At 39.8% G+C, this 129,369-nt stretch overlaps 6 protein-coding genes across 6 annotated transcripts; 2 read left to right on the forward strand and 4 right to left on the reverse strand.

Annotated features, from left to right (window-relative positions):
- Positions 1-724: 724 nt before the first annotated feature.
- Positions 725-41,541, forward strand: afap1l2 (actin filament associated protein 1-like 2). The gene is made up of 19 exons (XM_062442504.1): positions 725-980; positions 17,518-17,646; positions 21,611-21,676; positions 24,361-24,452; positions 32,076-32,187; positions 33,700-33,911; positions 35,075-35,254; positions 35,367-35,453; positions 35,581-35,665; positions 35,753-35,857; positions 36,292-36,503; positions 38,044-38,189; positions 38,287-38,389; positions 38,818-39,069; positions 39,265-39,541; positions 40,020-40,193; positions 40,281-40,468; positions 40,649-40,843; positions 40,977-41,541. The coding sequence occupies exons 1-19, from the start codon at positions 965-967 to the stop codon at positions 41,001-41,003; spliced, it is 2,658 nt and encodes an 885-aa protein (XP_062298488.1). The 5' UTR covers positions 725-964; the 3' UTR covers positions 41,004-41,541.
- Positions 24,270-26,910, reverse strand: LOC134003342 (kelch repeat and BTB domain-containing protein 13). The gene has a single exon (XM_062442505.1). It carries the CDS (start codon positions 26,716-26,718, stop codon positions 25,201-25,203), a length of 1,518 nt encoding a protein of 505 aa, XP_062298489.1. The 5' UTR covers positions 26,719-26,910; the 3' UTR covers positions 24,270-25,200.
- A 936-nt stretch (positions 41,542-42,477) lies between the features above and the next one.
- vwa2 (von Willebrand factor A domain containing 2) lies at positions 42,478-54,597 on the reverse strand. The gene is made up of 14 exons (XM_062442238.1): positions 54,521-54,597; positions 54,222-54,289; positions 50,681-50,755; positions 49,528-49,661; positions 49,326-49,435; positions 46,839-47,036; positions 46,563-46,696; positions 45,945-46,074; positions 44,787-44,842; positions 44,568-44,675; positions 43,906-44,487; positions 43,188-43,739; positions 42,816-42,938; positions 42,478-42,608 (listed from the first exon to the last, which is right to left on the reverse strand). The coding sequence occupies exons 1-14, from the start codon at positions 54,595-54,597 to the stop codon at positions 42,478-42,480; spliced, it is 2,478 nt and encodes an 825-aa protein (XP_062298222.1).
- A 4,845-nt stretch (positions 54,598-59,442) lies between these two features.
- Positions 59,443-78,255, reverse strand: tdrd1 (tudor domain containing 1). Its single transcript, XM_062442927.1, has 25 exons — positions 78,111-78,255; positions 77,896-77,933; positions 77,744-77,804; positions 75,901-76,015; positions 75,737-75,778; positions 75,556-75,646; positions 75,293-75,472; positions 75,040-75,183; positions 74,632-74,797; positions 74,400-74,483; positions 73,792-73,968; positions 73,435-73,542; positions 73,054-73,224; positions 72,363-72,629; positions 71,868-71,999; positions 71,383-71,490; positions 70,995-71,162; positions 70,186-70,533; positions 69,982-70,098; positions 69,771-69,899; positions 68,051-68,218; positions 60,458-60,874; positions 59,877-59,942; positions 59,713-59,756; positions 59,443-59,514 (listed from the first exon to the last, which is right to left on the reverse strand). Exons 1-25 carry the CDS (start codon positions 78,253-78,255, stop codon positions 59,443-59,445), a joined length of 3,558 nt encoding a protein of 1,185 aa, XP_062298911.1.
- Positions 78,256-79,515: 1,260 nt separating this feature from the next.
- ccdc186 (coiled-coil domain-containing protein 186) lies at positions 79,516-108,941 on the forward strand. The gene is made up of 16 exons (XM_062442943.1): positions 79,516-79,604; positions 81,226-82,249; positions 82,828-82,954; positions 84,555-84,683; positions 86,432-86,644; positions 88,324-88,443; positions 89,352-89,456; positions 90,078-90,176; positions 92,173-92,259; positions 92,352-92,494; positions 94,463-94,718; positions 95,157-95,346; positions 96,829-96,909; positions 97,176-97,404; positions 102,943-103,162; positions 105,987-108,941. Exons 2-16 carry the CDS (start codon positions 81,246-81,248, stop codon positions 106,068-106,070), a joined length of 3,087 nt encoding a protein of 1,028 aa, XP_062298927.1. The 5' UTR covers positions 79,516-79,604; positions 81,226-81,245; the 3' UTR covers positions 106,071-108,941.
- A 14,953-nt stretch (positions 108,942-123,894) lies between these two features.
- Positions 123,895-125,088, reverse strand: adrb1 (adrenoceptor beta 1). The gene has a single exon (XM_062442730.1). It carries the CDS (start codon positions 125,086-125,088, stop codon positions 123,895-123,897), a length of 1,194 nt encoding a protein of 397 aa, XP_062298714.1.
- Positions 125,089-129,369: the final 4,281 nt, after the last annotated feature.

Raw genomic sequence — 129,369 nt, forward strand, 5'->3', positions numbered from 1 at the left:
GTCAACCACAAAATCGCCACTATTGTCTGAGCTGCAGCTTGCATGAAATGATATCTTGCCTGTGCGCGTGCCTGTGCCATAAACAATACAAAATCATCAACACAGTGGCTGCTTTACGCAAAACTGTCGGACGCGCGTCATGCGTTTTAATCATCTTCTGGGATATGTTACTGTATGTTACTCCGCTTGACATTCCTCTCATACCTCCGCCCGGCCATAGATATCCCACGGGAGTGTGCGGCTGTTTAGGTAGAGAACTTCCATGAAAAACCATAGCTGTAAAAGCACAATACAGTAGGACTACACCATCGGACTTTCTAAGAAAGCTATACTCTGCATTTACATGCGCAATGGGCTGATATCGATGCCCTTGGCTTTATGTCAGAGTTAAAACACAATGCAGACATAATTGATTGTGTTTCTGATTGTTTTTTTGGGTGAACTGTGCTTAGACAGACTTTTTACTCATACCACTGAACTCACATTTCTGACAATATACATCTTTAAAAGATTGTACGGTTCCCTGATGTTTTGCGTTTTTTTGGCACAATTTGGGTTTAGTTTAGGAGGCGCCAAAAGTAAACTATAATGATGTCTCTCAGTGTCACAACTAAAGTAATAGTCTTCCACAACTTATTATAAGAGTGTTTTTACTGTATGTTACCTGGAGGTCCTCGCTTTAGAGAAACAATTAACCCAGCGGTTTCTTGTCACTGCGGTCTAGATGCTGCAAACTGGGAGGAGGTGCGGTGTAGAGCAGTTTAGTAAGAAGAGGAGAGCGCTGTTGTTCCGTCACTACTCGGTCTGTGTAGTCCAGTCAGTGCAGGCTATTTGTCGAAAACGGGAGCGCCGGGTTGCATTCCGCAGAAGTTGTTGACCCCATCACCCCAGTCAGTAAACTTTGGGATTGTTTGATTTTATGAGAGGACAAAAGCGGGGGATAAGAAGGTGAAACTGCGCGCGAATGGAGAAGCACAAAGGTAAGAGGAGGAATTTAAACTTGGTGTCACTTACAGGGACTGGGCAGCTGACTTCTAACCCTCGAGTCTCTCCATGACATTGTTGACAATGTAGTCCTTACGGGCTTTACTCGAACTCTCTCTGAAACTGTAACTCCTGTACAGTACATTTAAGAAATACAAGACAATCGACTCTTTATTTATTTATTTATTTTACATGCGGACACATGAATCCACCCATGACATTCCTTTAATTTTGGATATGAGATCCATTTGCATGTTGTCAGCAGCATGGGTGTGATGTTTTGGCTTTTTTCAGTTTGACAACACAGTAACAATTATTTCCAGACATCTAAAAAATGTATTCTTGTTGTGGTTTGTCTGTGCTGCAAGAGCTTATTGTTTTTTTTTTTATGAGACTGGCTTTGAACACTGGTCACCCGCCACTAATAATCATTTTTAAAATTATCCTTGGTGGTGGGTATACCTACTTAAAATGGACAGGCTGTCTTCTCAAACTAGTGAGCTACCTTTGGGTGACTATGCTGCATCCAGTTGAAACCACTTAGAGTTGAATGCACCCTGTTTCACCATTGAGGATATTAAGATGTGTTGCTTATCTCTATACCACCTCCCCTCCAGGCTCTATGTAAAATAGTTTACACTGTGTCCACTGATGAATTCCAATAGCTGCAACATTGTTCTCACAGCATACCTCGCATTCCTATGGTTATTTGTCCATGAGGGATGAGCAAGGCCATTTCAAAACTTCCTGACTGACATAAACAGAGAGCCAAAATGCTAAAATCTTTATCAGTCGACCATGAGCTGCACCTCACGTTGCTGTCTGAACATCAAAGGCAAAGGCAACATCAGAGGTAACTTAGAAGGGAGGTTAGTTATCTATTATCTGGACCTGACAGGGGAAACAAGACTGCTCTACACACTATGTAGCTCCCCTCACCTTCATTGGTCTGGCAGAGGCTACACAAGTGACTTGCCGGATAAAAACCAATGGCAACTAGTCTAACTGGAATGAAATCACCACAATTGTAAGACACCAGTTATACTGCAATGTTTCTGTCCTCCAGCTGACTGGACAGTCCAGTCTTTTTACTCCCACACTCATTCTTGCTATCTAAATAGACTGTATTGCAATCTGCCAAATACACCCAGAGGTGTTCTGTGTATAATAAACCGGTGAGCGGGATATCATTAGCTGTCGAGGCCTTGGATTGGTCTGTATTCATTTCATTCATTTGCTCCGTCATTTATCCATCGCATGTACAGCTATTTTTAAACAAAAAATAAACATTTTCTGGCTCCTTCTCCTCAAAGATTTTATTGGCTTTAAATCATTTTAATGTATTTAATGTTGCACTTTGGTGTGTTGGTTGGACAATATAACTATTTAAAGATGTGGTGTTTTGGTTCTGGTAAATCTTGATGGGCTTTTTAAACTATTTTTATGACATTTATAGACTCAACAATTAATAAATTCACTGATAAAGTAAGCGTAATCAATAATGTCCCTAAGCACATGCATTATATCTGTATACATTTATTAGATTTTGACACAATTTAATGTGTTTCAGCATTTATGGGGTTGCACTGATTGTCCACCAGGGTAGCCACATTGTTCACTTGATTTCTCTCTATTAAAAAAATAGGTGGGCGGGGACTGCTTCTAGAGCATGTTTCAGTATTTTAATAACCTAAAGTGGTTTGCAGAGGTGAGCATTGCAGCATTGATTATTTTACTATCAACTAATCAGGCTTTGAACCATAAGGAAATGGTTGCACTTTCCAAATTATAGTGACTGCCTTAAGAGGGGATATTAAGCTATACGGCAAAGATGTTTTCTTGCTAGGTGGGGAAAACATGAATAATGAGGATGTAAGTTATTAAAAAAAGGGAGAGCTGAGGGCAGGTAGAGTGAAACCTACAGATGGGAGTTACATAGTGAAAGGAATAAACTGGTGTGAATGGCAGAAATGAGAGCAGGAGTTTACTCTTTTGGCAGCTGTATGCAGCAGCACCAGAGGACACTGAATTAGATACTAACAGCCACAGGCCTTTAGTGTAGGGGGTACAGTAAGGGGGAACCTGAGAAAAATTTCAGAGAGGCCAATGACAAGGCAAGGCATTGTTTAGAATTCTGGATATGCTCTGTGTTTCTTAAACCTGGCTCATGCAGGTTTAATTCCTGAAGCAGCTCATGTGACTGATTCTCACACCTTTTGCCAGAAACAGGGATTAAATTAGGGAAACCACCTGAAGCAGTGTTTTGTTTGAAAGACCTTTTGGGCCATGATTGGATATGTTTGAGAATCATTACAATAGAAGACGTATTTTGGCAGCTCAGGCAAGAGCTGATTAAAGCACTTTTTGTGCAATTATTGGCCCACTGGTCACTTTACCCATCAGCTAATCACTACTCTACATGCTAATGTTTCAGCAAAGGAACAGTTGAATAATCACATTGTCAAAAATCTTGACAGTTTTCTCACATGACTCTGTTTACTCCAACTGTCCTAAAAACTCTTGATTAGTCTGAAAGTATTACATAGATGAATGCTTTCAGAATGATATCCTACAAGAGAAACCTATATAATACACATATGGTATTAATTAAAAGTGTAATTTCCTTAAATATCCCCATAACCCATGGAAGCATTCTTGTTTTTTTGGGGGTTTTTTTGCAAGAACTTCTCCAGTAGGCTATTTATTATCTTCCTTTTCTTGTCAATCAGTGCCCCCCGCTTGTTTTGTTTTCCATGTTATTATGGATCCCACCAGTTTCTGGGTAACACACTGTTCTGGCTTCACATCATATACATCTGGGTTTTACTCAGAAATATGTCAGGATCTTTGATGATGGATCCTTTTCCTTTCCTCTAGCGTCAGCCGTATTCAACAATAAACTTGATTCTGTGATCAGTGCCAAAATAAAATAGAAGACAAATGGAGGCAGACTGACAGACATGGTGATGGACATTTTTGTATCAGTGGATAACTGAGTTGACACCTATGCAACTAACAAAACTAAATACACTTTTATGTTTTGGTACCCAGTTGGGAATGGGTGCAAAATCAGTTTTATGGCATCCAGTTTTATGGCTTGTTATGAAGTTTGGTACAGACAGTCATGTCCCTCTGAGGATTAATTGCAATAATTTAGGTTACCTGAGCTTTTCATCTTGTACCACCATCAGGTCAAACTTCTAATCTGACTATAGGCTATAGGTGAATGTGCTAAACATTAGAGAATGAAAAAAGAATAAATAAATGACTGTTTAACTAAAAATAAATGCTAAATAAATAAATAAAAATAATGAAAAAAATGTGTAAAATAAATAAAACTTAAATAAATAAATGTTGACATAGTTAAATAAATTAGTTTGAAAATAAAAAATAAATAATTTACACATTTATTTATCCATTATTTTTTTGGCAAAATTGAAATGTATTCATTTATTTTTAATCAAAACTGATGTTCAGCTCAAAGCAGCGCAAATCCTGAATACAGCTCCATCAAGTCATTACTGTTGCTTTTAAGAAACATAGTCGTGTTTTTATTATACATTTTTTGTGCACAATAAATAGTTTGTATTATTTGATGCACTGAAAAACCTAAGAAACTTGTTTTTTTAATGTTATTTTCACTCTCACTAACCTTTGTATTAACTGGCATTATAACTGGTGTTTTACAGCAATGACCATGTCAGTCAAAATGAATTCAGTGCAGTCAGAATAAATAATTACGTTGATTTGAGAATAATGTGAATGTGTTGTGACAGTGAGTCAGTCAGTGGGTTTATTGGGTTTGACCTCCCATGAGCTCAGCAAAGGCAGGAAGATGTAGGCCATCAGGGCTGGCATTAGTTCTGCTGGTTCACTTGTATGTGTGTCATGGGTTGTACTTGCCAACGGGGAGCAAGTGTGAGTGTGGGTAATTCAGGAAGTTATACTGGGCTATAAAAATGATGAAAAGAAAGACGCTCTTCCTGCTCTGTGGCAGTAGGGTGCTGCGTGTGAGATCGGCCCTTTTCACCCTCTGGGTCTTGCTCTTGTTCATTTTCAACACATCAAACGTGGCTTTGTTTATTGGATACAGAAGCTCTGGATCAGACCTGTATTGTGATTTTTTTTTAAATTTTCTCACCAGGTACTCTTTTGAAGGAATACATGAGAACAGGAGCTTACACACTTGTAATCATGCACATGTGCACACTCATTGGTTCTTAATCTCCCTGCAGCCCTCCTGGCCACTTATCTGTGGGATAATAACTAAGCAGAGAAGCTTTTATGTGGGTGACTCTGAGGCACCAATGCTAGTTAGTTTTTATTTGTCAGCAGCTGCTTCTGGTCTGTCGCATTCTTTCTCATCAAGCTAAGACTGTGGAAGCTTGTAAAGCTTCACTTTTACTTGAAACATGAATCAGTTTATCACTGCATATTTTATCCTAATTGAACAATGACTGATGGTAAATGCCCACACAAAATGATACGCATACACCGTTCACACCTCAGAGCACCTAGGATGCAGCATTTTACTGGTAGTGAGGTCCTGCAGAGCAAGGAAATGTTTTGGGGGAAGTAAAGAGAGAGTGATGAAGGCAGTGTGCTGCATTAAGAGGAGGTGGCACCATGCAGAGTCTTATGCCTCACGGCCCAGGGCTGACAGATTTTTCATCTCTTCATCTCTGTGTGTGAAAAACCAGGAGGCGGAAGAGAATTGCAGTGTTTTGAACTAGTCATAATGTTACTATAATTTCCTCATGACAAAGATAGTCAACTTATTTATAGCCTAGTGTTGAAACCATCACATTGAGTTTACTGAATGAAGTACTACTCAGATAATCCTAATAATTTATGTCTGATGTAAAATATATATTTAAACCTGCATTCATTTAGGTTTTTTGCCACTTGGGGCAACAAGCTTTAAGCACAACACTGACATGTTATCACCTTATTAAGCTGAACAAAGATGTTAGCAAACAGCTGCTTGTACACTTGTAGGCATCCAAAACATATTGAACAACATTAGCATTCATTTAGAGTCATGTTTTTTTGGCCACCTGGGGAATGTGAGTGCAGTGTTCACTCCCCCTCCTGCTGTGTTTTTGGTCTTCCACAACTCTTAGGGGGAAAATCTTGCGCCGCAAAATTGTTACTGCTACTATAATCACCAGCTAGCCACTAACTGTTTTTGTCTGCTGTGTGGTTCTGAGCCTGCCTGTTTTTGAGAGGGATGAAACCATAGGCTGTATATAAAGATGGCTGTAGCAAGGTGTGATGTCACCCATTGGTTTGCATTGAAGCCAGTTTGAAGGCCAGAGTTGCTGCATATTGTCAGTGCCATCTTTTCTGTTTGCAGCCAGGACCTTCCAGTAAGAGTGTGGGGTGTTGCCTTTCATGCTCTGGAAACACACCACGCTACCTCGGACTGAAGCAAACAAGAGCTTACTGGTACCCCTTTTCCACCAAAGCAGTTCTAGTGCTAGTGCTGGGCTGGTGCTGGTGTTGGTTCACAGTCGGTTCAACAGCGAACCAGCTGAAAGAACGTCACCTTTACGTCAGTTACGTCGCTGCCTTCCCATTGAGACTTGCACTAGCTACTTTAGCTAAATTGTGCTAACAGGTCTATTTAGCTTCAAATCTCTCAAACAGAGCTATAATTTCCAAAATGAACTGCACATTTATTAGAGGGCGTGAATTTAGCGATTGAGACTATATATTATAATAATATCTTTTACTTATTTATAAAAAGAAGTTGAATGAATTGGAGCCAGGGACTTTTTGTAACCAGCATCTAGCAGCCATTAGTGGCATTCCACTTTAAGGTACTTCCACATGGGTTTAGCCTCAAGTTGAGAGAGTTGCAGCTCTATCTGTAGATGTGTCACCATGAGCGACACTTTACATTTAATCCCTTGTTAATATGAAAAAAATGATAAGAGCTGCTTTAAGAGGTAATATTAGAAACTTTCATTTTTCATTTGTATCACCAGTTCACACCGTTTAAGAAAAGTCATTGGCTTTTGACATTCATCTGTCTTAAAACAGCCTTTTTTCATTATTAACATTCCAATACATTAAAACTGTCATACAAATTGAGCCAACAACAGGCCTCAATAACTCCTCTTCAGTATCTGAAAGCATGTTCCAATGAAATACCACTTTAACATCATCCATCGAGCTTTGACAGTATCTCTGTATCATATCATATTAGTAAACAGCTGATTTAGTTTTCTGTGGAAAAGGAGTTCAGCATTAAACTCTAACCTTCTTTTCAACAACTCAACATTCTACTCTATATTACTCACTTCCCACTTCTCTGGCTTTTTTTTGCATACACACCTTTCACACACACACACACACACACACACACACACACACACACACACACACACACACACACACACACACACACACACACACACACGCACACACACACATGCACAAACATACACACATACACGTCACGTCCTAGTTCACTTTTGGGGACATTACATAGTCTTATAAGCATTTCCCTACATTTACCATACTTTTTGGGACATATCTCAGGCTTAAGACCAGTTAATTGGTGGTGGCTTGTGTCCCCAGTTGGGGAAAAGCTGAATTTTGGGTCAGTGGTTATGGTTGGTAGTGCCCCCCCACCCACCACCCCCCAAATGCACACACACACACGTTTCCCTGTGTCACTTTTGGGGAAATTGCAGACTTGCAATAATTTCTTGGAGACCATAACCAAAACCATAACCACTTGCCTAAATCTAAATCTAACCTTTACCCTAACCTTAACCACTGACCGAAAACCAGATTTTTAAAAATGGGGGCATGACTTTTGTACCCAGTTGCACAAGCAGTTCCCAATCAAGTGCTCTTAAGTCTGGTGTGTGTCAGTGAAAGTAGGCTAAGCCATACCCCCCACACACACACACAGACACACACACACACACACACACACAACACACCCACACACACTTCATGTCATCATGCCTCTGAGCCAAAGTGTTGAATCTGCAGCTCAAGCCTCTATCTGCAGAAACTACAGTAACATGCACTGCATCCTAATCAAGATGAAGTTTCTGAAGTAGACCCAGACCCCCTCCTATAATAAAGGAGATTTACTTGGATTTTGGCCCATTAGCATGTTTCGGCTGTAAAACTGCCTGATTTCTCCACGGGCCAAGCTGTAAGTCTGAATATAACAGAGACAGCAGAGATCTAAAGAAAGACTAGAAAAAAAGAGAAGAGTTAGTTAGGAAAGATAAAGTGTGAGAAGAATAAAGCCGAGATTCAATAGTTGGGGCATAGGGAAGATGAAAGAAAGAGGAGAGAAACTTGATAAAGAATGTGAAACTACACTTTATAAATGACTACTTCTTTAAAGCTTTTTGTGCAGTTTTTATACTGTGCATAAATTAACACCATAATCTGTTGCTCAGCAGTTTAGGATGCATCAGTCCATCGAGCAACACTGTATGCATTTATGCCCACAGACTCTTTGTAGTCTTTCTTACCGTTACTTTTCCCTTTTATCTTTTTCCTCATATGACACTGGGGCTTTTGTTCCCTTTCATGTTGTCTCCCTTGTTCTAATCACATTGATCACTCTGTTTAATAATTAATTGTCATCGGAGCATGCCTCAAGCATATTTTATAAGCGGGGTTACTTTTTATGTGCCCATACAAATACAGAAAAAGATAAAAATTTACAATAGGTACAAGTATAGTAGCAATTCTCTATCATGTGCAATCTTGACAAGATGGCAGGTTTCCATTTCAATCATACATATATCAGCTGATTCCAATAATTAGTTCCTCTTTTCTAGTTGAAGGCATGTTAAATAGTGCAACAAGCTGCTGTAGTGTAGTATTTAACTAGTGGATTCTTTACTCTAACGCCTAACCACTGGACAGCCTCAAACTCCTCCCACAACTATTTTCCCCACAGTTTCACTACACTAGTATACACTAGTATAAAATGCTACGGCAGTGGTATATTTTTAATTAGTTTTTCTTCTGAATTGTCTATGAATGAACGGGTGCTTGGATTTAAAGTTTTGCCAGTTTCTATTCTATCTGCTAGTTATCATTCACCTGGTGTTTCAGGTGTGAATCACCTCTTGACTCAGTTGTGCAGTGTTGCTGCATGCCTTAAGGGCCGGGAGTGTAAAAAACTCAGAGGGATTTCCTACAAACACCACATCCCGGTGGTTTTCAAACCCAACGACCATGAATTTTGGTGTAAGTAAAATAATTCTTAAGGGAGTGAGTGAGACCATGCTGACAGCGTTAGCTACATACAGTCCAAGTGCAGTAACATTAATAGCTTGTCTTTTTTTCATTGACTGGTCTACATAATAACCATTTTAGTGTTACTTAAGATATCCCAGTGTCCTCTTGGTTTTTCTTTCATTAAGTGCAAAATCTCAGCCTTTTGTCTGACTTTACATCCTGTTTTCTCCAGATACATGTGTGATAATGATATTTGATATTAGCTCTCATTACAAGTACATCATGAAATGTTTTGTCATACTAGGTGAAGCTTTATATTTGCACTTAACATACAAAATCCATCAACTTCCTTTGCCTTTATGTTAAAACTCAGAGGAATGTTGACCTAATGCCAGAGAAAGGAAACTCTGCATTTTTCTGTTATGTTTAAGGTCCCATCCTGCTTCTAAATAGTTTTTTTTGTTGCATTTTTTTTACTTCTCTCTTGTGTCATTTTGTCTGCTTCTTTCTAAAGTTCCTTCAGTGCTGCTATCAGACACAGGCGGCCCCTTTTCTGAGGTCATCAAGTTGACGCTTTTTTTTATTCAGGTTTCTACGGCAATAACACCAAAACACAGCTTGGATTAATTCAGCCATGTCCATGCAGTCCCTGCCCCACAGCTGAACTGAGCATGCTGCAGGGATACAGACCAGTGCCTGCCAATAACGACAAAATGCTAATCAAATTGGTGTTTAATTTAGGCCCATGCTATTCCTCTGCCATTCTAACCAAAGCAAGGCCAGGCTGGAAGTTGAAGCTGACACAAAGGTCAATGTGTTCCATGTATTTACCCCCAGAAGTTTGATGTGTGACAGCCAAATGATGAGAAAAATCACAAAAAAAAGTATGTCAGTTTGTTCCTGTCTTACTGAAGTAGAAGCACCTTGACTCTGTGTCAGTGTGAAAAAGGTTAGGGTCATTCAAACATTTTCCTGTCCTGTTTAGCCACTAGTTCCAATTCTGCTTCTTGTCATCACTTCCCTTTTAGGTGAAGCTTTAGCTTTTTCATTGGCAGCCACGTGAGTGTACTTAGTGCTTTGTATCATTTGATGTAACAAATGTAATACTCCTACCAATCATCAGTTTCCTTAAAATGGAATTATGTAAGTTCATTTTCTTATTTATTGTAATTGATCTTTTGTATATATCTTTCAAAAAATAATTTCATTGATGAGTGTGCTCATATAAGTAGTCAGACAAGTACAGTTTACAAACTCAAGGACTGAACTTTGTCAAGTATGTTTGAGGAGTTAAGTAATCAGTGTCTGGGGAATCAACTAAAGAGCCAAACAGCTGAAATCACGTTCAAATGAACTCTTAATTAATGCATATCATCAGTAAATGACTATAGCATTGTTCTAAACAAGTTTTATGGGTTTACAGAATGCTACAAGCATGAGAAGTCAACAAAGGAAAGGCTGATTTATTGTCTCTTCATTACTTAAAAAAAAGTGAACAGTGATTTGTTGGTTGTCGGTGCAAAATCAATATTTTTGAGTTATTGTAAATTAAACATTTTTCACAGTGTTCTGATAAATAATAAGTTACTGAAATTAATCAGAGTAATCATGATTGCTTAACTGTTATATACCATAAATCAGTTATTTACTACACTGGCCATATTAATGTGTGTGTGTGTGTGTGTGTGTGTGTGTGTGTGTGTGTGTGTGTGTGTGTGTGTGTGTGTGTGTGTGTGTGTGTGTGTGTGTGTGTGTGTGTGTGTGTGTGTGTGTGTGTGTGTGTGTGTGTGTGTGTGTACAGGAATAGAGCTGGTTAGGAATGAGCTATTGTTGGTGTTTCACAGAGCACAGTGTGTTGCTGAACATCTCATTGGTGAACTGCTTGGAGTGAGTCTGAGTCATACAATTAGTCAAGAGAAACTGTCTGGCCTAAAGAGAGACAACTGCACTGCATCCATATTGGTGCCACTGTGTCCACTGTGATCTGTATCTGGAATACAAATCCACTAAAGAGATGCACCTCTGTGGAATGAAGTCACTGAATGACTGAATGGGTGAGTGGATGGGTTGATGGTATTGGGTGCATGGATGAATAGATAGACAAGCAGACAGACAAACACACAGAACCTGTTATATAAAGGTTCAGCAAGTGTAATGTGGACTTTTTAGCCAGATGTGAAGACAGCAATGTGAGCACATCTGTAGCTATTTTCAACATCTGCACCACATCCCAAAATATGACTGTGATTCAGAGTGTAAAGGAAGTGTCCCAAACAGACCTCAACCAACAGCTCCAAGCTGAACAAGCAAAATGGAGCTTACACTTCAGCGGACTTTCTTGCATCATCATATTGAAGCAGTATTATAATTTCACATTACATCTTGTTTTTGTTTTCTTTAACTCTCTACCCATTTAAAAGAAATCGTTGATCAAAGTCATGAACATGCTTGAAAAGAGCACAAATATTACATCACTGGAAATGCATTTTTCCTAGAGCATGAATAGATATTGTGGGATCTGAGGAGTTGCTTTGAAAGGACAGATGAAGGGAGATGATGTATGAAGATGAGAGAAGACATAATAAGACTTGGTCAAAACCTATTATATGGCTGGACCATGTATGAACGACTGGCTTTGACTGAAGCCAATTTAATATAGGGCCTTTCTCAATACTAAATACACTAAGTTCAAACTTGGCAAGTTCAACTCAGGAGCACAAACTTCCAAGGAAGGGAGGACACGGTACAGTCATATTCTGCAACTGGAACAGCAGTGAACTTGTTGACAGCATGAGCTCAGCTTTTACACAACTTCCTGACAGTGCAGTGACAACATAATCTCAACTCAAAGCAACACCTTTTTTTACAAAATAACCTAATTGACTGGGAGATACAATAAATTATCATATTCAATCTGTAATGCAGCTATAATAAAAATCAAAACTGTTATGTAGCTTAATAAAATAAAATGAAATGTATTGTAGACTGATAAGTTAATTTTAATATACTTGTATTTATGTAAATGTGGTGATATATATACATAGAGCCAAAGAGGCTCTATATGTTGTTCTGTCCAGTAAGAACATGAAGCTTCACTTTACTTTCAGACAAACTAAGTTGTTAGATTTAATGTGTGAGACCAATTTATCTTCCAAAAGCAACTATTTCATTTATCAAAATGACATGAGACATTAGAGTATGTGTTAAATTACCAAACAGATACACAGATCAGTTCGTTGAATCTTGTTTTCCCCCAGATGATGACAGATGTTGTTGCCGATCATCTCAGGGGTTGGGCTGCCAGTAGTTGAGATGACTAGCTGGCCTTACCCAGGAATCAAAATGGTTGCTTCCTCATCTGACTAATATTAAAAATCAAAAATGATTCAAGTGACATTAACAGTCCTACGATGAAAATGACAACAGTTTTTAGCCTGACTCAAAATCTCTGAAATCACTGCAGGTTGGTGCGGAATACACTCTTGGATATTTGGCTGTCCTAAGCAGGAGCTGCCAGCAAGTTACACTGCCAACAGTGTAACTTCATCACTCAGTCATGACTCAGCCAGCCAGCCAATCAGTCAGCCAGTCAGTCAGCCGGTCAGTCAGTCAGCCAGTAAATCAGTCAGTCAGTCAGTCAGTCAGTCAGTCAGTCAGCCAGCCAGCCAGTCAGTCAGCTAGTCAGTCAGTCAGTCAGCCAGTCAGTCAGCCAGTCAGTCAGTCAGTCGGCCAGTCAGTCAGCTAGTCAGTCAGCCAGTCAGCCATTCAGCCATCCAGCCATTCAGCCAGTCAGTCAGTCAGTCAGTCAGTCAGTCAGTCAGTCAGTCAGTCAGTCAGTTTACAGGGCTGGTCCTGCTGTTGCGGTCCAGCCAAAAAGAGGCCAGTTAAAAGAGAGAAAGAAGAACAAACCAGTCACACAGAAAAGGCAAAGACATGCTAAAAGAAGATTTGAGTTTGTTTCTGCCATTCAGATGATGTCAGTGATCACTTGATGGTTTGGTGAACACGCGAGTGATGTACAATACTCACTACTGTCTCAAGTCACCAGTTCAAACCCAATTGACCCCTTATAAGAGATTCAAGAGAAATTCCAGGCACAGTCCTCTTTTGCTTAAAATGTCAAATAATAGAAAGCTGTCATTTCCTATCTGCAGAGCTTTTGACAAGGCACATTTAAGGTGTTTTGGAAACTTCTGTTGTCCCGATGGTCTTTTTAACTTTTTTTTATGTCCTTGGGTTTTGGTTTTGTTTATGTGCTTCTTATTTTAGGCACTTCTTTTGGCAGAGACTTGGTGGGAATGCTAATTAGATTCATGTCTCCTAAAATTCTTCCAGCATCTCTTCAAGACTGATCCCACAAAGCAGGAGTGTAGTGTGTATCAGCAAATCTGTTTAACCTGGAAGCAGTTTGATTGAAATGAGAGGCCATGCCTGCCTTGTTAATTAATAAAGTGAAATTCTTGCGCTCGTCTCTGCTCAAATGTGGCCTCTCAGTGTTGACTCAGGGCCTCAAGCTACTCTGAACAGGAAAAGCTGCCAGGATCCTGACAAGACCCTCTTGTTCTGCAGAAGATTTGTTCTAATTTAACAAGGAGTTTGGCAGTCAAGTCCAATTCCTCCTCTCCTTTGAATGAAAACATGACATGGCTTTTTTGATTGCAGTCCTATTTTTGTCTTTATAATGTGGCTTGCAGATCCTTTAGTTTTATTTCATTGTAAATCCCCATAGCAGTCAATGTTGGATATCACATACATGTTCTACTGTTTAAGACGCATGAATTTTTTCTATATAGTTAACATTGACATTTTTTTCGGTAAAATCCCTTCTTAATATATTCCTCATCACAGGACAGTCAGAGGCTTAGCGGCTGTGTTCGATTGCTGTTTAAGATTACAAACTTAAACAGCTACAACTGTCGTTTGTAGTTCTGGTGCACAGATGGATGCACAAGTTGACATGCACGCAAAGGCATGGGTACACTGTTGGTTATTTTTGGAGTTGCTAATAAAAAGAAGGCCACATTCAGTTAAGATTTCAGCTAAATTGAAATAATGAGCCTTTGCGACCACAGCCAGGGTCACAAGGTAAACAAATGGAGACAAGCACAGATAGAAGTTTACAGTAGGTAACTGCAGTAAATATTTGTTATATGCAATCTCGGCTCTAATGGTTTGGCCTTTAATCGTTGTAATATGGTGAATCGCTTCAGCAACTGTGGAAGTATGTGACATTTCATCACTGAGAACTGGGAAATGTAACAAAAGACTGGTTTTAAACAAGTCCCCATAAGGGTCAGTCTTCCTTAACAGCTTCATTCTTCTGCCTTAACCTAATTAGGCATAGCAAATACACCTTATTGGTTTGACAATTTATCAGAGCACTTTATCGAAAGCCATAGACGGCGATATCTCTAGTATGGGAGAAGTCAAACAAAATAGGGTGTTTATTATTGTTAATGAAGCAAACCAGGAAGTACAACCTTAGGCATGAGGAAGACAAAATTCCCCTTGTACGTTGAGTAGGTGTTTGGAAACTTTGACTGACTTCTACTTTCACTGATTAAAAAAAAAACTGTTTCATGCTGGAAAATGTAAACTTTATTTCATTCTTATCTGCCCTTTTTACTGTGTTTTATTGCATCAGATTAGTAGGAAACACTGTAGTAGTCTGGCTCTCTGATGGTCTCTCAGATTCCTTTTCTACAGAAGTGAATTGTTTATACTGTGGAGGCTGCGGTCACTCACTGGATGTGCTGTGGGCATCTGGCCAAGCCTTAGCCCACAGAGACAGCCTGCTACAGACCTCCCTGTCCTGTCAGCTGACTCCGTTTCCCAGGGTCCCCCAATCCAAAAGGCCATCTGAGTCAATCTCTGCAAACACACAAGGAGGCGAAGCTGGAAAAATGTTTAGATTCATGCTGAGCAGCCAAACATCAGCAGCTAAACATCAGCAGCTAAACAACTATTAGAAATGTAATGAAAGTAAATGTGTGTGGTTTTAATCATTAACGTTTCAGCACATGCAGTAGAAGAGTCAGTAAGTTTTTGAGAGGCTTTGTCATTGTTTAAGCTGCTTTTGCTTTACATCCCCTGTGTGTGTCAGTGTGTGTGTGTATCTATATGTATCCAAACCAGCGCTGTTTTCCATCCATGACCACGGGGCCTCTCAGCAGTAGTTGACTCAGCTTGAGTGGGAGTCATTAAAACAAACCAGCTTGCAATAGCTTTGGGAAAGCCTCTCGTCATTTCTGATAGGCAAAGCTTACACGGATCTGACACCTGATGTTGCAGAAATCTTTCTCTTTTGATGGATCCTTTGATTTGTGTGGGAGTGTAGAAAGGAGAGGAGAGGGTATGAATGTACTCCCACCCTAGGGCTCATTCAGTGATCAGTATGAGCCGGAAGGAGCCACTTGAACAGACTAGCTGAGCTCAAACAGAGATGTGCAGTTTACTATCCTTACATTCCTTAGTTTTCATTTTAATCTGGAGTTGAGTTCACTTCTTCAGATTTTCACGAAAATAACATTGTTCCTTTCTAAAAAGTATGGTTTTTACTTTTATCTCAATTTCATTTTCAATTACAGCATTTTGGTTTCTGTGGCTACAAAAACTGATTTATCCCGTGTTTCAGGTTTAAATAGGAGGTCATTAGTATGGATCTGCACATGTTAAGTCAGTAAATGTACGTAATGTATAGAGCTACTGTATGTTTAATAGGATTACCACAGACTGTTATCTGCCATTCTTGATTCACTACGACCAAAGGATTTACACTGCACATTGTGGATTTCTGGCACATTTTCCCAAGGAGCATTGAGAGGGGAAGTCTTAAGCAACACTTTCTAAACAAGATAATGGCAACCGTAGATTCCAGGAAGCTACTGACCAAAGCCAAGAAATTGTCTGGCACATAACATCCTGTAAAACTGGATTTTTTTGTTTTTGGTTATTGATAAGTGGATTTTCCAAAATGCCAAATTATTCCTTTCAGTAAATATTTTTATTCTTTAGATCTGACTTGTTTTAAGTTTAATTCACTGTCATAACCTTGCTATTTAAAGAGTGCCTCAAGACCAGACTGAAGAGCAGTGTTTTGCTGCCCTGTCTGGCTGAAAGTCAGCATCACCTGATTGGGTGTGATCGATACTGTGCCCTGCTGAACCTCTAACGATACCCACCAGTGATGTCACAGGGTCCTTGTAGTACACCTGTACATCATGTACAACATATGCAGCAAGGTCTTATGTTAAACCAATTGAGACCAGAAAGAAAACGATTTTTACTTGTTTAAAGGAACATGAGAATTATCTTATTCGTTGTACTCTTACTATTCATATAAAGCTGATGGAGGGAAATTTGATTTGCTAATTGAGTTAACTTATTTACATTATCATAACTACATTTGACTTTGTTTGCACTTTTTATTTTTAGCATTAGTCAAGTGGAAACTTGCTATGGTAAAGCATCAAAAACATCTAAAAATGGTGATGGCATTGGGCTTTCGACTCTGGTTTTTTTTAATACATTCCAGTGTCTAAGAACAGTATGACACCCCCCACCGGTATCTGCCCCACCTTTTCCTTTAATAAAGTCTTTCTTCTTTATCCCCCCTCTGCCTCACACACTGAGGCCCACTGTAGCAAGGGGCCTATTCACGAGGCCAAAAGACAGTGAAGGGAAACACAAAGAGCTCCCCACACTGTGGAGAGGGCTGTGAGCTCAGCGCTGACCCCTGAAGGATGTGTGTGGGCTGCACCCAGACACTGTGGCCCCGCCGACTCCTGCCCAGGCTCCACCCACCTCTGGACTAGACCTTTCACTAAACCCGTACAACTCCTAAAACAACCTCAAACGAGGACTGTCAATAGTAACTACTTGAAGAGAGATGAGTGAATGACATAAATTCTCAATGGTTACAGACTGTTGCCAATAAAAAAAACCTCTGAAGAGTCTCTCCCATGTAAAATGATGGCATGCAGCATATGGCTTGAAGCCCAACAGCAAAACAGTGAGAAGGAGCAGCTGAAATCAGTGTTAAGAGACAAGTACTTGTGTTGAACTCCCTGCTCTCAGCTATAAATTAAAGTATAATATTCTGAATGTGTCTGCCTGGAAACTTCACAAGCTTTATCACTCATGGCTTTTCTTTTTCTTGTGGATGGTTATCGTGACAGATCTGAGCTAAAGCCATTGTTTTAAAACTCCCCTACATATTTTCACGCCAAGAAATGTGTAATAACATTTAGCATGAAAGAATTTTTGTTTTTGCTATACCTCTGAGACCCTCTTCTCTGTGTGTGCTTCCAGTGCTGGATCAGCTCCTGACGGAGCTCCATCGCTTCCTGGTCATCCTGGACAAGGAGACCCTGAGTGGGAATGCCACCGTCCAAAAGGGCCTGCTCTCTGATCTCCTCCAGTCCTACAGAACTTCAAACGGTATGAAAGAGTTTTTCAGTTTTTCAGTCTAGAAATCATTCACTGTGGTTACATAGTCTGCTGCGACAAAGTAGAATATGTTACATATTTGAAACACCTTTTTAGCTTTGTAGCTTGAAAAACCTCAATTTTTTATTTTACTTAAAATCGTCCAAATGTTGATTACTTTACTCTTTATCATGAAGTTTTGGTATTAGTCATTGATTAATCCACTGTAAGACAATTTTTCACTCAATAACTACTATTTAATCGTGTCATCACTTCATTTCATTCATTCTGTGCATGTTCATCTTGTCAAATAGCGATGACAACCCTCTTTTCTGTAATGTTGGTTTGTAAGTTACCAAGTTAGTTTTTGCATTTAATGGCAACATAACAGGGATTTTTTATCAATCTGGTCAGGTATACAGGAAAAGAGTAGCCTGCCCCGCCTCACCATAGGGTGGCACAGTGGCACTTTACAGCAAGTGGCTCGTGGGTTTGAACCCACCATCCAGCTGGGGCCCTTCTGTATGGAGTTTGTACATTCTCCCCGTGCCTGTGTGGGATCTCTGTGGCTACTTCAGCTTCCTCCCACAGACACAAACATGCAGTTTAGGTTGAATTGTGATTTCCTGTAGATGTGATTGCTTGAAAGTGTGAATGTTTGTCTGTCTCTCTACTCTAAACTACTTGCAAGGTCAGCTGAGAATGGCTCCAGCTCCCCTGCAACCGTCGAGAAAATAAGGGGTATAGAAAATTGATGACTAGATACTTGAAAGGTTAACTAGTTATCCCATTAGCCTATATGCATTTAAAATATGACCATTTGTCACCTGTAAGACAAATAGGTATGCTTTCTGCTAAGATTGAGGCCATCTCCAATGAGATTTGGTCACAGGCATTTCTTCAATGTAATTCTTCCTTTCTGACATATCCTAATGTTCTGGTTGTGATAAGTTTAACCACAAATGTTTAAATGTGGGTTTTAACTGGCAGTTAATCTGCCTTTATGCAAAGCACCTTATGTAACATGTTGTCATGCCCTGTGGTTCCCACAATTCAATGAGTTTACACTGTCGGCAGTTTGACTAATGAGAAGCTATCAAGCAACCCAATGTGGAATTATTTTGCTATTTTAAACTCTCAGTAACCACCATGTAATAATGATACTCTCGCAGGCCTCTATTATCAAATACATTTGGGGTCTTTTATCCCATTTTGGTTGCTGAAAACCACATTGTGGTGACTGAATCAAACATTTTTGCCTACATTTCTAATACCACAGCATTAGGAAATGTAATATAAGATTTTCTTGCAAAATTATCAGATGGCCATTTTTTATTGGGTGGATGTTTGCGGTTATTAGTTTTACACTTGTAAGCAATCTAAAAGCAAACAAACTGCCTCTTGCTACATCATTAAACGATGCATGACCTGTTAAAGTATTCTGTCAAACAGCTTAAAGACAAGTTTATTTTTCCTGCTCACTGGCTCTGACACTTAACATGAAAATGGTGAACTGCTGGTGGGCTGATGTGATTTATGGTGGTTGGAAGTTGCATTACATACCAGCCTCAGCTCCTAGGTGTGTGGTTAATTGAAAATAATGACTGAAACTCTGCTGGTCCTTCAGAAACCTGAGCTATATGTAATGTAGTTAAAAGTTGAAGAGTTATGAAAACATTAGACTGTGTCCAGAACTCATACCGGCCCAAAATCTTTGATTCATGCTAATCCTTGTAATACCAATTTCTGTTAATTTCTGTTAATTTCTGTTCTGTCATTTTTGGATTGAAAAGGCCCATGAGTTTTTTCAACTCCCTCTGTGTCTTTCTCTGTCTCTCACACACTGACACACACACAACTATACACCAACACACACAAGCAGTCATGCTTTTCCATGTTCAGGTCCTGGACTCGTCTCTCCATACTTCCTCTCCTGGCTCCAAGCTGTATCATTTTTCCGAAGCTGCATTTATCCTCTGGGGACACTCACTTCCTTTGAGCACCAGTTTATAAATAGCATTTCAAGTCCGTTCCCCCGAAAATCTGTTTTCACTGTACAGGCAAAACATCGTTTCCTTCTGCTGCTGTTTGGTTTCACTTCGCAAAATCTATTTCAAAGGAGAAACCTTCTCCAGAGTATCACCCAAGGTTAGAGTTTTGTTTGATTTCCTCTAAGGGTATAATCTTAGTCAGCTAAAATATTCAATTCAATGAAACAACACTCCTTAAAACTTTGCTACAGCTCTGCAACAAGGTTACAGTAACCAGCTGGAGTCTTCTGTGCCAAAACCGCAGCATTTATTCAATGACAAAAGACATTCATTTAAACTGTTTATGTGGCAAAGTTATGGCAATGTGTTCGCCAGCTTGTAATTACTCCACTATGTTAGGAGCAACATTAAACCAAACACATGCCTTTTCTCACTAAGCTGTCTTCCATACCGACGTATGACATGAGGTTTCATCATCTCCTCGTGATGCCTAAATGTCCTGATTGCTCACATCGGCCCATAAATATTTATATTTGAGTGCACAGAGTGGTCAAGTTGAACCTCTCATAGCTGTCCTGATCATTTGTCTAATAAGATTCAGATCCTCTCCCCATGTGAAACATTTAATTTCTCAATTACTGTGCCGTTATTGTTGTCATAGGAAAACATAGCTATGACAATAATGACATTATTAACTTAATTTCCCGACCCAATTTCTTTGGATTGAGAAATAGACGTAGTGTCTGACTTTATAAAAGTTTCAAAAGTGGATAAAACTGTAGCTTTTGTTTTTTGTAACAAAACTGTACAATGTCCACACCTAATTCTTCATGCTGAGATGAAGTATAAGTACTATTTACTCATAATCCCCAGTCATATTGTAAATTTGTCTGAAGTGCAGACCGGTCTAAGAAGATGCACAAAGTTCAGGAGCTGCGTTGTATATTTAGTTGTACGATCTTGCAAAACTTCAAAGATAGCAGTGACACAGTGCTCTATCTGTGCAGGCAAGGAGTTTTCTGACTAATGTCCGATGAATGCCTGCTGCAGTAGGAGTGGGTGTCAATAATGGGCTCATCTGTTTGCACAATGGGCCACTTGTTTGGGTGAAGTCCCCCTTTAATCCTAGACTTCTCACAAACATGATTAAAGTTTGTTTGCTACTTTCCAATCTGTGCTACAAGTGAAAGGAAAGTATGCCTTAGGAAACTCCTCATACGATTGTACACAGATAAATCACATTGTGAATTTGCAACAGAGCGAGACAACTTCAAGAAATGAGATAAGAAAAAAGAGATGAGTAACAATTTTGAGAACTGCTCCAGTTACGGTAAACCAGAGATTAAGTTAACATCAAAATGAACTTTTATAACATATAGGTAAAGTGTATCTCCAGTCTTCTACATCATTAAAATGAAATTTAATTTCACAACTAAGCAGAAAAAACAACAACAACTTTGTCACTGAATGTACAGTAAAGTCAATGTGGACACATTTTCACAATGAAATTCAGAGGCTTCCAGGTTCTCGCCTCACCAAAGGTTTTATTTAAACAGCACTTCTCTTCTCTTCTTTACAGGCAGCAATCACATGTTTATTTTCAGTTTGATTAAAGCTAATATGATTACTGTGTCGGAGAGCCATGCATGGAGCTCTGTGCAGTGGAATAACTGCATGGACTGAAGAAGTGCAACATTTTGAACAACTTTGGACAGTTTCATCCTTTATCAAGTTGCCCCCATCCTATTTTTATTCATCCCAAGTGCATCATGTACAACAGTATTTGTAAGGATAATGTAACTCTGTAAAAGCTTTTGCAACACATGACCTGACTTATGTGTCTAGTGTTTTGGGGCTATTTGAACAGCTACTTCTAGTTCTTATACTTCTACGTCTAGTTTATTCTTTACTAAAGAACCTTCATGAAGTCTTTGCTGAACTGTTCTTCTGTCAGCCGTTAACAACCTTTTGCTGTTTCTATGCAGGTGCTGATGAGGAGTACATCTACATGAACAAAGTCATTGTTACTGGAAAAGACAAAGCCAACAAAGGTGTGTGTTTCAAAAGGTTCCTCTCCAAAGTTTGATACTGATACTTGGTGTGCATTTTTTTCCTGAAAGGTTCCTGAAACTTAATCTATAACTAAAAGGATTTTTATCTTGCTGTTGGGACAAGGGATAATGGCAAAGCACAACATTTTTAGCATGCATGACATGAATGGCAAAATCAGTATCAAACCCCGGCTGTTACCATCTATGTCATGCAGTTGTTAATATATATCAGTCTGAAATATATCAACGACTGTTTGACAGATTTCTATTAACCTTATGCACAAATTCATTTTCCTCAGGATGAAACCATTCTTCAACTTTTGCTATTTTTGTTTTTGGCCATGAAATATGTGAAATATGTAAAGTGCATCCATAGTGAATCCTCATGACTTTAGTGATCCCTTATCTTTTCATCTAAAATCCCCAAAACGTCTAAATGTGTCCAGTACCCTGATTTATGACTAAATATTTGCAAGACCAATGACATTGCATCAGTCTCAGCTATACTTTACAGTGTTTGGTGCTAATTAGTAAATGTTAGCATCCTAAGATGTTAAGCTAAGACGGTAAACACAGTATTATATCTGCAACATATCAACATTTCAGCATTGTCATAAACCTTTTAGTTAGTATCATACGAAATTGATTTTCATCTTTAATTATCTCCCTTATCTCTCCATTTCACACTAGCCTGGCTTGGGTTTTGAAATGCATTATATCTGTAAGGGATGTTTCTTGTAAAATGATATCTGACAGGAACAAACCTTTTAAAAAGAAGTCTCCCACTTTCTAAGGTACTTTAAGGTTATCGAAGTCGGTCAAACGCCAGTGCATACATAAGTTATTGCTCCTCATACTCAATGGGATGAGTCAAGTCAATAGAAGACAGACGCAACAATCTCCAAGCTCCCCACTTCTCAACCACCATTTCCTTTCTGCTTCTTAGCAGAACCTCACCACCTTAAACTGACCTATTTTGTTTGGACCCTGATGAAGAATGTGGTTTGAGCGAGCACTAGACTTATCACACATATTTTCAGCAGCGACGCTAGCAAAGCCACAAGTTTGCTTTCACAGAGACTATAGAACTGTGGCGGCCAAGATGTGAAATATGAAGTGTCTCAATAATTGATAGTGTGACAAACCTGCACTTTCTCTTTCAGTTTAAGTGCAAGAGAAAGGCATTATGTTAATATACCAGCCAGCAGAAAAAGACAGTTATCTTACTTATAGTTATCTCAATGCAATTAGTTGCACAATCAGTGGGAATGCTGACAGGTACTTCAACTAGAAATGTTGCTTAATGGTCTGAACAAGAAGTCAGCAAACTATCATCCACAAGTCCAAACCTTTTTTGTCTGTTGCTGTTTTATGCTTAATATGATGTAAATGAGCTTTTTTTAGACAGAGAAATAGACACTGAGAAAATGTTAAAGAGAAAATGTTAGAATCTAAGTCAAAGTCACTGTGTCAAAGCTTTGTCCTTGTACTTCTATGTAAATTTACATATAAATATTCAAGTAGAAACAAGAAAGTAGGTGAAAGGTTTGAGGATAGAGGAAGTGGTAAACAATGGGATACCAAGTTGCCACTTATCTTGGCAGAGATATACAGTACATTTTCCCACCCTGGGAGTCAAAAGATTACAACATATTTGTGAGGAATTGCGGGATAACAGAATGGAAAGACAGAATTGACCCTTTTTGTCTTTCTTTCTTTTTTCTTTTTAGCTTTAATACCGTTTATTTTATAAAGGCTATTTCTAATATTTACTTTTTTGTTGTTGTGAATATGTGATAATTTGATCCCTTTGAGAATCATAGAACATTCAAATGAATCAATCTGAGAAGGAATAATCTGGTCACAACTCTCAACAAATGCAACGAGTGATGACAGGTCATAAGTATATAGCTTCATTTTAAAGAAGTTCCAAAATACACTTAGTTGGTTTCTTGCCAAGACTTAGATGAGACGATAGATACCACTCTGTAAGCTGTACACGAAAAGTGAAACTATAGTCAGTAGCCAATTAGCTTAGCTTAGCATAAAGACTGGAAATGAGATATTAGCACCTCTGAAAGCTCAGCAATAAACACATTAGATATCTGTATGCTCAGAAACCAGGCCAGCTGTCCCCCCCTGTTTCTAGTGTTTATGCTAAGCTAAGCTAACAGTCAGATATGAGATGATCAATCAATCTTAAAAGCAAAGCATATATTTCCTTAAAGAATTCCTGTAAAGGGGTCACAAGTCAGAAAGGTTGTGAAGTACTATGTGCATAAGCGTCAGCCATTGTTAATTAAAGGCTAAATTTACAAAAAAAAAAACACACTTCTTTCATCTCATAGGCAAAGTCTTTCCCAATTTTCTTGATCCCAAATGTGGTGCTGTGTGTTTTGTATAATAGGATTGTTGCTACTCTAAAAATACTTCCCTTTGATTTGACTTATATAGTCACTGTGATTTAACAATGAAGGGTCTTGTGCTCACAGTGAGTGGTAGGGATCCCATCATCTTGAAATAGTGTTGAATGGAAATGAATTGAATTCTGACCTGCATGCATAGAAAACCAGTTCTTTCATTTATCCATATTTTCCATATGTTTATTTTATAACAGTCAATATAAATGTAAGAGCTCATTTCTGGTGTGCACTGACATCCTACTGTATACTTTTATGGCCTAGATGACAGAACAGATGCCCTGGTCAATGGAAAAGCAGCAAAATATGTCCCTGTCCCACAGAAGAGCCTACCTGAACTGCCGCCCCCCAGAACAGTAAGTGATTACAAATTAATTCTCTCAGTATGGATTAACGTAACGTAATGTCAAAAGAAAAATTCCAACATTAAATGTAACTGACAGTATTTTGGTCTTTTGTTACAGTAAGTATAATACCATCACTATGCACATCAAGTATGCAAAATAGAGTACTAGGATTAATATCACATGTTGTCAGTCCATTCTCACTCCATTGGTTTTTAATATACCGAAAAAATGCAGTCTGTGGCCAAACAAGCTAAACACATTTCCCACAATCCTTAAAGTCACAAGCTAGAGGCTATGTGAAATGTATTCTCCCACAGAAACAGGTATTTAATCATTCATCAACAAACCTGGTAAAGTGAGGGTTTCAACAGTGTATGAGAGAGTAGCTGTGGTGTTTTATGTTGACTGGGAGGTTAGTGGCTCCTGAATTGGCCCAGTGTGACTTCAGGAAAAACTGAAGGGATGAGAGGTTTAAAACATCACGTCAGTGCCTTTGAACTTTATACACATTCACACAAGCACAGTGGCCTCCCCTAATATAAACTACAGTAGCAGCTGTTGCTAATCAGGACAAATACTTGGTGTCAGCACGTGTGCATGTGTACGAGTGTGAGTGCATGTGAAAGTGAATGTTTTAAAATGAAGAACTTTTTTTGTTAGTGTTGCAATCTCCAGAATCCCTTAGCGTCAGTGTTATTTTTTCATTCTCAGACTTTAAAAACCCTAAAAAACATTATATTGTTTTTCAGTTGTCATTTCACAGTTGTGATGTAGTTGCCACAAATCCCTCAGATGTGTCTGGCGAAGGAATTTCTTCTTCCTTTCCTTCTGCACCCAACCGTGGTATAACCGGTCCTGTCTTGGGAAGCCTGAGTAAACACGTCCACAGTGAGCCACTCTTTGGAAATCCCTTCATCTGCCTGTAGGGCTTCCATCCATCTCCAGTGATGGTGTATTCAAGAGTTAGCATATGTTTCACTGTGAACACAGAATCCCCCCTTACCATTGCAGTGAACAGTGCCCCCTTGCTGTTTATGTAGTTTCCAGGCATGGCTGTCCACTGGCCTGTGGTAATATTGTAGGAGTCCATTAGACAACGCAGGAAGTCGTCACTAGGCCCGTTGCGCATCACATATAAATTGTCCCTGTGTGCTACCATACAGTGGCCATAACTTTGAGGTTTTATCATGGTGGTTGCCAGTTTCCACTCATCTTTCACTGGTATATATTCATAGATATCTGTGGTATCCGGTGGCCTCCAGAAGCAAACAAATATCCGACGTCTTGCAACAGCGCAAGCCGCAGATGCAACCGGTCTTGGTGCATGTTGTATAAATGTCCACTTTCCTTTATCAGTGTCGTAACTCTCTGCTGTGGAAATTGTTTGTTTTTGGAGCTCGCCACCAATGGCATAGAGTTTGCCCTCGTGTCCCAGCAAGGTGAAATCATATCTCGGTTGCTGGGGTCCCGGAAGAGCAGTCCAAATCCCTGACTCCGGGTTGTAGCAGAAGCTGCTGTCCACTGTGTCCTTACCATAACCGTAAACTCCCCCTACAATGTACAACCGATTGTCAAGCACAGCCACACCGGCCATGGAGGTGCTACAGAGAGTTGGGAGGTTTGTCAGATGCTTCCATTCTGCCTGTTTTTCATCAAGGTAGCAAACAACCCTGAAGGAGTCGTGTAGCAGTTCCATTGAAGGAGAATGAGTACCTATTGCAATATAAGTAGCAGGCGACAGTGATTGAGAATATCGTAGCAGGGTTTCAGGGATTGTACTCTCTGCTGCTTCCTTCAGATCATCGAAAGCATCGCAAAGGAAAAGAGCAGCGCTGTGAAAGAGTGTTTGCAACCCAAAGATGGAGGCTGCATGGTAAAGCAAGAGGCAGTTGTTTGAGTCAATAATATTACAAAGATACTGCTCCAAACATGCAACCTGCAGGAAAGCAGCACATTCAACAGCATCTACAAGCTCATCCGGATCACTAATAGTGGGAAGCTCCCCTTTGCAGACAGAGAGAGCAATAAGGAAACCCCTTGCAGGCACTCCTCCCTTCAGGCAAAGCTCGTCCTGCTGACTTTCTCTCATTCCAGAGTGAAAGAGGGCACAGAAGTAGCTGCTGTGCCTTGCTAGCAGGGCCCGCTCAACAGTGAACCAGCTCTCCTCCACCCTCACTCTCACCCAGCCCGCCTGGTGCTCTGTTTCCTGCAGATCAAGGGTCGTATTCTCGGCATGAATATCCTGGGTAGGTCCCAGGCCTTCAGGCACTTCCATGATCTCTTAAACCTTTCCCCTTCCTAAAACAGGCTCTCAAGTGGCATTGCAGGGACAAGTGTGTGACTCGATTGTAGATTAGCCATTTTTTCCCCAGAAGTGGACGGTAAATAAAGGTTTGCGAGAGTTCCATTGCGTCCTGTCTGCATGGTCTGAAAATAGAGTTGTACTATAGATAGCAGCTGTGCAACTTGTGAGCGTCAGGCAGGGAAAGGGAAACAGTTGACATCCACAGCAAGCGGCGCTGTGGCTGCTGGCAACTGGTGATTATCATAACCAAAATATGATTGGCTAGCTTAGGTCTTGCTGAATTATTCATGATCACATTGTCTATCAGCGTTAACCCCAATTTAATAATTTCCCTTTCATGCACTTTTTGTGTTTTGCTTATTTATAGTTTGATATTTTAATTTGGTTACTTGCAAACATTTATGCATACAAAGCGAGGGAAAAACTAAACCTGGCACCAAAACTATGGTGTGTATTGTGGAGGTCAAATTGTTCCCATTTAAGCAAAAAAAAAAAAAAATCACTTGACAGATTTTGCACATATTGTATTTATTTTTCCATTTTAATTCATGGTACTTCTTTTTAGTTTTAGTTTTCATTTAGATTAAATTAAATGTTTCTAACCGAAAGTCTACTATTTTACAAGAAGTGAAGAGATAGGAAAGGTCCGGGGGTTCTCCTGAATCCAGTCTTCCAAATCTGAGCTGCACTGATTATTTTTATCTCTACCTTCTCCTCTTCTCTGAGCTCCCAGCAGGCTTTAAGATACACTCTCTGTGTGTGTGTGTGTGTGTGTGTGTGTGTGTGTGTGTGTGTGTGTGTGTGTGTGTGTGTGTGTGTGTGTGTGTGTGTGTGTGTGTGTGTGTGTGTGTGTATGTGTGTGTTTTCGCTGCGCCGGATTCTTGGCATGGGAACCAGGGAATTTCCATGTTCCTCTGACTGTTCATTTTTTGGGCTCTTTTTCCCACTCTTTACGAAGCCCCTCCACCACACTCCTAACCCTCCCTCGGCACCCCCTCTCCTCACTTTGTTATTTATGCTCTGACTCCCAGATCCATTCCTTTTGCTCAGTGTTTCTGTGGTGAGGATGTGCATGTGTGTCTGTGTGTGAAGTGAAAGGAGGGGGCTAAAGTGAAAGCAGGGTGAATGCAAAGTCTTAGTTTCGAAATAACATATGCCTGTATCCAAAGACACAGACATACACCTGGCATGTTTCCCTCCTTTCTTGCTTCATGTCCGTCCAGCCAGTCTATGCAGCCACTCACAATCCTTCTCTTTATATCCTTTGCCCAAATAAGAGGCAGATTTAGTTTTTTGGGAGAAATACAGTGGGAGTGAAAGAGAAAAAGAAAGAAGATAGCGATAAGAGTGGGTGGGCGGTCCATGGGGCTGCTGCTGCTCTGGAATGCCTGAGCTCTTTGTTTTAATTAATAACAGATGCCTTAACGGATGGCTTTTTCTCCATTTTTTTTCACTATATTTTTTTACTATGTGCGTGAGTAATTTTTTAAGAATCACTTTTTTTATTAAGTTCCTGTCACTTCTTATCCTTTTGTAGCAGTCTTTATTTCTTCTGGGGATGTGCAAACTCTAATAGATTAAGTACTGTCTCTGGTCACATCCAAACCGCAAAGAGACATAATATACTGCACTGCAACTTGCACATTAACATTTGTGTTTTTGCTCAGCAACAAAAACACTAGAGAAAAGATTTTCCATAATTTGTAAGTTAGACAGTGACACATATTTTGTTGGCCAACAGCTTTTTTATGTCCATCATTTGGAAATTGACCTGAATGCATCATATTCTTTTAAAAGCCAATTAATGAGACTGTTTTCCCCGAAATTTATTTGCTGCATTTATGGGAACCCATTTATGTCTATTTCTTCTTTTGTCTTGCCAAAAAGGTTATTTTATGCATTTGAACATCCAAAGGTGAGATACTCTTAACATTGTAGCCGAAACACTTATAAATAGAGCCAGTATAATTTGTAGAAAGTATAAACCTTTCTCTGACATGTCATACAGAAGCACATGTACGTGAATAACTAATTTTAACGATAGCTTTTACTGATCAGCCTTGGCACTGGCACACCTCAACTGAATGCAGTCATTATTGGTGTTAATGGTTTCACTGCTTGTTTGTTTGATGAGTCTGCTCTTAGCCAGTAAAACAAGTTTAATAGTTTAAAATGTGATTATATCCCTTTCTTCTATTGCTTCTTGACCTCCGTGATAGCAACTCTGCCCACTCATTTCTTCAGAGGTTCTACGCTTCACTCTAACTGGCATTTAGGGTAATCACACAAACAAGTGTGTCATGATATGAGATGACGCCACTTATAACAACAGCTTACTGCATCTGTTATATATTACTGGTAATGTGTCAGTTCACAAATGGTGTGGAAAGAGTTCACAAGCAGGGGAATCCCTGTTTACTGAGAACCCACATGACAACTGATGGTGTTGTGATTTTTATATAAACAGACAATTATGATTTTTTTCAGCCTTTTGTTGGTCTGTAAATCTATCTAAATCAATAACTCTATAATCACTTTATCATGGTATCTGAGGACCCACCACGGATGGTAACCACCAGCCTCACACATAACAGGATCTTTTTTTCTTTTAATTGTATTCATTCCTCATTTATAGAGAGAAAAACAAGCTCAACATTATCAGCCCCTTTAAGTCAATTTGGGAGTCATCTTGCAGGAAGGGAATGGCTTTTGCTGTATCAGCCTTTTTAAAAATGAAAATAAAAACCCATTGATCTCCACCCTTAATTAAGCAAACTCTGATAATATGAGATGCTTGAAGATGCTCAGCTTTAAGAAAGCTCATACTTCTCCACAGAGCCAACCTCCCTCAGGCAAGGTTTGCATGATATATATGTAGCTCCTCTGTTGGAGGGGTTATATCTCATATTTCTATGATCTTGCAGAGAATGTGACAGTCTTTGGGGGAAATAAATTGAAAATGAAGGAATACAGATGGCATGTGCATGTCAGCAGTGGGAGGGAATGTTAGACAAATTTAAGACGTTGCTTTTTCTCATTCAACTGAAAAGGGTTTATAGAGTTTACTTTGAAAACTTTGCGTTTTTAAAATAAATAAAAAATAGTTCAATTTGACTTCTGCAATATGAATATATGAGCTGTATCCTCAGAGGACTTATGTTATATATTTAGCTCGGGTAAAACATTAGCAGAATATTTTAAATCCTTTTACAGCAATCTCTGATATCCATGAAGTAAGTTATTTAATGTGTCCCTCTTTGCATCAAAATGTAATGACCTCTCTTTTCACTGGCTCAGAATACATTGCATCTTGGTAGATTGCATCTTATGGGGCAGTCATTGACTTTTACAGCTTTTATCTCATCTTGTTTATAACACGTTACAACACGCACACAAACAAAAAATGTATACAGTACAGTATCTCCCACCATCTGCTACCCACAACAGATACCTGGGAACTCTGGACTTGTGTTCACAGGTTGAGTTTTTTCCAATGAAGTAATTCCAAAGGGTGGGAACATGAGAGTATGAGTCAGGAAGTTTCTCGAAGGCTCAACACCTGGCAATGTAAAAGTTAAATTATGTAATAAGTATTGCAAAACAAGAACAGGTTCAGTAGGGTGACACATTGTATTACTAAGAGCATGGTTTACTGTAGGTGGATTTAAATGAAAGACATTTGCAGCAGTTTCACAATTCTGAAGAAATTTGTTTATTCACCAAGCAACTATCACTGTGTTCCCTAGAAATTCTCCCAAATTCTCAGCAAATGCCAGATGTACGTAATGAATGATGCTCACTAACCCAAACCCCTTTTACATTTAAATTAGGACACCAGGCATTACTTTTAAAGTTAGGGTGTGTTCACTGAAAATCTTCAAGATTCTCAACTTACCTTCTTTCACTAATAAATAATAAAATGAATCCCACTGGTGACAGACTTCTCCAAAATATATTTTGAGTCATGTAGCTGACTGGCTGACTTTGGTTGAGCATTAAAGTAATGGAGGTATTCTACATGAATTGAGCCAAACAGCAAGCAGAGAGTTTGGTGCTTTCCAGCACTATGGGAAGGGGCAGACAGACAGTCTTTACCACACAGGAGACTAGGAGAAAGACAGAAGTGAAGCCAAACTGCTGATTGATTTCAGGAAAGCCACTGGGCCCACACACACACAAACACACACGCACATTTAAATACATTATCCCCCTTAGTTTTACATGCTCACACACACACACACACACACACACACACACACACACACACACACACACACACACACACACACACACACACACACACATATACTCTTCCCTGAAGGCAAACATGTAACTCTCCTGTCAGACGAGGAGTGGTTACACAAGGAATTCCCTACTTATTACTGACATGACAGCTGGATTACCCAAATGTTCAGCCTGGGAGAAGAACACGTAAGTAATGTGTGTGTGTGTGTGTGTGTGTGTGTGTGTGTGTGTGTGTGTGTGTGTGTGTGTGTGTGTGTGTGTGTGACACAGAGAGAGAGAGAGAGAGAGAGAGAGAGAGAGAGAGAGAGAGAGAGAGAGAGAGAGAGAATCCCTTTCTGCTGGCATCAGTTAGCCTCTTATATGTCTGTGTATAAACAAGGGTGGTCTCCATGTTTAGTGTGCACATAAGTGTTTGTGTGTGTGTTTGTGTGTGTGTGTGTGTGTGTGTGTGTGTGTGTGTGTATGTGTGTGTGTTTGCGCATGGACATTTTTTTCTTGTACACACACTAGTACTTATTTACTGAATTTAGAAATAGGATCATTCCCTTTTCCTGAATTTGTCTCATGAATACACCTGATGTATTTCGGATGTATTTATATAGTATGTATTTATATATTAATCTCGCAGTCTATACTTGATTCCCAAGTGCCATTTCTGAAGATTGGATATAAACCACTGAAAAAGTTTGAAATTTAAAAATGCAATATATCTTCTTTTTTTTGCCTTGTCAAATCTTTTACTTCCATTCCTCAGGTCTGATTCACTAGTTCTGTCACAAGTTGTCTACTCATTATGTTGTTGTTTTTTCATTTTTAGGAATTTCCATCCTATAATAAAGACTATTATTTGTATGTGCCTCACTAGCCTGTAAAGCAAGGGGAAATGATCAGTGTATACTTATAACTCCCAGATTGGAGGCTGTTATGATGAAAATTATTACGACACATGTCACTGAAATTAAGTTGATGAATAAAATGCTTTGAGATTTAGAATATCCCACTCCTTTCTGTCTCTCTTGGATTTTTTTCTTTTCAACTTCCTCAAATTTTTCTTGTTTTTCTCTGTATGTCTTCTCTGCCAGTGTGTGGTGGGTCGGGAACCTTTTCCCTTACCTGTCTTTCCAGCTCCAGCCTGTATAGACACTTCGGAGAGTTACTATGAGGAGGCTCAGCCCTATGAGGAGACTGTCAATGGTAAAACCCATCGTTCAGTGTCATGTTTGTCTTTCCCTAATATGTGTTTGATCTTATGAAAATGTAGCAATTTTTACCATTTTACCATTAGTCAAAGAAAGGCCCAACAGCTGCATGATTGTTGGATCTTCTTGTCTGCCGATTATTAGGGGAAAAGTTTAACTTATCTTTCTGCAAAAGCATATTCAAAGTAATACTGCAAAAGAGGCATACATACCTATGAACAAGAATTTGTCATATTTGGTTGTCAAAGAGTGTTGGTGAGATTTAAATTGAGGCTGCTTCTTTATGGCAGTTCATTTTTTCATAGCTTACCAGCTTAGCTGCGAGTTGACCCCCACTAAACTTTTTAATTTTTGAAATGTATGATGAATGACATTTGCTATTCATGTATGTTTTAGCTGTATTTGGAGATGGATAGCTGAGTGGTTGGAGATGTGAACTGATCATCTGCTCTGTAGTTTTTATTGTTCTTCAGGGAACATCAACCTCAGAGCTTTTAACCATAATGGAAACAATAATGACATTTACTGTACTGTCAACAAAAACGTCAGAGAATATAGTTTCATGCACTGCAAGACCTACAGCTGTATATCTAAAGATACGCAGTGAGAGACCACAAAGACTTTCTATTACAAGCTTTGCACTGCTGTTATGGTGCAGTAACTGTTTCATGCATTGGGCAGTGGTAAATGAGTCGAGTGACATTTTGTGCAATGTTAAAAGCTAAAATGCTTAAGGTATTTTTTTTTAGAACTGATGCATTTCCCCCCACAATTTCCTTTTCTTCTTCTTCTTCTTCTTCTTCTTCTTCTTCTTCTTCTTCTTCTTCTTCTTCTTCTTCTTCTTCTTCTTCTTCTTCTTCTTCTTCTCCTCCTCCTCCTTCTTCTTCTTCTTCTTCTTCTTCTTCTTCTTCTTCTCCTTCTTCTTCTCCTCTCTGTTTCCTCTGATATTGTGTAGATCTGGACTGTTTTGGCCTCCTCTCAGGGCCCTGGATGCGAGTGCAGAGCTCTGACAGTGTGGTCTATGCCGTTATCACCAGGGGTAGCTACCTCTCTGTCACAGGACCTGTGTGTGTTTGCATGTCTTGGTCTTTGCCACTGTTTGAGGCATAAGCCAGAATGTGCATGGGCCAATCAGCATGCCCTCGAGTCCTCACTGTCAAGCATGACCAGTGTCTTACATGTGAAGGAACAACTTTAAATCAAGACTTGCGACAAAAGCCATAAGTCCGTTGCATCTTATCAGCTTTCTCATTTCATTATTTTCACTTTCATCGTAATCTTCTCCCCTTCAACATTTTCCATCATTGCCTTAACAGCTGATTTACAGTCTGACTGCAGCTTCTACTGAAGAACGTCATCAAGGTCAAGAGATCAGACATTGACATCCCCATCCCTCAGTCCATCATTTTATACCTCTACTAATCATACCTTGCCATTTTTCTTCCCTTATGACTTTGCTTTTGTTCTTTCAGTTACGTTATCAGTGTTTTTGATTTCTGCTTCTTAGATGACGGAGAGGCAGTTAGCAGTTCCTATGAGTCCTATGATGAGGAGGAAGTGACCAGGGGAAAGTCACCATCGGCGCAGCACCAGTGGCCATCAGCAGAAGCGTCCATTGAGCTGATGAAGGATGCTCGGATCTGTGCCTTCCTGTGGAGGAAAAAGTGGCTCGGCCAGTGGGCCAAGCAGCTGTGTGTCATCAAAGACCATCGCCTGCTGGTAAAATCAGAATAAAAACCCCAGTGAGGCTTTGTGTACAACAATTATAGTTACGAGCCTGCAGGGTTCTATGAAGGATAGGGTTTGTTTATATTCTCCTTGTATTTATACTGTTACAGGTCAGTGTAACTCAACATGGAAAAAGATAAGGTCAACGTTGGCAACCCCTAAAAGTACCCATGAAAATATATTCAAAGCTCCATGTTTAGCTGTCACAAGCTGTCCTTATTTTGCCTCCTATTTTTAGATGGAAAAACACCAATCCAATTAATCAACCTGTACATAAACATAGGATAGTTTATCCTGTCTTTCTCCTCGTGGGCTTAGAATGGTGAAAAATCCCCAGCATGCTCTTTCACAGCAAACATTTTGAATGATTAATGATTACATCAAACAAGGTGTAACTACAAGAAAACAGCATCTCATAAACTACACTGGCATGTTTCTGCTGTAAAGACAAAAGGTTCATTGTGGATTAACTTCACAGTTTACGTCACAGTTTAAAACAACGTTTGAAACAGGGTTAAGTCAAATTGATTGCTTCAATATTGTCAACAGCTTTTCAATAACCAATAATAACACATACTACACTACACTATAATAATACCAATAAATAGTGACCCACTGGTTTAATATGTGGTCCATGTTACTGTGGTATCTCTGGTTTGAGTCTAAAGTACTTTTGTGTGATTGACAAATACTTTTTATGTAAGATCATAAAGTTCATGAAAAAGTCATGCAGAATTGTACATCACTGTACAAAACCACATGAGGGTCATGTTAGAATCATTTGACCTGTGATTAACAAGTCCATTGTCTGTCTGTTATATTAAATCATAAAGGGATTATGGGCCCTTTAAAACACTTTCAAACTTGTATATTATAACGTAAAAAAGACTGTCACAGCAGCATAACATAAACATATCATGATAACAAATATTAGAATGGAAACATATTTTTGACCTCAAACTAAACAGACATTTAAATGATAAACGTTTGCTTTTTGGTATCTGTCAGAAATCATTCTAAAGATGCTGTACACTACCACAGATATACCAAAAATCTTTTTATTTGACTCAAAATACATGTAACAGTTAAGCTTTTGCCTATGGTCAGTTTGTATAATCACTAAGTTAAGTCAGTGTTGCCTCTGCTTCTCTCAGTGCTATAAGAGCTCCAAGGAGCAGACGCCCCTGCTGGATGTGAGCCTGCTGGGCTGCAGCGTGGTCTACAAGGAGAAGCAGCTGAAGAGAAAAGAGCACAAGCTGAAGATCGTTCCAGTTGGAGGAGAGGCCATTGTGCTGGGCCTACAGAGCAAGGAGCAGACAGAGCAATGGCTGAAGGTGACGCATTCAGAGATATGCTTTTCTAAGAAATCCTGCCATTGTGATAGGGATTTTAAATTAAAAACGAATGAATATAATGACATTAATGACTTCTCTTTTTGCTCATTAGGTGATCCAGGAGATCAGTCCTAAGCCAGCTGAAAACTATGATCACCAGCACTCTGGTTCTGACTCCCCCAGGCTCATTTGTACAAAGGTATGCTCATTTACCTGTATGGTTCATTCCACATGATCCCACATGCTTGGCAAAGTCTCTACTGGTGCCTTAATTTTTAAAGTAGGTACCTAAATGACTAAAATTTAAATATACTGTTAACTTGCAGGGGGAACTGAATGAGAGACACTCAGTGGCTTCAGAAAGCGGCAGCAGCACTGACAGCCATGCTGAAACTCCTGAATACAAAGATGGTAAGTCTCTCCTTAGCATTTTAGTTTTAACACAGTTTGGTGTTGACATGTGTCAGTTATTCATTGCTTTCATTCTCTACTCCACAGTGAAGAAAAAATCTAGTGGAGGTTTGAAGTTCAGCAACCTCATGAACATTGGCAAGAAAAAACCCTCTTCATTAGAGAACCCAGGGAAATGTGTTGACACCTCAGGTGAGCACAGATCTTTATGTCAGGCCAAACTGTAAAATCCTGAAGCATGTCAGCGGCACTTCCTATCCTGCGTCCTCTCTGTGTAGCTCTTGGTGAATTCATTTGTACAAGCAGGCGATATCTAGTGAAGGTCTACTTTATATGTGCATCCTAGTTATTTTATGCTAGACTAAAGATGTATTTCTCACATAATGCATTCTGAGTTTAAAACATTTAGACACAAATTTAAACTCTTAATACTTACAGTGTTGTTCGATTCTGATTAGACATGCTATATTTGATCATTTTCAGCCACCAAGGTGGCACTTTAACAATGTGTCTGGCATATACCAGTGGTTTTAGCAACCATGGGTGATGTGTTAAGTGAAAATGAAAGCTACCAGGAAAGAGACCTGACACCTCACAAATGTGTTTGCTATATCCTCATCTGTCAGGCTACCTCAACGTGCTGGTAAACAGCCAGTGGCGAACCTGCTGGTGTCTTATCAAGAATGGCCAGCTGTGGTTTTACCAGGACAAGGGCAAGAACAAAGTGAGCCAGCCTGCTGTGACTCTGGGTGGCTGTAATGTTTTGCCCAACCCCAGCCCTGAGCACCTGTACTCCTTCAGGATTGACATGGACGGGACACAGAAGGCCACCCTCGAGGTAGGTAGAGGCAGAAACAGTATATTTTCTGCTAACCCTAAAAAACTATTAACTATTATAACTGAACTCAACTGTTTGACTGTGCCGTGCCTGTGTGAAAGCAGGGTAAAAATAACAAGCAAAATGTTGTTTAGTGATGCAAATATTTTTCTAACCACTGATTAGTAAGTTGCTTGACGGACAATGGTTTAACACCTACCACCAAAGTGAAGTGTGACACCCAAACTAAAATTAGGTTTGACACTTGTATTTGTATACTTCCTTTATTTGTGTTATTTAAAGGTTCCTAAAGAACTTATATAACTCTTGCTCGCACTTACTTGAGTTGGTCTTTCCAGACTTGATTTATGTCACTTTGTATTCTGCACTATACTGTGTTTGGTCTGGGAGAAACAGAATTTTGTTTCAATATGTGTGTACTGCAAAATGACACTTAAGTAATTTTGAAAATAAGCTGTGGTACATGCTGCACATTTCCTGCTCAGTTCACATTTGCCTCAGATGAGACCTTAGTGTGTACTAAGAAGACGGGTCAGAGGAAAAACAACAAGTCAAACACGTCTAGACCAGAGAAATGTCTGGTTTTTAAAACCACATGTCAGCATTTCTGAAAGAGTCTGGTGCTACTTATACGAAATAAACACTAGCATGTCCTCATTTGGAAAGCCCTTTCTGCTGACATCAGTTAGCCTACGTAATATCTATGTGCACACAAGGGTGGTCTGCACGTTAAATGTGCATATGAGTGTGTATGTGATGGGTGGGGTTGTACTGGGATTTCACGGGAATCATGCAACACCCTTTTTTTCATCAGGCTTCCAGTACCACCCTGCTGTAGTGCGTATTTGGTCATAGCCAATGGAATTTAATGTTTACTCCTTATGTTTATGGTTTGTTTCTTTTCTTGTTCTTAATTTTTTTATTTCAATGTCACATTTTATTTACCAAAGTTCAGCAAAGAAACAATTGTCAATCAGAGAATTATGTTTCAAAAAATCACGCATTAAGACTTCACACAGCTCTGGTAGGCGTGCTTTTGTGCATGTCTATAATCAGGGTGTGAACATTTTTCATCGGCTGTGAAACCATCCTATCAAGTGTCTCCAGTGTTACCCACAGTTTGTGCAGTATTGCTGGTTGACAGTATTGCATGTTACACCAAAGACCTAACTGTAACTGACACCACTGAAATCACATTGTTAATGGTCATGAAACAGCACATTTTAACATAAATAGTTTTACTAGACTTGCAGATCCCTAAATCAAATCATTACTTTGTCTCATTGGTATCTAAGTTGAGGTTTTGCATACTGAACTACTGCTGGGAAATGATGCTGTAGTAAACTTTTTGTTGAAACAAAGTGACAGATGGCATGCAACATTACCAAGAGCTAGCTTCAAGCTCATGATGTTGCAAATGCATAGTATACTGCCACATCAACCATGACCTGGATTTAGGCTCATGATTTTGTGGATGGTATGTACTAAATGCACTTTGTTTGACTCTTTCCTTTCCTCCCTTTTTTCCGTCCCCTCCCAGGCGAAGACGTCGGCAGACATGGGCCACTGGCTGGGTCTCTTGCTGTCACAGACAGGGACTAAAACCGACCCAGAGGAGTTGACGTATGATTATGTCAATGCTGAGAGGATCTCCAGTATTGTCAATGCAGCCAAGACTTCCTTATAGTAAGATCCTTACTTCTGCCTTCTTCCAAGGGAAATTGTAATGTATGCTCACAAGGCATTAAGTGAGACATGTATGTGTTTGTGTGTGTCTCTCTAGCTTGATGCAGAGGAGGTATTCAGAGCCAAACACCTACATAGACACCCCGCCATCCATCCCTCTCAACTCTGATGAACTGTATGATGATGTAGCTGATCCAGAGGTATGTTCGGGATTAAAGTGCAATATCAAGTTACTCATGTGTACCTTTTGTCGAAGAAGAAACCAAAAAAAAAAACCCTAGACCCTTGATTGTCTTCAATATGTTTAACCCACTGTGATCCAAGTCCATGTTGGGGAAATGTGGCTTTCTACTTTCCATGGTATAATTAATAAAAAAGAAAAAAACATTTGTACACAAGGAGGGTTTTCATTTTACTGCTACTTATTACAGATTAGGAAAGACATTGGATTTAATAACAATACAAGGGCACTCTTGCTGATTATTGTAATACAACTTTCATCTCAGAGGACAATTGAGGGAAAGCAACTGTTGTCAAGTATTTGGAATGAAAACCTGCAGCCACCTCCTATTGTTTTTGTAATTGAGTTTCACTTTCGGTTCTCTCTTCCTACTCCCGTGTCATACAGGATGCTGAAGAGAGCGGCCTGCCTGACAGTGAGGACAACAACCTTCAACAACATAATGAAACATGTACACAGGCCCCCAAGGACCCAGTGGGTACAGAGCAAGATGCTGACAGGGTTTACCTGGACCTTGTCCCTGTGCGCTCCTTCCTCCATACATCTGGTGGAGGTAAAGTTACTCCTGCCAAAGAAACTTCTAGACATTCCCCGATTCCCTCAGAGGAACAGAAGGTTCCCTCATGTCAAATTAAAGAGGTAGGTAAATAGAGATGTGCTCATGTCTATTTCTTATATTTGGTCTTCGTAACATATTCAGTATGCCAAGACAGATGCAACATTCAATCCCGAATCTTTCTGTGAAAAAGGCAGTTCAGCAAGTCAACAACTGCCTTTAATAATATTGCTTACTTGCATTATATTTATACTCTGTGTTTTATGTGTTTACTCCAGGTCACTTCTACTGACCCCCCTGAGACAGAGCCAACACCTGTTTTAAATGGCACCAGTTCAACTTCTGCTACCAGCAAACCAGAGCAAGAGTGCCCCCGGACTCCCACTCCACCACAGCCGCAGCCGCAGCCGCAAACTCAAACTCAAGCACCCAAAACCTCATCCCAAAGCCAAGAGACCCCTAAGAGGAACTTCAGCCCCAAAGGCCCAATGGCTCAGACTGCTACTGGGTTCCCTCACAGTCCTCAACCCCCGCGGCCCAAAGCGTTTACCATCGGTGAGGACAAAATTCATATAGCAGGTTTTCTGGAGACTGTGTCACGAGAGGAATACAAGAAAATATATTAGTGTTTAAGAGTACAATATACTTACTTCTGTTAGGAAAACACACGATTTTTAAGATAGTTTGAAAGTAAATTTTCAAGATGAAGCAAAATATTAGAAAATGGTCTCAAAAGAATTACGTTTTTTTTTTAGTAAATGTAGTTATTGCTGTTTTCCTATGCATTGAGTCAGATGAACTACCTCCACTTCTCTGTAATCTTGCATTACCATGGCTCCCTCTAGTGAAAGGCTGCACCCTCTACAATCAAAGGCAGTTTTAGTGGAATGTACAGTAGATTCATATTTGAATACAAACATTTGCTCTTTCTTAAGTAATCCATCTGTGTTTGTTTCTCTTTGCACTGTCAGTAAATTATTATTTTTGTATGTTTGTGTAAAAATGTTTCAAATATTAAATCTTCAATTCCCAGGGTGTCCAGGCGCAGTTGAGGGGAAACTGGGCAAAAACCGCACAGAGGCCGACATGCGCCGCTACACTGACGAGCGTGACCGTCTGGAGAAAGAGAGAGAGGGGGTGAGGGGCACTCTGGCACACCTGAAAAAGGAGAAGAGGGAGACCAAAGAGGAGCTGAGCGCCTGCCAAGGTAGATCTGTACTTCCTGTCGCCACCATGCCATTATGAAGTTGACAGTGATCTGTGTGACTGACTGATGGCTGTCTGTTTCCCTCAGATCCCAAACTGCAGGCCTCGCTAGAAGCCCGGCTGAAGCAGAGAGAGGAGGCGTGTCGGGAAGCAGAGCACCGCAGGGTAGAAGTAGAGCTCCGGTTGGTAGAGGTGAAGGAGAGTCTGAAGAAGGTGGAGTCAGGGCCTTTCACACTGGGAACCACACTGGACAGCAGCCTCCAGGACACACCCACGGTTAGTATGCTGGCTCAGTCAGCCATGAAGGTGTTCGAACTTAAAGCACAATACATTACTCATTAAGATGAACACAAGATTGAACAGATTTAAATGAAATATTTGACATTCAAATCAGATCTGATGTGCTGGTTGCTTCATTCCATAACTACAGTACCTCTCTGTCATTTTTACCTTCAGCCTAAAGCAGTGAACCTGCCTGCTCCCCAGACTTCATCATTAACACCATCACCATCACCATCATCATCGTCATCCCAACCCTCCAGCAGCAACGTCAGCGCAGACCCAGCCTGTCCTGTCAATTCTGCCTCTGCGCTAAAGAACAGACCTTCCTCCATGATGGCCTCGAAAGTCAACGTCATGCAGAAAGCTAAAGTGAGACTATAGATTTACATAAGATATACAAGGTTTCGGTGAGATAAGTCTAAAAACATGGATCAAGAATTCTGGTGCACTTATATTTCAGGAAGTTGTACTCTCAAACTTACTTCTTTTTTTGTATTTACAGGAGTGGGAAAAGAAATCCACCACCTAAGAAAAATTTGAATGTCCTCTGACTTCCTGTGACCTTTGAGGTCAATCTGTTTCTCTCGGTCTGGTCGGCTGTCCACAACTTCCGTCCTGCTTGAGCGAGGAAGCGCCGGTTCAACAGCCCAGACAATTAAATCAGCAACCTCTCTGCCCCGGATCTTTCATCCTCATCATCTCCTTGCCAAGACTATAAAGAGCCCATCAGAGAGAGAGACACGAGCCGTCTTCTCTAATACCACTGGATAATCTCAGTTTCAATGACTTGTAAAGCTGTTTTTCTCCATTTGCTAAAGGAAGGAAATTGACGCAGTAGCATTTTGACCAGTCTTATTATTCTTGATAAAGATGCACAAATAGGATGTTTCAACGATGCAAACAACCTAAAGTTTGAAACCACTGAAGACAGAAAGACGCCCCTCTACTTAATTGGCCACTTTATACACTCTAGATTGTAGCTTGGTTCATATATGCTGGTAGCCAAGATGTAAATATATTTACACCATTATTCAGCCTTTTGGCTTGTATTGCTAGCTAAAAATGCACTTTTTATTCAAATAAAAATGTACTGACAACTCTGGCTTGACAATTGTCTCCTTTTGCCTTTAACTTTCACCTAACATTGGTTTACCTTTTCTGATCTTTGCAGTTTGAACCCAACCAAACTTGCAAAGGATACTGCATTAAAATGTATAGGGTAATTACAGCGAACACAGTCACTCATTAATGAAAATTAAGTTCAAGGTGTTTTTTAAATGTTTCCTTTTACTGAATATATATAGCCAATTTTCACTAAAGCCTTATTGACATATTGTCCCATTATTAGTATTTATCTCCTCCCAAAATATGATAGAAGTAAAGTATGGGGAAGTAAAAGGCACACAAAAAGTAAACTGTTCACGTAACATAGCACTAATCTAACTATTCTTAAAGAATGAATATATACAGTATATTTATCAAATATTTTGTACATTAGAAAGGACAAAAAAGCATAAATGGTCGCTCAGTCTATTTATATACTCATTATAACAAAGCTAAAAATGTTCATGACCTATCTCACTATATCAAAGTGAAAATGTAGCACTTAGTGAAACACATTTTTTTGGCACATTGTCACTTTAGTCTTGGTAGGAAGGAGAGAAGAAGGTTGTGGTGATTACACACTGACAAAATAACATACAATCGTGACACAGATATACATAATCATATAATATAAAAGTAATATAAAAGTTTACATCTTCGCATAAACAGCAAAACCATTTCGACAGTGATGACTGGCCAATTCAGGAAAAGACACAAATGAACACAGCAGTAGGAAGACATACAGCTTAAAGGCACTTATTGAAGTTTGAGTGCAAGTTTAAATATTGAAAAAGTAACATTGGTTTTCCCTTTATTATGTACCCGCAAACGTCCTTGGCTCTTAAGTATCGACAGGGGATTTGTTTCTGTGTGTAGGTGCATTATGTGCGTGTGGTGCATCAGGCTACGTGTCTCCTGCGGTGCAGTTTGTAGTGATGCAGGAGCCCCTGGTGACTCTTCTTCTGCCTGCTCCCCCTCTTCAGACCAGCGGGTCTTGGAAGATCTCCTCTGGATGAAGGTCTGCTGCTTTCTGCGAACAAACCACAATCATGACTCAGCATATGCAAATAATGTTTGTTGCTGCGAGAATGTTTTCTCTTTTTGGCCACAGTGACTGCAAGTAACAGTGTAGATTTTTAAGTAAGGAGAAAAAAGAATAATAAAAAAAAAAAAGGAAGGCATAGGAAGGAATGAAGAAAAGCACTGAGGAAAGAAAACTGTCATTAGTTCCACTGACTTGTTTCACAGTGTGGTCCTTCAAAACCTTGGCACTGGCAGCGGAAGCTCCCTCCTGATAGGATGCAGATCCCATCATTCATACAAGGGTTGGGCTTGCACAAGTTTACCTGCTTTTTCACCTCTGATAGAAAGAAAGTGACATAAAGCAGCTAATTACCTTGAGGTAAGGCTCACAAATGATGGTTTTGTACATGCCATGTACATAAAAATCTATTTATATGTTATCTAATTCATGAACAGCTGCTTGAAGTCTTTGTTTAGGAATACAAAATAACATAAATCATAAAAAACTGCTTATTTCGATTCATATCCATCATAAGCTTTCCTAGAAAGGCTTTTTAAGATATGAAGTACTTCCCTGCGTTCTTACCTGCACACACCATCTGCACCAACACATCTTCAAAGTACTTGAGATCCTCGTAAGACGGCACTGAGATCATGTTCTCCTCTGAACCAACTATCTGCAGCAGCCTATCTCTCTGTATATCCCCGATACCGATCACAAACACTGACACTCCATTGTCTCTTATCTTTTGAGCTGGGACGGCAGCATCTTCCCCACCTGAGCCGTCAGTCACCACCACCACGGCCTTGTTGACTCCAGGCCGTGCGCCTTTGGCTACCGTGAGGACGTTGGAGTGGATGTGGAGTAAGGCTGTGCCCGTTGAAGCTACTCCACCTATGTAGTTGGCATCGGCCGCCGCCTTGAGGACCGCAGAGCCCGTCTCGTGGGTGTCCAGGTTAAAGACGGTGGTGGCTCTGCGGCCGTAAGTCACCAGTGCTACTTGAGCTACATCACGGTTGATGTCAAACTGGACGGTGATGCTGCGCACAAAGTCACGCAGGGAGGCAAAGTTATCACGTCCAACGCCGCCTGAGGCATCCAGGGCAAACACTAGGTCTGCCGCTTGGCCCAGGCAACCTGAAAAACAAAAGAAGAAAATAACGTATTGGAAAATGGGATATTTTATCAGGTATTAAGTTTACAGTAAGAATTTACTCAAAAACAGGAAAAATACATCAAACCTTGGGCAGAATATATCACATATGCACTGAATGTTAAGTAAAAGAGCTCAGTTTCATACTACCTTGGGTATCTACACTGCAGATCTTGGCCTTGAGTTCAGGGATCTTGGCGCTGAACCTATGAGGTGATGTGTAGGTAAGAGTCCTTTGGGGATTTCCTGTGATGTTATTCAGTTGTCTCTTTAAGTTGTCTGGTCCCACTCCTACGAGGAAGATCTCTCTGTCCCGTGCATATTTAGAAGGCTCAACCACTTCATCCACAGAAGGTGTAGAAGTAAGCAGCACCACCACGCGGGGCAGATCGTCTGAGACATCAGCATAAACCTGTGTGTTCACAAAGCCATGGCGTGTTACATAGCGAAGCGCCTGGCCTGTCCGGGTCTCACCACCGATTGGCTGAAGCGCTTCCACAGCCTTCAGCAGACCCTTCAGGTCCCCTTTGAACTTGCCGACCTGGGCCTCGATCCGAGTCTCTCCTCCAAATACCGCCAGGCCGACTTTGCTGGGTGTGTCAGACCCAATCACTGTCTGCAGAAAGCGTTTTAAGAAGGATTTGAGGCGGAGGAAGCCTTCCAAGGTTAGAGTGGCGGAGCCCTCCAGTAGGAAGAGCAAGTCCACTGCACAGTCCAGTGATAACGCAGGAGCTGAGGAGAGAGAGTGAGTTAGTTTCTAAGCCACTGAGGAGTTTCTTATATCTCAAAGAGTAGACAGACAGTGTACAGACCACAGTGTGGGTCTCCTCCATAGCCAGGCAGACACACACAGTGGTAGCCCTCTGGACCCTCTGATACACATGTTCCACCATTCAGACAGGGCTGAGAGTCACACGGATCTACAGAGAGACAAGAACTGTAGGTAAGTATGTACACAGGCGCAGGCATATACACCATCCCACACTGTCTAAAGAAGAGAAATAGTCAGAGAGAAAGAGCAGCAATGTTACCTGGACAGATGGTCCGATGGCAGACTGTCTGGTGTCTCTTGTAGGCTTTGTTGTATCTGCAACACACATTTGGACCCGACTGAAAATTCACTTGTTTTGACAGTTTGAAAAAGAATCATGAAACATGCTTAAACTTTGAAATATGATAAAGTAACATTTCAGGCAGTTTATATCTTGTATTACAAACTATTAAATTGCCATGTATATGAATTCTTATTTACATGGATATTATAAATGATCATATAAACAATTTTTAAACAGCAGACTCATTACTGCCTTTTTGTGATGTTCCTAATATACTTCATTTCAAAGTCAGCTTTTGTGGAAAAAGTTGCAAGTTCAGTGTGTTAATGATAAATAAGCAACACTCTTCTTGCCTTCAGCTATTTCACTGTGGTGAAGTTGCAACGTAACCTACTGTGAAATTAATGTTGTCAAAGGATGTTTAAATTTGCCCTGAGAGGATCTGACATGTTCACACTAACTTGTTTTCATTAACACTCTCACAATGACACAGCACATTAATATACCGTCCCACTGCAGTCTTGCGGCTCATTGAGCAATGAGAGAAAAATGTTACCTATTCAGTTCCAATGCACAGATATTTTTAAAACCCGGTCCAGTCTCCTTCTTTATCATGAACTTGCTTTTCTTCTCACATTGGCTCCCGAGCTATATTCTGTATTTTAAATCAACTTAGTTAAACTATTTAACGTATTTCTTACAGGTGACCAAATATGTTTTTTATATATGCATTTTGTTATTTATTTCTTGTCACTGTACTGTTTATTTGAATTCTGAATTTAAGCACAACATGCTGTTTTTTTAATGTATTGATATATTGGAAATTTTATAAAGTTAATACTTATATACTGCACAGTTGAGCATTTTTTAAACCAAGAAAACAGTTTGAATTATATTCAAGATGAGATGAATTTATTTGCTTTGCTATTTGCTCTATAAAGTATGTCATGTTTATATATTGTATTATTTAAGCAGAAATCAAAGATCAAGGATTGTGACAGTAGGCGACCTATCAATCAAGAGTTGGGTTTTCTTTTGGGCAAGAATTCAAAATTCATCTTTCACTAAAATGCTGTATTTGGGACATCAGATGACAAAAAAAGTGTTTGTAGCTTTGCATCTATGTGCACTTGCCTGTAGTATGGACAAAGAGACGTGTATGGAGAAAACCCCTTGGAGCCTTTCCAACACATGAAATTCCCCTGCAGCTCTTTCACGGTCTCCAGGGTCTTTCTCTCACAGGGAAACGACTCCACCTGACAGCCTGGGCAACAGGACGGAAGGATTGGTGAAGGATAGGTGTAAGACAGAGAGGGGAAACAGAGGGATGTGAAGGGAGTTTATAGGGTGAGGAGAATGGGAGAGAGTTAGAGGGAATCAATTCCAAAAAATCAATTTCCAAAGAAAAATAGTCAATTCCCACACACACAAACTCATCACTTCTGCACTGATTTATTTAAAAACTGTCAACGTTTCTGACACAAGGACCTTTCCCAAGACATCAAGATCCTTGTGATTGAAACATCAACACTTTTTAAATAAATCAATGCAGATGTGATGGATGTGTGCAGGAATTGACTATTTTTCTTTGGAAATGGATTCTTTGGAATTGATTCCCTGTATCACAGGAGAGACAAAACAAGTGCTGTGAATATTGCCGTCTACTCAGAGTTACACCGAACAAAAAAGAAAGGATTTGAAGTGACAAATAAGCTTGTGTAGCTCTATAAAGGTCATGATATGCAATTCTACCTGCAGGCGTGGCATTGCAGACAGAGAAGGTGGTCAGTGTGGTGTACAGGCCATTGACAGCATCATAGAAATGCTCAGCGAAGAAAACGTGGCTCTCCATCGGGTCACTGGCCACAGCATGAAGCTCCTCCCACCTGGAGACCAGATACAGAAAGAAAACTGTTAATCTGTTAAAACTAGTTTTTTCCCTCCCTACTCTGTCTCACGATAGTCTCCACTGCAACAAGAATGTATTTGTCGCAATGATTATTATTATTTTCCAACCATAAAACATACCTGGGGAAGCGCAGGCCAACGGCAAACAAGACAACACCTGTCTCTTTGAGCTGCGCTGCCGCCTGCACCACATTGCCCTGAGACCTCCCATCTGATAAGAGGATGATGATCCGTGGCACGGTGGAGGAGTTGCGGCCGCCTGGGAAACTCTTCCTCAGCACATACTTCATCGCCAGGCCTGTCTGGGTGCTGCCTCCCCTGCGGGTTCAGAATTTAGAATAGTGGTGAGAACTAAAAGGATTTGTTAGTTATTATTATTAAAACAATACTGAAGATGAAACAGTTGCAAGTAGAAAAATGTGAGAGTTTGTGCAATACAGTCAATAATTTACAGCATATCACTGCCAAAGTAAACCACAACTCAATTTTGGTTGAATTCCTTTTTTTAAGCCCTTGGACTGAAACATATGTGGGATTGTCTGAGTGTTGGCTAAGTTTCATCCCCCCAGGGCTCATGAAACACATTTAAAACCAATAACACTGTTTCAAAAGGGCATAAATGTCAGTTAGAGACATTCACATCGCTCACAATTGATAAAAAACTGGGAACAATAGCTGAGCAGCTAGTGATAGGTTTAGGTGCCATCATATCATCTTTCACATTTTTGGCCCTTTTTTACGGCTGAGAAAACAATGTCTGCTTGGAGCGCTGAGACTACAACACAATGCAGTGAAAAGCACAAAGGCTCTTACGCATGATTTAACGATCTTAGCTCCCTTGTGTCAACATAAACAGCAGAAATTCTGAGCGTGCAAATGTAGATTTAAACCTTCTTTATGCTCACATCTTGGATAAACTGGATCTAAGATGCTGGGGGTTATTTGTTTTAAAAGCAATAGGCTTAAACAATGCTGCATAAAAATTAATCTTACGTAAGACATGATCATTACCATTATCAGATGATTAGCTTTTGCAGTGTTTATTTACACTTTTTTATGCCATTTAAGACTCAGCATTGCTGTAACAATACTGGTTTTGTCTGTGTATCCATGTATTTCTAAAAGCCCACGCACTACAACATCACAAATAAAATAGTTCTCTGGCAAAAATCTGTCATATATAATTTGTTTGGTCAAATAAGGAATTAGAAATCACAAAGTAGAGTACTATAAACAGTATTGTTAAGAATGCAACAGTAGACCAATAATGCACAAATAAACACTACAGTATGTACCTGCATTTAATATCCCTGAGATACTAGTTTGATTTTAGGCATCGTCACAGCTATTAAGTTGAAAACATGAATAAACCATTTCACATCAGATGTAAACCAAAATGTTCCTTTCAAACTGTGACCCCCCCCCCCCCCCACACACACACACACACACACACAAACACACACACACACACACACACACCCCACACACACTTGGCCAAATTGCATTCTTCTTCGGCTTATGCACTCACCCAGTATCCAGTGACCACCTGTGGTTTGGCCTCTAATCTGAAATTAATTTGTTTTCCTTCCCGTGGAGTCTTTACTTAACCTCTGAATGTGTGTGTGCGCTGGTCTTTCTGCCTTTGTGAGGACTCATTTTAGTTCGACACCATCGTAGTGAGGACATTTCTGCACTGTGGGGACATTCTGGCCTGTCCTTACTACTGTAAAAGGTTACTTGAAGGTTGGTCAAGACAAACGTATATATGTGTGTGTGTGTGTGTGTGTGTGTGTGTGTGTGTGTGTGTGTGTGTCACTTTGAGCATGTTTTAACTAAGTCCAGATTCAGATCCTGTCCATATCATCTAACCTGTCAGCCATGTTAATAAACATACATCAGTTTTACTATTTTTCTAATTCAGTCATTCAATCAAGTTATGTTACCACAGAAAAAGACAGATTATTATTAAGATTATTCAGATGTTTATGTAGATTTATTTGTAAAACTATGAATGACCCTTTCATATATATATATAATAAGGATATTGATGTTATTTTTGAGTTCTTCTTTTTTCATTTTTTTGGGTTGAACCCAGATAATGCTCAGCACATATAAAAATTGAATATTTTCCCACTGATTTTGTTCCAATAAAATTCCTTGGAAGACATCTTTGTAACAGATGGTCCTGATAATACTGTATATTGATATTTAAAAATCTTTCTGAAAACTTTTGACCTCACAAGACCTCACAACCATCTGCATCTATGCAAACAAAAAACAAAGCTGCTTCTTTCCATAGTGAATCAATTACATCATCAAAGATGACCTAGAGGATAGAGAGAGATCATTCATGGTTTCATGTCATGCTTACAGAACAGTAACTCTCTTTATTCCTGAGCAACAAATACACTCCAGTTCAAGTCCATGTTATTTTTTAGTATTAAATCATTTAAGAGCCAACTGTTTGCTTTAATATGACTGTATAAGCTGTATTTGTGCTTTTATATGGTTTTAAACATACATGACCATGATTCTTTCATTCATTTTCAGACATATTCATTCATAATCTATTGTTTGTCTGAGGGTGAGATGAGAGGAGAAACACACCTGTAAGAAATCTTCTTCATGTTCTTCTTTAGCTCTTGTTTGGTGGTGTACGAGTCCAGAGCGAACTCCAGCCGAGGAGTGGAGCCAAACTGAATCAAGCCGACTCGCACCTGGAACAAGGGTGGGTTTACATGAATACCGATTGAACATGAGAGACGGACTGAAATAGGGAGAGAGTGAAAGGAACAAACAAAAACCGAACCTTTTCCGGTCCGATGTCTAGTGCTTGACAGAGTTTGATTGCGTAGTGTTTGGACCTCTCGAAACTGCCCTTCCCCATGCTGTAAGAGCCATCCATGAGGAAGAGGATATCCATTGCTGCTGAGCACTGCATCACTTCCCATGAAAACACACACACACACACACACACACATACACATACACACACACACACACACACACACACACACACACACACACACACACACACACACACACACACACACAGAGAATAAAAAAGTTAAACACACTGGATGTCTAGAGAAAAAATGAGGTTCCAAACTCATCCGGTGTGTAAACTAATGCATTCTTGGCAAAGAGCTCTGATTCTCCTGTTGAATATGGGTGTTAGGGGACTATCCTTGTTAAAGATGAAATGGGCTATTGTTGATGAAATAATATCTTGACATAATAAGAGAAAAAACAGCTTAGCATGCCAAAGCTCCATTTTCCCCTCAGCAGCACACTCACAAAACCATTACTGTGCAAAACCTCTTTCTCGCTCTCATATACATGTTTGTACTCGCTAGAGGCATAAATAATCTGCCCTCAGGTTGGGCAGCTGATCACGAAGGCAGACATTAGACACAGGGAGAGTGTGCGATCTGTCTGTCTGTCGGTTATTAATTCTGTCTGCTCATAAGAGTCACTTGAAAAACTTTCCTTTGTGACACAGACACCAGGCTAATAAGACCACCCACCACCACAAACACTAATTCCAACAGTATGTGCTGTCCTCCCTCTTCTCAATTTATTAGTTTTTTCCTATTACTTAACCGTACAGCCCTTTAAAATGTTTGTATAACCCAGTCTATACCGTATCATACTGCAGACAATGTCACTTTAAGTCGTAAAGCTCCTTGCTGTAGTATAATATGGTGTATAATATTAGTTCAGCCAGAGCACTGAAGTCATGATTGTAAGATTTTTTTCTTGTATGTCTTTATTTAAGAGGAACTATTTCTCCCAGAATCCTTATTGCTACTCAGATACTTTAAAAACTACTAAATCTAACGGTACAATAATTGGCAATAAATGCTAACTTTCTTGATATAAGCACCTCTAACTGAACTGTATTTCATTCAGTTTATCATTTCTTGAATGAAAAAAAAACGCGGTTTTCATAATGTACTCACTTTCCCCTGCTGAGTTGATCTTCATGATGTTTTCATGGCTGGTTTGGATCTCCTGCACTGAGGCGCCCTGCTGAACTAGGAGGGAGAAACAACAGGAGTTCATACATATTTACACAGTGTTATGCACATGTATGGCGGCAACTTGTGTTATTTGAAGAAACACTTGGGCCAACCATGATCATGAATGCATGTTAACCCCCCACTATGCAGTGGCATTGTTAGTGATTTACAGTACGGTGCATCTAAGATCAAAAAAGATTTGCACTGCAACAAATTGTTATTTTTTTAGTATCGATTAATCTCTTAATCAATTACATTATTTCTGGGTTCATTTAGCGTACATAAATAGTGGAAAATAGTGCAAAATGCTATAAAAAATTCACAACATCTTCCCATTGCTGTATCAACAGTCTAAGATATTCACTCTGACCTGTAGACCTTTTCCCTTTTCAGTGTAATTTAATCATTGGCAAAGTAAAATGAGATGAGATGCAGCTCCTGAAGCCAACAAAGTTCACTGACTCCCACTTGACCCCTTCTGCGATGGATAATTGCGTATTCAAAGCTACTGTGAGTGGACAAGTGAAGATAATGCACTCTTTCATTTCCATTCACTAAAAGGACGTCGCTCTATTCAGGCACACGTACAGCACAGAGAGGCGGGAGGGTCATGTGATTTCTTGTTCAGAGACTATGTGAACATCCCGTGTTGTCCCTGGTAACCCCGTCGGGTCACAGAAGCATGTATCCAGTGTGTCGACACTCTGAAGAGCACAGTCTTTGTCTTCAATAAGAACACATAGATAAATTGTCAGTTTGTTCCCCTCAACTTTGCTCAAACGCTTTAGGCTGTCCGCCTCGTGTTGATTTAGCACCTGCTAAGTAGCTGAATTAGGCAATATATCTTTTGGTGACGCCTTCAAGTGTCAAAACTGCAAAGAAACACAACGGAAACATCAAAGAAAAGTTCCATGTACAAAAGTTCAATAGCAGCAGGAGCATGTCTACTGTACATCGCAGAATTTAGGACTAGTTTTGTTATTTTAGGATAAATTGTGAAAAACATTAGTTACTAAACAGATACTCTTAATAGTATTTTTGGGGGTTTACAGTGTTAAGGAATATGGGTTTATATGGGTTGTGCAAATATCAACAAAAAACACATTTTTACTGAGATTGAAATGTGAATGATGAATGTGGGTCAAGTAGAAAAGGGGGGTCAGCTGGTTTGGATCACCTCTCTCGTTTCTTGCCTTTAGCTGATGGACAGAGAGATGATCCAGCACCAATCATGACTGGAGTTCCCATTGTTCTTTTTAAAACAACACCAAAATGCTACAGTGTTAACAGTACTAGACAATTTATGTACAACCATTAAAGGAACTGCTGCTAAGAAGAATGAAGGAGAAAACTTCACTTCACAAGTTATCATATGAATGTGAAAGGAGAAATAATAATACAAAAAGCACAGAAAAACTAGCTATAGTCATGTAAAACAGTAAGGAAAAAGAAGCAAACATGGTCCTGTTCTTCTGGCATGGGGGTCAATAATGACATTTTATGGTGAGGTTAATTGATAATTACTGCTGGTAATTAATCCGGATGGTTTCTGGGCCACTAGCTTTACCAGCCCGAGGGGTTCACGCCTCATTTTTATATCTCCACTAAAACATCCAGACAAGCTTCTGATTAGTGATGCTGATAAACTTTACAAGAAAGAGCCAGTGACTTCGTATTCCACTTTGAATACTGATGAGAGTATTTTACCAAAGAAAAAAAGAAAGTTTCATTATGGACTCTTTTATAATCACTCTATAAGAGGAAGGAGCAAATCACATGAAGCCAGGAAATATTGAAGTGCAAAATCAATAGAACACTATTCATTAACGAAAAGTAACACCTGCAACCGAGAGACCTCGGCTCCCACCTCTTCACAGACCCTTTCATCTGCCTCTAATTCCAACGTCATTCCAGGCCCAAGGTCCTCCTGACAGTGAAAGTTTAGGGTCTTGGCAAGCAGTTTTCTCATGGTCAGTGAGGCCCCACTGCTCTGAACAAAAAGTCTGTCTGTTCAGTCAAGCGCTTCTAGCTAAATGACTCTTTAATGTTTGTGAATGAAAACATAGCAGGAATATCCAGACCAAGATAATGAGCAAGAATCCTCAGGCCGAGGGGTTGATGTCTAATTGGCATTAATCCCACCACCACAGCCTGGGAGGAGAAGAAATATTTCCCTGAAATCTGCGATAAAAACTAGGATCTGTGAAATTGAATTTGACAGGCTGGATTACACGGATATCTAGCAGGTCAGGCTCTGTAACATGTTATCTGGGATGTCAGCACAGGAGGAAAGAGGGGGGCGTGTTGAAGAGGTGAAACAGTCTGGTTTGCTCAAGTTCAAAGTCTTAAAAACGGCCAGTAATAAATACTTGGGATAGTGCTAAAGCTGTCATTTTTGAAAACAACTCAAAGATTATATTGCCCCACGACTCCTGCCTCTCCCCTCCGGCAAATACCTGTACTCTCAGGTCCGAGAGAACAACTGATGATAAGCAATAAAAAGCGATGCAAAATTTAACTTGCCTGGAAACAAGCAGCATTTAAAGCACAGAGACAGGAAATCACTTTGAAGAGAAAATAATGGGAATTCTTCAGCGTTGGGGACTTGACAGGTTTCGACAGTAAAATATCTTGTAAAGAATCTGTGAATGACCCACCAAGCATCAGCATTGCATATTATCCACCACACCTCCCAGATGCAAACACATTCTGAACCTTTCCATCATCATTATTGTTTCTGCAGGACATTATGTTGTCTAATCTCCATCATCTATCCCCATCAATATACTGCATTGCTAATTTTAATTTTATAGCACTTATTTCAACTTTAATCAAACACCAACCCTGAAACAGGCCATTTAAAAGTCCTGAAGACAGACCAGTTCTCTCATATACAACAGTGCCAGCACAGGCTTTTTTCCTTGTTATTGGATATGCCTGTGTGAGCTTTCCAGTGGTGGAATTATTTTCCTTATGTTACACCAAATAGCAGAGTCACTCCCCATCTTCTGTTGTGAGCTGGTATGCAGATTGTTTTATCTTTGAAAAGAGCCAGGCTAGCTGTTTCCATTCTTTAGCTTCATATTTAATGCACTGACATGAAAGTTGCATCAAGCTTCTCATCTAACGCTCACCAAAAATTTGCCAACATGCCAAATGTTCTTCTTAACTTCGGGAAATTACCTTAATGTTCAAATATATATGTATAAAAGGTGTCACCACTTAATGGTATTTTATCTAGCAGCTTTTAAAGATGAGTGAAGAGAGTAAAAGGTTGTATACCGTCTCATTTTGTATATTTGCAGTATGCTCCGAGAGATTTTGAGCAACCAAACAGTTATAATGGTGTGGGTTGATTTAAAACAATCCAAAGCTGTACTTAAAACACTCCTTGATCTGAAGCTCCAAATTCCAGAGAGGTACAGAAGACACTCCTCAGCGGAAAGTGAATGCAAAACAGTAATAAAACCATTCAACCGACCTTGAAGAAGCAGCAGCAGCGTTAAAAAGAAGGAGAGGTGGATGATATCAGGGGGCATGTTGGGACACCTGGAATGATAAACATAAGGCACACGCTTAGCAAGCACAGGGAACAAAATGCACTTAAAAAGAGGAGACATGGGAAAGAAAATGATATGAAATACAGGCCTGTAGAGTGAGCATACAGAGGATTTAACACTAAATAAACTGTTTTACCAGCTAAGTCAAGTACCTACTTAAAGAACCCTCAGTGCACCCTCCCAATGTTTTCACAGCTAATGGTAACGGTCGAGCTCTGACCTTTCAAGAAAACGTAATAAAGGTGATTGACAGCCATCATACAGGATCACCAGGATGCTGGTGCCACCTTGTGCCATATCTGCGTTTTAACTACACTGCCAGGGAGAGCTCTGCTACAAGGACTGATTTGACTGTCCATTATTCTCCAGCCTTCTTTTTAAAATATGAAATTTGCAAGAAAGTATAACAAAAATATCTGCTGTGAAACACATGTGCATCTCAATTTTAACAGTCCCATAAGAGGTTCATTTAAAGGAATAGTAACAGAATAAACTACTAAACAGTTAACTCTGTGGTTTACATGTCTAAAACCTTAATATTTTTCCTACAAGTCAGCAAGAGTGAGGTAGTATACAAAAAGGAACCTCTATCAACTATCAACACACTCTGTTTTATGTATTTTGCCTGGGTTAGCAATATCAAGATTTCCTCTGGTTTTAAAGTGTTAAAGGGATGTGTCGGATCATGTGTTTGCAATAAGGGTCGTGTGTGTCCTCGCATGTCTATGACGTCATCATCAGTGTGTGTACATTTGGGAAGTGGGTTACCAGGGAGAAGGCTTACCATTGCAAGGGCATGCGAACAGATTATAAAGATAGACTGCTAACAAAAACCTCCATCTTCAAAATTCTATCAAGCAGTCAGCTGCTTGGAAAAAAAGGAAACAATTGATTATCAAAAAAAGATTCAAATTACTTTTTAGTCAGTTGACTAATTGATTTATCAGTTTCAACTCTACTTAAATACTCCAATGTATTCTCTATCAGGACCCTCCTGCTTTTCAAAGCCACTGTGACTGCTACCTATGAACATTTTGCAACAAAAATCTGCTGGAACGGTGGATTTCTATCGATCATTAAAAGGTGAAGTTGATATGAGTTTATTATATACAGCTCTACAGTCTAATGGAATTCAATAGCCCTGCAATAAAGCCTCCTTCTGTTAAATTTATGATGTCCATTTTGACGCTGCAGTTAGTAATGGTGTTACTAAACATTTTATATTGACTTACATTTGACTGCAGATTGTAGGTGTACCTAATCAACTGTTAACTGAGTGTACAATATAGTTCCATGTGTTTAAAATCCCCACCTGGCTCCCTCTGTTCATTGTTGTGTACACATTAGAAGTTGAGAGGCTGCAGATAAGGTTAGATTAACTGTGGCTGCCGATAAGCTTGGCCATAATATCCTGTCTGTGGCTGAAGTGTGTGTGTGTGTGTGTGTGTGTGTGTGTGTGTGTGTTGGGGTGGGCAAAGAGGACGGACGTGCCAGACACACCCTCCCTATAGGTAAGGCCGTGTGTGTTTCTGAAACAGAGATAGAATTGTGTGCAGGACGGAGCCTCTCTTTAAGAGGAGTCTGTGTGTCTGTGATACAGATCTGAGGAACTGACATGCAGTGACTGTCTGAGAAGCCCCGGAAAGATAAACATCACCAGGGCTATTGATGCTGTATGTGTGCGCTCGCTGATATGTCTGGAGGACAAGAGATTTTCTTACTACCGTGAAGGGCGCAGCTTTGGATGTGTGCACTGCTTGTAGGAGGAAGCAGTCAGTTATATGTCAGTCTACATATAAAACACGCATATACACACAGGTGCACCACATACACCTGTCTCAAAATTGGCAGCCTCTTCACAAGCATTCTTCTGGATCCCTCCACCCCTCATCTTTCTGTCCTCCTCTCTTGCTGCCTCTCAGTGAACACCTTTCTTCTCTGTCTGCACTCCAAGTTTGGGTCCAGCTAAACTGAAAAACCTCTACAGACTGTACAAAAGTAAAGATACGGATCAAGATCCTGTATGTGCCTTTCTTGCTGTCAGGGCTCAAAATGTGTCACTGAAAGTCAAAATCAGATATGAGAGGAGGACTAAGACAATTTCTTTCACATTTCTGGCCTAAATTGAATAGTTAACCTGATATTTGTAGGCTATCAGTTCTCATATAATAGGGATATTCCTAAAATTAAAGTCGTAAGTTATGGATGTGCCGTCTGTTTTGAATTGGTTGGCAGGTTGGAAAGTGCCTCCACTCTGTAGTCTATAATTAGGAATGAGTACTAGTTTCTGGACCAACTTCACACAAAATCCTGAGATCTCCTAACCTGTACTTGATGTGTGAAACATAACAGTTTAAATCATTTTAGGGTGAGTCACCAGAAATAAACCACATTTAAAAACAACAGAGGAACAAATGTGGAAACTCTTTCCCCCCCACAATGTGACATGTGTCTCATTAAAGAGCAACAGCTATTTATAATTCAAAATGTCTTGCATTTAAGCATGAAAATGTGCAAGAGCAAGCTGGCAGCCACACATGTAGCATGCAAAGCCCCACTTCTCAGAATTATTATTATTGTTCTTTTTAATTTCACAAACATGGAAACTGAATCAAATAACCATCTAAATTTAATAAGGGTCATTGATGTGCAACAGCTGCATGATAAAGTATGATTTTGTTATGTTATTTTGCAATTTCCCTCTTGACTAATAACGTAAATCTTATCTTAAAATATTTCACCTTCTTCTTCTTTTCCTAAGTGAATTAATAGCCTACAAGCTGCTCATCTGCAATTTTCAAGTGGCACACACACACAAAAATCAATGAAACCTGTTTTTCTTTGTAGCTGACAGTCTAGTTAGCTGTTCTGTCAACATCTGGTCACTCTGAAATGTGTCATGGGTCAAGGCAGTCTTAAGATGGGGTCAGAGGTTATGACCCTGACATGCAACAGTAGTCGAAGTTTACTCAAGAAACTAAACAAATTGATCCGTGTCAGCCTACTTAAGTACAAAGTAGGCACAAGGAATTCAAGAAATGCAATTTTAAAGTTGTTTTTAAGCTCTTAGGTATTGCTTTAGTTCCCTGGTCGCTTTCTCATATAATTGCATTATAGAGCAACCTGAGGAAACTATTTGATAGACATTTTCCTGCAGTCACAATCACATTATTTCCCTTAATTTAAAATATGAGGAAATCTGTAGTTTTTAAAAGATCTGACATGTTATTACATGGTCGCTTTATATGTGTCCAAAACTGCACTGAAACCCTTTCACTTGTTTTAATAAAAGCTTCTTTGGAGTCACACGTCGGAGAAAATGGATATTAAATACCTTCCACCTGTCTGACTGCAGGCTCCGCACTCCGACACCAGCCGAGCGAAATAAACACACTCCCATCTTTTCCTCAATGAGCGATGTAAAAATGTTTTCACTTACCCCGAGCTCCTCAGTATTCACTATCCTTTAATTGTAAGTGTTTCAGAAAGCAGTCCCCTCTCTGCGGCTACACACTGGTCTGATCTACATGGCTTTCAGTTCCCGTCAGGAGGAGAGCTGCGACCCCACCTCCTCACTAAGCCCACCTGTGATGTACCTGCACAGGCGGGGTCTAATGTACCCTCCTCTTATTCCGCAACAGGCAATTATAAAGACAGGGAGGCGCCGAGACGCATATTAAGCGATTCCAGCTAGTACTCATTATTTTTCTCATCTCCAAACTAATCCACATACTCACCTGCTGATTCATTAAGCAGCCTGCCAGCACCGGTTGGACCTCTTCTTAAATACAAACTAATCCATTATTTAATTGATACCATAGAGGTTAACCCAATGGGAGAAAGAATGTCTACTCAGTTCATAGGCTTCACTCTTTACTGTTATTCTGCCAATCTACAGTATAGACATTTATGGAATCAATCTGATCAGATAGGAATCCCTGAGGCTAAATCTCATCAAATACGGGCTGCAGTCTGATGCGTTTTAATATGAGGATCCTTGACACCAGAAAGTTAGAAAACTACTGCTCTATTGGATTGAGATGTGGTGAATGTGGAGGCCACCTGACTACAGTCAACTCACGTCATGTCCAAGAAACCATTTGAAGATGATTTGTGACATGGTGTGTTATCCTGCTGGAGGTAGATAGTACACTGTGGTCAGCAACAATGCTTGGGTAGGCTGTAGTGCAAGATTTAGGGAGGATCAATTGGCAAAAATAGAATATATGTATGTTTCAATTAGTGTGTAATCACAAGAAAAAAAGGATCATTGTTTTTGTTACCTTATAAAGAACCTGTTTTATCTACTGAGGTCACTGGATGTTTTTGTCTTTTTCAGATCATTCAACCCTAGTGTGTGTGAAAATCTTAGATGATCAGCAGTTTAGGACATACTTAAACCAGCCTGTCTGGCACCAACAACCATGTCATGTTATTCCCCATTCTGATGCTTGGTTTGAACTTCAGTAGATCATCTTGACTCATGTTTATATGACTAAATGCATTGAGTTGCTGCCACATAATTTGATTCGATATTTGCATTAACAAGCAGCTGAACAGGTGGCCAGTGTGTGTATGTAATCAATTAAAATGATGCACAGTCAAATAAATGAAACAGTCAAAGTAAAATAACTTCATTACATACACTTCCCTGGCTTGGAGTCAGAACCTTTATGTTAAAACTGAAACACATGTCAACACAAATCAATCAGGGTGGACTTCCCACCTGAACTGGTGATTAGGACTGAAAAACTACAGCACACTTACAGGAGACAAATACACACTTGAATTGAGTTTGAACACCTCTTGTTGATGATTTGTCTGAGAACTTCAACAGGTAAACCTAATACGTGCCTTCAACTTCTTTATTTTCTGAAAACCTGCAGTGATTTTAAAACCTAAAAAGTGAAATAGTAACAGGAATTTAACCACAGGTTAAAAACATAAGAGCCCTGATCATAATCCAAGATCTGTAATGAGGGCACACAAATCAAATAAAACATTAAATTATAAGCTAGGTGTCAGTTTCTGGAGGCAGCGTTCAGAGTGAACTTGTTTTAAGGAAATATGGTCTTGAAAAAAACAACCAACCTGTTTAACAAATTGGTGAACAAGAGTATAAAGTTATATACTTGGTAAATTTCATTTTGTCTGTCCCACTAACTGCTTGACAAGAGAAATCTGCAGCTGCATCAACTGTTCCAGGTGGTCAATCTGTGAAAGGCAAGAAAAATCATAGATGTTTATCCATTTACACTTTACATTTTTGTGCAAGGTGTTACTTACTGATAAAATATAACTTTTCTGTAACAAGTGTGATAAAACAATGTATGTGCAAGATGTCCATTAACATGATTAAGATCTATCAAAAAGAAATAAAACAAGTTCAAAAGCAGTGAAACCAGCTCTGACCTTCGTCTTCAGGCTCAGACAGCAGCAGCCAGAGTTCTGAGGATCTGCAGTTCAAACAAAGTCAAGTGAATGCTACAGCCCTGAAGTCACAAACCGGTCATAGCACGACAAAGCCTGAGGTGCAATAATATATAAAATATCTTAAGATCTTAATACAAACATACTATTAGTCTTTGTTTTCATTTTGCATGGTGGTTCCATTTGCTCAATAATCTTCTGTATTGGATCTGCTGAAAAACAAAATATCATCTTAGAACGGCTACTTGATTTTAGCTCTGCTGTACCTCATGAGCCAGCGTGACTAATTAACATAGTAATCAAAAACACTCAATTCATAAAGTCAATAATGGAATTAATCATTACTTTGTATCACCTAATACTGTATTCTTTGCATTTTTAAAAAGGTATGCTGTTGCTTTTTTTTAAATTACATCTTACATTATACAATTTTTATGGTCTTATTTCAATAACAATTTCCCTCTTGTGAAACACTTTGTGACCTTGCTCTGTGGTAGGTGCTATATTAAATAAACTTAATTTATGTACAGCTATTCTTTCTAGTAACTCAAACTTGAATAAATAAGCAAAACAACATGATGCATTCCATAAATTGTGTATCATAAAGTACTGGGCTAATATTTAGTTTGTGTTGTACCTTCTTAAAAATAAAGACTACTTTACAGACCTAATAGTCAAAAATAGCATCTGAATTCTGCAATCACAGTGAACTTCTTAATCGACCAACCGTTGACGGACTCTGCTGAAGTTTCCTTCTTCTGCTGTGGCATCCAGGATGTCGGCTCTGAAGTTATATCTGGGCCAGTGGCAGCTGTTGAACTTTCCAGCACCTTTTGGGTCTCAGGTACCGACCTGGGCTGGGGGCAGTCAGGGGCAGCTGTAGTGCTGGTAGAAGATGTGCAGCTCTCAGTTTTGTCAGTCTTCACCGTGTTGGATCGGAAAGGAGTACTCTTAGTCTTGGCCTGTAGTTCATCCAAAATCATGGAGGTGAGGTTTCCCCCACCTTTCTCAGCAGGCAAAGTGAGTGAAAGGATGTTAGCAGAGCCATCGAAGGACTGGACAGTGGCGAGGACACCATTCATCAGCAGGCTTTTAAATATCTGCTGCACCTCCTCTGGCCACTCAGCTGGAAAGCGTTCCTTACCTGAGAGTAAAGGTTCAGAGACAGCCAGAAGGAATTACAAAAGGTAATCAAAGCCGCAAGCTCGCTCACCCATGCCACCGCGGGGCCTGAGGCATGGCGGGGCTGTGGCGTGAAGCAGAAAGTGAGAGAAAACCTGGAAGGAGGCCAAAAATGCAATGTTTCGTTCTTCCAGTAGGGGGCAGTCACAGGTAGTTACACATATGGTCTGGTGTGGTCTGGTGTGTTCAGGGCGGCCACTCATCAGTCATGTGAAGTTTGGAGTGAATTCGACAAAGCATGAGAGGTTGATGGTTCATCCACCAGGGGGCAGTAGAGTGTAACAAAACACAAGCGGTTGCGTTCAGGGTGGGACAGTGATTACACATGTGAAGTTTTGTGGAAATCGCACAATGATGATGTAAAATATGGCACTTCCTGTTTCCACTAGGGGGCGACACGAGTGAGATCGCCTATGAGCGAATGGAGACGTTGAAGTCGGCACCCTTGACCTGTGTACCAATTTTCATGATGATACGAGTTCAATAAAGCCATCAAAAAGCCAAACGTATTTTCATGGCGAGGAATTGATGGTCGCCGCGTCGCCACACGGACGCCATTACTCGTAGCTTCACAGTCTTCATAATGTAGCTTCACCAACTGGTTCTGAATGAAGTTGATGGGGCAAAGTATGGAATTTTAATGAATCTTAGTTAACTTCCTGTTACCACCGGGGGGCGCTATGAGTTACGTGGGAAGTTAATATATCGGGACGTTCAAGGCGGAGCCATCATCATGTCCAGCAAGTTTGAAGCTGATTGGATGAAGTATGTGGGCGTGAGAGCCACTCGTATGTACATGGCGAGCACGCCAAAGTTAGTTGAGCCCTGGCAGACACACCCTTTGACCTACGGATGCGCAGAGCACAACTTAAGCTCAGCTAGGTCTGGAGATGTTGCGTACCTAATTTGAACTTGATCGGGCAAACGCTGTGGGAGTTAATTTTAGGCGGGAAAAATCAAAACCAAAATGGCCGACTTCCTGTTGGGTTGAGGTCATGAGGTCAAGAGGCTTTTTTGCATATGTGGGTATAATACATATGTGTACCGAATTTTGTGAGCATAGGACAAAGTTAGCAAAATTCCCTATGGGCATTTTTGGACTTTGTAGGGGGCGCTATTCTGCCATTCTGCGTCGACCATTCTGCGTCGACCATGTGCGACCACCCAAAAATATCGAATTTCGGATGAGGCCGGACGTCCGTGCAAAAGTATAAGCATTTTCGCATTTGGGAAAGGGGCAAAATTGGGGCACGAAATGTCGGAATAATAATAATAATAATTAAAACTGCAAGCAGTGTCGAAGGGCCCTCGCACCCCCCCGTTTACCCCCCCAACTGTAACGCTGTACGTGCACGTCGGTGCGTGCGGTGGTCGCAGGGCTGTCAAAACTGGCATGTAGATGTCTTTGCTCCTGTGCCTTTAATTGAACATTGTGTGCAGCGGTTAATGTCTCCACTAGATGGCAGTCTAAGACCACAAATGAGTCTGAGTGACTTCTAAGCATAAAGGAATGTGGGTGAAGGGCCAAAAAAGCATCAATATTGAGCATTTTTGCCTGGATGGCCGACTTCCTGTTGGACTTAGGATATGGGTCCAAGAGGCTTTTTTGTGCGTCTGGACATGATACATGTATTTACCGAATTTTGTTTGTCTACGTCAATCTGAGTCGAGGGGCTTGCTTTTTTAAATTTTCTAGGGGGCGCTATTAATCAATTTTTGCGTCGGACATTTCCGCGCTCCTTAAAATATCAAAGTTTTCTCCGAGTCGGACATGATTGCAAGTTTTGGTGAGTTTTGGGGCATGTTTAGGCTGTCAAAAAGGCGTACAACTATAATAATAATAAAAATCATCCAGATTGAACATTTTAGACTGGATGGCCGACTTCCTGTTGGACTTAGGGTATGGGTCCAAGAGGCTTTTTTGTGCGTCTGGACATAATACATAGGCCTTGTAAATTTCATTTCTCTATGTCAATGTGGAAGGCGGGGCTTAAACTTTGAAATCTTCCAGGGGGCGCTGTGGAGTCATCTTCTCACTTAAAAATCCCAAACTTTGTCAGTAGTCAATATGTGTGACTGTTGAGGTATGTGTACAATTTGGTGAGTGTAGGAGTTTGTGAAAATGTACAAAATGGATAAAGGCATTAGGGGGCGCTATTGAGCTGTTGTGCCACGCCCAGAGGCAGTTATGGTCTCAAATTAAAGTGCGCCTGAGTGTGAACCTATGTGGGCAATTTGGTGATTCTGTGAAGATGGGAAAGTCCTCTAAACGCAGAGGGAAAAACGGAAAATTGACGCAGGAAATGCACAATAACTCACTTCCTGTTAGAGCGAAAAATTTGAAAAAAATAATTTGAGGGTTTACCCATGAGTGCTATGAGACCTGTAAATTTCACGAAGATCAGACAAAGTTTGTGGTCACATGACCTGCTGTTAGGGGGCGCTATGGAGACCCCTTGCCACATCCACCCCCAATGATGTTGAAATTGAAACGGCGTCACCAGGTGTGACATTTTACGCAGTGCATGTATAAACATCCGACAATGTATGGAGGAGTTATAAGGAGTTGTTTGTTTATACAAACAAACGACTGCCACGCCCACCTGGTATAACGTAGGAAAAATCTGTCGTCAAGTTTACATCATCAAGGTCTGAGGATGATACAATGCCAATCTGAAGTCTGTGGAGTCAAAACTGCAGGAGGAGTGCGTTAAAGTACGAGGCCTGCAAATGGGGAAAATGGCGACAAAAATGCACCTGTGATCCAAGATGGCCGACTTCCTGTTGGACTTAGGGTATGGGTCCAAGAGGCTTTTTTGTGCGTCTGGTCATGATATATATGAATCCTACATTTCGTTCATGTACGTGCATGTAGAAGGCGGGGCTTCATTTTTTAATGTTCTAGGGGGCGCTGTAGAGTCATTTTGGCACTTAAAAGGTTGCAGTCATACCAAAAAATAATATTCGTGAGTCTTGACGAGTGTGTCCAATTTGGTGAGTTTTAGAGTTTGTCAGTACATGCTAAGTGGGAAAAGGCATTAGGGGGCGCTACTGAGCTGTTGGGGCAAAATGTTGGGCAAATGTGGTATCAGATGAAAGAGCTCATGATTTGAAACCTACGTGGCAGGTTTCATGATTCTGAGAACATCATAAAGTCCTCAAAGCGGTGTTCGAAAAATGAAAATCGGTGCACGCCACGCCGCGTGGGCGACTTCCTGTTTGGTAAAAAAATTCCACAAAATTAATTTCCCAATGATCCGATGAGACCTATGACATATGTAAATTTCATGCAGATCCGAGAAGATTTGTGGTCACATGACCCGACGTGTGGGGGCGCTAGCGAGTCCCCTTACCACGCTTGCGTCCAATCACGTTAAATTAAATAAATTTTCACCAGCTGCGACGTGTGTGCAGAATTTCATGAGTTTTCATGCATGTTCAGGCCACCAAAAATGCGCCTAAAGTGGCGGCATAAGAACGTGAAAAATAATTAAAACTGCAAGCAGTGTCGAAGGGCCCTCGCGCATCCACGCACGTCGGACTGTGGCGCAGTCGGAGGGCGCGCAGGTAGAGGTCTTCTTACGCAGGAACGTCAGTGCTTGTCGCAGTCGCAGGGCATTGACAGCAGCCATGTAAAGGTCTTTGCTCCTGCTGCTTCAATGGAACATTGTGTGAAGGGGGGTTAATGTCTCCACTAGATGGCAGACCAAGACCAGAAATGAAAGGGGATAAGGTATTCATATAATGGTTAAACTTTGAAATCTTCCAGGGGGCGCTGTGGAGTCATTTTCTCACTTAAAAATCCCAAACTTTGTCAGTAGGCAATATGTGTGACTGTTGACGTATGTGTACAATTTGGTGATTCTGTGAAGACGGGAAAGTCCTCTAAAGGCAGAGGGAAAAATGGAAAATTGACGCAGGAAATGCACAATAACTCACTTCCTGTAAGAGCGAAAATTTTGAAAAAAATAATTTGGGGGTTTACCCATAAGTGCTATGAGTCCTGTAAATTTCACGAAGATCAGACAAAGTTTTTGGTCACATGACCTGCTGTTAGGGGGCGCTATGGAGACCCCTTGCCACACCCACCCCCAATGATGTTGAAATTGAAACGGCGTTACCAGGTGTGACATTTTACGCAGTGCATGTATTAACATCCGACAATGTATGGAAGAGTTATAAGGAGTTGTTTGTTTATACAAACAAACAACAGCCACGCCCACCTGGTATAACGTAGGAAAAATCTGTCATCAAGTTTACATAATCAAGGCCTGAGGATGATATAGTTCCAATCTGAAGTCTGTGGAGTCAAAACTGCAGGAGGAGTGCGTTAAAGTACGAGGCCTGGAAAAATGCACCTGTGGCGGAAAAAATGCACCTGTGATCCAAGATGGCCGACTTCCTGTTGGACTTAGGGTATGGGTCCAAGAGGCTTTTTTGTGCGTCTGGTCATGATATATATGAATCCTAAATTTCGTTCATGTACGTGCATGTAGAAGGCGGGGCTTCAACTTTTAATGTTCTAGGGGGCGCTGTAGAGTCATTTTGGCACTTAAAAGGTTGCGGTTATACCAAAAAATAATATTCATGAGTCTTGATGAGTGTGTCCAATTTGGTGAGTTTTAGAGCTTGTCAGTACATGCTAAGTGGGAAAAGGCATTAGGGGGCGCTACTGAGCTGTTGGGGCAAAATATTGGGCAAATGTGGTATCAGATGAAAGAGCTCATGATTTGAAACCTACGTGGCAGGTTTCATGATTCTGTGAACATCATAAAGTCCTCAAAGCGTTGTTCGAAATTGTGAAAATCGGTGCACGCCACGCCGCGTGGTCAACTTCCTGTTTGGTAAAAAAATTCCACAAAATTAATTTCCCAATGATCCGATGAGAGCTGTAACATATTTAAATTTCATGCCGATCCGAGAGGATTTGTGGTCACATGACCCGACGTTAGGGGGCGCTAGCGAGTCCCCTTACCACGCTTGCGTCCAATCACGTTAAATTAAATAAATTTTCACCAGCTGCGACGTGTGTGCAGAATTTCATGAGTTTTCATTTATGTTCAAGCCGCCAAAAATGCGATTCATGACACGGCATAAGAACGTGAATAATAATAATAATAATAATAATAATAATAATAAGAATCCTGGCAAAAGCAATAGGTCCCTCACTGACTTGTCAGTGCTCGGGCCCTAATAATAAGAATCCTGGCAAAAGCAATAGGTCCCTCACTGACTTGTCAGTGCTCGGGCCCTAATAATAATAAGAATCCTGGCAAAAGCAATAGGTCCCTCACTGACTTGTCAGTGCTCGGGCCCTAATAATAACAATAATAATTAAAACTGCAAGCAGTGTCGAAGGGCCCTCGCGCATCCACGCACGTCGGACTGTGGCGCAGTCGGAGGGCGCGCAGGTAGAGGTCTTCTTACGCAGGAACGTCAGTGCTTGTCGCAGTCGCAGGGCATTGACAGCAGCCATGTAAAGGTCTTTGCTCCTGCTGCTTCAATGGAACATTGTGTGAAGGGGGGTTAATGTCTCCACTAGATGGCACACCAAGACCAGAAATGAAAGGGGATAAGGTATTCATATAATGGTTAAACTTTGAAATCTTCCAGGGGGCGCTGTGGAGTCATTTTCTCACTTAAAAATCCCAAACTTTGTCAGTAGGCAATATGTGTGACTGTTGACGTATGTGTACAATTTGGTGATTCTGTGAAGACGGGAAAGTCCTCTAAAGGCAGAGGGAAAAATGGAAAATTGACGCAGGAAATGCACAATAACTCACTTCCTGTAAGAGCGAAAATTTTGAAAAAAATAATTTGGGGGTTTACCCAGGAGTGCTATGAGTCCTGTAAATTACACAAAGATCAGACAAAGTTTGTGGTCACATGACCTGCTGTTAGGGGGCGCTATGGAGACCCCTTGCCACATCCACCCCCAATGATGTTGAAATTGAAACGGCTTGAACAGGTGTGACATTTTACGCACTGCATGTATAAACATCCGACAAAGTATTGAGGAGTTATAAGGAGTTGTTTGTTTATACAAACAAACGACTGCCACGCCCACCTGGTATAACGTAGGGAAAATCTGTTATCAAGTTTACATCATCAAGGTCTGAGGATGATACAGTTCTAATCTGAAGTCACTGCAGTTAAAACTGCAGGAGGAGTGCGTTATAGTACGAGGGCTGGAAATGGGGAAAATAGCGGCAAAAATTCACCTGTGATCCAAGATGGCCGACTTCCTGTTGGACTTAGGGTATGGGTCCAAGAGGCTTTTTTGTGCGTCTGGTCATGATATATATGAATCCTAAATTTCGTTCATGTACGTGCATGTAGAAGGCGGGGCTTCAACTTTTAATGTTCTAGGGGGCGCTGTAGAGTCATTTTGCCACTTAAAAGGTTGCGGTTATACCAAAAAATAATATTCGTGAGTCTTGACAAGTGTGTCCAATTTGGTGAGTTTGAGAGCTTGTCAGTACATACTAGGTGGGAAAAGGCATTAGGGGGCGCTACTGAGCTGTTGGGGCAAAATATTGGGCAAATGTGGTATCAGATGAAAGAGCTCATGATTTGAAACCTACGTGGTAGGTTTCATGATTCTGTGAACATCATAAAGTCCTCAAAGCGGTATTCGAAAAATGAAAATCGCTGCACGCCACGCCGCGTGCACAACTTCCTGTTTGGTAAAAAACTTCCACAAAATTAATATCTACATGATCCGATGACAGCTGTAACATACTTAAATTTCATGCTGATCCGAGAGTATTTTTGGACACATGACCCGACGTTAGGGGGCGCTAGCGAGTCCCCTTACCACGCTTGCGTCCAATCACGTTGAATTAAATAAATTTACACCAGCTGCGACGTGTGTGCTGAATTTCATGAGTTTTCATGCATGTTCAGGCCACGAAAAATGCAATTCATTATGCGTCTCTTGAATAATAATAATAATAATAATAATTCCGGCAATTACAATAGGTCCCTCACTGACTTGTCAGTGCTCGGGCCCTAATAATAAACATTACAATTTCAATAGGGCTTTCGCCAGGAGACTTGCAGTCGCCGCTCGGGCCCTAATTAGGGTCAAAATTTGAATTAATGCCAGAGAGAAACAATAACAGCACTACTGCCTTACCAGTGAGGGTGCACCGGGTGATCTGAAAGGGGAGCTTCAGCAGGTGTGTGGGGATGGGCAAGATTCGGGATCTTGGAACCTTCTCTGTGTTGGCGTAGTCTGCGTAGATGACACTCATCTCATTCTCACTGGCTTCCAGGACCACCGCACGGTACCAGTTATTATCAGCTGAAAAAAATAACGTTTATTTCATATAGCAGCTTTGTGACGATTAACAGGGGAAAATAAAAGAGAAAATAGCATAACAGGAATATTTGTTTACCTTCATGCCAACCTCCAGAAGGTATTTTTTGTGCATTTCACTGCCTTGATCTGCTTGTGTATTCATGTAATATGCTTTAGTAATTCACTAAATATGCAATTTTTTTCATCGAAACAATAAAAAAAAAAAAAAAAAAAAAATCTTATTAGCCAATGTACTGACAATACAGACATTAGCTGTAAGGTAGCTAGCAACACACGCACAAACCTTTGTGTATGGGAGTATATTGTGTTTGACTAAACCCAAACTCTATTGCTTTGTTATTTCCCCCCAAACTCTCTCCAATTCTCATCTTTTTAACATTTATAAACTTTGCGATAAGCTCAAGTTGAAACGTTTTCAATTATATATCATATTTTTATCTTCTTGTGTCATTCAATTATCTTTGTATGCAAGAACGCTGCCTTTGCTTTACTTTTCACCAAATTTGCTTCGTTTTCCGTTTGGACACACAGTAAGGTCGACAACCTGCACAAATTGTACAAAATGTTTCATATTTGGTAAACATTCAGATAGGCTTCTGAAAAAGCCTTGAACCCAACATTTAAGAGAAGACAATGATCATTTTACTCACAGAGCTGCCTCTTAAAACATGATGCACCTTTACCAGCTAAGGACCTAAAGACAGCATTGAAAACTCCATTAAAACAGACCCTGTTGTTAGCTGGGCTGCGGAATGTATGCCAGGCTATAGTCTCCTACTTGTATGCTGTGTTTAAAGCAGAGCCGGTCCTACGCTCGGCTGCTCACATGCTGTGTAATTATTTCTACAAGCAGACACCAAATTACCAGCTCAGGTGTGCAGGGGCAACGACTGCAGGTGGGGTCTCGAGACCAGTCAGAGAGCAAACATATCAGCTGGTTAGGAGAATGAGGGAAAGAGATAGATAGCAACAGATTTGTTTGCATGAGAGGAGAGTATAGCTGACTGATGGGTCAGCTGGTTTGTCCTCATAGGGTGACTTGCCTGTAATCATTTAACAATGTGTGGTAATGATACTGCCTGAGCAGAGATGGGGTTTTCCCAGCTGTAAATATGTTAAACTCTAAATGCAGTATTCTCATAAACCGTGATGTCATGTGAACATCCACCTCACTGGGCTATAAAAACTATCACATCTTAAATAGTAGTCTAGATAAGTCAATATAATGATGTAACATTAATATAAAAATATAACTATTAATTATTTTTTTCAAATTTGTATGTTTACTAAACTTTGTTGCTAGTTACTTCTAGTTTCAAATTAGACAACTCATAACAGATTTTGGAGAAAATTTGACTAACAGAAAGGGCACTGTGAGCGCAAGACTAAAAATTAACTTGGCTACTGCAGCACGTTGTAGTTTTCAGCAGGCACCATGTCTATTTGGCAATGTGACAGAAAGACCACATGTTGAATTTAAATGAGAACTTTTCCAGTGATGGTGTATTTATTGAATACTAAGTGTGTTCCTCACCAGAGAACTGGGCACAACAAGCAGCCCCTGGGGCAAGTTTGCTCTGGACATTGGAGGATAAAGAGGCCTGGTTGTTGCTACAGTAGGCGGCCAGCTCCATCATCACCTCCTGAAGCTTCTGCTGATCCACTGCAAAAATGACAACAGCAGATTTTCATCATTCTTGCATGTTCTTACTAGAGACACAGAAGTAATAAGTGAGTGTTCTTACCCTGGCTGGGACCAATCAGGTAGAATAGGGAAGGACTAGTGACAGCTGCAATGTAAGGTTGAAAGCTCTCTTTGAGAGGCAGCTCTGTAGTTTTCCAGTCCATTGGAAAAGATGGAGCTGAAAAAGAATTGCACACCATTTCAATCAGGCTCCTCAAATGATCAAACAATGCATTTCATTCTGAAGATGCTGCCTCTAACTGACCTGATGGTGCTGCCACAGGCAGGTCATTAGTTGGTATCTCCTTAGAATTGCCTGTCTGGTTGGAGACTTGCACTTGTATTTGGCTGTGATCGTTTTCCTTTACACCCTCTTGCTGTTTGCCTCCAGAGGCCGTGCTTGTATGTGTCTCTTTGGGGATCTCTCCAGGGACTTTGGCTAGTTGCTCAGCAATTAGGGCAGCTGCCACATTCTGTCCTCTGCTCTCCAGCTCTACACCGTAACCTTGTTCAGTGACAGAGCGGACACATGCGGAGAGCTGCTCACCATCCATCCGAGTCTGGAACCAGAGTAGAGCTTCACTGCTCCACTCTGAACCCAGGGGCTCCACACCTGAATACAAACATACACACCTTGTAAAAAAACATTCCGAATACAAATTGCAGGATCACCTCCGTGCCATTTTTTTATGAAAAAGTGCAAAAATTCATCTTTAATTGTTCAAAATGTATGTCTGTTTTTCAGACTCAAGCTCTCAGGCTGAACATGCCAAGAAACTGTATTTTGACGTCACAGATTTGATTTGCCACATGTTTAATATAGGGTCACATTTGGAAAAGATATGAAATAAAAACGACATAAAACTTCTTCCATTTAACATGGAAGAAAACACCTTCACACTTTCTTCTTAATACCGACACACACACACACACACACACACACACACACACACACACACACACACACACACACACACACACACACACACACACACACACACACACACACACACACACACACACACACACACACACACACACACACACACACACACACACACACACACACACAACCTGTGAGCCAGCAGCGAATGGCCTGGAAGGGGAGTGTCAGGAGTTGGGGTTTAATGGATCTGAGGTGGCCCTCGTCCATCTTCATGCTATAACCATAGTCCACAAAGTACACCACCACATTGTGTTCAGACTGCTCCTTTACCATCACACGATACCAGGCTCCATCACCTGGAGAGCAAAAAGCAGATCATGTACAATAAATTCACCCAAAACAAACAAGAAAAAAGATCATTCTGAATGTAATCTGACCAAAATCATCAGGGTATTGTTCCATGGGTTTACTGAAATGTGTTCAACTTTCAGCCAAAGAATAACTTGCCACAGTAACAGTCTGTCTTAAGAACTGACAGTGTTTATGACAACTAGTGGTGCTATTAGGTAGTCTCACCAGGAAACATGGCACAACAGGGCTCTCCCACTTTGGGCACGAAAGGTGAAGCATCTGACTCACAATGCAGCTTCAGTTCAGCCCCCAGCTCTATCAGCCGCTGATGATCTGACAAAGAGACACACACAAACATAAACTCAAGTCTTGTTGGGACATCTGAAATAATTTGAAACTTGGTTGTAACATATCAACTGCAGCGCTTATCATAGTTTAAGATATTAGGAATAACTTTTTGTATTTCAGAAAACATCGGTCCAATTTTGTGGAGACAATGTAAATTTGTGTCCATAAAATATATGCCCGAAGACAAAGTGAATACTTAGTTGATTCGAGGTTACTAGCCTCTAAAATGTAATAGGATGAAAACACACAATCTAAATCAGCATTATTTCTGCATAAAAAACTCTTACTAGCACTCATTACCAGCCAGTTGAGCTTTTTGTAGTCTAAAATTAATAACAGCGGCTCTCTAGAAACATCCACACCTGTAGGGTTGTCAATGCGGCAGAAAAACCCTCCAGGGTTCTCCACGACACTGGCTAGCAGCGCCACTGTCTGGCCTTCACTGGGAAGCTCAGCAAAAGACCACACCAGGCGTTCACTGACTGGAGGAGACACTGAAGAGCAAACATTCATCACATACATATGTCACTTTTTGTGGTATAAAATTCTCAGTAGTAGGTGGTAGCTGAGACAGCTGCTTACAATGAGTGAAAATAACAGGTTTATGATACAACAGCCACAAAGAGAGCCTTAAGTGGCATTTCAATTATCAGTAGCATAATATTACATTTCTTGTAATATCCACACACTTATCCCAAAAAAGAACAATCATTCAATCATTCCTGATAAGATTTCTGATGTTTCAGTCCAAACTTGATATTTTCATTTTCAACTTTTTCCTTGCATGTTGCATCTATAGGGCATTTTGACTGGGACTGAATGTAAATTTTAAGGTATATATTTAAAACAATTCTCACCGTGTGGTTCTGCAGTAGCAGGAGGAGCTGTTGTCTGGTCGGGCTGCTGGTCACCACTGCTGTTAATAGGAGCAGGAACCGCATACCCAGCAGAAATTAGCAGCTCGGTGACATTGCCCTGAGGATCACTGGCCTCATCAATCATAGCCACCAAAGCCTTGCCCTCTTGCGCTCCATGGATCTCAATGCGTAGTATTCTGTTTGATACCCTTCGTTGCAGGGCCAACAAGCATTCCTCTGACCAGCTCTCCCCAACAGGCTGCACCCCTGGAAAAGACCCCAATCGAGTGTGAGACAACTTCTTTAAAAGGAGACTCAAAGATGTGAGTATCAATACATACATTTTTCAGAAGTAATTGTGGTATCTACTCAAATATAACCCTTCAGATTTGCTCAGTGTGACAACCCCTGTTCGAACATTTTTAATGGTCTGAGTTCTAGAACACGTCTTGTAATATCAAATAGAAGAAGTTGCTTAATGCTGACAGACTGAAGGACAGGGCCACATCACGATTACATTACTGGTCCAAAGTAAATAATGAAGGTAAAGGAGGTTTAAGGTAGATTTCTTTTGAACAGTTGAGTGACACCGGCTTGTGTCTCAATATAGAGCCACCAAACATATACAGTAATTTTACCCACTGTGCTAATTTTCTAAACATTAAAATGTGTGTCACAGTGAAAACACCACCTGCTAGACCACAAGGCATAGCTTGCATGGGAAGGGCCAGAAGTGAGGTGCTGATGGGTTGCAATTGGCCTAAATCCACTTCTTCAGAGTTACCGAAATCCAGGTAACCAACACAAACCCGCTCCTCTGAAGAATATGCCAGCACTTTGGCCCTGTACCACTGCTTATCCTCTGGAGGGAAACACATGGAGGTCAGATGATGGATTAACAGTTTGAAATCTTGTGTGTCCTGTATTGGCTTGTTTAGTTACAATATTATATCCAAGCTCATTATTTAAATGGAACAAGAATTCATAATTGAAACTGAATTGAAATAAGCCATATTTTAATTAAACAACGCGCAACAGTGATATATTCATGATGTTTGCATGTGTGTTGTACCTGAGAACTGGGCACAGCAAACAGTGCCAGGTGCTGGTCTGAAGTTCTGGGGTTCTGCCACCTGACAGCAGTGCTCCCTCAGCTTCAATTGCAACTCTTGAATCACTCCTGTCAATGAATGAACTGTGTCATTCTACAAGTTGTAAACAATGCCAGGATAAAATATTTTAAAGGGGAATTTTAGAGGAAACCATGTACACAAACTAAAGCAATGCTTCAGATAAACTGAGAGGAGACTTGAGAAGGATAGTGACTGATTTGCTTTTTGCATTTTCCTCTAATTGTGACTCTTAACATCAGCCAATTTGTTGAGGTCTCAAGGTTTAAGTTGCATGTGCCAGAACAAATGCTACTTACCAGCGTTTTCCACCTTCTGTACAACAATATCATTTGGTGACTGGAAGTGGGTGACCACAACAGTGAAGGAGTCACCCACTGCCTGTGTCAGTGGCTCTGGCGGCTGAGCCCAGGTGTTGGCATCCTTCCCATCGGAGCACCGCCTGAAGTTATCGAAGGATGCGTTCATCATGTCACCTAAGGAGATCAAAAGAATTACTGAAACGGTCTTCTTGTAAGAAATATTAACAGGAAGAATAATTTTCCTAGTTAGAAATAATGATTTTAACACCATGGCACAATTACACATGGAGTGTTGTTTGTCTTGTGTTTGATATGGAGCCAAATATACAGCAGAAACATAAAGCCTGATAAATGCAGACGCCTGACAGTCCATTGACGTGTTGCTAGTAACCACTCTAATTGTATTATAGAGCCCAACTGACATATTGATTAGTCAATATTATCAACTAATATTAACCTAAAGATATATCCATCCGGTGTATATGTTGTCCAATATGTGCAGGTATTTTTTTAAAGTATACAAACCGTTATGCTTACAAATTTTGTTCCTTATTGCTGCAAACTGATCTGAGATCTGGGGGAAAGCACCCATGAAGCTGACTTACTTATTTCCTGCTCAGTTGGTGCAACACTGACGGTTTCTTCTGCTGCATAACCGTGTTCAAGAAGCATCGTACTTAGCTGCTTTCCTAAAAGAAAAAACAGCGACAATGCTACTGCCTTTAAATTCAGACTTTAATTAGTAATTCTTTTAATTGTGCATTCATATCACAAATCATACTTCATCGATCATAAATGAATCATAAGTATCAGCCATCCTAACACTGTATCACCTACCCATAGAAAGCAGGATGTCCACAGCATGGATGCGACCATTCTCTTGTGTTTCCACCACCTTTGCAGTGAAAGTCTTGCCGGCCAACTGTTGCCTCAATGCAATACAGCACTCACCAGACCAGGTGCCAGTCACTGGCACCACTCCAGCAATACGGCACTCCATTGCCTAGAGGGAATAGATAGACAGCTAGTGTCATCATGGCAGCAATAAAAGACCGTAGACTGTCATGGCGAATGTTATGTCATGACCATCTTGTATGTCAAGACAACTACTGTGTGTTATTTAAAGTTATGAGGGTTTCTGTACATTTATAATCATTGAACCATAATATATACTTTAACACTGATTGTCACACTGGACACATGAAAAAAATGCAACTAATTTGTATGGTGGGAACATGCACTCACACATGGACAAAATGGCTGAATATTGGTGGCCAGGGGTCTGATCCTGTCCACAGGGACATTTTCCTCATTGCCAAAGTCAATGTAAAGGACTTTAGCTGTCTTCTGGTCAGCAGCCAAAGTCTGGACCAGGCCTCGGTACCAGTTCTACACATGAAAATAAAATAAAAAAATACAGTGAGTGGAGGAAAGAAAATATGTAACACAGTGTGCATACAAAAACTTGTGCCGCTTCATATCGTTTGAAAAGGCTCACCAAATCAGTGGAGAACTGTACCGCGCAGACCTCCCCACCACTAGGTACATGTGTCGTCACTGAGGGGCAGATGTAGGTTTTCTGGAGCTCTGTGCTGATGCATTGGAGAGCATTAATAAGCTCTGGGCTTTGGGCAATGAGAAAAAACCTACCAGGGCTGTAGAACTCCAAAACGGTTGCCTAAAAAAATAGTTACAACAAACAGATGTTGCAATTTGGTATTTAACACCACAAAAAAAGAAGTCAAACTGGGTGTTTTGTACCTCAAAGTCTGCTCCCTTAATGGATTTAGTTTTCTGCAAGTCCTTCAAATAGACTCTCTGGAGGTTGGATGCATCTCCCTGCTTTAATAAACAAATATCAAATTTAGAGCTTGAGACTTACTTCCATTAGGAGGATCATCAAAGCACTGCAGTTACCTTTGAGTCGACCAGGAGAGCTTTGTCTGCTATCACTGGGGAAGTAGTTGTTTCATTTGCTTTCTCTCTACAATATGAGGAAAAAAGTGAGCAGATTCTATTTACTAGATATAATATACCAATTCCACAATAGGATTTCATTGTTACTACTGTACAGTCCAGTGACAGTTAGTCACTGAACCAGCTTACTTTACAGGTTCTGAATCAAGGGGTTTGCACAAGTGTCTGTGTGCCTTCCAGTCTTCTGTCTGGCACACCACAGAGCAGTAAGGCGTCTTCTTGCAGCGCTTGCATCGAAAATTCCCTGTCAGGTGAACACAGGTGAATTAGAAAGTGATTACTGTACCAATTCTGAACAAGCAGAGGTGTCCCCTGAGCTTTGTTGATACAATTGCTTGACACTGACGAAATAACCACAAGAAATGTGTGGCATACCATGTACCATAATGTTATGTCATAATTAAAATCTATACATATCTATCAATCTATACATTTCTTTTTTCACTGACCCACAATCATCTTCATCCAATAACCAGTTGACATTGATACACATAGTTCCAGAAAACATCTTGCCATTGCTGGTATTGGCTTACATGACCTGAAGACAAAATCCTTGTATGCATATATTATGTATGACACTAACATGTTTTCAATTGTACATCTGCAGATAGCGTTTCCCATTGATTTTATAGACTGTGGCGGCCCGCCAGTCTAATTTTTTGCTTTTAAGACAAATGTATTTTCAAATGAGATATAGGACGATATCGTGATCTTCATTTGTGTGGATTTTATTATTAAACTGAATGAAGTTGTGACAACTTTCCACTGTCTGTGTCTCTACTGCACGGAGGCTCAGCTCTGCCCCTCTGAGATAGAGGATAGGAGGAGCAGCTTACGTTAGCCTCTGCTGCCGTTTGCTGTCACTTCTCATCAGGTTGCTCTCCTCTGCTCTCAGAGTCTGTTCAATGTGGCAACACTACAACTTTATTCCTCCTCACTGTTCTATATAAAGGTCTGGACACTGAAGAGGTGGACAGAGTTGCTCCGTCAGTAAGCGGCTACAGGACGCTGTTATTAGTAGCTGTGGTCGAGCAAGCTAGAGAGTGAGTGAAGTAAGGGAGTGGTGACAGTAAGAAAGCCGGTAAATAAAGATCAATACGTTATTTTCTGATTGTTTCACAGCAGTTATGTTCAACAGCACAAATAAACTTCCCCACACACCTCCACTCAACCCTGCAGCTCCACCTCAAACCTCTGAATCTGAAATACCTGTGTGCTGTTTAATCACAGCAGCAAGATTATACTTTAGTTGGTTCAGTTTTTTTTTTAAAAGCAGAGTCTTAATGAGAGATCTTCTTTATTTCCATCTGTAAAATAAATCACCTCCGATCCTGATCCACTTTGAAGACATCTGGAAGTTGAGTCTTTTATTGATTAGCAGACAGTTAGTTTAGTTATTTGAAGAAACACAATATAACAAAAGGTATTTACTGAAACAGTATTTTATATATTCATAAGTAATTAACTAGATGAAATTAGATAATCACTTCTGCTTTCTTTGTTTCACAGCGGAAATATGGGCACTGGTCTTTTTTGATTGTTTGATTGGAAGTAAAATTTCTTTCTTGTGCTTTGTGGGTGTGTCGTCACCAGTTCAACCATTAGTTAAATTACTAACGCACAAAAAAAATTTCTAGATATAACCTCTTAATGTTGCTCTCAGAGTGCACCAGAATGATGTATTTGACTTTGTGTCAAATACATATGACCCCCATAGAGGGTCTGACTGAGACCTCACCACCATATTCTCTCAAAATTCTGTGGGAAACACTGAGATACCTATGTGTTGAAGTACCCCAATACAATGGCACAAACCTGTGAAACTTGTTGCCAATGATTGTCGAATGAGTATCGACTTTTAAACCAGTAAAATCCACTGGGGTGGAGCCTCTGGCTGGAATAAAAACCATGTATACTGGAACTTTACATACTCCTTTATGCAGTATTATGACTTTAATGTCTGCAGTATTACCTTGCTGACCACAGTAGTTGCAGAAGTACACAGTCAGTGCTGGTGGCATGGATCCTAACATCTGTGAAGACAGAAAAACACTGAGGAAAGGACTTTCATTTAGACAGAACACACTTATTTAGCCAATGATGGAAAAAAAGTCCGACACATACTGCAGATTTATCCCTCATGGGTGGTAAATTAATTGGACCTGCAAAAAATAAAAAATGGGAAATTAAATTGTTGAAATAAATTATGCAACATTTGGTTGCAAACAAAATCATCATTGGGTATCGGCAACCAAAATGTCACTAAGGAGGTACGTGTCCGATAATGGACTCTGCTCTAATGCTCATTTAATTAAACGATAATGGCGGTATTGACTTACCATCTCCTATGGCGCTTGCCGCGGGCCGCACAGGTGTTGCAGCGGACATGGTGAGCGACGCGGTGCATAGAGCCATGGGGCTCGAAGATGGTTTCCTCAAGGGTAGGTTAGGCCGTACCAAGTTTGGGGAAAACGAGCTTTTCATAGCGGCAGCTGTCAACATCTTTCAAGTTATACAAGGTCAGACAGTTTATAAAAAATATGAGGAACATTTATAAGGGCATGCGAAGCGCAAAATTTTTTGGCTACACTGAAAAAAACTGCACTTTATCATCATTTTAATGCTAGCACGTTAGCTAGCTAATAAAAACGGTTATTGTTTGGCAAAAATTACTCCAGCGAACGTAAATAATGTTGTACTAAGAAGCACAACTAAATGTCCACATAAACAAGTATATATCAATGTGTAAGTTATGGTTTTAAAGTTATTTTTTGGAAAGTCAATGTTTTACCTGAGGCACGTGTTGGAAGAAGAGGTTGAAGTATTGCACATGCGCAGTAGCGTCACCTGCAGAGAGGTCAAAAGGTCAGGATGAATTTAACACGCTCTTGCTTCTGCCTCTAAAACAATGGCAACTACATATTGACCTGCGATGCTATATTGTATTTTTTGTTTGATAGTTGTTTTCAATATTGTAATAATGGCTGAACATGTTTTGTCCCCACTTAAGCTTACTGTGAATTTATATAGCGTAGACAGTTATTCTGGAATTTTTTTTAATTCATTCATTTATTTATTTTTACAAAATCACGTTTCCACATTGTTTACATATTTATTTATACATAAGTGACAGGAAATGTCAAAATACATTATAATCCTCTCAACTTGATGTTGTAAAGGCTGTGTATTGCTGTATGCAGACTACGCATGTGCTAAGGGTAGTTAGAGTAAAAAAGCTAGGTTAAAATAGATTAAAAAGGCAGAAGAAAAGTAAAATGAAATTAAAGAGATAAAGTTTAGTAAAAGCTGAACTAAAAACAGGTTAAAAAAAGGAATTAAAAAGACAAAAGAAACTTGAATAAAACTGATAAGATAAAACTTATAGAATGATTATAATAAAATGAACACAATTTTAAAACATCAAAACAAGTAGAACATAAATAGACTAAAAAGACTATAAACTATTCCGAATCAAATGGTTCTGCACTCTTATCTTGATTCTGATAGTGTCACTTTATAATACTTAATAGTATGTTTATTGTTGTACTTACATGTATCATTTATTAAAAACATAGATTTAAAAAAAGTCATTTTATTGGTTCATTAACAGGTGGAGGAGTACCTGCCGTGCGGTTACGTCGCACTGACGTCACGGCGCACTGGGCTGTCATTGGTTGATATCAGCTCATCTCTTCTCCTGCAGTGGCCATATTTGTTGATGTGTCACATCAAAGTGACTTGCTGGGGCGATCAGCTGTGTGGAGAGCAGGCTCAAAGTTCGTCTTTATCCCTCTTACCGGAAAATTGAAGCACACATGGATTCATCGCAATCGGTGGGTGAAGATCATAACTATCCATTTGTGTTAAATGCTAGTGTTAACGACGCTAGCCTGAAGTGTTAGCTGAGCTAGCGCCTCTCAACAACGTTAGCTTGAGCTTCGTAAGCTAAAGTAAGCAGTGCCTCCATGCAATATGTCAGTCTACTGGGTTAATTAATTGTACAAGCTGCTGTTAGTTTGGTATGTTTTACGATAAGTAACGTGTTTTACATGACATCTCAATGTAACGCTAGCTGGATAGCACGCCTGCAGTCTAAACCCATCTGGTCTAACGACATGAAATGAACCGAAGTGTTAGTAAAACGGTAGTAAATACTAATGGTACACCGGCCTGCTGCTTGCTGACTACACAGTGACCATCCCGGTGCATAGATACCTTCAGGGTCTGTTCAACAAGGCTAGTCAGTGACACACTGGCATGACACCATAGCATGTGTTAGCTGTTGTGCATTCACTCCTGAAGTGTGTTTCTGTATGCAGCCATGTCCCATGTTTTGATCTTAATAGGATCTTTAAAAAAAAAAGGTCACAAATAAAGTGAGTGTAGATAAGATGGTCTTGAAAGTAGAACAAATTGTATCATAGGTACTTGTTGCAGAGGAAGTCTTCGTAGTCATTTCATGTCAGCTCTGAAGACATCATACAGAGAGATATATATAAGCTTTTATTGTGCCTGGCTTCAAGTTATTTTCTGTTATCTTTCAGTAATTAATAACACATCAGATGCTGACAGAGCTGTTCTCAGTTCAAGTGGACAATGTCTAACTGTTGAATGTTTTAAGTGGTTCAAGCCAAGACTCTAAACTAGACTATAAATCGAATTGAGGCAGGGCTACTTTATTTATTAAGCTTTTCCGTTTCTGTTAAAGTGAAATAGAAACTTAAATCATCAACCTAAACCATGTAGGTATTGAGAGTGATCATGTGGGCTGCTATTTACAAGCCCTTGTGAGATGTGTTTTGGTTGGCATCTTGCATTATATTGACTTTGATACCTATAAGCCAATAGACATAGGTAACAGTAAAATATGTCAACAGTAAAGTCACATATCATAAAATCCTCTCTCTTTTAGACTGATATGTTTCACAGGTCCTCTCTAGTGTGTTTCACTATGATCCCTGAATGGATTGCCCAAACATTTTGGTGATACCGTAAATACACTGCAGCTATGTAAAAATCTTGAATACCTATCTCTGTTGTATGACGTTCTGCACCACACACCTACAGGTGCAACTACGTCACAAGTGTTGACAGGACCACACCTCGTAGTGTGAGTCAAAGTAAGAGAGTATGTGTCTGTGGCATACCTTTTGAGTTATGAGTTACTTTTGGTAAGATACAAACCTGCAAGTCACAAGAGGAAATATCAAGCTTGTTGCCAGGATTGTCAAGGTTTTTCCTGGTTCAACACAAGACCAATATTGTACCTAATAACCAGGAAGCCATAACATTTAAATATTACAGGCCTATTCTGTTGATGAACATGCAGTAATTCCAGGCTGTTCTGTTTTCAGAAAAACAGTCACACAATTTATGAAAACCCAAACAGTTTATCAGTCATTCCTCCCACTTAGAATTCTTCTCAAGGTGTTTTTTTCTCCGTCTCTCTGACAGATTTGAAGCGGAGAGGGACCATGGAGCAACCTGGTCCTGCCTCAGATGCGCACATGATGGAAGGCTCTCAGGTTGAATCTGTGTCAGAGGGATCGCCCCCGGTGAATCAGCTCCAAAACAGCACGTCTAATGTAGAACAGGAGGAACAAATCTCTGACAGCAGCACAGATGAAGCAGAGAAGTGCAGTCAGGCAAGGGATGAAATGCAATTTGACAGCGGATTAATCGAGAATACGTCAGATGTTCAGATGAACACAAAGACAGAGCTAGACACTCAAACACAAAGTCAAGAACAGGTAGGAGGGAGTGAGCTGGCTGTTGATAACAGTTGTGATAGCAGTACAGTTTCTACTGAAGATGGAAAACCTCCTTTTAGTCTTTCAAACGAAGCTGGTGGTGCTTTGGTAGCCCCGGTCACCACTGTAGCTGATGTGGTAGAAAGCTCTCCCTCTGTTCTTGAAGGAACAATAGAAACCTTATTAACTTTTGATGAAGTGAAGGATTCTCACGCCACCACTCCAAACAGCAATGAGCAGCCATCGGTCTTGGTTACAAATTGTTCCACAGAGCCCTCTCATGCTGATGACAGTGGATTAGTTAAGAGTCCGTCATCCTACTCCGTCCAAAGCGCTTCCAAAAACTCACCCACCGACTCTACAACCACCTCCGGGATTTCTAATGGGCCCTCTACTCCCAGTTCGGACACTGTCAGCTCCTCGCTTGCTTCCAGCCCTCAAACCAGTGCCAACACCTCAGCCCCCTCACATTCCTCGTCAAGCCCATACGACACAGACTGCAGCCGAAAGCTTATTTCCCAGATCCAGCGCTCCCTGTCACAGGAGTCACTGCTGGACGAGCTGGAGTCTGAGCTGCTGGCGTGTCAGCTGCCTGAGGGTGAAAGCGAAGGCGAGAGGAAAGGGAGCCCACCTGTCAATGGACTCCCCGCAGACCAGGAGGGCTGCATGGTGGTCTTCGAGAAGTGTGTCCAATACAAGTATGCACAACAGGAAAAAGCTATTCAGAGGTAAATGACATTTTCATGAAAAGAATTGCTGGACTAATTATGGTGCCAGTTTTTTGATTATAGATCATTAGATATATGTTCTGCTGAGAGTAGTTAATGATGTAGTAGACCACCTTCTGCACATTTGTACAGCACTTAGCTTCCACTCTAATGGGTCAGTTTAGTAAGAGATTAACCTACTTGCTAATAGCTATTGTTTTTTTCTTTCACTTTACTTGTATTTAATCTGTCTTGATTAAGCTGGCTCAGGAGAAAATTAGTTTTTAAGCCCTTTTTACTGTAATGAAACAAGACATTTTTGGATTGCGCAGAGAGCCTGCGTATTTTCCCAGCTAGCTCTATATTTTGGCCTCGATAACAATAGCCCAAATTCTTAAGTACTTTGTATGGACTTGACCTGATTTGGTATTGTGTGTGTGTGTGTGTGTGTGTGTGTGTGTGTGTGTGTGTGTGTGTGTGTGTGTGTGTGTGTGTGTGTGTGTGTGTGTGTGTGTGTGTGTGTGTGTGTGTGTGTGTGTGTGTGTGTGTGTGTGTGTGTGTGTGTGTGTGTGTGTGTGTGTGTGTGTGTGTGTGTGTAGGTTGCTCGAGGAGAACAAAAAACACCAGGAGCTGATACTGGGTATCTGTTCAGAAAAAGACACCATGAGGGAAGAGCTGAAAAAGAGGGCAGAGACAGAAAAGCAGCACATGGCCACCGTTAAAAAGGTTGGTGTCATTCTCTCATGGCCTCTCCATGCTCACGTAGTTAATTATCATACAGAATTGACTGGTTAATAATGCCATCTGTGTTCCTTGATCTGAAACGTGTGTCATCTTATCTGATGAACTATGTTCGTCATTACAGCAGCGTGTCTGCAAGCTATTTTTAATAGATTTTTAAAAACAATGGAAGACTATCAACCTTATATTTCCCATCGAAAAGGAACCGCTCCCATGCAGTGTTTTGTCTGACTTCCCGTCCCCCCTGGACATCGACTTCTGCTAATTGTGATCAAAAGCAGCTGTGTTTTGTAATGTTTTTTCATTTTTGCTGTATAATGTTCGGTTGTTGGTGACTGTCACATATTAATGAAAGGAGAGACACAATATCCTCAAACGTTGATGCAAACGCTGATCACTTATTAGATTATTGCTCTTGGCCATGGCTAAATCAGCTTTTCATACTATTATCTGTGATTGACCTGAATACGTGGATGACTGCTTGTAGTTGTTTGTTTTTTTCTTTTGGTTGAGTACTGGCATTCAAAAATGTCTGTTAATACAATATCTGCAACTGAAATACAGAACAATTGCTTTTACAACAATTATTGCATAAGTACTAGGATGGGTTATCATTCAAAGTTGATATTACCATTTAGAGAAAAAAAAAGATGGAGAGCAAAAAAGGTTGTGAACCAATTATATCTTCATTAAGAGTTATAGTGTGGCCTCTGCTGGCTGTTGTACAATTAGAGGACAATCCAGGGGACAATCCAGGGGACAAAGTGTTTAGCAGCACCGATCACAGTGACACTACAATTCAATTAAATCTGAAGGCTAGCTCTGTATAGCTGGTAATTAAAGAAGTCAAACAAAGCAGGCTGGTGGGAGGAAGAAAAGGACACTGAGTCCTGATTAGCGGCATTCAATGGACCACATGTGCATCAAAGGCTGTATGCTTTTGTGTGAATTATGTCCATTTTTAAGCTCTGTGTGTGTGTGTGTGTGTGTGTAGGTGTGTGTGTCCTATCGTTTTGATTTACAGTGCTTACGTCTAGCTAGCACTGAAAACACAAGTACTGCTCTATTCATTGGGCTGGGTAAAGCATTACTGTTGCCATAGGAGGAACAGAAATTGATTCATGCTGTTGAGGTAGTGGCGTTTGTTTAAGCGTTGTGCAAGCACTGGATGAGTGTAGGAGGGATTTTATGGCATACACCCAATGTATGCTTGTAAGCCTTTTTTCCCAGCCTTTAGATTTGGATTGGTAATTAAATGTTTGTTATTCATATCCATGCTACATTTTACAGAAAATGTATACAGGTATAGTTTCAGTTTTTCAGGCAGAAAGGTAAATGAGGACCTTTTTCTGCTATGTAATTATTTCAAGGTTACTTTGACACAAGCAAGTATTTGATTTCAAACAGAACAATGTCAAACTGCCCTCCTCTTCCTCTCCTATCAATTTATTATGCCATCTACGTTATGTGTCAAGTGTCATCCTGTGTAGCAGGTTAGCCCAGATGTGGTGCAGGCATAGGTGTTGCCCAACAAGTCTCTCACCCTGTTTGTTTTTTTGTTCTATTTTGTATTGTGTATGTGCAGTTGGAGGGCAGGGTGGAGGAGCTGCTGAAAGAGCTGAGGGAGTCTCGGGACAAACTAATTCATCAGGATCAGGCAGCTAAGGCTGCCCTCCAGCAGATGCAGAAGGAGATGACCTACCGCCTTGAACAGGTATAACTGGAACCCAGATACTCTGTGACTCCTTGATAAGCTGGTCACATAATACCTGTGCTACTGTTTGCCCCTATTTTGCATGTCTGACTAGTTTCCAATTTAAAGGTGCTACTGTACGTCTGTTTTGCTGACATAAAGCTAAAGAGATAAAAAATGTAAAAAAATATGTACAAAATACCAATTGAAATCTTTCTTTGCCCTACATGTCTTCACAGTCATCTGTGTAAAAAGATGAAATAACAGCCAGGGTTACTTGATAGAGGCTAAGGTGAAAATGAGAAAGGGGCTTAACCAAATGCACATGTACTCAACTTTTTAGGGATAGTTCAGTGTTTTGACCAACATTGGTATGAGTTGGTAGTGTTCAGAGCTCAGGCTACAGCTCCTGTGGTCAGCAATACACCTATGAGTCAGCAGCTTGACAGAGAGAGAAATGACGAAAACATTTAAAACCACAACACAGCACTCGTCTCTCAAAGCAAACAACATAAATTAATTATATTTGTTACACATATATAGGAAAGTAGATTTCTGTCGGAAATACTGTAAAGACGATGCATTCTTTTGAGCCTGTGATATGTCTGTCTACAGTATGTGTAGAGTGAGTTTAAACCTATACATTAATATCACTGCTAGTGAGTTGCTCAATCCACCTTGCATGAAAAAAATTCTGTACTACTTACCCAACACGCTCATTAAATCACTATGTTACTACCTACAGCAAGAATAATGGATACTCAGAAGTGACTCAGTATTTTTGCCACACACTGTATCTCACATATCATCCCAACGTTTGGACAAAACTAGCAGCAGAGCGGTCAAGGTCTTTGCACACAAAACTCTTGTTATTGCAGATTTAATCACTTGTTAAGCGAATAGTTGAGGCAAGCATATTTTTCATCCAGTAGTTTGCACACCTGGTTGAAAATGTGTAGGGCACTTTTGCTCTTGACAGTTTTGTCACACTTCACAATTTTTAATTTCACTGTTCAGTGAGCAATACGAGATAGATTTTGCACTCCAGTCAGCTCATCCCTTCTATCAGTCCGAGCTCGCATTAAGATGGTGACCCAGTCCTAATCAGCTGGCACCCCAAAAGCGTGGTCATATTATGGAATAGAAGTTTTGTGCGATTTCACTGATAATTTCTTCCCCTTTTTAACTGTTTGCTTTTTAAAAAAAATGTACATTATGACACTTGGTGAATAAAATGTACTTCTCTCGCTCTCCTGAAACACCAGCTTGTTAGAGCAAACAGCGTGCATGGGGAATTGGAACATAATATGGTTATCTGACAAACTGAGAAATGGCACATGAACACACATCATCTTGTTCACATGAGGAATGAACACAAAGGTGTGAGTCCAGTGAGGAAAGCAGTGAGTTTGAGAGCGATGCATCAGTGCAGCAGGGGAACTGACCACTGCACCTTGCAATAAATAATTAAGTGATAATTCACTATATTATTGCAATCGCCACAGAAATAAGGCTACCTTATGTGTAAATGGTTGAAAAGCTGACTCACTGTAAATCAGCAGTTTTGCCTTCTATTCACAATGTAATCCAAGACCATCCATCCGGCTTCCACCGTCCAGTTTGCAGTCGCAGCAGGAAAAGCAAAGCAGTTCATAAATCCTTCTCCCCAGCCATCTCATTATAGAGATTCCTAAAAATACAAGCAGCTCAGTGGCTAAATAGTGGGGGATTGATACAAACCTATCTCATGATATAAACTACCCCACCAGGTGAACAAGAAGTGTGACGAAGCACGCCAAGAGAAGGAGGCCATGGTGATGAAATACGTGCGGGGGGAGAAGGAGGCCCTCGACCTGAGGCGGGATAAAGAGAATTTGGAGAAGAGGCTGAGGGAGGCCACCAAGGAGGTGGACCGCCAGGCCCTCCGAGGAAACCAGCTGGCCCAGGAAAAGGGCCGGCTGCAGCAGCTTTATGATGCCAAGGTAATTATTGTGTTCGAGTGCTGCTGTGTCGTAGCATTGTCATTTTGGAAACTAATAACATTAGGACAAAAAAAACCCTCAGCTGAACTTACATTAGCTGGGTTTGATTAGCATTGACTTCACTGCTTAATAACGGCAGCATTTTAGAGCAATTTAAATCTTGATTTTGTCAGATACATGGCACCCAAACCGCTTTTCTAAAGGTTACAAACGACTTATTAATGGCTGCAGGCTCCTAGTTAGCGTCCTATCAATCAAACTGAAAATATTATGTCTCAGTTAATTCATTCATCTCTTCATCTGCACAGATAACATGTGGCATATCTTAAGGATACATTCTTAGACCTGTTCTGTTCTCTCTGTATATGCTACCATTAGGTCATATCATTTGTCACCATAACAACTCATTTCACTGTTATGCGAACGATACACAGTTTTATTAAACCCTCTGAATTCAACAAGCTGGCCACACTTCAGAGCTGGGTAGATGATGTAAAAGAAACGTTTTACATTTAAACTCTGACAAAACAGCAGCGCTTCTCATCGGCCCTGGGCACCTCCGTAATCAACCATTGCTCAGTCCCCTTATCCGAAATATTAAGGGCACTGCTAAGAACCTGAGGGTGATCTCCAATAAGCTAAGCTTTGAACAAAACAAAAAAAATGTACTATTTGTTTCTACCAACTCAGGAATATTTCCAAGATCAGAGCAATGTTTTCTTTTAGAAAATGATTGCTTTCATTTCCTCACACCTGACCTACTGCAGTGCCTTGTTTAGCTTCCTCAGTGCCTGAGCCGTAGCTCAGCTTCAGACTGTGCAGAACTATGTAGCCAGACTTCTGACAAAGACCAAGTACTTTCCTCATATCACCCCCAGTTTTAGCCACTTTGCACTGGTTATCAATTTTGTTTAGAATTTTGAAATCTTACTCATGGCTTACAAGGCTTTACATCGCCTGGGGCCAGAACACATCAGTGACCTCTTAACTCTTTACTGTCCAAAAAGGATTCTTAGATCTGCTGAGTTAGTCCTACTAGCTGTTCCAGAGTCGAGGTTAAGTTCAAAGGTTGATGGAGCTTTTCCTGTAGTGGCACATCAGCTTTGGAAAAGTCCAGTTAGTATTTATCTCTTTTTAAATCCTGTCTTAAGACACATTTTTATAGACTTGCATTTCTGCCTGAGTCTTATTTGTTTGTATAATACAGCTCTGTTGTGCAACCACCTGATTTTAAGTTACTCTTTCACACTTTTTTTTTTTTCTTTTGGATGATTTATTTGTAAATTCCTTTTATGCAGTCATTTAATTTTGTGTTTCTATTTTGCCGTTCTTGTGTTTTTTCTTTTTCATATTTGTGATGTGCACAGATAAAATCTTGCCAGTCTTTTGTTACTTTGGCTTGAGTCTTATCTAAGCTCTCAAACTGTGTGTTTTCTGTCAGTGTTGTGAAATCAGTGGAGGCAAAACATCATCCGTGACAAATTGTTTCAATAATTTCATAATCCGTGAACAAGAGCAGCAGTATGTTCTGTAATATGCTCTCTCCACAGCTGTGTTATGCATGTGTTATGAATACTTATGTAGATAATTTAGCAAAACACATTTAACAACTGTACAATCAAAATGTATATAGCTTGTTATAAGAGGTTAGTGAATTTACATCCCTGTTGTGTTCTTAGGAGGGGGAGGTCAGTAGGTTTACTCGAGAGGTGGAAAAGTTGAAGGAAGAGATCAACTCGCATCTCATCAAAGTCAAATGGGCCCAGAACAAGCTCAAAAGTGAGGCAGATGCCCACAAGGTAAGAGTGATATTTATTTATTTTTATTTTAGTCACATTTTTTCTTATTAAAGCAGTTGTTGAGATAAAGCAGACTTTTTTTCAACAGTGCCCATATCATTTTTAAACAATATACTTGAATATCAGGTTGTTGTTTTCCTTCATTTAGGCTAGAAACCCTCCTTGTTGCTGTTGTGTGCCCGCTAAGTATCTCCAGTAAACAGAGAACATCCCATTCAGTCATTTTAATTTGCAGCTGCTTCATGAAAAAAAAAAAAAAAAGATTAGATGTGTCTTTTGATTCCGGGGCTAAATGAAATGGGGTGCAAATGCTTCAGTAATGATCCTGCAACGAAACCATCATTAACGTTGTAGCTATTTTTGAAAATGTCTATTACACAGTAATGGTTTTATATTTAACTGCCCCAAAGCAAATACAGGAGAAATGATGAAAGGACACAACTCTGTGTGTGTGTGTGTGTGTGTGTGTGTGTGTGTGTGTGTGTGTGTGTGTGTGTGTGTGTGTGTGTGTGTGAAACCAGGCTTTTCAGTGGCTCTGGTTTGAAGTGATTTTTGCCCCTTTTCCTTCAGACATAATTGGGCGGCTGTGTCTCAGGAGGTAGAGTGGTCGTCCTCCAATTGGAAGATTGGCGGTTCGATTCCCAGCTCCTCCTGTCCACAGTTGCTGCGCCAACGGTGTATGAATGGGAATGAATGGTTGACTTCCTCCTGATGTGCAGGTTGGCACCCTGTGTGGTAGCCCCTGCCATCAGTGTGTGAATGGGTGAATGAGATGTAATGTAAAGCGCTTTGAGTGGTTGTAAAGACTAGAAAGGCGCTATATAAGTACAGTCCATTTACCATTTACCATATAATTGAAAGCTTTTTTTTTTTTTTTTTACAAAACACTCAAGCATGTTTATTTGCAGGAGTCTAAAGACAAGTTGAGGGAGACCACGTCTAAATTGGCCCAGGCCAAAGAGGAGACTGAGCAGATCCGCAAGAACTGTCAGGACATGATCCGAACATACCAGGTCTGTGTGAAATATCTGTCCTAGAACACAGTTGAGTTTGTGTTGATGGCATGGATGTAGATGTGGATGCATGTGTATTTTGGTGACGTAACAACTTTGTTCACTTTGCCTACTCCAAAATGAACCAACCAGTTGTTTAAAAAAAAAAAAAAAAAAAGGATTTATCAAAAGAAAATTTGGTCTGTGACAGGTGAGAAAATGTTTAGCTGTAAAATGAAGCTTCTCAATGAGGAAAAGCTAATCCTAGGAGAACGGTAGTTTTCATTTGTACCTTATGATGGTGGTAAAGAGCTGGCAGAGTTTTCTCTTTTTGGTGGGAAGATTAGTCTGAGCTACTGTATTTTTTTTTTTTTCACCAGCAGTGTGTTACAGTGTAGACGGCGCAAGCAAAAATTAGATATAAAAATGTAAAAGACCAGCAATCTTTCTCTGTAAATGTTGAAATAAGCAGTTGCTTCCTTTTTTCCGTGTCTTATCTTCCATAAATGTATCTTTCTGCATGTATTGTATTTTCTGCATCAGTCCCTCTATTTCTGTTTTTTTTTTCTTTTTCTTTTTTTTCCTGCATTTGCACTGTTTCATCCTCTTGTTTTTTAAATGGTTTACCTTTCTGTTCTCCAGGAATCGGAGGAGCTCAAGTCCAATGAGCTGGATGCTAAACTGAAAGAGACCAAAGGAGAGCTGGAGAAACACAAGCAGGAACAAACAGACCAATTAGAGGTGACACAGCTTTGCACACAGAAACACATGTTAAACACATGAATTCAACCACTCGCTCTCTCATACAGCACACCTTGGCCACCCACTTTTAATAATGGACCAAAATGAAGCTAAACAACAATAAAAATGAGTAGATTATATGCTGGTTTCATGTCTGTAGAAATACTAGTCTGTGAATTTTTTTTTCAATGTGACAGACCATTACATATACAAAATGATCATTTATGCAGGTTTGCCATTAATTCTGCAACGCCTGGCCATTATTCAGTCTTTTATTGATGGTCTTGATGCCAACTGTTGTTGTAAAAATGTTTATTTTCAGCTGTTTTCATCAATTTGAGAGGTATAATTGCCTTAACTAGGAATGAGTAACAAACTGGCACATACGCTCTGCATGCATGCAAGCACAGACATGGACTCAATCCAAACACAATGGCCTGTTTTTCCTCTCTGCCCCATTCTAAGGGGAATGGTACTAAAATAAATGGCCTAGAAAGATAGATTTGCTGATTACAAATCAATATGGAGCTGCATTTCAACAACAACCCAGTGAGCATCACCCATTTTCTTGCCGTCATTCTACAGTCTTGTTCATTTGTCCTGAGTGTTTACAAGTCTTTAAATGTCTTAAAATGTTTAAAATTTGGCCTTAAAAGTTGATAGGTTGTCTTAAATGCAAAGGTTTTGAACTTAATTTGAGTGAACTTAATTGCCATTACAACCAACGTCAGGAATTTGCTCTGGCAAGCTTGTTCAACAAAATATAACAATAATACTAGTATGTTGAAATTAATTGTAATTTGTTGCTGCAGTAAGTAATAATTTCAACTTGAAGGGTTATCCTGTTTATATTTTTCGTCAAATTTAGCATATTCTCAGAATGTAACTTCCCATAAAACAGACAACCTAATGTTTACCTCTCTACTGAAGCTTAAATACTTACCCTTGCAGACATCCGCAGAAAACAGACTTAATCTACAAAAAAGCTTTGAATTGAATTATACTTCCAGGTCATGCTAATCGGCAGTGAAAAATGCAAACCAGTACTTGTTTTCCCTTATTCATGAAAAGTAAATGTTTGTATTCATTCAAATCAGTCCATATAAACCGAGAATAAAAACCAAATATAATATAAACCAAAAATCTAAATATTTAGAGATAAAAAGCTCATAGGTCACTATAGGTCTGTCATATCAGACTTCTGTTATCCAATCAAAAATTTCCATTGGTCATGTACAGTATATTGCTATCCCATATCTGATACACTTGATTTTTTTTTTTTTATCTCATTCTACCTCCATTTTGGCCCTGCTGATGAGTAATTTGGCCCCAGCCTTTGTTCATTTTTGTTACGTGTGTTGTGCTCAAGTGATGATGCGGCTCAGTTATGAATATTGCAAACAAAACCGTTAAGCTTCCATTACTTTTTAGGTTTTAACATTGAAATGAGGCAGGAAGGGATAAATAAATGAATGGAAGAAATCCATTTGATACGATCTCTATTACCGTCATGTTGTCTTGGATACCTAATAGCTTCTTGGAAAAGTTGACTAGCACTGGTACCATTAATGGCTTTGTTAAAAAAGATGAGACAAAACATGATTAAGATTTGCTTTTATGTGTTTAATGAGTTCATGACAGAATGAATTTAATGAATTCAACACTCTGATTGCAGGGAAATGTATCTGCAATTAAATGATGCAACTGAAGATTTTTTTTTTCCTTCTCATTTCTCTGCTAGAGAGAATTACATTAAGCGTGATTGAGGTTCAAGTTGATGTGTAAAACTACTTAAAAGAATTTCGTAATATACTCTGTATTAAATCTTAGTCATCACAGCCGAATTGGCAATGGAAAACCCATTTTAGCATTAGGTATCTGTTTACAATTACCCTTTTACAATTAGGGTTCAGCAGTTTAGATACAGAATTCTATGAGTAGACTCAAAGTAAAGCTGAAGATTAATATCTAATATATAATGTAATGCATCTGGCAGGTTCACCGAGTGAAGGCGAAGGAGCTGGACGACCTGAAGAGGAGTTACAAAGAGGGCATGGATGAGCTCAATACTCTACGCACCAAGGTTTGACATACAGCTGAGTCATTTTTCTGCGTGTGTGTGCTCGTGATATCCACTTCTCATTAGCTGAATGTGTTTGTGTGTCTGTTCTATAGTTAAAATGTCTGGAGGACGAGCGTCCACGCTGGGAGGACGAACTGTCAAAGTACAGGGAGATCATCAACAGACAGAAAGCTGAGATTGGTCACCAGAGAGAAAAGCTTGAAGAGATCACTGCGCTTCAGGATCAGCAACAACGGTATCAGCACACACACACACACACTCACAGTACTTAAAGTAAAAGCGTGAGCCAGACACACATCAGCAGCAAGCGTAACGTTACACACCAACACACGCTGAAAAGCAAAATCAATGTTATGCAGCATCTAAGGGAAATGACTAAAAGACTATAAATTTGCACTGTCGCGTATATTAACACCGGCTTGTTCTTTTCTAATGTAAATCATGGAAACCAAGACACTCTATCATGACCTCATCATTTAGTGCTATTGTCCAAAGATGGAAAAAAGTGTAAAACAAATTTAGTGACACTTAACTTTTGTTCAATATTTACTACATGAATTAGTGACATTTGTAAGTTCCCTTCAAGTGTGCTGCAGTGTGTTGTTAACTGAGCACAGCCTTCACTGGCTGTAAATGTCAACATTCACTGGCAGAAAGTCTCAATAAAACTCACTGTAATATAATAACCAGATGCTTACGTGAGACATTAGTTTGGCATTTTTATTATTATTGACTTTATTATGAATTTCGGCATCATGTGATTTCCACTGCTCTGAAATCATAGTCCTACATTCTGTCTACTGTACTGAATACCCCAGAAGTTGTGACTATTGTGTTACAGTGAATTATTTTGGCCTGCTCCAATCCCAGCCTTTTTTGAGAAATAGTATATGTGTCTATTCAGCTGTAAAACAACAAACTTTTAGGCTACAGATCTGTGTGCATACTGTGTGTCGCTGCCACAGCTCAGTAAAAGCTGGTCATCTGTGCTCTTTCACACATCGTACTTCAACATCTGCTGCTGGCGGTCGCTGCAGTTTGGTCTGTAAATACTGAAACATCACAGCAACTAATGTCCTGAAATACTTCTGAGCAACACACTGAATCACCACCCGCCTGTGAACCCTTCTGGTTTTCTTTGTCTTTCTTTCTCCAACGTAAAGCAGCAACGGGTCATCAGTAGCTTATCTATTTTCATTAACTGACGACACAGCTGGAAAGCACAGAGCATGCTTCACACCGCTGTTTACAGGATGTTATAGTTCAAAAATACATGTGCAAAATATACACATGTATTTTAAAATGATGCAAGAGGTGTGAAAACCTTAAATAAGTCCACCTGTGCATGGCATACATGCCAGTTTCCATCTTGACTTGCCATTCAGGCATAGTTGGTCTGATAGGACTGCACAGTTTGTATATAGTTCATGTCTCTATTATTTTTTTCATGTAGTTTTATCAGAGCATTCAAAGATAGGCCAAGGACAGATATAGCACACAGAACAGAAAGGGACTCAGGTCCCTCTGTGGGCGTGCAGCTCTTTCGGCCATGTGCAGATGATTTAATCGAGAAACTTCTACTTTTCCACTTATTAAAATGCTGCTTTGTGTGTGCCAGGGTGCCATAAGTGGGTGGCGCCAACCCAGATTAATTAATGCAAATCAAACTTTTGTTTGTCATATTTCTGACTGTCACTCTGAGCAGCAGGGAGTTTCTTCCACTGCTCGCAAAATCATTTTTAGCTGTGGCAAGAACAAATCATTTGAAGCCACCATTTTTGGTGCAGAGACAGCTTCACAACCAGTGAGGATTGTGACCTTTATCCTGACACATTATCTCTGATTTTTGATTTAATTGGGAGATTAGAATAAAACGTTTTCTAGTAATTTCAACTCTCCTTTAAATTCAGTGCCTTTGCAAAAATAATTGACTCATTTGAAGAAATAATCCATTAGATATAATTGAAGCAAGACTGAACTCTAACTGTCCTTTACGTCAGTAGTTTGTATTTTATCATACGTTTTCTTTTATCTTAGTGTAATTCACTGATTACTGTAATTTAATTTACTGTCATACTGTTCTCATTTAACATCTCTGATGGTACACATTGCACACACACAATATAAAAATCATAGTGATACTCATTTCATGTAAACTGCTCTCTTTGTTAACACCCTGTCAATATAATTATTTTCCATGCAGTGACAAACAAGAGATCACATCTCTTCGCGAGGAAGTGGAGAGCTTGACCAACCAGATGTCTGACCTCCACCGTGACGTACAAGGCAGCAGGGAGCGTGAGGCTGAGTTGTTGGGCTTCACTGAAAAACTTAGCAGCAAGAACGCCCAGCTCCAGTCGGAGAGCAACGCGCTGCAGTCTCAGCTGGATCAGCTCTCAAGTAGCTTCACAGAGGTCCAAGCAAGGCTGGAGGAGAGCAACGGGCTACTAGATGACAAGGTCAGGAACTTTGAGCATACAGGGTGAAATATATCCTACATATATATATATATAAGTGATACGTGACTGAAAGAAACTTGCTTGTAATGGCTAAATTGACTTTGCAAAAAATTCTGTCTCAATTAAAGCCTTCACAAAAGTCAGATTTTTAGAAATATTGTGATTGTAATGTCTGTTGTCGTTCCCAGTTTAAAGATATCCTATCATCTTTTTTTAATAAAATCTCAAGTAGAAACAAATGTACTATAAAGTGAGTTGTGCTTTTGACACTCTCATTAAAGATGAGTTTTCTGACTTAGAACCCACACTGTCCCTGAATAGTGATATTGTCAATAATCTCTGAGGCTGTGAACTTTCTTTTTGGAACAAGCCACCATCATTCATGGCTGTTATTGCATTATTCCTAACATTTTTCTTTCGTCTCCATTAATCCCGCAGTCACGGCAGCTGAAACGAGAAGAGGTGCTGAGGCAGCAGGAGGTGCAGGGCCTCCAGGAGGAGCGGGCAGCACTGCAGACAGAAGTGACCCAACTGAAAACGCGAGTAGAAGAGCTGAGGGATGAGCTGGTGACTCAGAAAAGGAAACAAGCTGCCAACATCAAGGACCTGACGAAACAACTAACTCAAGGTTAGGAAACAACCTAACAGTGTATTTCTACACAGTGGCTGCATCATGCCGCTAATCTAGTATAATCCAAATGAATGTGACTATGTTATTACAGACAACAAGGAAAGAATATAGTGAAGCTTACATTTTTTTTTCTGCACCATTATGTTTATGCCTCTGCGGCAGTGAGAGGCGTGGGCGGGCATTATGTTTTTGGGTTGTCCTTCTGTCCCATTCTAATGAACGTGACATTTCAGGAACGCCTGGTGGGAATTTATTCCATCTAGCACACACATCCACTTGGACTCAAGGATGAACTGATTTGGTGGTTGAAGGTCAAACTTTATATCTTCTACTAAATTCTTTCAAAAACTTCACTACAAATATTATATAAATCTGGACAGACATGGTAAACCGCAACTTGACTGGTTGGCGCAGGTGTCCAACTGCGAGGCGATTTTTCTAGTTATATCAAATGACTCAGCTGAGGGATTTTACAGGCTATAGTGTCCGGCCATACCTGCAGATAAAGAGACAATACAGGGTGATTAGACTGTACGGATAGGTGCTGTGCTTAGAGAGCTAATGTTCCTCTCATGCTGGGATTATAAAGCCTATTATAAAACCTCCTTCTCCTACTTGGTTCTCCGGGCACACACAGTAACCCTAAGGCATGAACTTCAGCGCTGTTATCTTGCATGCAATCGCTTTTGTGGAATGTAGGACGAACCAGTCATTTTCCTCAGGAGAGCCTGTGATCAGTTTTAGTCAAACTTGTTTCTACTGTTTAGTAAAAAAACACTGTGTTAGGTTTGCTGAACATGCTCTCCTCCTCAAACTAGCCTGCATTCAGGTAGACGATACAGACTCAATCAGTGAGTTCAGTCAGTGAATTTGTAAGAATTCATACACCGTTCACTTGGCTGTTTTTTTTTTGTTTTTTTTTAAACTAGTTGAGGAATGAGGAAGGAAGTTAGATGACTGAGAGAAATTTAATTGTTGGACCATTTTCAAATCTGTTAAAATTGATCATCCAGTAAAAATACCATACTTCCTCATTACAGTCTCATACATGCAAAGATTTGCTTCCTTGACTTTACTTTATATATAAAAAGTATTTGTTGTTTATTTGACAAAGCTCAGTTAATGCAATACAGGTGAATTTTCCCATGGTTACATCATTTTTTCAGTGTTTGCTCAGATTATCTGTGTTTACATCAGCTTGACTCTATATATTCAAGAGTTTCCAGCATTCTCTACAATAAACCTGGAAAAGTAATCCTTTCAACGGTCATGGTTTCTATGTGTATATTAGTGAGTGAGTGAGTTAGTTAACTGTGAGCTTAGTTTTCCACTATTTTCTTTCAGCAGCCCAACAGATTCCTCAATCAGCCATTAATCTCATTAGCAATAATTAGCAATGTCAACAATCAATTTGTCCCAGCAGGTATTTTTTTCTCTTAAAACTTTTCTATTCAGTTCACATATTCTCTTCTTCTACAGCCCGCAAGAGAATGGAGCAGGTTGAGAACGGAGGCTGCGACCGAGAAGTCAGCAGCATGGGGAGTCGATCCAGTTCGTCAGGTACAACTTCTGAAATCATGAATGTTTTTAATACATTGTATAGTAGGGTCATAAAAGGGTTTTATGTATTCATTTTGTTTTAGTGTGTTAGTCTAATGAGGTAATTTTCGGGCTCTATACTTAATGAAATCCCAGTGAAAAGGCAATCTAATTTGTTCCCTTTTATTATAGAAAATAACAGCTCATGGCTAGTTGTTACATGACCAAAGTCCCATCAATAGTTTTTCTAGCTTTATCTCAAACTTTCATCCCCTTTTATTCATCAGGCTCCTTGAATGCACGCCATGGTGGGAGCAGTGGTGTTGAAGAGCGGTCACCAGAGAGCCAGTCTGGTCCTTCAGTGGTGGTGGTGGACAGCTTCCCAGAGGTGGACAAAGCTGTGCTAGTGGAGCGCATCGTCCGTCTGCAGAAGGCGCTGGCTCGCAAGCAGGAAAAAATTGAGTTCATGGAGGATCACATCAAACAGCTGGTGGAGGAGATCCGTAAAAAGACCAAGTGAGTGGCACGGACCAAAGTGCAGGCCGCAGAGAAAGAGAGATGATGGGAACCTTTTGGGGGGGTTTTTCACTGCAGTATAGAGTGCCGCGTTGGATTTCAGTGAGCAGTTTGATCAGCGGTGAAGTGGAGCTAACATTTTGTAACTGCGACTAAAGATTGGTGACACACTACAGTGTTTCAACCAGCAACCAGCAACACCTAAGCTCCAATACTCAATGTATTGGTATACTTAAACATCTGCACATATATGTACACACAACATTTTACCTTTTTAAAGAAAATCTGTTATAACATGTCATGTGATAACAAAAATCACTCAAGTGTAGCTGCGTGATGTGTTATTAAGGGCCAAAAATGATAACGCACAATACATGTTAAATAGAGTGCTTGGCTCTTCATTTCATATCTAATCATTATTAAGGAATTTATTCAGCATTTTCTTTAATTTGAAAAACTACTTAAGCACACCATACCTCACTCCTCTATTTAACATTGCTTCCATTGACCTTGACAGACAGTATATGCTAGCACACACCGTTTATGACCCCTACCTCCCTCCGCGTCTCTCTCATCTTTAAGTTCCTACCTATGCAAACACTGCAGTTCGTGATAAACTTCATCCGAAGCTATTTATAGTAAAGTCGATCTGAGGAATTTATTATTATGGATCCTTGGTGATTTTAAATCCATATTCATGCCATCATCAAAGCTAAATAGACAGTGTGAAGGACATTAGTGCTATCTTTAATCACATCACCACTTCTGCTATAGTTTAGGCTTTGAAGTGAAATGTGGACCTATGCTAAGGTACTGTAAAATGGGTTATGGGGGTTTTCCACAAAGATGGAAGGATTTCTCTTTAATGAGTAAAATGATTGAAATCTTGATTGATCGGTTAAGATTATTCCAAACTGATTGTTGTAGATCTGCAACAGATTCTCTTGATGATATTGACAGTGTGCTGAGATATCCAGCCAACTTCATTCATCCTATTTGGATAATCTCTTCTTTCCCACTTCTCATTTGTTTCCCAGATATACACTCAGATTGAATCATTAGCCTCAACCTACATTCAAGAGTTAAAATTGAGGATGATTCCCACGGTTGCTGTGCTAAATTTAGCTACTGTAAAATCTCATCTAAGCGGGGGGTGTTACACTATACAGAATGCGGATGTGAATTTGTCCTTTTTGCCTTTCTGTCCCTATCCCTCCAGGACAGCCTGGTGAACTCTAAGCTAACAGTAAGCCTGAAGCAAGTGGTGAATACAAAGGCAGAGATGTGGAATCAGTGGCTTAGGGGGTCCCTGACAAAGACAGTTAGTGGTAGAAACTCAATATGCTAATTTGATTTATCTTACCACATCCATACCAAAACAATAACAACCATCTACTCTGTTGTTTTCTCATACTCTATCAGTGTTTTTGCATCTTTTATCTCATTTACTGCTTAACTGTTGTAACCATTTACTTCCGGTGTGTAACCACAATTTTCCAAAGCCTACAGGGGTCCAAAGTGGAGGAGATATTTCAGGTTCGACATATTTTTCCCAAAGAAAATGTTACATTAATCATAGTTGGAGGACTTCTACAGCTTCAATTGGCAAGAAACTATCCCAGTTAAATTATTAATGTAAAAGATGAAATGCTTTATGAAATATATGGTTAGTTCTTTAATAAAAAGTCAAAGGTTCTAACTTGGATACATAGAAACACAAGGTGAGAAGTTAACTACGACTCCAAAGGAGCATTCCCGTAGGAAAACATGCAGTCACAGAGCTTATAATTCTGTTACATGCACAGCTAGCGGCACGTGAAAATGTAAGCTAATAATGCTTCTGGGTTTATTCTGAATTAATTCAGCAACTGTGACACTGTGTTTTGTTCCAAATTGCCACATCAAAGTTTGAATGTGCTGCCATTCAGATTTGTACCTCTGACTGGCCTCTGCAACACTCTTTTACAGTGGTCTGTCATGTAAAACTGATGTAGAAAAAAAAACATTTTCTGGGAAAATGCAACCCCTCTTTCTATGTAGAATAACATTGAGGATATCATTAAAGTAAAAATTTGAAATGGGAATGCAGAGTGGGGGGAAAAGTATTTCTGGAACCAACAGCTCCTCCTGCTTTGCAACTCTAGTGCTGCATTGCTATTGTATGACGGGTCACTGGCTGCACTGTTCATATATCTGATTAGCAGTAAATGAGCCAAAACATGCAGGAACAGCAGCATAATCTTTCAAGGGCAATGATGTCTGTCCTTCAACCCCCCCACACCTGGCCATTATGACCATTAAGTCTAAATGATCCATTCATGTGACTTGAATTAAAATGCTGCTGATACAAACCAGATGAGAATAAAGGAGGAGGCCTTCTGTACAGGAGGTGTAGATGGCTGCTGATCCAGAGTGTACAGTGTTTTGTTTTTTTGACATGTTGCAAAAACACGTCTCCATCATCATACTCAGTATTGCCTTTAAATTAAGACCTACATCTTTCTAATCTGATGCACCAGATGGTTTGTTACACAGAACCATGTGAGAAGTCGTCCATGGTAACTTTTTGGAAAAGACACTTTCAAAAAATACTCGGCAGGTGACCATCTTTCTTTCTCTGCTTCTTCTTTTTCTCTCTTGCTACTTTTGAGGAACAAGGTTTAGTCACCCGAGGAACTGAACTTTGTAATGGGTGCGATGAAACGCGTGCGACAGCTGTTCCGTAGCCAGAATTGCAGCCCTCTCTTCATGCATGCTTGACTTGCTGCCCTCATTCCTCACACTCCCAATGTCAGAGGGGTTTACAAAAAAGAGAACATTACTTATCAATTGAAAAATAAGTTATTGTCTGGCTTATTTTTCAACCTAATGCTCACCTCCCTGCTCCTCCGCCGACCCGTGCATGCAATTCAGCACACCATGTGGCCACATCTTTAATTTCTGTCACTTTTTTGTTTTTACTAAACACTGTCGCGATGGAACTGGAGTCCAAATATGGACCTTTGCAAGTCTAGTCAGAGGTAAGTCCCGTTGTATGTGTGTGCAAGCCCAGGTGTTTGTGTGTGTTAGTGTGGGACGGGTTATTTATGATGTTAGCTTCTTTGTAGTGTTTACATAGCTACTATATCATTTCATTATTTTTTTTTTTGCACCATAGATTTAGTTGGTTTGTTAGTATGAAATGCATACACAACACCGTACAGTTTTTTAGCTTTATGTAGTGCATAAATGTTGGGTTGACTTCTGTGAAAGACTTTTTAACAAAGAAAGAAAACAGTAATAACTGTTTGTAATATATAATATATCAAAGATAGCGATGCACTGATTCTTTATCTCCACACAAAGTGCAAGCAAGAGCCAATACTAAGAAGTGCAATGATGGATCAGAATTCAGGTTAAAAGTTATATCAGATGTGATCCTTCCTTTTTTCAGTGAACACTCTGTCAGCATATTTAATATCTTCATTCCAGGTAAAATGCTGATAAATGCTTTTGCATTTTAAGGAGGTCTGAGACTCAAGTGTCCTAGCCTCCACTGTATACAGTAGTAACTATGTATATCAATGCAAGTCTGGTGTGAAATGTCTTTAACAGAAGTCGCTGGCATGTTTTCAGTCCTCCCAAGACCTCTTTCACAACATACCGTATTCACTTGAAAAAATGCAAATGAAACAGCATGTACTTTTTCAATCTCTTTGTCCAAAACTGAATGACTAACCCAAGTAAACCCTCTGTGCTTAACCTGAGTCACCATTTTAAAATAAGTATAATTGCCTAAATTAGATCCATAAAGTTATTAACTCATTACGGACCGGTAGATTGTGTAACTGCACAGCGCAGTTCTGTCTGGCACACCTTAAAGAATAACTTAACACCAGGCTGAAAAGCAGCGTTTTCCTGTCAGGAACACCCAGCGGTGGCCAGAGGTGTGGTCTGTTTCACTTGTAACAACAGCCGATGGTGACGTCACGCGATACGCTTTTACATCACGCAGCAAGGCGAGACATGAAACCACCGGAGGTCAGCAAAAACAAGATTTTCAGAGGGTGTTAAGTACAGGAAGAGCATAATTGTTGAAGACAAACTATTGTACAAATCTTAACTGCTCTGCATTGTTGAATACAAGATGATGAGTAGTAGTAGTAGTAGTAGTAGTAGTAGTTTCACTTGTCCTTTATCTCTGGCTAGCGAAACACTGGTTTTTACTTGGTGGAAGTCAGAATCTCACTGAGGTAAGGGACGTTCCTCTGATCAGTGCTCATCCTGTGCAATTAACCAGCACCACAAACTCACTTTCAGACACTTCCTGAATTTTAAAATGAATATAACCTTGTGAGTGAGAGTTGCTGTGTCTTTCAAATGTGTTTCAGGGGTTGTGAGCAGCTTAACAATATCGCATACCGACACATTTAAAGAGATATACAGAAGGTGCTTCACTCCTTCCGTGGAACACTACGCAACTTTTTCAACCTGCTCTCTCACATACATACACACACACACACCCACACCCACACTCTTGAGTCTTGATAGTACAAGACTAGCTCAAAACCATGTGTGTGGTTAGAACGTGTATGAAACGCTCAAGGGCTTTTTTTTTTTTTTTTACAGGAAGTGGCAACACTCAGCAGAGGCAGATGACCAATGAAGTTACTTTGATCGACCAATGATATAACTTTATTCATAGGACTGACCCCTGCAGTCCAGCCAAATAAGAACAGTGGCAATTCCAATCGCTACATGCTTCTTTTATCTTTGATACCTAGTAGCCCTAGCATCCTCACTCTTACAGCCGAAACAATACCATAAATGAGTTCCGCACATTAAATTCCTAAATCTTCTCCTTTAATTTGAAAAGTGCTTTGTATTATTCTCTTTTGTTGCATTGTTAGAAAAAAAGGTTACAATGTAGTAGTCAGTAATGAATTTGAATGACAGTGGGAGCTCCCTGGATGTGCTTTCCTTTTAATTGAAACACTTGTCCGTGTTCTCTTGGCTTCGCTGGGAAAATTGGACAACAAAAAAGTTTAGAGCTGTTAAGCTAATGAATTCTCCTCTCTACCTCTTCTCTGACACAAACAGAGCTTAACCACAACACTTTATTATTTAGATGAACATGTATAATGAACATGAAGATTTATCGCACTCTCTCTCTCTTGTACATTCACACTCAGGCACGCAGTTGATTAATTTAATCCTGGCAGCCCATTCTATCGCTGCCGTTTTCATTACCTTTCCTTCTCTGACTCGCACAATAATAATCTTTCTAAATATGGCTGAATGTGTCCCATGCATATGAGTTCAATAAGCCATCCCACTGGAATTTACTATTCAAGTAACGTCTGCTTCTTTTGCCGCTAGAGACAATTTTTATTGCTCTTTTGGAGCGCTCCACGCTCCCACTTATAAATCCAAGTTTCTCAATTTTCTTTGCTCAACAGTCTCCAGCTGAGGACACGCATTCACTCCGTTTCTCCTCCCTTTTTTTTTTTTTTTTTGAAGCGCAGCGATTGACTCATCTCCTCACTTTCATCCCCACAGAATTATCCAGAGCTACGTGCTAAGAGAAGAAACAGGGGCCCTCTCATCAGAGGCGTCAGATATAAACAAGGCCCACTTGAGCCGGCGGGGAGGCATCATGGCTTCGCTTTACACTTCCCACCCGGCGGACAGCGGGCTGACCCTAGACCTGTCGCTGGAGATCAACAGGAAGCTCCAGGCTGTGTTGGAGGACACGCTGCTGAAGAACATTACCCTCAAGGTAAGACTTCTTCCCAGCAGGCATCACATCCTGCTGATATTGAACTGTACACGCAGGGAACTGATTTATATAACATGATATTATTGATGATGCAGTGTTATTCAAGGCCTCTTAATGAGAAGTGAGCGTGTCTTTTCTTAAACTTAGTTGACTTAAGTAGGTCAGTGTCACGCTCTGTCTTTGGAGTCTCACAGCCTGATGTGAAGTGACTTATCAAAGTGTAGGAAGTGCACCATTAAAAAAACCCGATTAGTTAAATGCAAATACATAAAAGTTCATCTTAGGCCAGTCAAATAACAATTTAGTGTATGAAAACGCACATTAATTACAAAAATGATGCACTCCTAATTATTACAGCTCTCAAAGCATTCTGTTGTCGTAGCACTTCAGTTTGCCCTTCAGTTTTGCTGATGCTGATATTTTTTGCAAAGTTGTTTTTTTTGCCCTTCAGTGCCTATTTAAAAAATATGCTCATGCTTTTTGAGTCAGTCATCATAAAACTATGTGTCTAAATATAGTCCAGGTCTTACATTTTACTCTAATTTAGCATTTAATGGTTTATTAGTGTCCCACACATTCACTCAGCTAATAGCAATTACCTTTTTTGTGTGTTTTTCATACTGAAAATTTCCCTGACTTCATTTAAGCCCTCACACCTGCCCAGGAGACTACTGCTTAAAGCTGCAACTTACCATTACTTCCTTTATCAGTTAAATATGTTGACTATTTTCTTGATTAATCAATTAGTAATTTAGTCTAACCATTGAACTTGGCCTCATGCAGAGGCAGTAGCTTATCTTCCTCTCAAATCCATTTACTGTCCATCAGAGAGCAAAGCTTGATTATCTGTGCTGAGAATCTCATGCCGGGACATCCGTACTTTCTTACACAGGCATGTGACAAGTTTCTTTGTGATTGCGTAATGAATCTTTGATAAAACATTTTAGATGTCGTCTCAAACATTACAAATACCTTGAACTTATCTGAAGCTTTATTGTCAGGACAGAGCTCATCAGGTTGTCTCAGCCATCTCAGTTTTAGGAGAGATTAACATTAAACTGTGGTCTAATTAAGATCCTGCATTATTAATACTTACATTAATTAAGGAAATTGTGCCTCACTATAATTGAGATGTGTTTTTCTTCCTCACCAGCTCCTGACATGAAGTAGCTGATTTAGCTGATACTCACAGTAGTCTTCCATTTCTGTACCTGAGGGTTTTTTGTTTTTTTCTGGATGAATGAATTGAATTGGGATTTCAACCAAACCAATTTAGGGACATGTTAGTGGTAAATGAATGAATCCGTTCCACTTCTCGGCTCTCGGTTTACAACAGCAGTCGATCCTCCAGAGGTGATGTGTCCAGATGGTGCAGTCTTCCCATAAGAAAATGTGGCACCAGGACTGAGGCAGCCTGTTGTGATTAGTTTATTTCAACTCAATGAAATATGCAAATTTCCGTCATTCGACTTACATTCACCACCCAGCTGGTCCATGCATGCCTGAACCATAATGTCCCTGGATTGGATGAACTTATATTTACATGGGTTTTGTCAGTGCATGGACATTTTAACATTGAATCTTGGGTTTATTAGAATCCTGCGGACACATAGCATCATTAGCATTTATTTAGGGTCGTGTTTCTGTCCACCTGAGGAATGAAAGTCCAATATTACTCTTAATATACTCTCCTTTAGCTCTGTTTTTGGTGTCTTGAGGTAAATATCTGACTCTGTAGCTGCTAATTGCTCCACCATGTTCACCAGCTAGTTGCTAACGTTGATTATCTGCCATTTGGTGCTCTGCAAGTAGCTTACAGAGGTTTCTTAGAGCTTTTTTAGAATGAGCTGAAAGTGCTGAATAGAGTTGCAGAGTCTGATTTGTATTTGAGTTTGTCACTAAAAGCATCCAATTTCTCATGACACGTAGTCGTTTGATCTATTGTTCATAGGAATACAATCACTGTCCAGTACCTGTTTTTATATAACTTAACATTAACTTATATGTCACCATGTCTACATATTTGAAGGTGTCCTACTTAAAGTGGGTTAAAAAAGGTTTTCACAACATTCATTAAAGCTTTCAATGCATCCATATAAACCAGAAGAGCACAAATGTGTCACTATCCTACCTGCATGAGTGATAGCAGCCTCTTTGATATTTGTCTTTTTTTCAATACTTTTATTATGTATTTTTATATTTTGCAAACAAGCATCTTCCTATTCTCTCTCTGTTGACTGAAACTTATCTTAAAGCCACTCTGTGCAAAAACTAAATGAGATAATAAATTGGTAATGTCGGAGAATTTTCCGGCAGCAGCTTTCCTTTCTGTGGATGACAGATGATTGGCAGAAAGCAGGACGTAATTATATATGAACACTCAACAAAGGACAATAAAAACAAAACAGACTGACAAAGCCAAATTAAGGTTTGTTGTGATGGATAATCTAGCTGCCACAATTTTCAAGTCTGTAATGATATTTTTTTCATACAGTATTATAAGAATTAATGGTCACAAATAGCTTCTTAAGTTCTGAAGAGGAGGCGCTGCTTTTTTTCAGCTTTATACAGAAAGTATCTAGAAAATTATAAAAGCCAGAGGCAACCTTTTAAAAACAACATTATTTTAATTTCAGTACACTGTATGAATATGTCAAAGACTTTTCTCTATAGAGATAAATGGCATTAAGACAAAAATGCTTCCTTTTCTTTTTTGTACTATTATTGTTGACATGCAGGTATACAGGTATCCACACCAATCCACCTCTCATGAATTCATGCTTTAATGTTGCATTTGAGTCATAAAATCTTTTCTGATTCCCAGGAGAGCCTGCAGACGCTGGGTGCAGAGATTGAGAGGCTCATAAAACAGCAGAGAGACCCCAGGGACGAAGCAAGGAGGAAGTGACACAACCACGGCGCAGGAGAGAGAGGAAATAAAAGGACCAATAACAATTTAAGGGATCTCCAACCCGCCATTTTTGAAGTAGACACACTCGTACATATGAAGGAACGATTATGAATGTGTCAGTAGCACCTAAGGTTGCTTTTTTTTTTGGAGGAGGTCTTGAACTCTGTTTGGATAATGTGTCTCTACTTACTTGAGCAGTCACTAGTCCATCCACATTGGGCCACATCTGTTTCCTCCTTTGATAATGAATCTTCCTCTGGCAAACATCCGTCTCCTCTGAGCCATGCCAAGATGAACATTTGGGCCTGTTGCTTCAAACTCTAGACTCTGACTGCCTTGTAAATGAATCGACTGAAGATGCCATAATTCTGAATGTATCGCAAGTTCTATCTGGAAAATTAGAAAACACTGATTTACCAATGATTGTTCGCATAAGAAAATGGAAAAGGCAAAGAATTTGTTTCCTGCAAATTTAAAGTCTCCTGGTACATCTCTGTCCTCACAGCGGCTCTGCAGTGAACTGAGGTGAGATGATCATCGCCCAGCATGCTCTCTCGACTCGTCTCCTGATGTCCGTCCGCCAATAAGCCAAATGTATTATTGAAAGGCTGCTTCTTCAGCTCGACATCATTACACAGCACTCCATATGTGAAGCAAAAATGGAAGAAAAAAAACAAACAAACAGATGTACCACCTGCGTCATATCATCGCCTTTTGCTCTGCACAGCACCTGCAACCAGGCTGGTGAAGCAAGGTGCCTCATATCAGCAGAACCACCCATCTGTGTGACACCGGTGCTAAGACTTGAGGAAACAGACTGTTTCTTTGCAGTCTTCCATGCAACCAACAGCACTATGCTACCCAACTCTGAAGATGCTTAAAATTGAAGAAAATGTATGAGAAATATAATATCATGCTAAGGTTGAAATTTAGAGCTGGTCTTTAGTTTGGCCATTTTGAATGTGTAATTGTAATTTATTATTTTTTGTTGAAATAGTTTTTTTTTTCAGTGTGTCTGATTCTCTTTTTATTTTTTATTGTTGTATGTTTTCTTTTGAGAAGGATATTCTTTTAGAAATGTTCATCTTTGCTCTTAACTGAAAATAATCCTGCAATGAATACTTCAGGCATTTCTTGTTTTTTCCTCACAAATCTGTTTAAATGTTCCAGTTGTTCAATATTACCAACCTGTTACAACTGCAGATGTTTCAGCCTCCTGAAAAGTGGCTTGTTGCTGCAGCATCATTGGCATTCCTCTTTTCAGCTAACGGCTTGTAGAAACTTTCTTTGCACTGTGTGCAGAGCATGATCAGGTGGGGAAAAGACTTAAATGTTAAGGTATTTCTGTCACACTCCTCTTTCCTTTTTATTTCTAGTGTCACCGAGTCCATTGAAGTAAATCCAGTGTAGAAGGATCTGAGGAGAACAGGAGATCTGTAGCTGTAGCTCAGGAAAGCATACAGAAATATATCCAGGGACAAAGTGCAATGCTGTTCCTTTCATTAGATTTTTTTTCTGAATGTGTTAGTGGGCCAGTAGACTGTTCTGTTTGTATGTCTGGGTTTATGCTTGTGTATGTGCAACATACAGGTCTGTACGACTGCCGGTGTTTTGCATATTTAGAAACATCCAAAAAATAGTGTGTGCATATATGCGCATGCGTGGCTGCATGTGTGCCTTTTTTCTTTTTTAAACCTCTCAAGCTTTCATGTTTACCATGTGTGTACATACTTGAGCCGTCAGGGCTTACAGGCCTTCACCAAGTTGACCATGAAGTTTTTTCCCTCCAGAGGGGTAAACATGATTTGCATTTAGACCAGAGTCTGACAGCCACATGAACATGCACACACCTGCAGCTCCTTACCTGTCCGCTATGCTGCTCACAGGGAACACAATAATGCTTCTCTTTCTCATTCACAGCTGAGAGAGTGTGTGTTTGCACTACAAACACATAGGATGAAGGGTATATAGAGCCAAGTCAATCCACCAATAGTAAAGTTTCCTCTGTCTTTATTTGATCTGATTGTAGAAGCTGTCACGACAGACAAGCCCCCCCCCCAAAAAAAAAAAATCGTGAATGGTTGCAGGCCGATCCCCTTCCAGTGCACCCTGAGGCTATGTTGACACGGCCCACTACGTGAATAGAGATGAAAGTTTCCAGGATTGAGGTCATGGACTCCCTAAAGCCTTCGTGCTGCTGCAGAGGGTGCTCAGTGTTTGATGTAGCAAACTGATTCCTTTGCAATGTGGGATCAGTAAATAAACTAACAGGCACCAAACCTGGTGATGACATCTTAATTCTCCTTCAGACAGAAACTTACTAACATTTTTAAACTTGCAAAAAAAAAGAATCCAGCATAGGTTTAGTAAGGTTGCATTACATCATTTTACAGGTTTCTTGTTCTTTTCAGCCAGTTAGTAAACTGAAATAAAACTCTTTTCGGTCTTTAAGTGATAAAAAATCATAGCAGTCTGTTTAGGCATGTTAATACATTTCCTCCAATTTGATCAGTGTGTCAACCGTAAGAGACGGAGCACCTGCTAATATGAGATTTTCCACATTTCCACGGCCTTGAAATGAAGCCACGCTGCAGCATCGTGTGGATGAATGAGCAGAACCTCACTATACGGATATGAAGAAACGATGTTCAGTATGTGCGAGTGTTGAAATGTGACGTTAAATGAGAAGTTTGTCTCTTTTTTGTGTTTTCTCTCTGCTGTGCAATGATTCTTCTCGCTCTGTTTTGTGGAATATTCAAACTGTGATCATACATTTGTAGATATTTCATTATGTAAAATGATGCTGAGATGTTTTTAAAAATACCGATTCTGGATTATGTTTGTATATATGGTGTTTCCAGGGAATAAAAGGAGATGTGTCTTAACATAGTTTTGTTTTTCGTTTGTTTTTCTTTCCCCCCATCATATTGACATTTTAATTTTTGTTCACATCTGTTGTCCTCACACTGACACTTTGTGGGATACAGCTTTAGGTCCTGCTTCAAAAGCAGCAGTGTAAGCAGTGCTGGAGGTCACGCACATTACTGCGCCACTGTCAGTCAAAGCAGATGGCCTCTGAGATGATTTAAAAGCAGCACTGTGGGAAGACTCCCAAAATCAGAATGAAAACAAGCATGAAGTCTACTCTGCAACATGACATTTTAACTGAAAGTCTCATTCTTGTCTTACTAACCTAGTTTGTTAAAGAGAACTGGGACAAAGCTGAACAAAAGTATACATTCATAGGTAGATATAAAAGACAGTTGCATGTTGAATTGTGTGTATTAATGTGTCTTTTGGTTTTGATCAAAATCATGAGTCATACAAGCAGTTTTGTTGAAGAATATCCTTAGTCACCCTGTCAATCTGCACACATGAAGATGTTACATCATGCATGAGCTTTCTCTATTATTCTTTCCCACGCGTGCACACCTGTGCGGATATTCAAAACCACCTACAGACCAGCTGATAGCAACTGTCATCAAAATAATACATCATTTAACGGAAAAAATAAGACATTCTTCTCACGTATAGATGAAATTTCCCATTTTCTCCGCAGGCACAGTAGTGCACAGAAGGTACAGATATCTAATTCAGACCAATGGCTACTGACAGGCTATTTTTAGCTCCCTGATAACGGATTCTCCTATCAGCTTAGATGACCACCCTTGAATTCATAAAGCATTGCATTGTCCTTTAGATGAGGCGGCAACAGTAGCTCTCAAGGTATAGAGATAACAAGTCTGTCCTGGTCAGTCTATGATATTCACAGCTGCAACATAGAGATAAAAATATTTTAATTTAAGTGGGACTTTAATAGTCTATTGTTATCTTTGCTCTTAGATTATTATTATTATTATTCATGGTGTGATTTGATTTTTTTAATAGTTTTCAGATCTCACCATGTGTGTCATGATCAGGCAGAGGGGAGAGCAAAGACTTTTTGGGCCAGAAAAAAAATGATAAATGCCTCATACTTCTACAGTTTTAACTCTCCAATCATATAGAATAGGAACCACGCTGTCTGGCCTCTCATTGACTCTCATGACTTTTCAAAGGCATTAACAATCATTATCAGAGACTGAAACATCTCTTGTAGAAACCGCAGTATTTCACCCTGACATGCATTTCCCACATCAGGCTGAAAACAAGAAAGGCACATTTTACATAGAGCTAAAATGAAAGTTGATTGCAAAAATGAATACGCAAATATTTTGATAATTGGTTTATTGTTTTCAGTCACTTTTAGGCAATGATTTTAAACATTCCCTAGTTCCAATGTCTCAGTTGTGAGAGTTGCTGTTTATCTTTGTCTTTTATGATAGCAAATTAAATTCTTGGGGGTTCAGACTGTTGATCTGACAAACAAGCAATCTGACCTCAAGAAAGCAATCTTGTTATTAGAAAGGTTGATTGCCATTTCTCTGACAATTTGTAGATGACGCAGTTAATTAATTAATCAGAGAAAATAATTGGCAGATGAATCCATACCAAAAAAAATTAGTTACAGCACTTATCTCACATGAGTAGTGCCATTAAAATGAGAATTGAAAACTAAAATGTTATGACACTGATTTATTTTAAAGGCAATAATTGTTAAAGAACCTTGGGCACTTCTAAACATTCTAGGTAACAGCAACACCTGTAAATCTGATTGACAACACTTACTACTCGCCCATACTTACCCTTATAACCAGCACTATGAATGTTTATGGACAAAGCAACCATTAGCAGCATAATTACTTTCAGAGTCTCAGAAAAATGCCTGAGACAGCAAATACAAGAAAATCAATATATAAAAATATAGAAATAAAAAAAGTTTAAGGAATCAAAAGTACATAAAAATCCAGATCATAATGTGATTGTTTAAAATAATCATAAACAGTGCAAACTGATAGGTGAGGTGGAAGTTTTGAATATCTCTCGTCTCACCTGCTGTAAGCTTGCAGGAAACATACTGAGCATATGGATTGACAGTTCAGACTTGGATCATGCTGTTTGTAGTTGAACCACAGGCATCAAACGTAGGAGCAAGTTACAAACCTTCAAAGCTATTTTAGCAAAACATACTGTAGGTTTTCATAGGACAATGCCCTTAAATTATTGTAATGTCTCTTTGTCAAAAAATAACTTAATCAATGACAAACTGACAGAAGCAGATCCATATATGTACCATTATAGCACATGTGAGCATTCAAACTTGTCGCTTCATTCACTATTTAAAATAGTCATTTTCAGGAGGAACTGCTGCAGTGGTTTACTATCATCACATTAGAATTAGTATTTACTGGATGAAGGTGAACATGTGAATGATAGTCTAATCTAGTCTTTAGGATAGTTTAAATGTAATGCATACATGAAGCCAAATAAAAGTACAATTGCGTCAGCCGACCTGGGGAGACCAATCACCATCACAACTTAATTTTTGACTACAACAGAGACGCTCTCAGGGCTGAAGTGAACCGTAACAGTAGTGTTGTCAGTGATGACAGTGAGGAGAGCAACAGGACTGTCAGGCTTATCTGGCTCGCCTTCCCACTGCAAAATACAAACAGTACGATCATGAGTACAGTTCCAGATGTAAGGCTGCAAGTCATACACTGTGTAAAGTTTTGAAGTTAAAGGACCAGTGTGTACGATTTAGTGGCATCTAGCTGTGAGGTTGCAGATTGCAAACAATTGAATACCCCTCCTTCCCCCTCCCCTTCCAGGTGTGTAGGAGAACATACGGTGGCTGCAAGATTTCCGATAAACATGAACAGCATTCTCTAGAGCCTGTGTTTAGTTTGTCCCTTCTGGGCTACCGTAGGAACATGAAGTGCGCAACACGGTGCAACCTGGCGGCCTCTGTGGAAGGGGACTCGCTGCCTATGTTGTTATAAAAAGCTTCTACCAAGTATGTCTGGATGCGACTCAATTTTACACACTGCACCTTTATCTGACATATCTCTATAATAAAAAATTCCATGGCAACCATATTGTTCAAAGTTGTAAGCCTACATATGGGGATGCTGAACAAGTCTGTAGCATTTGATATTATTTCATTTGTAGGTGGCGCTACAAGATTTACATTTTTTTGCATCAGCTCTCTACAACAGTTGGCGCACATCTGCCTGGACAGATGTGTCTTGCTAACTAACTATATCTGTACAGCTGCTAAAATAATAACTTGTTTCAGTGAGAGTGGAGCTAGACTTGTGATTCTGATGCTCCAAATTTCGTTGTGAGTTTAATTTGACTTTGTTTCATATGCCAACATCTCCAAACGACTTAACTTTATTTAGATGATGTCATGTTGCTGTCTGTGTAGTAGTATGTACCACTCTGTAACTGATTAAATAGTTTTCTTTCATGCCTAAGTACTAGTAGATTTAGTACTATAGTGGCCTACATGAAACACATCAGCAATTTAAAGCAGGATCCCTAACTTCGTCCTTCAGTGTTCAATGCATCACTGGATGGATGCAACACAGAAGAATGGATCTGCTATATAAATTAAGTATTTTAATTATTACTACCATTATTATTAATTAATAAATAAGCATTTCTGAACACGTTTTTTGTTTTTCTTGCAGCTCATAGGCATAAATTCTGAGACAACTTTTTTGAGACAGCTGAAATTTCATGCCTGGATGAGCTCCATGCTTTTTTTTCCTATTACTTTCTCATTTTGTACAAATGTTTAACATCTAAATGAAGATGCTTAGGTGAGACATGGTTTGAAAGTAACACCTTGAAGTTGTATCATGCGTCGGAACATTTTAAGTCACAATTAAAATGGCTGTTTATTCAATGTTAATACTGTCAGTGAGAAATTATATCATGTCACAAGGTTTGGCGGAAAGGCATAGAGACTGAAGTTTCCCCTTCAGTCTTTGTAGTCATCAGCCTCTATCCTTCACAGAATGCTTTCTATTCCCTACCATGGGTTTTTACTACCTACAGTATATACAGTAGGTTTTTTCATTTGCCATCATAGGTTTAAAAGGTGTGCTGATTTAGTCTTCTCTTCTAATTCATTCAGTCCCAAAATCAACATTTCATTTTCTAAGTTAGCCTTTCATCCTAAACATTACCGTTTATTTGTTAAGCATTCCAAACAGAAAGCGCTTGTTCCTTTATTATTGCTCACACTGACTACCCTTTCTCTTGTTATATTTCCATGTTAACATTATTAAAATCCAGACAATTATGATCCACTATCATCCCTCTTTTTATTGCCAAATAGTAATCCCATGACTAAATCCTGGTTTATTGATGACTTAAGGCAAGTGCTTCTTGAATGTGGTCTAAGCCTTTTGGAGTCCTCAGGTGTTGCTGCTTTCTTGGCTATGCAGGATACTTCATCCTCTTCTCTCCAACAAATGGGCCGCTGGTCATCTTCAGCATACTCCACATACATTGTATCTGACTCCAACATCATCCTCTCTGCTCACAAAATCCCTCAAGCCCTAAGACTCATGAGGTAAGTCATGCATAAAGCTCGTGGTGGTTGCTCATTTATGATTTCAAGCCTTTAGCTTTTTCTTCACAGATTTTCTACCTCTCCCCTTTTTCCATATCTGAATCCCTAACAATTGCACATGTGGATGAATCACTCCTATTGCTATATGTTTCTGTGTAATAGTCTGGTACATTGTTTCATGACATCATCCTCACCTCCTTTCAGATTTGAATAGATAGCACCCACAGTAATTAGATTACATAAGCAATCAGACTACATAAGTAATCTGATTACGCCCACAGTAGTATGATTACATAAGTAATCACATTACTTTCACATTAATCAGATTACACCCACAGCAATCTGATTACATAGGTAATCTGATTATATCCGCAGTAATCCAATTACATAAGTAATCTGATTATACCCACAGTAGTCAGTAATCAGATTACATGGCAGAGGTAACCAGAGGTGGCTGCTGATCAGTCAACTCACCTCATCCAGCAGGCTACAATTTGAAACTCCAAAACTTTCAAACGTCCTCCAAAATGTCAAAAACATTCTTCAAAACTAGGGCTGGTTATCAGTGCTTGATACCTTTAAAGTATCGACTGAAATAACAGTACCAAGTAGTAACAAAACTGCTCCAGTCAAATGATCATATGGTTTAACTTGCAGCCAATCAACGATAGCATTCTTCAATTTAATGGAATGAGTGATTTGCCCACTACTGCAGCAGCTACAACCCATACAGTATGTTGTGATAATACTTCATTGTACAGTTGTGTACAATTACTTAAAACATATTTAAACAATTTCAACACTTTCAAAATGTATTTGTTTAAAAATCATTTGGATGAGGAGGAGTGGATGTATTTTACACAGCTGAATGTTTCCATTCATATGACGGATATTGAATGAAGTACAAAAAAAGGTATTGAATTATGTACTCTGTACTGGTATCATAATTTTTAAAAACGATACTCAGCCCTATCCAAAACTATCCGTATCCGTATCCACAGCATCAGTAACAAGCAGTCTAATTGGCTAGCAAAATCGGGCAGCTTCCAGCCTTCAGAAGTATTTTGCACATTCTAGTTACATTCTAATATTTTCCTTTGATTCATTGTTATTCTACATCACCATAGGCCTGTCCAACGAATATGTTTTCCTATCACTTGTGTACAAACATAGATCTTTTTTAATTGGAAATATTCATGTATCCAACTGGTTTGTCCCATTAAAAAAAATAGCCCTATTGTATGTGGAACCTCAATCTAATGCTCTGATTGTATGCTGCTCTCCTGCCCTGCCTCTTAACATGACACCTCACTTCAGGCTCAAATATGGAAATTGAGAGTATTCATTTTTCTCCAGGAGGGCGGCACTCAAACCAGAATACTGTCATGTTCATTCAGATTTTTGATTCACAAGGTGTAAGGCTGCTATGTTTATGAATGGGTCCATACATGAAATGTAACCAGACCTCCTTCTAAGTGTGTATAGTGACATTTTCTCACAACATTATGTCTGTACTTCTGAATCTTTATTCTAGAGGTAGATGTGAGTAAAGTCAAAGTCTTTCGTCAGTTTAAAATTATTTATTTTTTTCAAAATAAAATTGTTCATAAGAAAATGCATTTATAACAATTAAACCAGTGGGCCACAACCTTTTTAGCTTGTGAGTGATTTCTCCAGTTAATATTCCAGTCACATTTCAGATATTTTGCACATATTTTGGAGGTTAAAGTATACCGTGCTTTTTTGGGAACCAAAGGACTAAACTTCTGAGCTATATATAAAATAATTCAAACTAGCTTCACTTCCACCAGCTGCAACAGTAAAATGCTGTGTTTATATTGACACATCTGTATTAACAATCTGATAATGTTATACATAACAATATATCAGTCATAGAGGCCATTGAGAGAGTACTTGAAATACATTTTGGTGAAAATACTTCCGTATGTAGGCTAAGTAAGATTTTGAAAAAGGTAAAGTATTTTTACATTCTAATGTTGGTACTTTTATTGGACTAAAGAAAGTGTGTGAGCCTTTCTGCTTCACATGCAGTTATTAAAAATGAAAGGGGCTTATAGGAAGTCACGTTTGGACTTAATTAAGGAAATGGGTCACTTAAGCCATCAAACTGCGCTTGTATTTTGATGTGGGTATTATTATTTTTTATTTAAATTGAGGTGATGTGTTTTTGAATTTCAGGATTTTGTAGCATCGTTTTATTTTGAATGCCTTTATGTTTGTTTGTCTTTTAGCTTCTTTGGACCATGTTAGAAAATATGTGCTGTCACCTTTTCATGTTATCCCTTTGATTTTGTTTCATGTCTGTAATCCATTAATAAATCATATCATATGTATTTCTTTTACCAATAACATCAAGTTATGTAGTCTAGTCAAGGAACCTGAGGTGGTCAGTGCTGTCCAGAGGAACAGTTGAGAAGCTGAGGAGGGTTCAGGGACCTAATGCACCACTGTGATATTTAGAAGGTGTGACACATTGGCCTTTTACTGTGAGGGGGGAAAAAAAGGTATGTTGGCGGGCTTGCAAAAGGGCACTTTTCCCCTTTTTAGATTGCAGTTTGGCCTCCGAGAGGGCTTTTAACACTCTGTGAAGCCACTCATCATGGGTGTGTGTGTCCATCTCTTGAACCACAATGTTATTGTGAGAGACTGTTAATCCACCCAGAATGGTTAATGTTGTACTTTCAAAGCACAGGCTTTGTGAAGGATTAAGTGCTGCAAAGAGACTTAACAGTAAACATCTCTATCTGAAGACGCTTGCATATGTTATGATGATGATCAAATATCTGCAGTGAGAATGGGATCTAACTAACATGTTTATTTTCTCAGTAGATTAGACAACCACAAGAGATAAAGAATTCAACAAAGCTTGCTTTAATCAGTGTAGTTGCCAGCTGCCTCTGGAAACTTAATAACATTGTTGGACACACACAGTCATCCTGTACACAAAATCTGAAGGCATCAAAAGAGGACCTTTGGATCATCTGACGCTGAATCATCAGCTTAATAGGATTTATGCCATGGATTTATTAAAAGGTCATGGTCTACAGTATGAGGTTGGCTCACCTGAAGTACAATTGGGAAGAAAGTCAGAGTGGACTTTTGGAGCCACAGTGCATCAATATACAGACTGTGCCAAAAGTTTGTCATTTGGAGTCGTTGGAATTACTCACCAGTGAGAAAATAAAGATACATACTGCATATCCAGGTGCTGAATAACACTCATAGGTAAATTGATTCATACAGCATACAGCCCCTTTTGTATACGTGCAACTTTGGGTGTCAGTTGAACCCTCAAGAGACAGAACGGTCTAGTACTCTGTCAGCATATCACAGCACTCCAATGTTGCTCTCTGTAGATGCTCCAGCTTAATTTCTGGTCAATTTCTAGTATTAAAAAGTAGAACTGGCTGCAGAACTTTCCATGCTTTCCACTCTCTGTTGTTCTTATTGCAAATGTTTTTCAACGCGGCCATGTAGTCACAACTGTGCTATGCTCTTTTTCACAGTTCATTTTTCCAATGAGTTTAGATTATAAAAGGTAAACATAAACGCTAAACATGACTGACTGCATTTGTCCAATCGTTACGTGAGCTGCAATTAAAGGGAGCCAAAGCGCAGCAGATGGAGGCCACGAAGTGCCAAGTTAACACGGGAATCCAAACAGATGGACACATGAAGAGTAGCACCTGCTTTTGGCACTGCATCTCAACACTCTCAGCGGGATTTAGAGTGGAAAAAATCACAGGGGAATTCAGTCTTGCAGGGTTACAAGGTAATTATTAGCAAGTGGAAGTTGATTTTTATCAGATTTTCGTATCAGAAACGTGCGCCAACTGAGAGGTCTCTGTGAGTTCAGGCAAGTCATTAAGCTATATCGTGCATTCATAAATAATATTATACGAGAGGAATGCAATTTTCATCTGCTGTCTATCTATGTTAACTACATTTGAATTAATTTCAATGTGGACAATTAAAAGTGCTTTAAAAGTGAATAAGGGGAGCACTTTCATGCTCCCATAGCATCAATTTTAGTATATCTATTAAGGTTTGATAAGCAATAATTATCTCCAGGTGCCGACATTTCAAGCCATCACAAATTACCGCTTTGTTTTTCTTACTCTGTTATTTGGAACAACCTCCCGCCCCCATCCCAAAGATAATGACAGTATTTGCATAGTATTATACAGTATCAGGTTTAATCAAGGTAATTCTATTGGCTCTCTGCTCTGATTAGCTGTAGTGCTCATCTCTGCTGTTGAAAGCTCAGAGACCTTTCATGGATGTTTCAAACCCTTGTTCACTAAACAAGACCCGTGAGCTATATTTAATCAGTCTACAATTGATTTTTAATTACAGTGTTATTTCCTCTATGTTGTTTTTGTTTTTGTAGCATTTGAGAAAAGTGAAGATTAATTAAGATTCACAAAGACACCCTGTGTTCTGTATGTTTTTAATTCTCTTTGATGATTATGGTGCTTGTGTTGGTCTCTAATCAAGTACAGATGGCAGTAGGAGGTGTTGGCAGAGACAATATTAATGATCTGGAAGGGGAGGGGCGAATACAGACCATACGATCACTGAATGAAAGCCCACACCTGTTGCCTGAGATCATCTGATAGAACTCCAGACACTCCCTTAAAGTTTTGATGTGGTGATTTGGACTTTGGACGTGAAAAAAGTTCAGAATTAGTTTATAGATGCATTAACATTTGGGTGTATCTGAATTACATTGAAGAAATAATTGAATCAGCTGTTCGATAGTTCAGACTAAGCCTAGATACAACATACATTAGTACTCAGTGAAGATGTTCTCACTAATCGAATGATCTAACCTGTTTAGACTGAAGAATGAAAGATTTTTTATGGAATATGATTAAAATATCTGACATAACACTCTAAATTTCACAGAAAAAAACCCAATGTTCCTCAAATTACAAAGCGTTTGGCTGATAACATTAAATGACAAAATAAAGTTGGTTAGCTTAGCACAATCTGATAAGTTTTACCTTTGGATAGCACTTGTTTACAATATACAGTATGATCATCCTGTCTTTATTAACAGGCAATGCACCACAGTCCTTTAAAGTAGATTTATGAACCTCTTCTTAAAAAGCCTATTCTTGATCCAGATAATTTAGCCAACTATATAACCTTCCCTTTCTCTCTAAGATCACTGAGAAAGGAGTCCCCAATCAGCTGTGTGACTTTCTACACAAGTCCTTATTATCAAGTCACTAAAGACTCTCCAGCTGATCCAGAATGCTGCTGCACGTCCATCCATCCATCCATTTTCTTTACTGCTTATCCTCTAGACTAGGGTTGTAGGGGAGCCAATCTCAGCTGACAATGGGCGAGAGGCGGGGTACACCCTGGACAGGTTGCTAATCAATCACAGAGCTAATAAATAGTTTAGAGACAGACAACCATTCACACTCATATTCACACCTACAGGCAATTTAGAGTCATCAATTAACCTAACATGCATGCTTTTGGTCTGTGGGAGGAAGCTGGAGTGCCTGGAGAGAACCCACGCAGGCATGAGGAGAACATGCAAACTCCACACACTACTGACAAAAACTAGGAAAGAGATACTATTTCTCACATTTTGGTCAAGCAGCATCAATATCTTAAAAAGCTCATAGCACCCTATTACCCCACGCCCAGAATGCAGGTTTACTTTTGATTCCTATAAAGTCTCCAAAAGGGGAGGCAGAGACTTCAGTTATCAAGCTCCTCTCCTGTGGAACCATCTTTGAGTCTCGGTTCAGGGGGCAGACACCCTCTCTACATTTAATAGTGGGCTTAAAACTTTCCTTTTTGATAAAGCTTAAAGCTGGGGCCAGCCAGGCTTGCCCTGGACTAGCTCCTATGCTGCCTATACTGTCGAGATGATTCCCATTATGCACTGAACTCCTCTGTCCTCCTCTCCCTCTGTAGACATTCATTTCCCATTAATGCATGTTACTAACTTGACATCTTCTCTCTCCTGTAGTTTTGTGCTTTCATCTCCCTCCTCCTGTTGGTTTCTGCAGGTATTTCTGCCTCTGGAGCTGTCGAATCCAGATCTGAATCTGCAAGCCTCCCACTGCCCCTATGATCCCGCTCAACACCCACAACTAAAATGATTATTATTAGTCTTATTATTGTGATTATTATTATCATACATCTCCCTGTGGGCTTTATGCTATGCTCTCTTTCCTCCAGCTTCCTCCCCCGCCCCTCTCTGTTTCTCTCTCAATCCAACCAGGGTAGGCAGATGGTCGCCCACTCAGAGCCCGGTTCTGCTCAAGGTTTCCTTCCCGTTAAAGGGGAGTTTTTCCTTGCTCATGGGGAATATTGGGTCCCTGCAAATAATATTGTAAAGAGTATGATCTAGACTGAAAAGTGAACCCTGAATTAACTTCTGTAATTATTTAGTATTAATACATTGAATTGACTTGACTGGAAACTGCTTATTCTAAAACACATATATTTCTTCAGGAATACAGATAGAAATAAAACAAAGTCATATCTACATTCCCAAAGGATTGGCAGTTAAGTTTATTTGATCTTATTTCTCCTAAAACTGATATTTTTGGAAGTTATGTTAAAGCTTGTGATTCTACAATGACTTCCTGTTTACATAGTGCTAGCTTCTAACTGGACACCTACAGATGTTTCCTAGCAACCTATTTACACATTACTTAAGTGTTTACCAGATAAGACATTTCTTAAGTTTTAGTGGTGTAACCTGATTTAGTAAATCACTCATTTTAAACTGGCTAGTCGCTAATTACTTAAAAACTTAAAAGACTGTGCACAAACTTAGTGATCGATTCACAAACAGCTGGTTCAACTCAGTTCTGGTCTTGTAAAATGTTATTTTATTCCTTGGCCATGAAATAAATAAGAACTAGTTTGAACAGAAACAAATACAATACAGGCAAAGGAATAATTTCACATTATGTGAAATACTTTTATTCAATTTCTGGACAAGAGTTACATGAGAAAATTGATACCACTTTCATGTACGCACAGTAAATATGAAGCTACCACTGGATAGCTTATAGCATAGCGCAAAAAAACTGCAAAAAAAGGGAATAACTACAACCTTGGGTTTAAACAGTGATAACAAAATTTAGCATCCCAAAAGGTCACATGTCGAGTGTAGCTAGCTCTTTCCTTCTGTTCCCAGCCTTTATGCTAAATGAAGCTAACTATCTTCTGTCTGCTTCATATTTACCACACATACATGACAGTGGTATCAATCTTCTCGTCTTTCTGCAAGAACATGAATAACCATATGTCCTAAAATGTCAAATTATTCCTTTAACATTTGGAAATATAGGAATTAAGCAAGTTAGCATCAAATACAATACAGTAAATAAAATATTGGAATATTATTCAGTGCCTGGACATTGTATGACATATTTGTTGGCCTGTAACCGTTAAAGAAATGTTTAGTAGTAAGCAGGAATGTACCAGGAGTAAATCACTAACCAGTCGTTCTGAATGTTGATCAGTGGTAACCTTAGATGTAACAAAGGTCGTATTGATATAATTTCATCTACTTTGAGTTGCAGCAATCAACATTGATGCACACAAAATTTGAAACAATTATTCTCAAAAGCGCTAATTAGCTTCTCCATCTGTGAGTCTGTTGCTAATCTGCCCAAACACAAACTTCCTGCCAAACAAACAATGCTTAATAATGTGGGTCTTTGCCAGGAGGCCATCAATGATACCAGCTACATTGTTGTCGTTTGCTTTTTTTCTTTTTTTTTCAACCCCATACACATTAGTTCAGCCAATCATATCTACGCAAAGTTCATTAACTAAAACAGCTGAGCTCAGTCCCATTCAGTTTTTCTGCTCTAATTGAAATGTACGGCTCGGCCCTTCTGGGAGAGCATCATTACCAGAACACATCATGTTAATACATTTTAAAATTGTCCATCTTACGTGCTAATTAATATTCCCAGAAAGAGCTGGAAGAGCCCCTCTTCATATCAACAGCTGTCATGATATTTATTAAACACTTTTTATTTATTTTATTTTTTTTGGGGGGGGGGGGGGGGGTTCTCAGAGTGGGGCTCGAGGAAAATGTAAAGCATACTTGAGAAGCATGTAAGCTCCTTAATGAGACTGTATACAACCCAGACTTTAAAAAACATGTGGGTCTAATTGGATTTTAGACTATTTCAACAGGTTAACAAAGCAAAGCTAAATAAACAAGAAGATATAAGTTTGAAATGTTAAGCCTAATGGAAAATGTTTTAGCGAAACCTACTTTAACTTTGGACAATAATAATTTTGAAGGGGCACCCACCAATTTCACATATGGGGTTCAGTTTATTCATTTCGAGTACCTATAGCCTGTGAAAACAGCTGCTTAATGACTTCTGTGGCTGTCAGGGAGCTTTTGAAAGTGCAAAAATAACGCAGATTATGTCACCAGGTTTATCTCAGTTTGGGTTTGAGGACTTTAAAGAAATGAAAGACACCACGAAGATAGAAATGGAAGGATCCAGCCTTTTTTTTGGAGATTGAAAGTCAAGATATCTCGGCCTGCTTCAATTTTGACCAATTTTGAATCTGTCTCTTGCGAAATACAACTTTATGGAAGTTGTAATACAAAATTGTAGCCCTTTAAATAATCATGCTGATTTGAAGTGCTGAAAATCACAATGACCTGCAACTTGTGTGTTTTGCGCTTTGCAGACTGGAGCAAAATGCACTTACATATACAGATATAAAACAAACTTACTTTATCTAGTGGTGTAATTTAACTTTAAAGTGAAATAGTGACAATCCTTTAACATTTTTGACAAAGGAAAACTGATTCATCATTATCTCAAATCAAACCACAATGCACACAATTTGTTTCAGTGTTTAAGCTGCTCTCTTAAGCCTGTGCACAATGCTTAAAAGAACACAGATGCATCATGTTATTGAACCTTTACAGAAGGACTGCAGCAGGTGAAACATGTAAACCTTCTGACTGTGCTGTGTATGAATATGTTTTAAATCCATTGATTAAATAAACATTTAATGGCTCATATCTCCGCAGGGGTCATTCAGATTCTAGTTGCTCTCAATAGTCCCAACCAAGCACAGAAGCATAAAACATCGCATCAGTTGGCACAGATCTTGTTAGACAATTGTTTTATTCCAGATGTTTTGCTGTTTACACAAATCTGCTCACAATTGTATTTTCATCCTTGCAAGTTATTTGTGAATAAAGTATGATTGCACTGATATTATTTCCCTTCAAGCATTGTAGTGACAACATTGGTTTTATATCAGTAAACTTTAAATCAATAACAGAATAAAACGGTAAATAAAACTCGAACAGTAATCAACAATGAAACTTCCTTTTATTTCACAGGAGTCAACACACCACCTCACAACAGCATGTAAAGTTTAAATGAGAAAGACAAAGGGAGAGGCTCAATTCCTCACTTCAGTAGTACTAAACACCACATACTACAATATGTACAAAGAGCGTGAATCAGACCCATATCCACTTGCTTAGTTGTAAAAGACAGCGCTGAATAAATACACGTCTATTTTACATAAATGTTTAATATAAACAAATACCTGTCGTACGAATTGCACTTGGCGATGGCTGTGAGGTAAAAACACATTGTGAGCACTACACATGACTACAGGTCCGACAAATGCCTCGCTCATCCAACGCTTTTCAGTAACAATCAGTTTGTGACAGTGCGCCTGAGCGATCATATTAAGAGAAATAATCTGTCACCAATCACAAACCCGGGCTTAATTTATACGATACACACATCCCCTTAATATATAGTCCCCAGTAAAGCACTCAAATGAGCTGCTTTACAGAGAAAATAAGAAATAAACAAAAAAACATAAGGGATGAGCCACAGGAGCGCGCAGTGCGTGCGCAGTTTGTCAAGGAGCGTCAATTCACTGAATCCTGTTTGATGGCAAAGTGCATACACCCATTATGGTTTATCACTAAAGCTTTACCTAACTGAATTTTAAGGATTGATATAATTTAGCAAATTGGATAATCTCTCAGACACTAAAATGTATTTGAGAGACTTGTGCATCCTGGAAAGATTGGTCCTCGTTTCTTTAAAAAAAAAAAAAAAAAAAGGATTCCACATTTCTGGTGATTTCGCCTGATGGTAGCTTTCTCTGATGCAAAAAATGGACCCACTTAAACTCTAAAGGTACAGCTTCTGCGCATACCTTTTCAAAAAAAAAAAAAAAAAAAAGACGCTCGTGTGTTTCTCAATGAGTCACCGCCCGTCTTTGTTACCACCTTTCCCCAGACTCCAGGCTGTTGTAATCCACCTCAGCAAAAGTTTTGTTTTTCCTTCACAGCTGTGATTCAGGGTGAGAAATCTTTGCTGTCCCCACCAAGCTACTATCGCTGTTGTCCAAGCCGGCGCAGTCCGACCACATCCCCAAGGTGCCAGGCTCCAATGAGGTGACGAACCCGCCGGAGCACCGGGAAAGGTCGCAGGAGCTGATGTGCAGCCTGCGGTCGGCTTGCCTCGGGCAACACAGCAGCCTTTTAAAAGCCTTCCTGAAGTCCGGGCTCCGGCAGTAAATGATGGGGTTAAACGCCGAGTTGACATATCCCAGCCAGTTTAGGAATACGAAAAGGTCTTTGTCCACCACCTCTGCGCAAAACACTCGCACCACGTTAACAATAAAGAAGGGCAGCCAGCACAGGGTGAACGTCCCCATGATGATGCCCAGCGTTTTGAGCGCCTTCTGCTCCCTGAGTGCCAGGATTTTAGACGGCTTCTTCTTGCACTTAGAGGTCAGTCCAGTTAAGGTGTTGTGGAACCTGCCCTCGCACTTGTCGATCTTCCTAAGCTGCTTTTTCGCTTCTCTATACACGCGGGCGTAAACAAATATCATTACCATTAGAGGAATGTAAAAAGATATGATGGATGAGGAGATGGCATATGCCCTGTTGGTGACAAAGTCGCAGCATTCAGGGTCCTCGTAGCAGGATGTGTCCATACTGTCCCGGGACCAGTGCATCAGGATGGGCAGGAAGGAGACCAGCGCAGAGATAGCCCAGACTATGCACACCACTGCTTTGGCCCGGGCTTTGGTTAACAAGCTTTGATAGCGGAAAGGCGATGTGATGGCCACGTATCTGTCTATGGCAATAACACACAGGGTCTCGATGCTTGCGGTGACGCAAAGGACATCCACGGAGATCCAAAACTCGCAGAAGAAGGATCCGTACAGCCACGAGCCACTCACCTCGAGCGCAGCGCCAAACGGCACAACCAGTAGCCCCATGATGAGGTCTGCGCTCGCCAGCGACACGATGAACACGTTGGTGAGCGTCTGCAGCCTCTGCGTCTTGGCTATGGCCACTATAACCAGGATATTCCCGAACACAATGGATAGGACGATCAACCCCATCACCAAGCTCATTCCCGCCATCCACTGCTCGGACGCGGCCGCAGCGGTGCTCGGTGCGTCCGACGCCTCGCTCCCCGTGCCATTCTGGAGGTTTACCGGCGACGACGCGCCACCGTCCCCCATGACGGGCTTCTGCGCTGTGTGCGGGACCAGGTCGATTTCATCAAGGCAGTGAGAGGCAGCCTCTCCAGTCTGTCGCATGAGCCACAGCTCTACTACTTCTGTCGTGCGCCAACTCCATCTGCAGCCACTCTCTCGCCCTCAGCCTTCACGATCTGCGGCACCGATCGGGACATCAGTGCAGGCGGTGACATCACTCCTCTCGCGACCAATCAGGCAGCCCAGCGTACAAACGGTCCCAACAAAGAAGCTTTGCAAACAAACAACACCTGAACTTAAAAAAAAAAATAGATTGAGAAGAATCTTCATGCCTTTATAAGCATACGCGCATGAATGAACACACAACAAACAGTTTCATTAAGAAATAGCAGGATTTGTTTCTTTTGGCAAGCAGCTAGCCAACCAAACCTCCATGCTCTACCTGAATTTGTTTGTGATTGTTATCTGTCAAAAGTCTGCCAGTGCTTGGGAAAATTGGATGCCAAATATGGTCCAAAAAAAGTCCAAAAATCCACCATGACATTTTGAACTACAGGCTTTTCATCACTTGCCATCACAAACAAGATTTGTTTTTCCACTTGTCCATTTTATATTTTTATCACAAAGAATACATTCCACCGCCATGAGGTCAGGCCCAACCACAGATCTGCTTTTTGCTTTACAGCAGCTTCATTACACCGAACCACTTATCTAAAATCATAAGTTAATACAACTATAAAACAGGGTTTGACTTGCAGTCAAACTATTCATCGTTATGTGAATCATTAAAGTAACAAAGAATCAAGATAAGTTCCAGGCCAGCCAAATCCATGAAAACAAATCATGATGATTTGTAATCTACAGGAGAAGAGAAGATTTCAGAAGTTTCGCTACTATGAAACTCCCATCAGAATGTCAAAAAACTGAACTATTCAGACACCGAGACTGACTGAAGGAACATCACTGACTAGCTTTGACAGACAGGCCTTTCTACACACAACCTAGTCCAAACAAAAACTTAGTAACACAAGAAAATAAGGTCTGGCAGACAACAAAACACTGCAGACAGACATTCTGTTATTAAATATTTGTTATCAAAGTAGAACTGTAGCAGCAGTAATTGAACAGATGTCACAGTACTGATGCTTACAACCTGAACTCATCGCAAAATTTGAATGATCACATTTATGTTTATTTCTTTAAGCATTCATGTTTACACTGTAAGAAACAATTATTGTGAGATTACAGTGATTATCAAGAGTATCCTGTCTGAGTCTAAAGCTGAAAGAGTTTCGAAAATTTGGACAAGGAAAGACATTAAAGGTAGTAAAGGTAATTCTTTGCACTGGCCTTGTGACACACATAGGCTGCATACAAAGACACATGACGCCTCATACTTTGTTTTTCTGTGTGCTCATTAGCATGCTTGTCCATGAACCTGACAACCCCAGCGCCGGAGGCTAAGACATGACCTGACCCTGCATAACAAAGCCCTGCCTAAGAGAGTCAACATCACTGCATGGATCTATACCTGTAGCACTCACAGCCAGCAGGGTACAGTAGTACAGAGGGGCTGGTATGACGCCTCTTCACCGAGCTCTTTCTTCTGAGAAATGCAGACCATCAAATACCTGTCCAGTAGGTCATTTTATTGACCGTACTCATCAACCAGTCACTTATTCACACAGGATTGCCCTTCGTAGCTTCCTCAGTTGTGGGTTAAATAATACATTTACATTTTTTCAAGTCTTGACACATTACACTGACACGTTTTCCTCATGGAATCATTCTTCCTGTTCATATCAATCCCTTTACGACAAAATCCACAGAAATTCTGTGAAAAACTATATTTAAAATTTTACTGGAAGCTAATATGAAGCTTCAGCTGTCCAAATGAGTCAAATCAAGTCAATATATTTCAAAGTTACTGCCTTTTTAGTGCCAAACTCCCTCTTCAATCAATCCCACAATCCTTCCATTGCAGCTGAACAAGAAAACACTGTCTGTTGAGATACAGAGGACATTTTTTAACTAAAAAGACTGGAAAACATCCACTTTATTTGACTAACTTACACAGCTGAAGGCTCATATTATTGTCAGATAAACCCTTAAATACATTTTTACTCAAAACAAGGACTGCAGATTTTGGACCCCCATCTATTACATTGTAAACACATTTGGAAGGGATTTTCTAATGGTCAATATGAACAGGAGGAATCACTACAGCAATGTCAATCATCATAAGGGCAACTGACTATTGATATAAGACAGACTTGAAAATGAATGCACCTACACTTTAATTTTTATTAATGAAAAATTTAATTATTCAAATTGTGTGCAAAATTAATTCCATTCACTTCACACAGATGGATTTCTCAAAATTGATGGGCACATAAAACAAAAACTATCTTCACAGCTAAAACAGTTAAGTTAATACAGGTTTCGATTTACTTTCTCCTTTTTTTGTAATTTGGGTCAACTGGCACTTTAAATAAACATATTTTTAACGGCCTCTATCTCATAAACATAACCCATTAAACCATTGAAACAGCTTCTAAATTGTGTCATGTCTCTTAGAGGCTACGTTTATAGTGTTTGTACCTCTTTGTTGTAATTCAGCTTTCCATATTTTTGTGCAATTACTCCCTCACTTTCACAAAAATAAGCCGCGTGAAGAGCTTTCGACCACTGAACTACCTCCCACATACCTTCATGCAAGCTTTGCATGCCGGAAAAACAGGGAGGTAGAGCAGGTTCAACTTGACTTAGTGGCTTGACCTCCCACATTAACACCTGCACTAAGTTGAAGTTCAAAGCTGATTTTATTATTTGAAGCGACACCTTTCCAGTTCATAGTTTTGGGCTTGTGCTTCTCAGCAGAGGTGAGAAGGGAGGTTAAATGCAGAGGCCGACACACTATAATATGTTCAGGTGAGAGAACATTTTCAGCACTTTAAGTTTCCGCACTGTCACACAGACAATGGTAATAATTTTTTACCTCCACATCGATATGATCTTAATTGAGCCCACTCATCCAGTATGAAGAGTGAATTTATGCTCCTGCAATTAAAAACTGTATAAAATTCGAAGAGTTTTCTGTTCCGTTCAAACCTCCATGATTTTAACTTTTGGCCTGCAGTCAGCTTCAGTTACAATTAAATCAGTCATCTTATTTTTGAAATAATTTTTTATATGCTAGCAATTAATTTGGAGAGGTCAATAACAATTAACCAGTGTCAGCAACACGCCTCATATGAGTGTCACAAGAGCCATGGAGGTTATAAGCCCTTGAGAAAGCTTTAAAAAGCCTTTTTTGTGTGGCTGAAAGAAGCTGTGTGCTCTTGGAGGCTCTTATCTGATCATTCAGAAGCAGAATCCTCATGGTTTTGCTTAGATTTTAAACAAACGGTAATTTTAATCTCTATCACCATGAAGGCACTAAAAAGAGGAGGTAGCACTGCCAAGCTCCTCATGACATCCCTGACCTGTGAACGCCTTTTTGTATGTCATTCCTGTAAAATGTGTTAGGATACTCGCCTGTTTCTAGTGATGTACACATTGGCAGAGACTGTGTGTGTGTGTGTGTGCGTGTGTGTGTGTGTGAGTGTGTGTGTGTGTGTGTGTGTGTGTGTGTGTGTGTGTGCGTGGCCTCTGGCAGCAGGACAGCAGCCAGAATCACACAGGGTTAATGATGCTGTCAAAAGGATGGTGAGGGAGGCAGTTGAGGGGAGGTGGAGGGATGAAACAGTGGGCAAAGATACAAAAGGAGGCATGGAGAACCAATAATAGCTCTTCTACTGCACCTCGCTTTTCCCTTTGTTGTGATTTTTAAAGTAATGATCTCATCCCCAATGCAGCACTCATCCCCTCTAAATTAATCGTACACATATGTCATTACGACGGATTAATAATTTGTTCCTATGATTAGTAATTTCTCCATGCACAGATAATTACTACTATGGATTAATATACTGGACTCTTTATAACTCTAATAATGATGGTTTAAGGTATACTGTAATCAATGTCTGTTCTGTAGTTCTTGCCTTAGTTGGCAGTGGTTCATGTTATTTATGTTTGGCCTCAATGTTTTTTCAGGTCATTCTGTGTCTCATGTCATTTATGTAAGTATGTTTGCTTTGCTTTATATGTATAGTTGCATGTGGGCATTAGGGCTGGGCAGTATGGATACAATCAAATATCACAATATTTTTTTTTGGGACCAAATACCCTGCATGATTACATTACTGATGAATACCCTGATGTATAATCATTAGTAATGTGGATATAAAATGACTAAGTGGGTAA

This window comes from Scomber scombrus, chromosome 21 (assembly GCF_963691925.1).
Source record: "Scomber scombrus chromosome 21, fScoSco1.1, whole genome shotgun sequence".
NCBI lineage: Eukaryota > Metazoa > Chordata > Actinopteri > Scombriformes > Scombridae > Scomber > Scomber scombrus.

Bases quoted from the DNA above. Each gene is read 5' to 3' on its own strand.
- afap1l2 (XM_062442504.1), top strand. The intron at 17,647-21,610 runs GTATGAAAGAGT...GTTTCTATGCAG, and splicing joins GTCCTACAGAACTTCAAACG to GTGCTGATGAGGAGTACATC. The intron at 33,912-35,074 runs GTAAAATCAGAA...TGCTTCTCTCAG, and splicing joins TCAAAGACCATCGCCTGCTG to TGCTATAAGAGCTCCAAGGA.
- LOC134003342 (XM_062442505.1), bottom strand. From the start codon at position 26,718: ATGGAAGTGCCTGAAGGCCTGGGACCTACCCAGGATATTCATGCCGAG.
- vwa2 (XM_062442238.1), bottom strand. From the start codon at position 54,597: ATGGCACAAGGTGGCACCAGCATCCTGGTGATCCTGTATGATGGCTGT. The intron at 46,697-46,838 runs GTATGTTTTATG...TCTGGTCTCCAG, and splicing joins GTTGGCCTGCGCTTCCCCAG to GTGGGAGGAGCTTCATGCTG. The intron at 43,740-43,905 runs GTAGTATGAAAC...TTTGTTTTTCAG, and splicing joins CTGCAGTGTAGATACCCAAG to GTTGCCTGGGCCAAGCGGCA.
- tdrd1 (XM_062442927.1), bottom strand. From the start codon at position 78,255: ATGAAAAGCTCGTTTTCCCCAAACTTGGTACGGCCTAACCTACCCTTG. The intron at 75,184-75,292 runs GTGAGCCTTTTC...TTTCATGTGTAG, and splicing joins TACAGTTCTCCACTGATTTG to AACTGGTACCGAGGCCTGGT. The intron at 71,491-71,867 runs GTGTGGATGTTT...TCTCTTTGTCAG, and splicing joins CCGCATTGACAACCCTACAG to ATCATCAGCGGCTGATAGAG.
- ccdc186 (XM_062442943.1), top strand. From the start codon at position 81,246: ATGGAGCAACCTGGTCCTGCCTCAGATGCGCACATGATGGAAGGCTCT. The intron at 96,910-97,175 runs GTACAACTTCTG...TTTATTCATCAG, and splicing joins GAGTCGATCCAGTTCGTCAG to GCTCCTTGAATGCACGCCAT. The intron at 103,163-105,986 runs GTAAGACTTCTT...TCTGATTCCCAG, and splicing joins TGAAGAACATTACCCTCAAG to GAGAGCCTGCAGACGCTGGG.
- adrb1 (XM_062442730.1), bottom strand. From the start codon at position 125,088: ATGGGGGACGGTGGCGCGTCGTCGCCGGTAAACCTCCAGAATGGCACG.